This window comes from Tetrao urogallus (assembly GCF_951394365.1).
Source record: "Tetrao urogallus genome assembly, chromosome: Z".
Lineage (NCBI taxonomy): Eukaryota > Metazoa > Chordata > Aves > Galliformes > Phasianidae > Tetrao > Tetrao urogallus.
Window position 1 is genome coordinate 52,719,970 of NC_136816.1, and position 144,179 is coordinate 52,864,148.

General features: G+C 38.4%; 3 protein-coding genes across 3 annotated transcripts in view; 2 read left to right on the forward strand and 1 right to left on the reverse strand.

Annotated features, from left to right (window-relative positions):
- Window positions 1-3,234: 3,234 nt before the first annotated feature.
- Window positions 3,235-49,952, reverse strand: DMGDH (dimethylglycine dehydrogenase; the record flags this gene model as incomplete). The annotated part of the gene is made up of 16 exons (XM_079548076.1): window positions 3,235-3,450; window positions 4,147-4,281; window positions 18,442-18,501; window positions 19,582-19,739; window positions 20,624-20,841; window positions 23,622-23,752; window positions 26,231-26,396; window positions 26,823-26,976; window positions 27,109-27,278; window positions 31,211-31,409; window positions 32,590-32,838; window positions 38,674-38,878; window positions 39,286-39,450; window positions 40,631-40,729; window positions 46,675-46,840; window positions 49,837-49,952. The coding sequence occupies 16 exons, from the start codon at window positions 49,950-49,952 to the stop codon at window positions 3,235-3,237; spliced, it is 2,607 nt and encodes an 868-aa protein (XP_079404202.1).
- A 427-nt stretch (window positions 49,953-50,379) lies between these two features.
- On the forward strand, window positions 50,380-65,138 carry LOC306957490 (betaine--homocysteine S-methyltransferase 1; the record flags this gene model as incomplete). Its single annotated transcript, XM_079548949.1, has 8 exons — window positions 50,380-50,418; window positions 53,152-53,284; window positions 56,571-56,689; window positions 59,214-59,405; window positions 59,586-59,733; window positions 60,569-60,751; window positions 64,287-64,515; window positions 64,964-65,138. The coding sequence occupies 8 exons, from the start codon at window positions 50,380-50,382 to the stop codon at window positions 65,136-65,138; spliced, it is 1,218 nt and encodes a 405-aa protein (XP_079405075.1).
- Window positions 65,139-95,171: 30,033 nt separating this feature from the next.
- Window positions 95,172-144,179, forward strand: part of JMY (junction mediating and regulatory protein, p53 cofactor) — a gene marked incomplete at both ends in the record, with an annotated part of 57,614 nt that continues 8,606 nt past the window's right edge. The window contains 6 exons of the mRNA XM_079548696.1: window positions 95,172-95,948; window positions 113,218-113,391; window positions 124,531-124,681; window positions 126,830-126,999; window positions 137,020-137,185; window positions 140,044-140,231. Coding sequence (XP_079404822.1) covers window positions 95,172-95,948; window positions 113,218-113,391; window positions 124,531-124,681; window positions 126,830-126,999; window positions 137,020-137,185; window positions 140,044-140,231 — 1,626 coding nt within the window. The remainder of the gene's footprint in view (window positions 95,949-113,217; window positions 113,392-124,530; window positions 124,682-126,829; window positions 127,000-137,019; window positions 137,186-140,043; window positions 140,232-144,179) is intronic.

Here is a 144,179-nt window from a genome sequence, read left to right on the forward strand (position 1 = left end):
GAGACCCCACCTTCATTACTGCATCCAGGCCTGGGCCCTCACCGTAAGAATCAGAGTCACAGAACTGTAGGGGTTGAAAGGGACCTCTAGAAATCATTGAGTGTAACACCAAAGAAACATGTGGCACTGTTGGAGGGGATCCAGATGAAGGCCACAAAGGTGATTGAAGGGCTGGAGCACCTCTCCTATGAAGGAAGGCAGCAGGAGCTGGGCTTGTTCAACCCAGAGAGGGTTTTGGGGAGACTTCACTACAGCTCTCCAGTAATTAAAGGAAGCTTATAAGCAGGAGAGAAACAGGTCTTTTACATCGAGATTTAGATTAGATATTAGGAGGAAATTCTCTGCTCACAGGTTAGTGAGACACGGGCACAAGCTGCCCAGAGAAGCTGTGGGTGGATCCATAGAGACGTTTAAAGCCAAGGTTGGATGTGGCCCTGGGCCGTGATCTAATGGCAATCCCTCCCATGGCAGGGGATTGGAAATGAATCTTCCAACACAAGCCACTCTATGATTGTTACTATTTTAGTAATTTGGATTCCCAAACAGACAATATAATATATGTCAGAGAGTATTCTCTTGAATCAAAGAAAAAATCCTGGAAATGACCTGTGTTCCGTCCCCTTAGTTTTAATCAATTCATTTTTCCCTGCAAGCCTTGATCTTTGGAGATGGGTGAGCATTCTTTTCTTGTTTGTCCCTTTGGCCACTTCACTCTTATATCACCTTTCTACATGCTAATCTTTCCGAATGTAACAGAGCAGTAATAAAGCAGCTAGGCAAACTAGAAAGCCCCACCAGACAGCACTTATAACACTTAGACATGTTTGCTTAAAACTACTTGAGATACCTCTACTGTGGATTACACTGTAAAACAGAAAGCACGGTCATTCTTTAGACAGAAAGGAGTGCAGCAGTCTCTCAGACACACTTTTTGTCTTATTTGCAGCTAGTGATGATCATGGTTTTACAAGATGATTTTAGTCTTACAAGTCAGCAGCAGTAAAGAGACTTAATTTTGTTCTGCTTTGTCTATATGCAGCATTCTGCAATTTTTGTCTGCTTCCCTATATCTTGAAACTAAATTAAATTTAACTGGACAAGGCTCAAGCTTGGTGAGATCCAAGAACAATAGCTGTTCCTGAGCAGCCCACATCAGAATTTGGGTTTCCTCTCTGGTCAAGATTTGAAACTGAAAATTAGTGTAAGTAATTTACATGACAGTTAATCTAAATTAAAGCACCTTCTTGAATGCCTTACTGAATAAAGATAAAATTTTTCAGCAGTCCAGTGTTATGACTATCTATAAAATGAGACAATATAATCTGTATGAAGAGAAGTTAGTTGCTGGGAGGTTACAGCTGGAAATGTGCTAAAAGTCCATGAGAAGTACAGTTTCTGAGCTCAGTTTGGAATTGAAGGAACTGTATCTGTGATTGATCATCTTTTGCTCAGGTTACAGAAAGTCTGCACCTTCTGCCATCAGACTGATGTGGTTGACCTGTTAACGAATAGCACATTTTTTCTTCCAAACTGGAAAGAGTTACAAGCCTGATTTTTAACTTCCAGTTAGAAATGTGGATGGAATAAGTGAAACAGCATTCTGTATAACAGAGCTACTTAGGAGAATACATGTGACAGCCTGCCTCAGAATTACTGTTATTGTACAATCCCAGGCATCAAGTCTGGTGAATTTGCATATTCACTGTTTGCATATTAAAATTCAAAACTATCTTCCTAAGAATTGCTCTCTCTTCCTTCACATTTTAAATAGAACACTATGACACTGTGCTGTATTTTAGCTTTCTTAAATTTTCATGGAAACACTGTGGCTAAATGCCTTTTTAAAAACAATGTCGCCTTTACAAAAAGTAACACCTTTGATAGGTTCAACAAAGCAGAATCACTTACAAAAACAAAATAGAAGATTATTTCAGAATGGATTTTTCACCCAAGGCAGTACTACATGCAAACTTCCAAATCTTTTCTCTTGATCTTCTTTGATAAAAAAAATTTGGAACAGCACAACGTAATGTCAGTGTGGAATAAATCTTTTAATAAGTGTAAATGTTCACTGCTCATACCGTGTTTCTCCTTGTATATTCTATTTATATATTTCCTTCTTTGAGAAAGATTTAGATAAAGTAATTGGGGAAAAAAAATCATTTTGAGTATTATTTATAGTCATATGAACTTCAAAAATGTTTGTGTGTAGCCTAAAAATGAGTGCTAGAGATCATGTGACGTTTTAATTCAAAAGAACTGATGAGCATATTATGGAATTCAGAAATGTGTTTTAATAATTCAGTGTATTCCCACTATTTACATTATCCCAATCCTACTTATTTGGCTTATCAAATATAAGAACCTCATCTCCTGTGGATTACAATTTTTTCACTGTCAGTACTTCTGTCTAACAACATATGGTTCTAATTACTGCTTAATCTACAATTAACAGGAAAAGGAGGAACAGAAGATCTTCAGTAGCATGCTTGACTACACATTCAGACCAGTGAGTGCTTGAGACAGTATTTTAATTTCCTTTCAGAGACTGAGCAATAACATGTACATGTTATCTACCAGCTAATCTGTATGAAATAATGATGAACATTTCCTGTAACTGTTGCATTAAGAAGATTTTGATCATTTCTGCCAGAGTGATACATTGAGGGGGGGAGAAAAAAAAAAGCAATTCAGTTTGCCTTTAATACTGTCTTTATTATTACTTTGTAATGATTTATGGGATAGATTTCCATTCTTCAGAGAGCATTTCTGTGCAGAACAGTGATATTATTTTATTGATAAGTTTGTTAACTCATAACTAGTTATAAGGATAAGCTACTTTACCCCAAGGACAGGCAAAGGAGGAACTATGAGTTTCCAGTTGAAGTAAGAATTTGCTATTAGTCAATACTAAGAGCAACTTCTTCCTCTACCTGAATTCAGATCTGCCAGCCAGCATCTGAGCAAGCTGAATCAAACCCAGCCACTTTCTGCTCTCAGCTGTTACTGAGAATAGTGAAAACATACTGGTCCATCAGCTGTGCTCGGATCTCTGAAATGAACAGTGCATACAAGGAAGCAAGGGGGCAATGCCATCAAATTTCTCAGTGAAGAATGGCAATGAGATTCTTACGTTCAGTAATTAAGAAACCTGCGTAGTTTAATTCTCTTAATTGCATGATATAAAAAGAACTGCACAATATACTGCACCATTTCCTGTGTTCTCATCTGTGTTTATATTTTGGGACTTTGACCCTTTCTCTGAAGGCGTGTTCTTGTTGGCTCAGTCAGCACCAGTGGCTCTTGTATAATAGTTGCTGAATAATTTTTTCCTAGAAGTTCAACTTCCAACTTCTGTCCAACTTTGCTGAGCTCTATGGGAACATATGCAAAAGCCAGACTCTGCTTAGCACTATAGCTGAAACTTCCAGATGTGGTGTTGCCAATAACCTCGGGGAAAAAAAAAATCCTTAATGCATATATTCAACATCCATGGAGTTTGTTTGTTGGTTGGATTTTTGTTTGTTTGTTTTTTAAGATATACACCTCAGATACTAATTTTCAATTGTATATTTCATATGTGAAGTAAATTTCAAGTGCATCGTGCTGTTCACAACATTATCTGTGAATGGCATCACCTTAAGCTGGTAACTTTTTGCTCCCTGAAAAAGAGTTTATTCCTGTTGCTTTCAGTTCAGTTTTTACAAGGAACAAACACTGCACACACATGTAGATACACAATTTTTATATGTATATATATAATTGATACACAATGATTTAATTGCTACTAAGTATTTCAATACATAGTCTGAGCTGAAGTGTGAATGCCTAAGCTTCACTGTTGTTTATTTTTCTTTTAAGCAAGTAACAGAAATTATCTTAGAACAATGATGAACTTGCAAAATGACTTAGTGGTTAATTCAATAAATGAATGACAATACTTCAATCTTTTCTATTCCTGTTTCTGTGACAGTACTCCATACATAAACAGTGCTGCTTCCTACCTGAAGGTTAGAAAATGGAGTTGTGGCTTACAATTCTTCTGTGCCAGCAGAACAAAGATATTATATTCACACTTGAAACATGAAGTTAGGTACTGTTTGTGAATTAACTTTAGCTTCTTGTAACATGATCTATAGTCATTACCTTGCCATTATGCCACACACTTTCATTTCCCTCAGGATCAACATCATCTGTTTCCAAGGTGAGATATACTAGTCGTCGTTTGAGTCCCTTTTCTTTAATTTGCTTCAATGTTTTCTTTCCTGTAAAGTCTGCTGGCTGAGAAAATAGAAGATAATATGATATTCAGGTTACTCAGGTTCTACAGGAAGCGATAAAAACATTTATATTTTTTTATTGGTTTTCCTAGCACTTAAGTATTCTGTATGAAATACAGATTAAATCAGTTTCTTGACAGACATTATACCTTGTATCTCGATGTTTTTATATTTGTACATTTCATCTTGGTAATTTTATTCAGCATATTAATTTTACTAGATCCCAGTCTTTCAGTGTCTGTAATTCCAACATATGTGTAGGAATGCATATAGCAAGCTGGATGTTACAGGACCATCTGCCCGGTTAAAATTGTGAGTCAGATAGTTAAGTTTCATTCCAGTTTCAATTTAAAAAAATGGTAATACGAATCCCTAAAGTTCTGGCCTCCCTCTGTAGACACACATCCTTTTTGATGGCATCAGCAACTACTACTGTTACCTGTTACAATTCCATTTTGATGCCTCCCTGCCAGGGTGCAAATCTGGCAGATTACTCCATATTCTTGTTTTAACTTACATATGAGTGAAAAACTCTTATCTACCATTTTAAGAGATAATAAAGCATGTTAGCTACAGAATAATGCTGCCACTTGGAGTTTCCTTTTTCAGCTTGCCTCGTAAAATACATGCAGATCTTCACCTTTTTAGAAGCAGGCTGCATAAATGCATGGCAAGTACTGAGGGAGCCATCTGTAAATCTCTGAATAATAAATGATATGTAAGATAGTATATATTGTATGCAGCTATGTTGAGCTGGCTGAGATAGCTTGATTCCATGGCCAGGATCGCTGATAACAGCTTATTCTGCCTACAATTAGCTATAACCCTGACTTTTCTCATACAACTCTTTAAGTCTTAGATGTAAAATCAGACAGCTTCCTTGCTTGATTAGCTGGGAATTAATTGGAAAGACAAGCCATAGAAAGAGCTGTTAGAGACTTCGTGCTGCTGGACAGAATGTCTCAAGTGTCAAGAGGGCACTTTTCAACACTGCTGATAGCCTGGCTGAAATGTGTCTACATCAATGTACATAGCGTGGGAAACAAGCAAGAGTTGGAAGCCACAGCCTAATTAGAAAACCATGACCTAATTGCAGTCACAGAAAGATGGTGGGATGATTCACATCCCACAGTGCACAGAGGGCTGGAAACTTTTCAGAAGAGAGGGGCAGGGAAGGAGGGACAGGGAAATTGCTCTCTATGTAATGAGGAGGGTAGAGTGCAGTGAGCTGTGTCTGAGAAACAGCCATGATCAGTTTGAGAGATTGTGGGTGAAAATTAGGGACTGGACTAATAAAGGATATCTGATGTCAGGATCTGGTACAGGCCACTTGACCAGGGGGAGCATATTGACGAGGCCTTCTTGCTTCAACTACAAGAAGTATTGCACTCATAGGTTCTCGTCTTGATGGGGGATTTTAAACTACTGGGATGTCTTTGAAGGCAACATGACAAACTCTGTTGAGGATAACATCCTGCTCAGGTGCTGGACAGATCAGCCAGGGGGTGAAGCATTACTGGACCAGGTGCTCACCAACACAGAGGAGCTTATTGAAGAGATTAATATTGGAGGTACTCTGGGCTGCATGCCCTGGTAGAGTTTGTGATCTTGAGGGAGACAACCCTAGCAGAAAGTCAGGATCCTGAGCTCCAGGAGAACAAACCTCAGGCTGTTTAAGGAATTACTAGATGAGGTCCCCTGGGAAGCTATCCTTAGGGACAAAGGACTGGAGCAGAGCTAGCCGCTCTTGAAGGATGCCTTTCAGAGAGCACAAGAGTCTCTGTCCCTGAGTACAGTAAAACAAGCAGAGGAGGCAGGAAGCCATCAGGGCTGAGCAAGGACCTGCTGTTCAAACTGAGAGATAAGAAGGACATATGCAAGCAGCAGAAGCAGGGATGGGTGGCCTGGGAAGGATACAAGGTTGCTGTCTGGACGTGCAGAAATGGTATCAGAAAAGTCAAGGCATAGATGTAATTGCACTTGATAAGGGATGTGAAAAATAATAAGGGATTCTACAGGTACACTAAACAAGCAAAGGAGAGTGTACTGCCTCTGATAAATGAGAAGGGAAAACTAGCTTCAACAAAAAAGGATGAAAGGTGAAGTACACAAGTTTTTTGTCTCAGTCTTTACTGGCAGTCAGGCTTCCTGTGCCTCTCACATCTCTGAACCTCTAACCCCTTAACCTCTAGATGAATGCTGTGGGAACACACTTCAATTTTAAGAAAAGAGCAAGTCCTAGACTGCCTCACAAAATGGAATGTAGGTCTATGCGCCTGATGATTTGCATCCCAGGGTCCTGAATAAATTGGCTGATGTAGTTGCCAAATCACTCTCCATCATGTTTGAAAAGTCATGGCTGTCAGGTTAAGTCTCCAGTGACTGGAGAAAGGAAACATCACTCCTGGTTTTAAGAAAGGGAGAAAGACCCAGGGAACTACAGGCTAGTAAGCCTTACCTCTGTATCTTGAAAGATCATGGAATGAGTCCTCCTGGAAACTTTGTTAAGGCACATATGAGACAAGATGTGATCCAAGAGAGCCAGCAAGGCTTCACCAAGGGCCAATCATACCTGTCCAGTCTAGTAACCTTGTACAATGAAGTGATGGCACCAATGGACAAAGGAAGGGGAGCTGATGTCATCTACCAGGATTTGTGCAAGACTTTTGATGTGGTCCCACATCCTTATATTTAAATTGGAGAGATAAGTGATCAAAGGATGGACTACTTTGTAGATAAATAACTTGTTGAAAAGCTACAGCCAGAGGGTCACAGTCAATTATTCTATGTCCAGGTGGAGGCCAGTCATGAGTGATGTCCCCCACGGGCTTGTCTTAGAATGGATGTTCTTTAGCATCTTTATCAATGACATAGATGATGGGTTTGGATGCCTCCTCAGCAAGTTTGTGGATGACACCAAACTGACTGATGCATTTGATATGACAGAAGGAAGGAATACCATCTGAAGGATACTGGACAAGCTTGAGAAGTTGGCCCCCATGAACCAGATGAGGTTCAACAGAGCCAAAAGCAATGTTTTGCACTTGCATAAGGACTATCCCAGACTAGAAGAAACTGAAAGCAAGACTTGAGAGTTCTGACAGGTGAAAAGCTTGGCATGAACCAGCAGTGGTGCCTGCAGTCCAGAAGGCCAACAGTATCCTGGGCTGCATCAAAGGAAGGGTGGCCAGCACGGAAAACTGTTGCTTCCAGTATTTAGAGGAAGCTTATAAACAGGAGTGAAATCAAATTTTTAAACAAGTAGACAGTGACAAAACAAGGGAGAATGGCTTGAAACTAAAAAAGGGGAGAGTTAGATTAGACATCAGGGAAAATTTTCACTCAGAGCGTGGTGAGGCAGTGAAAGCCGTTTTAAGACATACAGTCCTAGGTCACTGTGACAATTCTTGTGCATCTGAAGCAGAATTTCTAGTCATTTGATGAGTGCTAAAGAGAAAAGGAATGAAATAATGTTGAAAATGTCAATATACTATTTCTGGTACTGTTCTTTAATTTCTGTAAAGAATTATAGCACATAGACCCTAGCAGTTATTTGAAATACTCTTGTATATGTAATTGAGTGCTCTGCATATAGACCAACATTCGAAATGCCAAGTTCTGAAGTTCTGCTCCTTGTGAGTCAGCACTGAATCATTATTTTGTAGTAATACTAGCCAGGATTACAAGCAAAATGTATTGTACTCAGAATACATTACTGCACAACGTGTTCTTATTTCTGAACATCTTATTCAGGTTCACATACGTCTATCTGTAGGCTTAGAAGAAACTACTAAAGCACTGATGACCTTTGAAAGATTGGATTGTGCAAGCAATGGAGAAAAGCAGTGGATGTCAAGAACTGGCTAAGGATCAGCTAGTCTGAAAATCAGTTGTGGACCAACTGAGGATAAAGGCAGGTGTTATACGTAAGCATCATGAACATTCCACTTTGAAGTGCAGCATGAAATACTGTCCAGATCAGACAAAGGACTGGAAGAACTGATTTTAGAACTCTCAGGATGCTGCTAGAAAAGCATAAAGCAATGACCTCAACCCAGACAATAGCTAGCAAATGAGTGGTTCTTCGTCACTCTTCATAGAATTGCTTTTGTGTTACATAGGAATATTTGTAAAAGGAATCATCTACAACTAGAAACACAAATAAGATAGTATACTTGAGCACATTACACAGAGTAAAACACTTTGCATGAGACACATATCTGGGAAGCAGACATTCTACAGGTGAGCTTAATACTGAATCAACTTCTCCCCCACCCCCAACATGCCAATGTAGCATACAGTATTTAGTCTCAGGGAATGTAATTGCTGGAACTAAACACAAGAACTCAAACAAAATGGCATGTGCCCTAGGCTTCCAATTGCCGACCAAGAAGTTAGGTCTCCCCTCAGTCTTATCTCAATTTACCAACACAGTATGGATGTTTCTGATTAAGACACCTTAACTTGACACTACGGATGTCTTTAAATTCCTATATGTAGGTCTCTTAGCAAATTCTGAGTGGTAACAGGCAGTACTCTCTCCAAACTAGTTTCCAGCAGTATTCTTTTACTGTGCCCACTCCCTTCACTGAGTCACCCTCAATTTTCCAGAAAAAAACAATTGTAGCCTATGACTTTGGGAAAGCATTATCACACTGCACTGACACAGCTAGTGCTGTACAGCAGAGGTTTTTTCTGTTGTTTTGTTTTTTTAAATGGAGTATTCAGATACATGTGAGTGCATAAATAGAGAACTGAAAGCCCTTAAAACATGTATCATTTTCATTGGTGTGTGTGTTTGTTTGTGTATTATTGTTTTTTTAAATTCAAAATTTTCAGTGAATTATTACCCCTGTAAGTTTCTTTTTTTACAAATGGGTGAACAGTTCCATAAAAGTGAATGCATCAATCATAATGAGAACCTTGAGTAAGACCTGGGAGCACATAATACCTCTTTAATGGGTCACTTCAAGATTAGCTGTATAGATGGTTGTTAATTCCTGTTAATCTACTAATTACTGTAACCTTAAGGTTGACGGCAAAAAAACCCTTGACTTCCATGGAAACCATTACGGAAATATCCAAGCAGTTTGCAGGTTCTTTAATCTACAGTTCCGGATTGTTCTTTGCCTGTTCTTTATGAATAGAAAATTAAATTCTTGCCAAATTAATTTCACCGGCACCAGACCTTCAGCCACCTGGAATATATCGCTATATTTTGTACGCTAACTGGAGATGGATTTGGCAGCTTTTCTACAATGGATTAGTTGTTTGCTGATTTATATTCCTTAATGGTTAATTTTTTTATTTTTAATTATTAGAATTCTGGCCTGGAAAAAAAACCTAAAGGTAACCTAGAATTCAAACTCTGCAAAATACACACAAATATACACATATATGCACACATACATGCAGCATTCAAGAATGAATATATGCATCACAGAATCACAGAATTGCAGGGGTTGGAAGAGCCCTCCTGAGATCATCAAGTCTGCGAAAGGGGGTCTGCACAGGAAAGCATTCAGGTGAAGAATTTGAAGTATTTCCAAAGAAAGATACTTCCACAATTTGGGCAACTGGTTCCAGTGCTCTGTCACACTCACAGGTAAAGAAATTTGTCCTCATGTTCATTTGGAACTTCCTGTGTTCCATTTGGTGCCCACTGTCCCTTGTCCTGTCACTGGGCACTGTTGAAAATAGCCTGGCTCCGTCCATTCCCACACTTAAGAAATTTATAAGCATTAATACAGTGGAAAGTGATTAATTCAAATTAATACTATCTATTCTTGGTAACTCCTTCCTGTTTCCTGAAGAAAATCAGTAAGTTGAATTTCTATTTCTTTTAGGTCATTGCATTAATCAATTATCAAATCAATCATTATCTAATATAATGCAAGGTGAAATCCATTCAACAAGCACAACTTATTAACAGGACATTCTGCAAAAGAAAAAAAAAAGGAAAAAAAAGAAACAAAGGGAAATATTAAATAATTCCAATCTCAAACAAATGTCAAATTTGTATTTGTTCTTATTGTCTCTTCATTTAAAAAAAAAACCAAAGACGACATGAAATGGAGTAACAGTACAATGCTTCATTAATTAATGATTCTCATTAAACAAAGCCTAAAATACAGAGGAGTTTCCATTATCTTAATATGTGCTCCCAAAACATGAAGCTGGAGCATAACTAATATTTTTCACAGTAAGTAAAAAGACAGAATCAGGATAAGGACAACAGTATTTAGCTTCACATTCTTTAGTTTGAGTGCATTGCAAAAAAAGAAGAGTTTAGCTCTTTATATACTGTTTGTGAAGAAAAGTTATATCACAACAACAAATCAGTTACAACTTTCAAATAGCATACAGCTTAAGGGAGGCCATATCTAATCTATTAACATATCATGCATTTTCCCTTGCCATTCTCTCCATCAGGCTTTCAACTTGTGTCAGTTACTGCATGTTTGTTAGTACAAAATAAGAGCACTTAAAAAAAAAAAGTTTTAAAAAAACATTAACCAGTGAGGCGATTTTAGGCACTGTGACGTACCCTGAAAAGTTTTACTCACTGTATTTCAAACGTGCTTGGTTTTCATTCTAAGGCTTATGGATCTTAATTCTGATTCTTCAGTAAGTTGCTTAAGAAAAGCAAATACAAACTGTGTACAAAACTAAATTTTCTTTTCTAAGTTCTGTGGCTTAGTGGCACAAAGTCTGGGTTTCCTGGAAGAAAACTGTCATATCCCTTCAAGAATAACAGGCAGCAAAGATATGCAAATCTCTTTTAATAATCAAATGTAATTTATTTGAAATTGTACTTATGCATGTGGGCGTACAGCTGAATTATGTACACAAAGGCATCCAACTGAGTCAGGCAGCAGCAACAGATGCTGCAATCTGCTATAACCATGGTACTACAACACAGTTGGAGACAGCATCAATGCAATATTTTGCAAACAATTATTTTTACTTGAATGCTCTTGAATAATTTCAGGGCTCTGCTCCAAATGGTACCAGAGAGCGATAGCTGAAGATCATTTTCCTCCACAGGTAGAAAATATTTGATTAATTTATTTTCCAGCAGCAAACCAAAACTGCAGTTTATACTGCATGAAATAATTTTCTAAAGCATATATGGCCTGTCAGTACATGTGATACCTGCATCACTTCACCTTTCATTCAGTCTGCCTAACTGCTTCTTGCATGCACACAACCAGCTCTAAAAAATTGATACAAAATAAACTGCTGATGAATTTTTTTTGCTCAAAATTCCTAGCTTGGTGGGTGTTTAAAGTTTTATATGACTCAGTGAACATAGTGGGAGCAACCCAAGCATGCATTTTATACAGAGAACAAAATCTCTGCAGATTGTTTTCATACCCTATGTAAACCAATGGGATAAACCTTTTGTTTTTATGACCCCTCTGGACTTCAAATGAAACAACTACAGAGTACGATTCCACTCCTAAGTTTCCACGCCTGTCTCCTTTTCTTCCTTAAAGAGGAGGTGGCACGAAAGAGAACCTTATACTGGATCATGGAGTGGGGTGAGTAAATACTACTATGTTCATTCCTCTCTGAAAAGGTGGGATGCAAGTCAGTGAAAGCAAATGCTGGACAGACCTTGACGCGGGAAATTACAGAAACTCTTGCAGGTTCACCAACATCAGAATTGGAGCTGTGCTTCCAGAACACCTGGCAAGCAATCACCATTCCATCGAAGAAGCCTGCCCTATATAGTTTATACTGCATTTTAGGAGCAAGAAAATAATAATTTATAACTTTCTATGGTCCTGCAAACATGGGACCATTTTAAAGTCAGTGACTGAGTAAAACAAAAATTCAATTAAGAAAACATACGCAAAAGGCTAAAAGTCGTTCTTTTACTGGTGACCAGTTTTCAGTCCTTGTTCCCCTGAAACCTTTGTCTCCTGCAGGTGAAAGATTTTTATTTCATATCATTTAACAGTGCTATAGCCCACATAATTTAAGCATGGAGTCAACAAGCATTACCAGACCAGAAAAAGAGCATTTTATACACATCATGATACAAATGACAACATACACTGCAATGCTGCGGAGAATGAGAGGCAGCATGTATATCCTCCTTTCTGCTACTTCACCATTCTTGTCACCTAGCATCACTGCTCTTTGTAGCCATAGCCTCAGAGGGCCATGGCAGAACTAATAACATGGCTATTGCTTCCTTTTGGAGAGATGGTCTCTGTGGTTGGACCCTTTTTGGTGTTCCCTACCAAAACCGCATATGTAAAATGATTTAAAAAAAAAAAACAACCCTAAAATAATTTTTTGTTCTGTGCTTTAATAAATCAGGACATAGCAGTTTGAACCATGATTTAGAGTGTTGAGGCCCTGCCACAAGCTGCCCACAGAAGCTGTGGATGCCCCATCCCTGCGGAGGGATACTCAAGGCCAGGTTGGATGGGGCCCTGGGAGTCTGAGCTGGTGGGTGGCAGCCCTGCATATGGCAGAGGGTTAGAAATAAGTGATCTTTAAGGTCCCTTTCACCCCAAGATATTCTATGTTGCTATGATACGGTAACACGAAGAGTTGGCCTGACACAACTGAGGGATAGTTCTAGAAGAGTGGAAAGGAAGGAGACACACAACTGGGGAGATCATGGATGTGTAATACTGAACTTGCTACAAAAGGAATAAAATATGCCCAATAGGTGAAATGGCAACAGCCACCATAGAGTTCCAGTGCAAAGTAAGAAGTGGTAGGACTTGCATTTTAAGAAGTATTGTTTGACATTTAAATGCAATGTTGGTGGAGATAAGACAGAAACAGTGAGAAGCCAATAGGGAAGGAAAAAGGAAATAAACCAGGTTAAAAAAACCTGCAGGTATCAGAGGCCTAAGAAAAAGCAAAGGGGTAGAGACTGTGGGCAATGTATAATCTGGAAAGAAAGAAAAAAAGCACAAAACGTTGAATAGAGAAATTGCCTCAGTAAATAAACAGGACTGCAACAAAGAAACATTGTCTCTGATAAAGGTATTTCCTACTAGAGGAAAAAATGCTAAATATTGGCTAATCTGGATCCAAGCCCCGATGAGTGTATTGGAACAGAATCTCCACGTGTTTCCATCATCCCCAACAAAACTGCTGCATAAACTGCCCAGCAGATGGCAGTCTTGCATATAAATTAGCATGTTAAATGCCAACGGTTAAATAAGGGATTTTGTAGCATAACAGAAACGACAGTTTGGATACGAAGCAAAAACAGATGCAACATTTTCTTCCTTAAAGACATCCTGTGAATTTCCTGACACAAACTTGATTAGGACCCTACTAAATAATCTGTAATAGAGCGTTATAGAGATCAACTTAATTATGAGTATAGTGTCTAACAAAGAATGTTCAGTAAAAACAGTTGGGTACAGAGGTTATAGATATGTTTAAAATCTCACTCCTGAAACAGGAAGATTTTCTTGTGAATTTATAAAAATGATGTGCACACTACATTATAAATTCCGTTATCATCTCTCCACTTTGATTTAATCACAGCCCATCCTGCTCATCTCCACAATGAACGAACACCATCAGCAAAACAACAATGGAGTTGTTATCGAATCACCCAGGTTGGAAAAGATATTAAAGATCATCGTGTCCAACCACAACCTAACCATACTACCCTAACTGACAACCCTCCACTAAATCATGTCCCAAGCACCACATCCAAACAGATTTTAAACACATCCAGGGATGGTGACTCAACCATCTCCTTGGGGAGCCTATTCCACTGCTTAACAACCCTTTCTGTAAAGAAGTGTTTCCTGATATCCAACCTAAACTTACCCCAGTACAACTTGAGGCCATTTCCCTCCATCCTGTCACCTGTCACCAGTGAGAAGAGACCAACCCCGCTCTCGCTGCAATCACCTTTCAGATATTAGAAGAGAGAAATAAGGTCTGCCCTCAGCCTCCTCTTCCCCAGACTGAACAGCCCCAGTTCCTTCAGTCTCTCCTCATAGGACATATTCTCCAAGCCCTTCACCAGCCTTGTAGCCCTTCCTTGGACCTGCTCCAGCACCTCAATGTCCTTTCTGTACTGAGGTGCCCAAAACTGAACACAGTACTTGAGGTGAGGCCTCACCAGTGCCGAGTACAGGGGCAGGATTACTTCCTAGTCCTGCTCACCACACCATTCCTGATACAAGCCAGGATGCCATTGGCCTTCCTGGGCACACTGCTGGCTCATATTCAGTCGACTGTCCAACAGTACACCAAGTCCCTTTTCATCAGGCAGCTTTTCAGCTACTCCTCTCCAAGCCGGTAGGGTTGTTTGGGGTTGTTGTGACCAAAATGCAGGACCCGACACTTGGCCCTATCGAAGCTCATGCAGTTTGCCTTGGCGTATTGATCCAGTCTATCCAGGTCCCTCTGTAATGCCTTTCTCCCCTCTGGCAGATCAACACTCCCTCCCAATTTGGTGTTGTCTGCAAATTTTCAGAGGGTACACTCATTCCTCTTATCATGATCATTAATAAATACGTTAAATAGAAGCGGCCCCAGCACCAAACCCTGGGGGACACTGGGTCATGACCAGCTGCCAACTGGATTTGACTCCACTGACCACAAATCTTTGGGCGCAGCCATCTGGCCAGAGTTTCACACAGCAGAGCGTATGCCCATACAAACCGTGGGCAGCCAGCTTCCCCATGAAAATGCTGTGGGGGACAGTGTCAAAGGCTTTACTGAAGTCCAGGTAGACCACATCGACAGCCTTACCTTCATCCACTAAGCAGGTCACCTTGTCACAGAATGAAATCAGGTTTGTCAGACAGGATCTAGCATTCGTAAATCCCTGCTGATTGGGCCTGATGCCCTGGTTGACCTTTAATTGGTCCATGATGGCTCCCAAGATTATCTGTTCCATAACCTTCCAGGCACCGAGGGGAGACTGATAGGTCTGTAGCTACCAGGATCATCTTTCCATCCCTTTCTGAAGATAGGTGTCACATTTGCCAGTCTTCAATCCACTAGGACATCCCTGGCTAGCCAGGACTACCAAAGAATGATGGAAAGTGGCTTGGCAACCACATCCACCAACTCCCTCAGCACTCCAGCTATCTATCCAGCCCCATGGACTTGTGAGCATCCAGCTTTCGGAGCAGCTCCAAAACTATCTCATCATGGATCATGCAGGGCTTATTCTGTTCCCCATCCCTTTCTTTCGAGCCCAGTGTAGGGGGCTGTGTTCCCAGGGAGTCACAAGTCTGACTATTAAAGACTGAGGCAAAGAAGGCATTAAGCACCTCAGCATTATCCCGATCCTTGGTCACCAAGTTGCCCTTGGCATCCAACAAGGGATGGAGATTCTCCCTAGCCCTCCTCTTTCTGCTGATGTATTTATTGTTTTCCTTTTCCTTAGTAGCCAATTTCAATTCTAGCTGGGCTTTGGCTTTTCTAATTTTCTCCTTGCAGAGCTTCACTACATACCTGTAATCATCACGAGTAGTTCAAGAATTAAGAGGAAATCTGACAAAAACATCTAGAACAACACTACCTCCTCGGCTTTTGATAAAATGAATTTTTCCATTGAAATCATGAGGAAACAGGTTTACTGTCGTGCTACAATAGATCGTGTTTGTGTTACTTTCATGTTACTTATCACAAATAAAAGAATGGTCTTTACGTACCTGAAGATGATGCATACACTAAGCTTTGTAAACACAAAGAAATATCAAGATTTTATTGGGAATCTGCATCTCTTTATATTTATTCCATAGATTTTTGAATGTGCTCTTGTGGAAAATAAAATAATTTTGGTTGTATTACCTTCACTGGTATTTGGTTCTTCATTCACTCTTATCTGCTTATAAACTGTTAATATTTCCATGACTACAATTCACTTATAATGAAGTGAGCTATGTTAGCTATTTGTTGTGCAGTAAGAAGAGCTATCCAGTAATCAGCTGAATGACTTATTTTTATTTTAATCTACACAGAAATAAGCACTTTCTGCTACTGGGGGTGTACAGTTCAGGTTACAATTCCCACCAGAAATTTCCTGCGGACCAAGATGTCAAACAAGAATCTGTTAATCTGTTACTTATGGCCTTCTTTTTTTTTTTTCCACAGAAGAAAAAAAAGTTTCTTTGGCAATAGGAACAGCTAATAGCCATGATAAAAGAATATTTTTCTTGTATTCAGTCTTAGTGTTCCTGAAGTCTACACCATGCCAAATGGACATCAAAGCCAGAGACAGGAAATTGTAACTAAAAATGGGATTCACCATCCTAAGCTGCCAAAATCAAGAGTAAATAATCTCACATGGCGCTTCATGCTTCACTGTTTAGACTGCTTCCAATATCTGAGTTAATTCAGGTACCTCTGCAGTGTCAACATACAGTCACAACTGCCCTCTTCTCTAAGTCAATAAATAAACATTGATTATTTCCTTCTTCACATTTGTTCGACAAAACTAGCAAATGTTTTCAGGCTGACATCCTGCATCTGTGACAGAGGTTCTCTTCACACCTTCTTATCTACAGTATGAGTAACCATGAAGAAAAGTGTGCAGAACAGTAAAAAGCTAAGTGTTTCCTGCATATTAGTGCCTTTGCACTGCATGGGCATCCTGTCAAGCAATAGCTCCCCTAGCTTATGGCAGCTTTCTTCCCAAACTCAAAAAAAAACCAAAGCAAGCAATCAACCAAACCACCAGAAGCAGATGTATGGATTGGAAACAGAAAGAAAAACTAGAAAAAACAATGATGTTTTCACTTGTATTCTTCTCCAACTCAGCTAATGTTCTTCTCAAGATTGGAAAAACATTGATAGCTAAGTAAAACATTATCCTAATGCACCAGATTTCCTTTGCGCATCATTTTCTCTAAGCAGGGAAAAAATACACAACCTAATAGAGACAGCTGTAGCTTTGCTACATGCAGGGATTCAACTGACATCTCTGGGAGCACCCTGCTTTCCAGTGGTTAAGCTCTACAGCTGGCCAGAAATAACTCTGGAATTTGTATTTTGTGATACAGCAGACACTGATGTTAGACTGGGACAAGAAGGGATGCTTTATTGCTCCTGAATTAAAGCAATCTTTCTTTAACACCTGAGGACAAGTATTTTCTTGGATTCATTCCTCTTACTGCTAGTACACTTGTCTCATGTAGGTAAAAAGCACAATTTTATGTTTAACCTGAATCCATAACTCCTGCATATCCAAAAGTAAAGATCAGTAGCTTATCTTGAGCTGCAACTTAAAAGTTGGAGCTGGTTTTTCTTGGGTTAGAAACTTCACATCCACTGTGTATGTGATTCCTGTTTGAGTTGATAAGTTAACTGGTAGCAACAGGTGGCATCAGAACTGCACAGGAAGAGATTTCACAGGGTTTCATGGAGAGTTTGAACACTTGTTTATTTATTTGGAATAGAAAATTACAAGCAATTTCTCTATCTGTTAGATAATACTATATTTTGATTTTCTAAAATATTAATATGATAAGAAAATGAGGATAGTAATAAACGGAGATAGGATAATGTTTTCACTTTTATCACACATCTAAGTTCAACTAATCCCATTCTCTACACTGCAATTCAGATGAGAACAAATTATGAGCAGGGATCTCTTCAGAAATTCTATCAAAAGCTTTTTTTTTTTTTCCTTAACAAATATACTAATACACTAATATTGTACTTGTATCCTTACTATCAATCAGCAGTTCTTCTAAAAAATCTATTAATTTTTTTTCAGTGATTCCTGTACCAAAGCAGTTGGCAAAGATAGTTATACTACAAATAATTCCTTTAACAAGAGTAAGCAGGTAAAACATTTTCACGATATGAACAGATCTGTTCAGCTTCTGCATATATAACATATGCTTTCAAAAGCACATAATATATTTCTCCAGAAGAAATACATCAAATTCAGATAGACATTTTTTATACAGACAACATCAAATGTAGCATTTGCAAGTTCCCAATCTAGTATATACTTTTGTTATCGAGAACCATGGAAAAATATATGTATATTTAAATCTGCACTTAATCCTGTATACTGTAAAGAATGTTGCTCAGCTCATTTTCTAATACCTGTTTTATTTTACAGATAATGACATTTTTTTCTTTTCAAATATTGGAAAGGATAACTTTGCATATAGTGGAACATTTGGAAAATAATAGGACGTACCTTGTTTAGCTTTACAAAATATTCTAGTCCAGCTTCCAAGGGATTAGTGTCACAGTTCATCTGTTAAAAAGAAAAAAACAAAAGCTATCTCTACATGGTGGTCTACAGCAGGTTTTGCCTTATAAATAAATACATAAATAAATAAATAAAATAATTACTATATGCATCTTTCTATTTATTCCTGGGTCAACATCATTCACATTGCTTATGTGCAACATCCATCTGAATATACTGTAAGCTTCCTAATACATGATTTCAAGCAGAATAGCATATTATCCTTAATATAAAATGCAGATACCTAAATCATGCATTTAAGTTTCAATGTGCAAAGTAAATACACATTTCAATCAGAAATGAGACTTTTCTTCAAAGGAGAATGGAACCTGTAGAAGCTTCAATAACTGGGTTATAAAAATAAACTAACACACCAGAATGCCTCAGCTAGAGGCAAAATAAAATACAATGCCAGGTTTTCTTACTGCCTTCCCACTGAGTGAAGAGGGGATAATGGTTTGTTGGGCAGCATTACAAGCAAGAATGAAAATAATTATCAGTGAACAAAGTATTCCCAAATGCCCAGAATTTTATCTTCCTCGTTTCTTTCCTTTCCAAAAGAATTAGGAAACAAAATCAGGTAAGCAGAATTTGACTGTTTTTTTCCTAATTCTCTAGTTCTACTCTCCTGAGTATTTCTTCACTGTAGGTTAGTAAATTCACTAGAAAGAACTAATGGGAAATGAGTAAGTTCCAAATATATGATAAAGCAAGAATAACTGGCCTCTCATGACATAATTATTACAGAAATGAAACATTTTCAGAACCCATCTGCCAAATCTTTGATTTCAAAAGACTAAGCTCAGCAAAACTATTATAATTTTGTTATACACAGGAAGCAAAAGTATCAGTGAATCAACACAAGTGTCTCTCTGCCAGCAGTGCAATAGAGTACAGTAGTTATTTTTTCATTTAGAAAAACACTGTTCAGAATTACAGTACTTTCAGCTCAAAATATACTTTCATGCTAAACTTAGAAACTGGAACAAAAAACAATTACTGTCTTTGTTAATTCAGTCTAAAAGCTGTATAGTCATAGTGGAATAAAGAAACAGAAAGAAAAATAAAAAAGTTTTACTTCCTGACCTCTGCCCCCCAGGCTCGGAAACCCTTTTCTAGCCTTAAAGCATTCAGAGCGTATGTTCCAAAGTTGTCAATTTCCTCTTTTTGGCCAGCATCCATGATTGCATTGTAAAGAGCTACGGAATCTTCTTTTCTGTGATACAGTTCCCATCCCAATTCACCTGTTTGACAAACAAGATTAGCACTTCCATCAACTCAACACTGAAACAATGAAGGTAAATGCACTCTGTTCGTTGATAAAAAGTGAGGAGCAAAAAAAACCATAAATTCATGTTATAGGGTCAATTCTGCTATCATACAGAAAGTCAAATTTCCTGCAAGAACCACAAGAGGATTCATGCCCTAGATCTTAAGTAGTGATAATATTATTCTAATTTAAACTGTTAACTGATATCTAAGTGGGGGAAAAAAGGACCAAAAAAAAATTGGCAAGAAAAGATCAGGTAACGAAGTCACACTTAGGGATGAAGCTTAAGACATTACAAGCAGATGATGAATCAGCAAGTGAATAGCGCATGTAACAGTGTAAATGGGCAAAAAGTGAACATGTTATTTCATACTTTGCACACTAGAAACAGAATATGAATTTCAGTGATTTCAGCTGCTTCAGAATGCTCTGAATTCATTCTATTGCAATGGAGTTTAATATAAAAAAGAAATATAAGTAACTCAGAAAAGCAAATATTCCAAATTTCAGTGCCGTATTTTAAAAGCACTTGGCAAAAAATATACGGTAATCCAAAACCAATTCCTGACGTTGGTTTTGCAGCAAATACCACAGAGGTTATCAGAACTGCCCTTTTGTTCTGTAAAATAAATATTTACACCACAGGGTATTCTAGAGAAGAGGATCTTGGAAAATTTGGAACCGACCGTGACCAGATCACATCTGAAAAATCAATGCACTGGATTTCCTCACACATTAAAAAAGGGATGGTGAGCCTACTTAAGAACACATAGTGAGATTTATTATTCAATATACTTTTGATTATACTAATTTTATTATTTTCTGCCTCTTAAAGAGTCTTTCTTCTCTATCACTCACCTGTGTATGATATCCTTATGGCAGTAACAGCAATATTGGAGAGTTTCAAATGTCTAGACTGGAGAAATTTAAATGAGTCATCACTCAGATCCTCGGCTGTCAATTTCTGGAGGACCTGTCGTGCATATGGGCCTGCCACACCAAGCACTCCCATCTCATCTGTCATGTTTTCTATTTCAACTTTGTATCCACCTCTCACTACCTCCTCTTCTATCCATCTGCATGAAAAGCACAAGAATGATGTTTACTTTATGTATCAAAATATAATTGATCCATATCAAGATTAAAAATGAACAGTTTTTTTCTTACTGCTCAATTTCTGATGAGGTAACTGGTAAAAGAACACAAGTGTCTGAGGTACAGTGAAGAAAGTGAGAGACTTTGGATAGATTGAAAGCTATTCCACAGAATATTTCACATAATCCCAGAATGGCTGAGGTTGGTAAAGAACTCTAGGTCTATCTGCTTCCATCCCTGCCCAAGCAGAGTCACCCAGAGCAGGGTGCCCAGAACCATGACCAGGTGGCTCCTGAAGATCTCCAAGGAGAAGATTCTACAGGCAACCTGTCCTATACAGGCAACCTCAACCTGAGGGGAGGGGAATCAACTCTTTGAAAGGGTTGATATGTGTAGGACAAGGGGAAAGGTTTTAAGTTGAGGGAAGGGAGATTTAGGTCGGACATCAAGAGGAAATTCTGTACCCAGAGAGTGGTGAGGTGCTGCAACAGGCTGCCCAGAAGGGTTGTGGATGGAGGTATTCAAGGCCAGGTTGGATGGGGCCCTGGGCAGCCTGGTTTAGCATTAAACATGGAGGTTAGTGGCCCTGCATGTGGTAGGGGGTTGGAGATTCATGATCCTTGAGGTCCCTTCCAACCCTGGCCATTCTGTGATTCTGTGATTCTATTGTTCTGTCACCGACACAGTAAAGTAACTGTTGTTCCCTGATGTTCACACAGAATTTCCCGTGTTACAGTATGCATCTACTGTCCCTTGTCCTGACACAGCACCACTAAAAACACCCTGGCTCTGTCCTCTTTGCATCTTCTCTTAAGATATTTATATACACGTTGCTAAGTTTCCCTTTAAGCCTTCTCATATTCAGGCTGAACAGTCCCATCTCACTCAGCATTCCCACCTAAGAGAGAAGCTTCAAGTCCCTTCATCAACTTAATGGCCCTTTATTGAATTCTGTCCAATATAACTATGTCTCTCTTCTACTGGAGAGCCCAGAACTAGTCATACTATTCCATATATGGCCCTACCAGTGCTGAAGGGAAGGACTACCTCCTTCAACCAGCCAGTGATACTACTGCCCAGGATATGCTAGCTTTCTTAGCTGCAAGGCTCATGTTCAACCTGATGTCCACCTAGATCCTGAGATCCTTTTCTGCCAAGCTGCTTTCTTCCTAGGTGGCCTCCAGCATCTTGCTGAAATTCATGAGATTCCTGTCAGCCCATTTGCTTAACCTGTTGAGGTCTCTCTGGTTGGCACCACAGTCTCCTGGAAAATCGGTTATTCCTACCTGCAAACCTGCTGAGGGTGCACTCTGCCCTATTATTCAGATCACTAATGAAGAAGATGTTTCATAAGGGTCTGGACCCGGCACTAACCCTGGGACACACTGCTAGTTACGTGCCTCCAGAGAGACTGCACCACTGAACAGTGGGCTCTGGTCTCAGCCATTCAGCCAGCCTTCAGTCTACCTCGCTGTCTGTCCATGTAGCTCATCTATCAACAGCTTGTCTACAAGGATCTTGTGGGTGACAGTGTCAAAGTTCATACTGAAGATCAGGTGGACAAGACCTACTGCTCTACTCTACCTGCCAAGCTAATCATTTCATCATAGGCCATGCTGACAGGTAAGAAAAGAAGTGATATTCTAAGACTGAACACTGACCTGCCTTCGGATTCAGAAAGTGTTAATAAAATCTCAGCATGCAAAAGGAATAAGCATCAAATGAAATGAACATCAGGAACCTCAGCATAAATTTCTGTGCTAACATAAATGTACAAATGTTATTGTTGCTTCCTGAATGCAGTGTTTAAAGTACTGGCAGCAAGTTTAGCTTGTAGTCTTGCTCTAATTAAAAACTAAAGCTGCGTAAATCTTTCAGGAAGTTCACAAAGTAAATGAAAGGGGTATATTTAAAATCTTAGTAATTATATTTTGTTAAACAGTGTTTAAAGATCTCAGGCCCAAGGGAGTACCAAAAAGCATTGCACAAATTTTTTAAAAGTAAATACATTAGGCCTGTCCTTTTTTACAAGCATGGGGTTGTTATGAAACTGCATTATGCATCATGTGTAAGGGTAGTAAATTTCACCTTTCATCTCATTGATTCATTCTGAAGAACTGATTTGTCAGAAATTACAGGTAAGAAAAAATCTTTTTTTTCATATTATGAGTGTACAGCCACTGATAACACCATAAACATGTATCTTATTGAAAAAAAGTCCAATGCATCTTACTGAAAAAAAGGGAGTCAACCTGCAACTGCTTCTACCTCCTTTCTTTCACTTCCCTTTGTGGCTCCAGAGCCCAAAGCAGAAGACATTATCATAGTTTCAGAAAGAATACAACTCATCTGTATTAGCCAGGTCAGTGCCTCTGGGGTCGTGCATGTTAAAAGTCAGTTCTCTTTTTTACGTAAGAGAAAACACTGGAAAGGAACAATCATGCTGTTCCATCGTACAGTGCCAAATACAGATATGTTCAACAACAAAACAAGAACTACTTAGATTAAAGTATATTACATAACTGTCAGTAAATTATCCACCTTTTACACCAACACTAAACCCAAAATTCAACTGCTTACATTTCAGGATTCAGTTAAACCAAGTTTCTAAGAAACCAAGATCAATGAATAAGTAGAATTATCTTGAAACTAGTGAAATGGTTGTTGAATAACCATTAAGAATTTGGGACTTATTAAAAAGATTTCTACATTAATGTGATTGTATGGCATTATGTACTTACAATATCAAAAATAAGTTTACCTCAGATCATGAAGTTCTGATCCTGAGCCTGTTACAAGCATAAATTCACCCTGATACAGTTGAGACACTGTTAGCTCAGCATAAACTTTTCCTCCGGGTGTCAACATGTGACTTATATTTGTGGAACCAACCTACAGAGTACAATTTCTAGTTAGTCGGGATGCAAAGTAAAACCTCTGCATTCTTAATCATTATTAAAGATTAGTATGGTCATTATGTGGAAATACGTATTTACTTAATAACTTTCTATGTTTGTTCTGCTATGATTTAACAGGAGAGAATCAGCCATGCTTAATATTTACAGGCGAAATTCCATATTTTTTTCATAGAAATCAGATAAATAAAGATGTTTGTAAATATTTTCTGGCTGCGTATGATGTCATCAAGAATGCATTTAAATGCAAACAGATCCAATGAATTTCAGTTTGTTTGCTGATCATCAGAATTAAAAAAAAACCCTTGTACAGAATATTGATGTAAATTTTCTTTTTCAATCATGTGAATAACATTTGTGAAACCCAAAAGGATGACATATCCTTTGTCTCTTAATTTGAAGAAAAAAAACCATTGAATTTGCTTATGTTTTTCTGCCTTGATGTATTCACCTTTTTCATAATCTATTCAGTTCCCTACCATGAATCACTGTTCATCTGGATCATTGTGTATATAAATGTTTTCCCTAAAAGCAAAATTTCAACAGGTATTTAGCCATGACCATAACACGTATTGTGTTCATACAGATACCATCTATGCAAAGAAAAATTTAAACGTGCCAGAGCCGCTGCTCTTGTCTGATTCCAGAGAAGGAATTTTCTCTCTCTGATTTCATTCTGCTTTCATAAGAACCTTATCAATTACCCAGACAGTACCTATATTCCAGTCTTCTGAACTAAAAAAGTAAAAATATTGCAGATACTGGCATTCTTTTTCAACATCATACTACATGAGGATAGTCAACAGCACATTACAGGTACGCAGCTGCATTTCCACAGTCTGATGCTAGTCTCATTCAATCTAGTTTTGGCACAAGTGAATCTCTGGTAACTTCACTGCATTACTTCATGACACAGACAAGCATGAATGATACCAGAAAGCTTAAATAATCAACTCTTGTGAAAACTAGATTTTTAAGTGCACTCATACGCTGTTTTCTTTGTTTTGCTCTCTTTTTCCCCTTAGCACTCTTCTAAACCCTACAGAAACTATTCACTTTTGTCTTCCTAATTTCCCATTTAATGTTGCTTTAACTTCAAAACATAAATACATTCAGTAAGTGTTAGCAATACTAGCTGATGATAGTCACATCACCTCTACACAAAGCTGGAGAGAAAACATTTAATCTGTTTAATACAGTAAAATATATGATTTTATGGCAGTTTAGGATCTTCTTCTCTCTCAAATTTATGGGACATCTTTCTTGTGTACAGGCTCAGCTAGCTCTGAGCTCTGAGAAGGCTTCTACCTTTTCTACCTCTGTGACTATAGTTTCTGTGTACTTAGTGTACTTAGTACTCTCCCCATGTCTCCTTCTGCTGTCCAAAGTAGATAAAAATAATAATCTATAGCAAAAAAAAAAAAAAAAAAGTGAAATTGCATCCTGGAATAACAGAACCATACAGCCGTAGCACTTCAGAAAAGAACAGGATGTACCTTTTGACCCAAATCATTGAGTCATAGAGTTGACATAAAAAGCGATCTCATATACCACTAACTGGTGTTGTATCTCTGCAGTTAGACATTAGATGAGAATGGCTGACAAAGCAGGAAGACAAAAGGGACTGAAGGAGTACTACCACAAACTGAAGACCAATAATAAGAAACCTGAGTTAGTTTGCCAGTATGCCATTTTTTGTATTCTGAGAATCTGTGAGCAGATTCAGAATTGTGGAGGAAGTTTGAAAGCTGAACATCTCGAATATTTGCAACCCTGCCTGCTCTAGGCAGCCAGATATAAAACACAGTCACATTATGAGATGTGTGGAAAACAAGCATGAGATACATTTAAAAGCAAAACAAAATGTTCACTTGGAGATTCAGTAAAAATACAAAATCCAGCAGTGGTCTGGATGTGGCAAGAACACATCCCATTGCTATCCTCTGCTACCTGAAGCTGCATCTTAGGCAAGCAGCTTCCAAGTTATTCAACTATTATTGTAAACGAAGTCCAGGTCTTCTTGAAATCAGGATTTGAAACACAGAACTGAGAAAATACTTTTTTAATGTGAGGGTGACAAAGCACTGGAATGGACTGCCCAGAAAGGTTTTGGAGTCTCCGTCTTCAGAGATATTCAAAACCCATGTGGACACAGTCCTGGGCAATCAGCTCTAGATGACCTCCTTTGGTAGAAGTTTGGACAAGATGACAACAATGGGATCTCTTGTAACATCAACAACTCTGCCACTCAATAACTTCTGTCAAAAGATACATCTTAAAGCTACTATAGTACAAACTCCACTGTTCCTGCTCCTAACAATGGAATTTCTTCAAAGGACTTGAGTGCTTGTTATCTGAAAGATATTATGACAATATTATGCCACATTTTCCATTTCTGAAATACATCTTGTTTGTCTACATCTCAGATTAAAACGGTTATCACCATTCCATTTACCTTTGGAACAACATTTGCAAACAGATGATCCAGCAGCTTAACAGAATCAGTGCCTTTCACTTTAAACTTGCCAAATGGTGACAGGTCAATCACACCAACTTTTTCCATAACCTGTTTATACTCACGTCCCACTGGGTCAAACCAATTTGTGCGCCGAAAACTGGGTCTAAAACAGAGCATTTATACACTTAACACAGAATCTAGCCATATTGTATTCTTTGCAACAAAATGTAGTTAGTCTTCAGTTTCTTCAGTTTAATAAGAGATAGACATTCCTAATTGTAGGTAGCTTACCCAATATTTTGCTTGGTCTAACATAGCTTAATTATTAAATCCTTTAACAACAGAGAAAGATATGGGTTGATATTTTATCAACCACTTTGCAGAACAAACTGTGAACTGCTGAAGCGTTGGAAGAACGTATGAGTCTGTCATGTGTAAATTTACAGAAAAAAAAATAGAAAATCAACCTAGTAGACATCTTTTAGCTGAAACAAGTGATAGATGTACACTCGCCTTTAAATCTAAGTCATCTGGCCCTTGCTGACAATTTATCAGACAAAAACAAAAACGAACAAAATCTTTAATTTACTTGTATCCAGTCTCATCTCCAGGTTTGTAGAACCAATGAGGTTGTTCCCATCCTGCATGAAAGCCCATTGAACATTTTGTTTTCAGCAAATCATACAGCCCACTAGTCCTCTCTGTTGGTCTCCCAGCAAATCTTTCTTCTTTAGGGTAAATAACTAGGGAAGAAAGAAGAAACTCTACATCACAGGACAGAATATATAGAAATGTGTATGTAAACAGAAATCTAGAGGCAGGCTTTGTTGGAATTAATTTTCAGAATATAAGTACCATTAAAAATATTTTCTTACTAATGTTATTAAAACCGTAAGATTCTCTTGCTTTGGCTGCTGTGTATTCTGTAGTGGTCCACTTTCCATAGCGATTAGGATCTAATTCTATCAGGTCAAATGGGGGCTCCCCTTCAAGGATCCAGTCACTCAGGTACTTTCCTATGCCACCAGCATGTATAATTCCATACCTTTAAAAAAACACAAAGAGCCCTGCAGTGCCAAATTATTATTTTTTTCCAGTCAATACTAGCACATATTATCCTACAATACCAGCACATAATGAGAATATCCTCTCATTCTTCCTTTTGGTTGTTTGTTCCATTTTGTCTTGTTTTCTCGTTTTTACATTCTTTATGGACAGATACTTCTACTGCACCATCAGTAGCAAAACTCCAGTGATATATGGCAATTGTGGTGCTTAGACTATAGAAAACTGTTTCTTTATCTGAAGTTCAGAATTTAATAGTCTCTTCCAGGAATGTTAACATTTAACACTAAATAAAGTTCTCAATTAAATGATACCCATTAAATACACTTTCTAGCCATAAAGTACATCTTTTACAATCAAATTTGATTAAACCAGACTCAGAATTGAAAACCAGACTAGCACATTCTAACAGCTACGGTGAATATTTACATTACAGAGACAAGAACAGCAGCAGAAGTTAAGAGATAATATCATCAAGGCAGTCTTAAATAAATATAAATAATAGCAATACCTATTACATTGCTCCACAGAAAATCAGAGAATTTTGGGAAATGGAGGATAAAGGTAGGAGACTTCTTTGAGTGGTGCCAGAACTGAGAGCTGTCTTTTCTTACTTGATTTGCCCCTTCCATACTCCAATACTACAAAGACAAACGGTTCCAGAAAATTTCTGCTAAACAAATACACATGTAGGAATTTTTTTCTACCAGTGTGTAGCAAAAGCTTTTCCTGCTTCTATCTAGTAAGTGTGTGAAACATCAGGACATAGAGTTATTTTGTTAGAAATTTTCCCATGTCTCAGAAAGTACTCTACTATCCTTCTGTATAGACAGCCAATGAAAACAAATTCTTGAGTTATTTATGGAATGCTCCAATGAGTAGAACAGAAAAAAATCTTGAAGAAATAACAAACCTGTGCAGAACCAAGATAAAATTAGCATGCAACAATTCATAGAATCACACTGAATAGTGAAGCTAAAATAAACCTGAACTGCCATTCATAAATTTTGCATTCTGAATTCTATGTCCTGCATTAAAAAGATAAAGATATTCTGAAAAATAAATAACATTGATACTATTGCATATGCATAAGAAGACTTAGTTCTATCCTTAGTCCTGGCACTTTCTAGCTGTAGAATGCCTGAGCCTCCTTGAGATTACTTTGACAGAGTGCTGTTGTTGTTATAGGGATGTGTTTTGTTTGTGTGTTTTAATAAAACAAATATCAATTGAGTACATGAACATACTCCTTTAGCATGTTCATCAGAAATCTTCAGATTCATGGCAGAAGTTCATATCACACAGCTGATATGGTAAGGATGACAGCTTGTAAACAGCCACTCTCTAAGTACTGCTGAATAGCTAGTCAAGTCTTCTGTTGATTTAGTTAGCCAGCTGCTATGTATTCATGGGTTTCAGTTTTGTAAACATAGCTCCAGAAGCAGTTACAGCCATCTCAAGTTTCCCTGCACCATTCAGTGCAGCCAGAAGCAGGGGATATGCAGCACAAAGCACACTATGGATGGCAACAACTCAAATACAGTGAAACTTTTTTTATCTTCAGCTAATGACTGCTGAGATAATGGCACAGTACTTCCATGTGCAAGACAGTCCACGTAGCAGCCATGCAGTGTGGAGTTTCTATGACAGGTACAAATCTGCACCTGGGCTGACTGGTTTCTGCATTCTGCAGAGCTTTCCACCATTGAGCACATATAGCTCACTATCTACGGTGCTCGCAGCAGAGTTTACACCATCAGTGATGTTAAATTTCATAGGATGTCCAAACCCCTCATCAACTCAGATAAGGAGTGCCATTCTGTTTTGTTTTCTTTCAGTTCCTGCCAATGATACTCTGCTCCATGCAATCTTCTCCACCATCTATGTCCTATTCCACCAGCAAGTGTCATACTTGATCCCTTGCTTAGTCCCAACCATGATCCCATGCTTGATCCCTTCTCTCTGATTTTTGAAGTTTTTAATTCCAGTCATTTTCCTAGGAAATCCAAGTCCCTGAACACAGTGGTCCCTCTTCTAGTTACTTCATCCCAGGTTTAGCCATTTTTTTACCCTGAATATTTCTTTTTCTGCAGGAAAACTCAGTCTCTGGCTGTACAATAGATCTGGATAGAATTTGAGAAAATCAAGTGAGTCTCTGTTAAGTGTTCATTAGCCATTACTTTTATAAAGACTAGTGAATGGTCCTCATCTATAGACTTTTTGAAGAATGGCACAAAGATACATCTTCTACGAGAAAGGTCACTGCTGCCAAAATGAATGTGAAGTTCATTCTCAGCAAAAAGGAACATTGGAGCTCTTTGAAAGAAAGACTTCCACCAAAAAAGCTTAACATGGCAAAACAACATCCCTTACAATATACTCATTATTTTGAGTAGTTATACTGCCCTGATGCCAACTTCCCTGAATAGAATGCTAGCCTCTTGTTAAAAATTTCAAAGCTATAAATAACTGAAAACAGTTGGGAAGCATTGAGCAACCTTAATAATAAACAGTGCTATATGCCCCGCTAACTATACTTATTAACCTCTTTGCACATTAAAATGCCTAGCATGCTGCTAATTTTAGATAATAAAAATCCTCTAAACTAACAGCACTAAGTCCTCTGTCACAATGTCCATTCCAGCTGACTGTGAGATAAGGATTTGCTAATGCACACAAAAGATTACAACACTGGCAGAAACACCGCTGTGACCCAGAAGTGCAGAACAAGTCAAAAGTCCCTGAAAAGCAGACAAAGTAATCCGCTCACAGCATTATAATTGCAACCTGCGTCTATACGTTTAGAGATTAATCAAATTCCTGAAATAAGGTTTTTTAAGAAACTTAAGCATACAAACTGGTTTCCAGTTATTCCTGTATGGAACGTTGATTCTGCTCCCACTTGATGCCAGTGAAGGAAAACAGGCTCCAAAGTCTGGCAGCATAGTAACGAACTTAAATAGTCTTCCCACTGAACTCGGACTAGGCAAACCACTTTTGTAACTGTAAGTTCTGCAAATGTTACTGAAAGATAACAGTTTTGTTGGTTCTTTTTTTTAATCCAAGCAGCAAAGGTGAACACCTTTCACAATGAATCATTGCAAAATTACCAAACCCTTTTATTTTGAGGGCCTCAGAAAGCAAGTCAGTGATACTGCCTTATCTTACGATCTAAGGGTTTGTTTGGTTTGGACAGAAAGAACACTAGAAAAAGCTTAGCTGGATTTTGAACAGCAAATTAGGCAATTAGAAAAGCAATGTAAACAGAACGTGTTCAACAACATGCACCTGGAATTGCATTCAGTTCTTTCTATCAATCTTAAGACAACAGGCAAGCTAAGAAAATTAAAGATAAGTCAGTAAGAGTTTTATCACTGACTTCAGTGCAGCCCGACTGTATTAAATGCGTATCACACTCAAAGAAAATATCACAGTGGACAGAAGAGAAGAAACACCAGTAGAACACTCATTTTTGTTGTCACATTAATCTCAGCACAATAACCTCAACTTTAGTGATATCATTTTCAGCATATAACAAACAATTTACGAACGCAACATAATACAAAGCAATGCATAAAACGAACTGGAGAATTCAGCACTTTCATGGCTTTAACTTGCTGAGCAGACAGTACCAACTAGTACTCACTTCCTGCTGCTTCATGAAATATCACAGGTATTGGATAGATTCCGAATAAAAGGAGGAAACAAACTGAAAAAAAATGTTAGTTGTAAGATGAAGGAGAGAAGGTTAAGTTCCTAATATGTGGATAGAGGTTATTAAGACTGTTTCCAAACATATTTTGCATGGGTACAAAAAAACAAAAAAAAAAAAAAAAGAGATTTTGCAAAGCTCAAGCTAGCTATTATTTTAACAATATGATGGGCAAAATTTGTCACAACAAATTTACTCACCCAAACCCAATAGCTACCCAGTAATTTCTGACGCCTTGATGTGGTCCCACCATAGGAAGAATGTCTGGAGAATAAGTGATAGGACCTGCAACTGTGTTTATGATGTTTGCTTGTTTCAGAACTGGAACCATTTCCATAGCAGCCTCAATATATTCCATTATTCTGTCTAAATCAGACTCAAAAAGTTCTTTTCCAAAACCTGCAGGAATATGATTATGTACTTGTTAATTACACTGAAAAACTTTAATTAGAATTATGCAATCTAGATATATAAAATTTATTTTTTTATCAGTATGTTCAAACTTTTACCACACTACATGAGAAAAACAGTGTGTATAAACCCCTAGTTAATTGCAGGATCAAGTTTACTGTCACTGCAGCTACACTGTCTTTTATGCATATTTGTTTAACCCTAAGGTCATGAAAATTCAACAAAGAAGTAGAAAAGAAATGGAGGAAGACAGAAAACTTCCTTCTCTGTTAAGAAGATCAATTTATTTTTCTCATTATGGCAACAAGTTGAAGAGAGAAAAAAACATACTGGTGGGGTCAGCTTATGACTTCCATGGCATTTACTAAATTCCTCAATATAATTCAGTTTTTAGTCTGTGCTCTAAGATACTAAACATCACTCTGTAGAAGGACTTGTCGCTAGTGGAGGCAATAAGCTTGGGAAGCTGAGACAATGTCATTCAAAGCCCAGCAATTTTAACTTCCCTTCCTTAGGAAACACCTTCTGTGTTGTTGTTTTTTTTTAAACATCAATACACTGACTTAAGATAAATTTCTGTGAAGAAGTTAATAGAAACATGGAGCTTAAATGTAACACGGTTATTTTTTTTTATAATAACCAGCAGTATGGCAAGTTTGTGATACTTTCATACAAAAAATTCAAATCTATAGCTCTCTTCCACTTACATCTGAAAGCAATATTTTGATTAAAACATTTCTTTGCTTCATCTCTGCTCCTATTTGAAAACCACATTACTTCTGAGAGAGCAGTCAAAACTTAAAAGCCCCTGTCAGTATGCTGGACAGGACTGAAGCTTAAAAAAAAAACAACTCTATTCGGATGCAAAAGAGTGTATAAAATAGATTTAGTAAATTGATTTGATCACAACAAACAGACACCTATCCAGAGACTAGGCAAGAATATGTTGCAGTTGTGTAATTTTATGTCAAATTTTTATTTCTATTTTCTTTTTACATTAGAGGTCATGGCTGTTCTTTGAAAAAAAAGTGTATGTGCTTCAATTAATCATGTATTGCAAGTATTTTCTGTTTTTCAACACATTCGGCATTTTGACATGGTGGGAGTAATACAGACCAAAACATATGCTTCTGAGTATCAAATCTAAAGATTTAATATTTTCAGTTACCTGGTGGGACTCCATTTGTGACCCAAGAGTCCTGCAGCTTCATCTTCTCCTGACTTTCATATGGACCAAATAAAAGACCATCTCTTTCTTGCCTTAGATAAAATGATCCTTCTAAGTCACGAATCACAGGCAATTCTGTTTTTAGGGCTTTCACTTCAGGGACAGTTGATGTCACAACATACTGATGATGGACAGGTATGACAGGGTGCTGCAGGCCAATCATTTTGCCTATTTCACGGGCCCAAAATCCTACAGAAAACAACAAAGAAAATACTAACATTCAAACACTTTCCATACAATTAATGGAAAATAACAATAAAACATTGGCTAAAAGCATTATGCTTAGTGGAATGTGAAGAATCTTTTTCCACGCTTTCACTTTTAAAATTATTTCTTGTATTATCCAGCATTATTTTCAGTCCATGATTTGACATTCTTGTTACTAATTTTACCACCAAACATTACTTGAGTATATAAGTATTTAAAAACATCACTGAAAAAATAAGTTTACAAAACTTCAGAAGGCAATTCAGTTATCCAGTTCCACAACTCTCATGGTTTGTTTCAGAGTAGGTCTGCAATGCACAGAAAGCAAAAACACAAGCAGATAAATTAACTCATACAATAGCTGTTGTCCTAGCCTCTTACTCTCAAACAAAACAGCTAGAATGCTTTTCCAAGAGAGTAGAGAAGTCCAAATACAGCAAGGCAGCTCCTTCACCTGGCTAATTTTTCCCTCTTCTTTTATATGTACCATGCAAATTCTATTAATTAGGCCTTCCAGGTAATAGTCAATTGGTTATGATTTTCTTATTGGCAACTATTGAGCATGCTCTCTTGCAGCTGTCTAATTAAACGTTCAGATACAAATCACGATCAGAAAAAGTGAGTAACAATTTCACAGCCCTTGAGCCTGCTCAAAGTCCTTAATGTAAACTTCTACAGATAAAGGCCTAATTCTCCTCTGCTTGGGTCCTTCCTGACCAGTTCTTTCTACCTTGCAAGACACATTCACTTAATATGTACCGGCGATGTACCATTGTCTTCTTAGCTCTAGCTTTGAAGCATGGCTCATGTCTGCTGTGAGGTTGTAATGTACAGATGAGAGAACAGAGCAGACACAAAAGACTGAGACGGCATGTGCTCTTACAAGCTTGGACTGTCTTTCAACATCACTCTCCTGACTCTTTGCATGAAAGAATGGAGATCTCAGAAATGGAATGAAAGTAGAGAATAAAGAAGTAAAGAAGGAATTTCAGAGGAGTCTGTGGCGACAATGTTAAGGCTGGCAGAAGGCAAATGGGCAAAGAGGCTGAGGCAACAGGGCCTTTCAAATTAAAGGCAGTGTGCTGCACGTACCCCTAAAAGAAGGCCATGCAGATTGGTTCCTGTATAATTGGTCAGCTCCAATTCTAAGAAAAGTTGTCAGCAAGATTTGCTGCTTAATAGAACTTCCCTTTGTCCTAGGAATACACGCATGATGATCAGCTTAACACGCAGCTTTTCTCTCTTTTTGCAGCTTACTTTTCTTCTGAATCAGACTTTCCAATTCTACATTTTCCAAGAATTGGTCAAATTTTAGCTCATAGCGCCCTGTGAGCACTAGCATGCCTCAGTGATCTCACCTGTGACGTTAACCTACATCCCTGCCCAGGAGTCCTGTAGCCCCGCTTCTGCTCCGCTCAGTACCAGTCTGAGCTGGTTTGATTGGAGGTGTGCCTGTTTACAGCTCTGTCACAACCATGCCTGTGCCTGGACATGGACCTCATTGATCCAGACCCTGATCTGTGGACTACTTTCCAGCTTGGCCTCAACCTAGTCTCATCACCATGGACCTGCTTGTTGATAACTGAGCAGTCTCTGACCCTGTTTACTATTGACTTCCTGTCTTGTCTGTGGCCTGGGATTGTCTCTATGGATATGCCTGTGCATCTTCCACACAAATTTGTCTGGAAATCTGGATGATGGGCAGATGACAAGTGCCAATCTGTGGCCTACCCACTCTCTCCCTTGCACTGTTTGGGATGAGGCCCTTGCTGGGAAAATCCCTGCCCTACTGGCCTTATTTCCATGCTTCCACAGAAAGCAACCATACCATGCTGCTGGCTAACACTTTTATCTTACATGTAAGACATTTGCTTCTGAACTGCATCCTCGCTACTTGGGGAGACTCATCGACAGAATAGTTCCTAAGTTGGTCAAAATAGCTCAGGTAAGGTTGTGCCATAGTTATGCACACATTCAGAACATCTTTTTAAGGTTTCTGAATGGCTTTCTTTATGCAAAGAACAACCAAAAAAACTAATGAAGCTTAATTTCCAGCACATCTTCAAGGGCTTCCTCTGTTATTACATGACAAATACAAATGTGACATTAAGCACAGGCTAAGGGGACCTAAAGCTGCCTAATAAAATCATTACAAAATAAAAAAAGGAAATGCGTTCACTCATTTACTAGGCAATCTGCATGCTGCCCCTTTCTATCAAGTCCAGGCCATTGACTAGTCAACCACAAACACTGTTCACACAGGCATTACAGTAATTTAACAGTGCTTTAGACTTCACAGAATCCTTAAAGTTAATTTATTTAAATCATATAAAAGAGAACTCTTCCCCCTAAATCAGCCAAAGATCTGGTCTTTAATAATTCTGCTGCTGTTTCCAGAAATCTAGTAAAGATCATACAACCAATACCCAATAATTAGCAGAGGTAGTAATTGCATTCACAATTGATTTCACAAAGTATTTTATGAGTTTTTCTATATTATATCTTTGTGCAGGAAAAGCATGTACCAATAATTTAAGAATTTCTCAGATTTGAAAGCAAGGCTCTCATTTTCACAGTTCTGATATAGGAACACTGTAGATGTGTTAACATGACTGTGTATATATACATATATATATATGATATAATTAAAAGACTCATCAAGATCTGTAGGGACTTACTTTGATTTGGGCATTTCCAGGCCACCTCCAAAGAAAACAATTTTAAAGTAAGATCAGCTAATGATCCATTTAAGAGTAAAGAAAGTGAAATAGCATCTAGCATCACATGCTCTTTTCTTGCCAAAATTGTTTAGACTTAAAAGAGATATTTGCAAAATAAATACTACTTCCAGACATGATATTCAAAGAAATTCAATATGCTGCTTACTTGTTAAAACAGAATTAGTGTGAAAAATATAGAGAGCAAACATATTCGAAATCCTCAGAGAAAGTAAAAATCGCAGACTTAATTTTAGATCTTTGAAAATTAACTTTGTTGCTTTCAAAATCATTAAGGATTTTTTTTTTTAACTACAAAAACATTAAGTTTCCAGAAATATATGGCAAACAATTGATTTTAAACTGCCAATGAATTAAAAGCAAGTACTTTAGGCGAGCTCAAAATAAAATCTTACATATTGTACTTCTAAAAAAAAATTCATACTGAAGCTAAATGCTTATTTAATTGTTCAAAACTACAACAGCTGGCACTTACTATATGAAATATATTATACTTTCTTTGTTTAAACTTTTTGAACCCTGTGCAAAAGCCATTATAAACACAAAAAAGACAACAGAGAGAGTATGTTCTCTAAAACAAAATTATAATTGGAAGCAGATGTCAAGTCCTACCACAGATAGAAGAGATAAATGAAAGCATAAATTACATCTCAAGGACATTTATAAAGATTAAATTCTAGAGATTGCAAACATCTGATGCAGAACTATTTACCGGTAATATTACTGAGCCTATCTGTTCAACTATGTAATCTATTTCTTGTATTTAAAAGAAGAAAAAATCTTGCATCACTACATATGTCTAAATGGTAGTATACAGATTGTGAACAGGCCTGAACATTTGTGTTTATGTACGCATATGTACATTGCACAAACTATATCAGCTATTTTTTTAGATTTTAATCAACTTTCTGTTATAAATAGGCTGAAATCACTCTAACAAGCTCAATACCAGTTACTTTATGTCAGAGATGACTTATTAGACATCTACTCTGTTCCAAAATGGAAATCTCACATAAGGAACAGCTAAAGATTGGTTTAGACTAGTTTGTTCCAATTCCATGGTGGTTGCTGGCTGGGGATAAGGAAGGAAGAGAGAATGTGGAGAGCCATTCTGGTGGAATGAGATAAGGCTGAGCAAAAGAATAAATGTTAGCTGAAGGAACATTTATAAAAGATACGGGTTATACAGTATTGTTCACATCCTTAGCCGGAATGTTAAGCAATACGTGCTTCCAATGTTCATTCTGGCTGAACAGCTTGCAGTATATTTTTAGTTTAGTAAGTTATTAAGTCAGAAGAAGACTATGAAAAATTTGTAAGGGCTCATTTTGATTTTAACAGACTTTGAGAAGCAGTTACTAGAGAATTCTGCCTACTGTCAACTTCATGTATAAGCCAAAGACAAGTACACTACAAAAATTTAAAGGAAATTACTATGTCTGTGAAACTCATACTTCATCCATCTGATGCAGAGCCAATATTTTGGGATTACAAATATCTACAAGTTTGGGGCATAAATAATAAGTCTGACTGTCAAAAGAGCTCTTCATTCCAAAATCTCAGAATATTTTTAGACAAATGTATCCATCCTGTCTAAGAAATGACACAAGAATCCTAGTAAGAGAAGTTATGATTTTTTGTAACTGAATGCTGTCACGAAACAGTTCAAGACCCAAATAAACTAAGAATCCAAAGGCAATCTACATATTGATACCTTTCATCTTCTACGTGCTTGGCTTAGCAGTCTACAAAAAATTAATTTGATTTTCCTGTCTCTGTGGTTACCTGCTTTCTGACAAGTATACTGAACTCCTTTAGACCTCTTCAAAATGTCATTACGGCACACTACATTGACATCATGACAGTCCATGCACAGAAACTCAAGGTAAGCTATTTCAGCAAGGCTGAAAGCAACCACAGATGAGCAACAATGTATGTAAAGCATATATGATGAGAAAGCACACTTTTCAATAGATTTCTCAGTCTTTACTGGAATGAGGTTAGGTTAGATATTAGCAGGAATTTTTTCACCCAGAGGGTGATGAGGCACTGGAACAGGTTGCCCAAGGAGGTTGTGGATGCCCCATCCCTGGAGGCATTCAAGGCCAGGCTGCATATGGCTCTGGGCAGCCTGGTCTGGTGGTTAGTGACCCTGCACACAGCAGGGGGGTTGAAACCAGGTGATCATTGTGGTCCTTTTCAACCCAGGCCATTCTGTGATTCTATGATCTAACACAGGGCTCTCTGAATTCCTTACATGAAAAAGTAACCTAGTACATACCTTTTTTCACTCTCTCAAATTACTCCTTTCCTATCCAACCGGCTCATGTTTTTAAGTACTAACCATAGTAATTGTACCCACCAACAAGAAGAGTACCTGTCTTATTCAATTTATTTAGAAAAACAAAAACAAAACCTGTTTCTTTTAAGCAGAAATGTCAGTTTGGCCTCTTTAACAAAATGAAGAATAAAAATAGCATATGTAAATATAAGATCCTTGCAGTTGAGAAATTTTTATTACATGTAAAAATGTATTGTTAAGCAAAATGTACATTTAAAATATTAAGCAAAGGACAACAAAAATCTTCCCTTTCAATGATATGTGGATAGAGCTAAATCTTAGAGAAAGATAACATTGAAGTGGGCAGTTATCTTATTTGGTACAAACTTTCAGTTCTCTTTGAAAAAGAACTGTGAAGATATTCCTACTTCATTCAGATATCCCATCTCCCTAAGTAGCTGTCATAAGATAAGACAACATTCACAGACTGCCTCTTCTTCTTACTGCACAGTAGAAGAGGTCTCTTCTGCTTCTGAAATCTAAGAAGACAGCCTAACTATTAATTTCTGGAGACAACCCAGAAAGAAATATTATTAATTCCTAGTTAAGGGCAACTAACTGAAGAGCTAAATTTTCATAGTAATGTAAATACACACAGAGTATATTTTACTACAAACCAAATGAATACTCAAAACCATATCTTACTCATTTCTGTAAGTCACACAATTCAGTACAGATCCTCAGTGTCACCTGGTTTGTAAATCCAAAGAGAATAAAAATGATTATGTTAAATCCTACCTGCAGTGTTGACAATTCTCTTCGCTTGAATTACCCCAAGTGGAGTTTCAACCTCCCATGTGCCATCTGATCGAGAGTTTAGGTTAGTCACTTGGACTGGGTAATTTAACTGGGCACCGTATTTTCTGGCTCCTGCGGCCAAAGCCATCGTCAGAGAATAGGGATCTATGTGACCATCTCCAGGGTTATACAGGCCTGCTAAAACCTAAGTGGAGGAAAAATCACACAAAACGAAAGGATATAAAAATCAAAATCAACTAGTTTTGTTTCAAAAATGCTTTATTTTCTACATGTGATCTACTTCTTTGATTTCTTGAGTAAAACTTACGAAGACAACTCAAAATGAATTTAAAAAACATAGAATATTAAAAGGCTGACTTAGCAGTGGGCCTGATGAAGTAAAATTCCCCAGTTCTCCCATGTAATTAAAGGTTCCAATGCTTTAGAATTATAGCATAGAGTATTCACTAAAGCCTGAGTAATTTCCGTCATCCATTTTTTCACTGAAAAACAAGTTTCTCATAACATTTCTATGAATAGGCTATAAAATTAAATATCTGGCTGTTATTTAAATGCAATAGAAGTTATTTTTCTTAAAATTAGGTTCTTTACCTTATCCATGTTCAGTAAGGGGAACAGCTCTTGCACTTTCTCAGGTGGAATCAGGTACTGCTCTGTTGGATGCCAACCAGCTCTAGTCATTTGGTATTTGAATTCATCCACCCTGGTAGGGGTTGACGCAATTCTGATGCTTCCAGGCTGATGAAACCCCACAGCCTAAATGAAAAAGTAGAAGTGAAGTCGATAAATGCATGTTCCTGTGCTATGGAAAGTCCACATAAATTTTGTCATTAACATGACAAAAAAGACTCGTGTAAGTCAAGCAGTCTTGAAGGAACAGGATTTATAAGTAAACTCTTTTGATATTTTTTTTTAAATGTTATCAAATTAGCTTCCCAAATAAATACATAATACCATCAAAAGTTCTAAAAAGCTTTTGTTAAGATTTGATTAATAATTTATAGATTCACTTTCAAAACAATCAGATACATCTGAAAATAGTATGTAATAGTTTACATTAAAAGTTATCACCTACATAATTTTCTACTGAGATACAGCAGAATAAACCTAGCTGATCAAGCACTTTTATTAACACAATGAATAATCTCTCTCCCCTTTATCTTTCTAATGAAGTATACATCCTTACACATTTAGACACCGAATGCTCACATTTTGGTATTTATTATGTACTTTGTCTTTTCTCTGTTACTTCACAGGGTATTAATATGACTTTTAGTAGAACTTCTAATGAATATTTGCTGACTAGGTAGCTTTAAAAAATGGCAATAGAAAGAAGAAAAAAGCTTTTTATGACAATTAAGAAGTTAACAACTCATGCTACTATGAGTATCATGCAGTTTCTGCTGAAGCAAGCATGAGTGTAGTAAATGAATGGCTGAATGATGCCAGATAAGGAATACAACTCCCTCTCTGCATACTCCTTCCTTAAGTCACTAAATAAAAACATGCCTCTTAAAGGGATAGGAAGAATTGCAGCAATCTTCTCAAATACGATCTATCATATCATATGAAATTAAAAGTGGACATGTTTAAAGCAGGAATGCATCATAATCAATCCATTCATTCCAGATCCTTGATGCTATTTTTGTTCCTACATGAAGCTAAAGTTGCAGACACTCTATCTGCTGAACTTCTGAGATGTTTGATGAAAACCATCTTCTTAAACTTTAGGAAGATCTTGGAAACAATCTAAAATATTTACTGATTAAGCACCAGACTTTAGCACTGACATGCAGGCAGAAGAACATATTTAAATAAAAGGTAAGACTTATGATAGTCTTGAACAATTATATGCAATCTGTCCATTCCAAACTCTTTTGTAAGACTATTAATAAGATTTATATTTATTTGAATTAATACTTAAAAAGTCAGTTACCTGTCCAGTCTCTTCTTCCAGCTTTTCATAGAGTTTGATGCTGTAAGCATGGATTTTCTTCAGGTTTATTCCAGGGTGAAAGTAAGTAGTTAAGCCAGCCTCAGAAAAGAAATAGGAACAACAACATAGTGATACAATTAGAAATGCAATGTTTTCTTTCCCTCCTTTCAACTGTCATTCAAACAGGAACTGTCAAGATACTGTAAAGAAAAGCAACACATGGATAGAGACAAGTGCCATGAAAATAAGACCAAAATTCTTTCCCTACTTAAGGCATTCTTCTCTGCACACTTGTTTTTCCACCTGCCCTTTCTCATCAAATTTGGCAGCTCCTGATACTCCTGCAGTTGTCCTCTCCTATGGTTTCCTTTCTTCCTTAAATTATAGAGTTGTTTGGAAGTGACACACAACCCTCATCAACTTCAGTCTCTGCAGTTGCTGTGTTTCAAGAAGTAATATAAGATATTGGTATTTGTATTTTGCACACTGTTTCTCTAGGTTTGACTTTAGAAAGCTGAGGAGTCCTATTGGGCGTGTGCAAACATGAAAGCAAGAAGTTACTACAGCCTTTTCTGCATTTAAGGAAACTATTTACTTGCCTCCTCTAGAGCCAGCTGTATCACTCTAATGACATTCATAACTGCATGTATTGAGCAACTAAGAAAAGCAGAGTTTAGGTCTTAGAGTAGTTAGGCACATGTCTTTGTAGCTCCAGAATTCAGCATCTCACTGAAATCCTTCTCCCAAGTGAAAAATCACATTACATTTTCAAGCTAAATAACTACATTGTTTTAAATATTTTCATAGCATATCCCCTTTGCTGACTAAAATAGACCTTATTCATAGATAATGACTGCTTTACTTATTAATTCAAATTATATATAAAGGATTCATTTACTTACATGGATGTACTAAAATACAGCACAGGGTTTTTTAAACCAGTTAAAGGAGACAGACACCAAAGTACACCTTTGAGTTCATAGCCATTTTGAGGTAAAAATGGCAGGGAATCCAAAGGTAAAAATTAACACAGCAGAGTTTTAGGCTAACCACTGTAAAAAGTTTCTCCTACTTCCCTTCATGTGGATTTTATCTTTCTGATATGTTAAAGTTTATATGCAGCACCATTTTTTACCAAATAAGTGAAATTACATATTTTTCAGTTGTGAGTGCATTTTACTCATAAATTTGGCTGCAGTTCCCTGAGCATGTATGATATTGTTTGTTACCCAAACAATCTGAATTTAAAAACAATCATGCAAATCTGTAGGAGCAAGAAATATCCTCCAAGGGCCACATTAAGTGCAAAACAAGGAGATCCTTAAGATAGGTAAATACTCTACAAAAATATTGCTTATCTTTTCTTGTTAGGATATTGCACCATTTATATCACAATGGACACAGAATATTTGAGTGCTTTTGATCTCATTTGATTCACATGGTTTTACGAGGTTGTGAACACATTATATAATTTCCTCAGTTAACTAAAAGCCAGGGCTGCTTCCTCAGAAAATCTGTAATTAAAACTTTCTTGCTTCCTAAAAAATAAGCCCTAATAACCTTTTTTCTGTGTATAGAGAATAAAGCAATAAATTAGCCACTGAAGTGTTTACATTTCTTCAGCTGTTCACAATAATCAATGGGTAATTCATTCACTTGTACCTGGAAGTTGTTCCATCTCATATTATTTTTACCGTCTTCTATTATTTATAAAAATGTTTTCTGTTTGATCTTTTCTTCTTTTTCTGAATTTAGCAATACCTCTTCCAAAGTTAAGGAAATTTCATGTTAGTGGCCACTATTAGTGAAGTCATTTTAACAGTGAATCACAAATTACTTACAAATTAGCTATAACCATGCAAAGTGCATTCCATTTCAAGAATCCACGACATCTTTAAGTGAAGAAAAGAATTCTAAACACACTCTGTGTCTTTGGCTTCTCATGAAAAATGTTTCTGATTTCAGAAATGTAATGAGGAGGCAAATATAACTTGACTGGACTACAATAAAATTAAGATAATATAATTACAGAATAATTTATGCTGAGTAAGACGCCAGGAATTCTGTAACCTTATGCTTTATGCAGGGTCAGCTATGAGATCCAATCAGTTTCCCCAGTTTTCTTGTCTGGAAAATCTCTAAGGATAGAAACTGTTGTTTGTCCATGAACAATTATTTTAATACTTTGCATTTTTACTTGATAAATTTCATGAAGTTTTTGTCGTTCCATCCCTCCAGTCTACCCAGGTTCCTCAACAAGGTCCCTGAAAAGGGCCTGCCTTTTATTGTATTGATTGGTTCCCACAGTTTGGTGTTAACTGTAAACTTGGTAAGTATGCACTTTTGTTATTTGCTCCAGATCACTGATAAACAAGATGGGTCCAAGGACAGACCCATGTGGCAACTCAGCTGTTACCAACTTTTGGGTATAGTATGATCCATTAACTACACTCTGAGTTGAAGCATCCAGTCTTTTACCCACCTAGTTGTCCTTGCCATACAGTCCATCAATCTTTAACTGCATACATAAGTATTATGAGAGTCATGATAGTCTTGCTGAAGTTCAGGAGAATGACTCAGCTACTCTTGTCCCCAATTTCAGTCATTCTGACATGGAAAGTACTGGATTTGCTTTACGCTCAACAAATCCATGCTGACTGTTCCCAATTATCTTCTTCTTTATGGGCCCAGACACATATCTGAAACTTGCTTCATGATTTCCTAAGAACCAAAGTAAGGCTAGTTGCTGGCCTTTAGCTCCCCAGTAATCTCTCTGGCTTCTTATAAAATTGGACACTTTTGCCCTTTTCCAGGCGTTGGGTACTTTCTTTAACATCACAGTCTTTCAAAAATTATGTAACAGCAATCTTGCAATGCCATCAACACATCCTTAGATTCAGACCATGTGAGCCAATGTATCTGCATCAATCAAGTTCTAGTGATGCCTGACTTGATACTTACTGCTGGTAGTTCCTCTACTCCCCAAACTGTTCGTAATCAGAGAGGCACAAGAAACTTTGCCAGTGGAGACTGGTAGTGGAGGCACTGAGTACTTCAGACTTACCAGTGTTCAGTGTGGCTGAATCACCCATCTCACACAGCAGGAGTCCCATATTTCCTTTCTTCAGCATTTTATTACTAACGTAACACTGGAAGATGTTGTTGGCCTTAATGTTCCTTTCCAGTCTTAACTGTAGTAACATATCTTTTGCATGCCTATACAATTTTTTAAAATCACTTCTTCATAGCCTTTTTCTGCTTCCACTTCCCACGAATTGCACTGAAATTGTCATGATTTCCCTGTTTAGCTTAGCTGGCCTCCCAGAACGCCACCCTGAATTAGACAATGAACCATTCACGTATCTGAAGATTTGCTTTAGGATTTGCTCCATTTTTGTGAGATAGATTTTGTTCTTGTAGGTGAACATGAGCAATGAAAGTAATTTTCCTTAGAACGGACATTATGCTTTAAAAACAGAGATTTCAAACCATGTTTATAGATTAGATGTTTACATTTTAATTTATTCTTTTCATTTTATTCAAGTCTGTTCAGCATTCTGAAGTGAAATGGAATTAACACTGTTAACCACCTGCTACATCACTCTTGCAAGTCTGACCAAATCTTAACAAGTTTTTGTCTTGTGCTGTGATTTATTAACTATCAGCAGCAAAATCAGTTGAATGTTGCAAGAATCAGTATTACATAACAAAATGATACATTCCACATTTTCTTAGAAAACTACTTGTTGAGTGAGTAATATATGCATAGTTCAGTTCTTACAGCTTCAGTAGTAAGATTGCCAACAGTCTGATCTGCACTACATATAAATTCAAAAACTCTTCGAGTTCATGAAGCCTTTACATTCATATAATAATCATTACTTTGTTGTGGTTAGGTAGAAGAGCAGCACATGCCCCATTATTTTTACCTACTCATTACTTCTCATCATTCTCTCCATCTTGTTTTCATTTCAATGTAATGAAAGTCAGACAAATTTATCTCAGACCTGAGACATGGAATGAAGTTTTGGCAGTAACACTGACAGGAGTATGATCTGTATGAAACAATCCTGAGCTCTGGCAGGACTTATTGGTCTGTGAAAGTGAGAAAATCTGGTACATTTTAGCAATATCCGAACCAGGCTTTCTCAGGTTTTGGGGCTGCAGACAATATGCTATGTGCCATTCAACATGCTACTTACATATATAATTTTCATTTAAACCTAGTATTGAAACACTTTGAGGAGGTCACTGGTAAATATACAGTACCTACTGCAATGAAGAACTGACAATCACAATTTTGATCTCTTTGATCTGGTGAAACAACTTTTTCATCTTCAGATACAGCACTGTAACACTGAATTCAATGAAGAGCAATACTAGACTATGTATTTTACTTCATAGCTATCCATTTATGACCTGTCTCCTACTAGGTGTCTTACGGTGTTAATCACTGCATTCTGTTGCATCAGGGCCTAGAAAGCAGCCCTCTTCTTGGCTGCAGTACCCTCCCCATCTTTACAGCATAGCTCCTCACCCAGTGCTCCATCATTCACCAAGATGTGAGAGCAAAAATACTGAAGGATTGTTTTACATAGTTACAAACAACAATCTAGGGAGCGAGTATAACAAAAAAACACTTAGAAACAAATTCCCCCTTCACCACTTTGGTTTCTTATTCAAGAGAGCATTTTTATTATTTTTTTTACACACACATCATTCTGTATGTGCACTGGGTAAACAGAATCCAGTCTGCAACTCTCACATGCTTAAAAAATATTTATTCAGACATTTCACAATCATCATTCCATTTTGAGATGCATGATCTGACACTATAGATCACGTTGCTCTGTTCTCTTTACTGCCATCAGCAATGCTATGATTGTCTAAAAGAAAGGTAATTACTGGATTTTGTTTTCCTAACTCCACAAAGTGTGTTTTCTTCTGTTTGTAGAAAACCAAGTAAAAGAAAACATAAATATACTTAAACATCTCAGGCAGTGTTTTTTCTAAATATCATTTTTTGCTATTATTGTCTTGTAAGGTTCCAAATACACAAAGCATCTGCACTGTAATGAAGTATTTCAGACTTCAGACCTGCTCCTCTGGGAAAAGCATGAGAATATAAATCAAACATGATCTGTTTGAGTCATCCTCCACTCAGGTATTAGTTATAAATATTGCATAAATGCTCTATTGTATATTAACAGAGTAAATCCAGAGACAGCAAACTGTTGCTTTTATATCCACTTTTATTACTACACATGGGAATAGATTTCTGCTAACCTCATCTGAGTGTAGACTGAAATGAATGTAAAAAGCATCTATTATTGTGGCAATTATTTTATTTCAGCACACTACCTACACCAGACACTGACATACAAAATACGTAGTTACATGCATGCACGTTGTACAGCACTATAAGAGGAGGTGTCCACACCTGTCAATATTACACATATGTTTTTTAGTTCTTTTCCTAAGAGTAGAGGCCTTAGGAAATCATAGTGTACAGTTGTTACTTTTGCTCCTCCACAATTCTGTGTAACATCAGAGGTGGCAGGAAAGAAAGCTGTTGTCTCTAAGAAGAATCAATTTCTGGGACAGTGATTTTCCCAAAAACTAGACACTGCTGCTGTTTCTCTATCACTTTTCTTTCAGGATAGCACATATATTAAAAGTGATTAAGCATAAAACAATGCCAAATTTCACACTTCTGGTTTATGCATCATCACTTCCAGTAATAAACTGTGCAGTATAAGCTAAATTACTTATGAAGTAAAAACTTAAGTTTTAAAAATCCAACTTAAACTAAAATTTAAAGTCTAAATCCAGTTAATTGCCAAAAATGTGTAGCAGTACTAACAGTTACCTTTCAGCAATTCCAAAATACATTCAGTATTTGCTCAAATTTTCACAAATGAGGAAAGTATACTGCAGATAACTAAATCAACTTTCAAAACTCACACAGGAAGTCTATACAGAACCCGGAGCTAAAACTGTAACAAACTCTTGTTAATCTCAGAGATTAACAAAATATTCCTTACTGCATGCCAAGTAGATCCCGCAGTGAGCTCAGATTTTTCCAGTAGAACGACATCCTGTAAGCCAGCCTTAGCCAAGTGATAGGCTAGACTAACACCAACACAGCCACCTCCAATGATCACTGTGTCTGCTCTATCTTTCCCCAAGGAAGGAGATCGGTGTTCTTTTCTAGGGTAAACAAAACAGTACAGTTACAGAAAGGTAGTTGAACATTTGTCCATTTTCACTTGGTTGTCCAAGTGTCTTAGAACTTAACCTATTTACATTTATCTTCTTTTAAAGTAAACACTCTTAAGAAGTCTTAACACACATATATTACTAATAAACCCACAAAGCAAATGTAACTCCAATCTTTGTTATTTGTCCCATTTACTCTTATCTCTGGTTCTCATTTCTTAATGACAACCTCAAGCAACAAAAATCTGGCTTCCCAAAGATGCTATGGTGTATGCAACACAGTCTTCTGAAAATTGTGATCAGCATGGTTGTGGTCAGTGAGGCAGAGTTTAGTTTGAGGCCTGTAGCTAGTGGTGTTCCCCAGGGGTTTGTACTGGGTCACTTTTACTTGACATCTTCATCAGTGGCCTGGATGAACAGACAGTATGCACCCACAGCAAGTTTGCTGATGATAGAAAGCTGGACAGAGTGGCTGACACATCAGGAGGCCACGCTGCCATTCAGTCAGACACGTTGGAGAGTTGGGTAGAGGAATTTTATGAGGTTCATTGTGGTAAGTGTGTATTTCTAAAACTGGGGAGGAATAACACATCAGTACAGGTAAGGGGCTGACCTGCTGGAAAGAAGCTCTGCAGAGAACGGCCTGGGTGTCCTGGTAGGCAACAGGTTGGCCATGAGCCAGCAGTGTACCCTAATGACAACGGCACCCTGAGTTGCATTAAAAAGAACATGGGCAGGAGGCTGAGGGAGGTGATCCTCCCCCTTTACCCTGCCCTGGTGAAGCTGCATTTACAATACTGTGTACAGCTCTGCGCTCCCCAGTTCAAGAAAGACCGGTAACTACTGGTCATACAGCCAAGCAGAGTGCAACAATGATGATAAGGGACTTGGCGCATCCCCCTTCTGAGAGACCTGGGACTGTTCAGCCTGGAGTAGAGAAGACTGAGAGGGAATCTGATTAATATTTATAAATATCTGAAGGGTGGGTGTCAAGAGGATGGGACCAGGCTTCTCTTGGTGTTGCTGGGTGGCAGAATGAGGGGCAATGGGCACAAAACTGGAGCACAGGAAGTACCATACAAACACGAGGAAAAACTTACACACTTCAGTGGTGCCAGAGAACTAGAACAGGCTGTGCATAGAGGTTGTGGAGTCTCCTTCTCTGGAGGTATTCAAAACCCACGAGGACGCTTTCCTGTGAAACCTACTGCATGGAACAAGTCTTTTGAGGAGTAGCTGAGGGAAGGGGGATTATTTACTCTGGAGGAGGCTCAGGGGAGACTTTATCACTCTGTACAAGTACCTGATAGGAGGCTGTGATGAGGTGGAAGTTGGCCTCTTCTCCCATGTAACTAGCAGTAGGACTAAAGGGAATGGCCTCAAGTTGCACCATGGGAGATTCAAGCTGGATATTAGGAAACACTACTTCTCTGAAAGAGTGGTCAGGTGTTGGAACAAGCAACCCAGGGCAGTGGTGGAGTCACCAACTCTAGAACAGTGTTCAAGAACTGTTTATATGTTGTACTGAGGGACATGATTTAATGGGAACTACTGCTGATAGGTGAACAGCTGAACTGGATGATCTTGGAGGTCTTTTCCAATCTTGGTGATTCTATGATTCTATGAACCTGCATTAGCAGGAGGTTGGACTATATGATCTTCAGAAGTCCCTTCCACCCCGCCACGTGGGGGGTTTCATGATTCTGTGAAAGTGCCTACTTAGGAAAGCTCTTTAATGTGTCAGCAGGCTACATCAGTGTTCAAGAACCATGAAACTCAGTTTTTATTTCCATGCTCTGTCTATTTTGACATGTTTTACTCTACTGAAGTTAGAGCATTACAAAAATAGTGCTTTTTCTCAATTGTTTGCATACAGCCACTAAGCTGCACCACAGTTTCAGTCACTTTAAGCCAGCAAAAACTAGAACTGATACCAAAGGTAGCCCATCCTTCTCAACCTTGTGCGATCCTCCCCTCTGCTCTCTCTTCCACAGACTTTGAAGCAGCAAGCAGATCAGGAACTTTATCCAAATTAAAACCAGCCATTTTTTGTATGAGTGAGACAAGGTCACACCTCTTTGTGTAGGAGATGTTCCAGATAGCTGTGAAACCACAGCATCTGTTGCTCAAGGACAGCTAATCAATACTCATTTAATTTTATCTCCACACCTTTACACAGCTTTTTGCTTGTTACTTTTGCCAACTTCTCTGACACAAGGCTATCTAATGCATTAACTGAACTTTCACCCACCTGCACTCAGAAATCCAAGCTGCTAGTTATGTGCTTTATGAACAGTCTTACAAAATCATATCGTAGATATAAATGTGGGGATAAAAAGGCATGCGAAACAAATCGTGGCAGCGAAACAAAGCAGAAGGGAAGCAGCGGACACCATGAGTTCACTGTGTTTGAGCTACACACACACACGATCTTTTTTGAGGTTACAGATTAATCTTCTTCCAAGTTATCACTAAACTGTTTAATGGCCTGATGTAAAGAGCAACAGCTCCTATACTGAATACTGTAGTGAGGTACACATTAATCAGCGTTGAACTTCTTTTGCAGTTTGAATTTAAGGCTTCATACCTTGGCCCTCCACATTTTTCAAGCAGGGTCAGAATCCACTAAGTCCGTCCCCTGTAAACTCCACCTGATGCGACAAAATGTCACTGTGTGTGTGCCCACCTAACCCAGAACACACCGGGGGCTTGGCACACCGACAACCCCACGGGCAGGTCTGCTCTCCGACAGGCGAGGTTCCCCAGGCGCACACCCCGCCCCACAGAGGGGCCCCCACGGCCCCGCGCAGCGCCGCCACATGGGTTTGCCTTTCTGGTGCGGCTCCCGTACCTTCGCAGGTAAAGTCACCCCGGTGGGACGGCCGTAATCGGGGCCAACGCCTCCCACACCTCCCGCGCATCACCACAGCCAGCCAGCCCCTCTCCCGCAATCCCTCGCAGCCCCCCGGTACATGGCCCGCACTCACCCGCCCCGGGCGCCCGCGGCGCTGCCGAGGGCCCGCGAGGCAGCGGAGGGGCCCGGACAGCCGCCACGGCGCGGGAGCCGCAGCCGCCGCAAGGCAGCCCGCAGCATCGCGCTCATCCCGCACGGCTCAGGGATACGGAACGCTAGCGCTGCGCCTTTCCCGGCGGCGGACGGACTCCTGCCCCGCCGCGAACTCTCCTCCCGCGGAGGCCGCCGGCCCGCCCCTTGGCTGGAACGGCCGCACGGGTTCGCACGGGTTAGCCCGGGCGCGCTGCCGGCCGCCCACCCCCGGGCCTCGGCCGGGACGGGCGGGGCCGAGGGGCGCGGAGCCGCCTCGGGCCGGGCGGAGCGCGGGGGCTGCCGGCAGGGTCAGGAGGTCAGGGGCTGGGGGGCGAGCCCGGCCAGGGGTGTCACCCGCCGCGCTGCCCCGCGGACCGCCTCCCGCCAGAGCTATAAAAGCGCTGTCTGAACGCCGAGACTGCCTCCCGCTTCGTGCCTAGCCGTCGGGTCGCAGCTGAACAGCCGGCGTCCCCGGGCGAGGAAGATGCTGCCGATCGCGAAGACCCTGAAACAGGGCAAAAGGGTAACTCTCCCCCGCCCCTTCCTGGCCCCGCTCCCGGCACCGCATCTGGAGAGCGGCGCAGGCTGAGCGCTGGGGGCCGCGCCGCGGCTGCACGGCGGGGCTTTGCAAGGGGCCGTGCTGCCGTGCTGCCGTGCTGCCGTGCTGCCGTGCTCCTGCGGGTGGGGCGCGGAGTGGGGCTGCGGTTAAAGGCAGGTGGTAACGATGCCTGCTGGGCGCAGAGCTTCTTAAAGAGATCGGGTGCTGTTGTGGGATAGTCGGGCGTATTAAATTGAAGTTGGTGCTGCCCCAGCCCCTAGAATTTTAGTTTTCTCGGAACGCACACGTTGCAGCCGCCAAATCCATTTAGCTTTACAGTATTTGATTAAAAAAATTAAACAAGATTTGCAACACACTGAAATTCTGGATACTGTCAGCACGAACCTTCATTAGGTGGGATTTCTGCTTCCAGTCAGCTCTATTTAAAAGTCCCAAACTGTTCTTCCCTTGATAGGACTGAATACCAGCAGTGTAACATGAGTACCACCCCCAGTGTATGCATGCCCTTTGCACTCTCATTCAGCTGAAGAAATTAGTCAGTATGAAGATATTCTGGCATCAGCTGTTCTGCCTGTTAAGACAGAACTTCTAGCAATGTGTGAATCAAACTCTGGCATATAGAAGTGCTGCTGCCTGTCACTGTTTGGCAGGGGCATGAAGCAACACATTCTTCCTTCTTGCCGTGACTGTGCTTTTAACAGTAGGACAGCTCTTACAGGAGTTACCATTCATTTTTGTGTCTATGGCTCTTTCACATAAACCAGTTGTGAATGAGGGAGTCAGGGTAAGATCTGAGTTTTCAGACGCTTTCTTTCTCTTCACCAATGGAAAGGTAGGGTATAGGTAAAACAAGCAGACTGCTGACGTGGTTCAGTTATGCTCCTAAGCAAGCTGGAAATATCTTCATACAATCATTTGTTCTCTTTTGGTGAGTAGACAGACCACTTTGGTGAATGCATTAAGTGACGCAATGTCATTCATGGTGGCGAAAAGTGAAAAGATGTCTCGAAAGCCTGAGATTTTACATCTCTTTTTCCCTGTTACTTTATGCCAGATCTCTGTACTAGTGGATCACCACATGGTTTAGTTTTGATCTAGATTAGGCACGAACACACAGCTGCACAGGACAAAATGAGGACAAAATGCTGGTTGAACTAAAGGTATTTCATTCAGTGAGGACAATTGGGATAATTGGGATAATATCCATCTGTACTAACCTGCAAAAAAGTGGTTTCCATTTTTTAACTAACCTGAGCTGATAATACAGCTGATAATACTGTTTTAACTTACATTGCTTCAGTGTGACAAAAGTGAAGATTATTTTAAAGTGATGTTTTAAAAAGCCATAACTGAAGGGAAACTTCTATCAGGTCCAAGAAATGACTTTTTAAAAGAAAAAAGCCAGTGTTGTAGTGCATTTAAATATAACATGTACATATGATGTCAACATGTATCTATTCCCTCATCTTCAATCAATCAGCAGCACCTGAAATTGCTTTTACCTCCAGGGTTTTTCCCTCTGTGGTCCTATTCCCTGCACATTAAAGTTCTGAAGCAGGCTTTGTTCAATCTTCCTTGGCAAGCAGGAGAGGGAAGGACTCAGTCATTAGTTCCTTAGCTGCTTTTCTTTAGCCCCATTTGAGTTATTCAGTCTAACTGCAGTTTTCACGAAGCCTCCCAACACTTGGACGTACAACAGAGCTTCCATCTGTTGAGGTATGAGTGGTGGGCTTGCTGAAAGTTGCTCAGTTTTGTAGACACAGTATCGTAGACTGAATTTTGCCCAGGTCCTGCCAAATAAGGAGCTTGTGTAGTCTCTTAAATGCTAGAGTTAACCAGATTGCTGTTTTGGCAAGTCCACAGTGTGCAGTAGAATGTGATGCAAGATCTGCAAGCCAGTACTTGGCCAGGCTCATATCTGCACAGCAGCCCCATAACCTTCCTGCCATGTCAGCCCCTGAACCAAAAATGCTGACTGTGTCAGCAGAGCTTTGAACCGTGGTGTGGTTGCACTCTGAAGATACTGGTACTGGACCTGTCTGAGATAAATGGTACTCCTTGTTGAGAGGATATATTCTCATCCCACCTAAAGGGCAGCGATGAGAAGTTGTAGATGTTTGTCTTTCTGATATGTGTGATAGCATAAATGAATTAGTGGAGAAATTATCAAGATACACTCTGAGTACACAAATAACTCTCAACTCTGTCCATCAGGCTTTTCCTTTTCTTGCTCCCTCAGATTTCATTTGCTAAACCACTAAATGTGCCATCAGGAAAATACAGCCATAATTTTTTCTGTACCTTCTATGTTTGTTAATGTATTGTCTGCATTAGGGTAGTAATCTATTTGCAGCATGTAGTACTGTTCAGTGTAATAGCACAGAACATTTTGGAGAATTTTAACAGGACAATGAAGCAATGAATCAAATACATAAACTAATATATCTAATAAGGTACAATCAACATATACTGTTTTCATGTGTTTTCCATAGAAAAAGAAGGCTTTTAAAACAGACTATCTACTACTATTCTTTCAAGAGAATTTCAAGAAGGAAATAGATTATGTTTTATTATTATGGTAAAGGTGTTTCTGTAGCCCACAGATATTTCTGTCTTGTCAAATACAGGATATGACAAGAAGTCACATATGCCCACGAAACTGAAGATCTGTGATTATTAACCTTTCCTTTTCTTCAGGGTATTCTAGAGCGCTTGGATGCTGGAGAGATTGTGATTGGAGATGGGGGATTTGTCTTTGCCCTTGAAAAGAGGGGATATGTGAAAGCTGGACCTTGGACTCCCGAAGCAACAGTAGAACACCCAGAAGCAGGTCAGTTTTACCTGTAACGAAAGTAAAAGTTGTTGGAAAAATAATTAGTTTATAGAACTTGCAGCAAGTTTTTAAATAGAAATGTTGCTGTAGAATTAGACACTGTGAAGGACAGCATAAGATCTGTAGACCTAAAGCTCAACTTACCCCATATTCTTTCTGTAACAGCGGCTAAAAGCAGCTGGTTGGAGAAGAATGAGTACCTCATTATACATGATATAGTCATACCTCTCCAGAATGCTTCTTGTCTTCAATAATTTTTGAACCAGATATGGTATCTTTGTGTTCAGTAATATTCTCTCATGCACTTGTCCTGTCTGTCCTCGAGCCAGTATCAAATTTATCACTGACAGCATCTTGTGACAAAGAGTTCTACAGGTGACTCTCTGTTTTGTTGGGTTTGACCATTCTAGGATTTTTATATTGCTGTAAATCAATACTGTCTGTGTATTTTCTTTTTCATGAAAGTAGTGGCTTTAAATAAACAACCAAATGAGAATGGAGTATTTAATGTATGTGCCTCCACTGTGAAAAGGGGAATGAGAACCCAACTGTTACAGTGAAATAAGATCATTTTCTCTGCCTGTCCTGTCTAATGGAGTAACTGCCAGCAGTGGAGGGGGACTAAATGAGCAATTACAGTGCCTTACAGCATAAAGATTGTAATGCATAAAGACTAGTTAGCATAAATAGTGCTAAAACAGATTCTGTTAGTCAATGTGCATTTTGTCTACCTTTTTGTACAACATTTTTAATTCTAATTGTCACACCTGAGAAATAGCGTATATATTACTGAGTGATTCAATCTGGGAAGGGTCTTTTGGTTATGAGCTAACATCAGCTGGCTTAACCCAGACAGTGCTAATTGCCTTGCTGAGATTCTGCTTCATGCTGAATTCTTGTTCTATGACTGTGCTTTAAAGGATTGGATGTGCCTTCAGTGGAATTTTGCTGTTTACTTTCTTTGACATGTTCTATGTAGAAAAATATTCTCATAGGTGAGTTAGCTGGGCTAAATGAGCACACAGGCCTGCTTTAAGTAACTGCCTAGTGGTCATTGGTTAGAGCTCAGCCATCTAAGCATTACTGCTGATTTGCTGGTAGCTATCTATAGAACATACTGCTTATGTCTGTAATAGTTACAACAGTTTAATAAACTTTTTTATAGGCGATTTATGAACGTATACTCAACTGGGAATATGTTCATTTCTTGTAGTGTGGTGTGTTGCCTCCTCTCCATTACTGATTTTTGCTCCTGCGTGTTTAAGAGTCATGTTACTTGGAAAGCAGGTGTAAAGAGCACAAGGAGCAACTGGCTGGGCCAGCTGGTACAAAATCCATACAGCTAACAGCCCCCCTCCTCTTTGTAAGGGAAGAGGGAAAAGGGGGGTGGAGGAGGTTCTTAGAATGCAGCAAGGCATGTGCAAAAAAATCCAAAAACAAACAAACATAAAAGACAAGTTGAAAGCCATTCACTCTGTTACAAGAAAGAAGTTCTATGAGATTGACAACTGTCCTGAGCCAGACCAGGTATTTGAACTACTGCTCTGCATGGGGCAGTGTACATATGTACTTTCTCCATCTCCTGTTAGCTTAAGTCTGTCTATTGTTAAATATCCAACTTGTGGTGAACTGAAATCATTATTTAGCCCTACTCGTAGCTCTTAACCTCATTTGTCAAATGGTGGAGGAATCCATAGTTTGAGTAATATATTAGCGGTCACATAATGATTTACATGGTGGTTTGGGGTTATCTGTTAGTGTCGTGCAGGCTGTTGCAGGCTTTAAAATAGTAACAGAATATTGTGGGTATAATAACACCTGCCTGGGATTGAATGAGATTCAGACTGATACTTTACTTATAAGGCCATTTTTTCTCTCCAAATGTGGACAGAGACTCCTGAGTGGGTCTGTGTAACTAACAGTTTGAAATAAGTTTCTTACTGTTTCATTTGTTTATCTATATCACTGTCCTTATTCACCCAAAGCCCAAGACTTTTTCCAGGAATGCAGTAATTTTAAATAAAACCAAACTAACACTGTGGGTAAATAAAGCTTGTTTGTTATGGAAGTCAGTGCATTTGTAGAAAATATTTGTAGAATTTTTTCAGTTTTTCCCATTTCCTGGCTAGTTTTCACCAGTGTTTTCTACTCTTCCTCATGGAAAAATAAAAAACAAAACAAAAAACCACTTTGGACCACTAGAAACATATAGAAACATCTATTTTTTCTGTGATTAACGCTCTACTTTAATGCTATAGAAAGCAGAATTCTCTCAGAAATGTTAAAGTTTTGAATTAATGTAGAAGTTGTAAAAACTGAAATCTGATCCTGATAGCTTAGGCAGATTCCAGGGAGTTTTTGATCTGTAGCCCTGCTACAATCTGTGTTTCTGAATAGGTCTTTTTGATTGCAGGGTAAACAGGCACCGTATTAAGTCACACCACAGTTGGCCAAAACTGTTACTGAAAATGAAATACTGCACCAGCAGAGAAAAGCAAGCAACATGACACTATTCCTTCACTGAAAGCAGATGTGTTCGTGTGATTGATACAAGCAACTTCTGTTTGAGCTTCCCTGTTGTAGAATGCTGTATCTGCTGTAGCTGAAGGCAGTAGCTTCATTATGACACAGTCACACACTTTGCTAATGAGACAGATTGTCTGTGAGCAAGGAGGTATGAGAAACCAGGACATCAGGAAAACTTCCCCAAACATTTGCCATAGAAATGTCAGTGTTCTCTTGTTTGTTTACAATATCTAGAGGTTAATTGATTTCTTGTATGTGCTGTAAGCTGTTGAACCTCTTAATGCAGTCATTATCTGGAAGCTGAGAAACTGGCTCTTTCTTTCATGTGATGTTCTTTTTGCTTGTTATTCCTCGTCATTCTTTCACAGGCTTTTGCTGTGGTTTTTTTTTTTTTCACTTTCCGTTCCCGAACTATGATGCATTTCTATTATGTGAAACTGGGAGATGTGAAGGAGTGCAGAAAGCAGGAGATAGGTAGGAGATAGGTGAAGTGCAAGACAAAACTGGATCTGCTAATAGAAAACTGAATAGAAATCCTCCTTTATTTATAGCAGGGAATAACTAAGTTTTCTACCTAATGTTTAAGACTGAGGGGGGGGAAAGAAGAAATTCTGCATATACTACTATTGCTACTTTCTCACAGGCTTTACTAGTAAATACTATATCACTTATGTCAAAGTAACATTACTTCAGTAATCATTTAATTTTAGGATACCAACAGTAATAACTGTACCAAGCATCTCTTGTCTTTTTTTAGTTCGTCAGCTTCACAGGGAATTCCTCAGAGCTGGATCCAATGTTCTTCAAACATTCACCTTTTATGCCAGTGAGGACAAACTGGAGAACAGAGGCAACTATGTAGCTGAGAAAATAACTGTGAGTAGAATAGAACTTTGATGGAGATATGAAGTAAGTGGATTCAATTTAAATGTTCCTTAGAGTGATTTTTTTGGTTATATTTGAGGACCGAAAATGAGATGATGCAGAGTTTGGAACAATAAGAAGGACATGGTTAAAGGAGAACAAAATTACAAAATGGGACTAGAGGATACCCACATCTTACTTTTCTTGTCGAAGAGACTAGCTTACTGGAATTTTGATACGAAGAGTATGGGGAAAAATCATTTGCACAGAGAGCAAAATCATTTGGGGATGCAGAGGGGAAGAAATACTTTAACACTCACTGAAACAAATCAACTACTGAAATGGTGAAGAATTCTAGAAATTAGCAACCGGTTTAAAAGTATTGAATGTTTTTTCTAAGGTCATTTCTTTAATAAAGTAATAACTAAAAATTCAAGGTTCGCTCTGTGGCCAGTATTCCCATCTTCATGTATGAGGGTAATCTGGAACAGCAACAGAAGTACAGTGGTGGTGTTTTCTCAGTCTGTGCACTAAGGACACATGGGATGCTGAGTGGCTTTACTAACTGTAGGCCTCAGCTCGCCTGGGACTTTGGTCATAAACATTTCTAGATAGTTCCTTTGAGACTGGAAGATTTGCCAGTGTCTTTTCCCTGATCCCTTCTTCTTTGGTCACGTTGTCTGCTTTAGCCTCTGGAAAATAGAAAAGATACTCTTGGGGGAAGAAGATATTGCAGGGCCAGAAACTGGACATTAGTGGAACATTGTAGTTTAAAACTGGGAGGTCACTAAAACTGTTGTACGGGTCAGGCTGAGCTATTACAGCATTTTTCAATACAGTTTTCAAATCACAGTGTTTGACATCAGCTCTCATCTATGTGGGCAACCTGTTAAATAAAAGAAACATCTGAGAGCCTAGTTTTTGTACTGCTTTCCAGTTAATAAGAGAATTGGAGCCACTTTCTATGTAAGTGATTCTGAGTAGAATTAATCAGAATTTTTCATATTCTAAGGAGGGGAAGGGAGAAACACTGATCATAAGTACTGAGGTACTGTACACAGTTTAGAAGATACTGGTGTGGGAGTGATTCAGAAGATGCTGGTTCTTTTTAATTAAGTGGAGTCAGAACAAACATTTTAATGAGTACTTTCTCATTTTTCTTATATCCATTTAGAATATGGCCACATTTACCCTACATTTTTATTAAATCATTTAGACCAGCCAACTGAGTGCATGCATATTATGGATGTTTCTATGTATACATTCATATGCTATCAATAATGCTTTATTGCTGCTTGTGGCATTGCAGTTCGGAAATGTTCCTGTCACTAAAGCTGAAATCCCAACTCAAGGGCGTAAAAAAAAAAAAAAAAAAAAAAAAAAAACCCACATTCTCTCTATTCCCCAGAAGCTGTTCAGTGTGTGAAACATCAGTCATAATGTTGTATGACCAAATTTACTTTGAATGTAAAGGTACTGCATTCCACAGATGCAACGTTTAAAATCTATTCTAGAAGCACAGTGCCTGTGGAACAAGCCATGCTGCAGCACCTGCTGCCACACAAAATGATAGGAGGGAAGAGCACCAGTGCAGCAAATGCTTTGCAGCAAAGTTTTTAAGACTCACTGCTTATTCTAGAATCAGGTTCTCTGGGCTTGGCTTAGTGTATGGCTCCAGATCCTGGAATTACTAAATGTGAGTGCCAGTGCAAATGGAAGTCACTTTGTCAGGAACAATGTTAAAAAACAGCTTGATCTTCTGGGGCATCCATGAAACACTCCAGCTGTGAGAAGACTGAAGTTTCTGAATAAACCATGAGCCAGAAACAGACCTGCTCTAACCAGTGCTTGCTATCTATCCTGAATGCTTCCTTTCCAAAAATCTTCTTCCTCAACTTAGTGTCTTTTTCACAAGCTGTTCTAGACACCTCTGAGTACAATCAGAATGTCTTCAGTCTAGGTAATTAATTATATACAGTGCTAAGTTTCGCCTTAATGTTCTTAAATTGGCCATGCTAATATGTGATAATGAATTATATCTTTTTCTTTAAAGATAAAGTCATAAATAGATCTATATAAACATATTATATTTTGATGAATTTCAAAATACTAAGATAAATTAAAAATAGAATGAAAAATCAGCTGAGATAACTATGTATTTTTCTTCCACCCACAAAAATGTACACTTAAATTCTTACCATTTTCTGAAAGAATGAAGATAATTGTACTAAATATCAAATATTTATTTGCTTTTTATAGCTTTAATTGTTTAAACTGTGTTAAAAATAGTATGCTTTTTATTAGTATTTGATAGTATGATGTAATAACTTAGAGGTGACAAGAAATTTGTTTCCTAACATTTGTTACTTTTTTGAAAGTTTGTTGATCTTTCTAATCAATGTCATTTAAAAATACATTTAAATTATAAATGAATATGAAGAAATTACTATGGATTTTGACTTTTATCTGTTTTGTGCTCTAAAGCTTCATGCTTATCTCTGATGGGGTAAAACTAACGTAATCTGTATTCATGCAGTGCCAGAAAGTGAATGAAGCTGCTTGTGACATTGCCAGAGAAGTGGCCAGTGAAGGCGATGCTGTAGTAGCTGGAGGAGTTAGTCAGACACCATCATACTTAAGCTGCAAGGACAAAACAGAAGTTAAAGCAGTCTTTCGAAAGCAGCTTGATATTTTCATGCAGAAGAATGTGGACTTCCTCATTGCAGAGGTACATTTGTAGTTAAAAATAAATGCATCCAACTGATATTATTTTTTAATGGTATGGTCAGTGAACTCAACAGAGCTTTGTTAGAGTATGTTATTGTGTTGCTTATGAATTTGGCATCTGAATTAATGTTTATGCTTCATCTCCAAGAAATGAAACTAGTTCTGTTTTAATAACTTGCAGTATTTTGAACATGTTGAAGAAGCTGTCTGGGCAGTTGAAGTCCTAAAAGAGTCTGGCAAGCCAGTTGCAGCTACAATGTGCATTGGTCCAGAAGGAGACATGCATGGTGTGCCTCCTGGACAGTGTGCCGTCCAACTGGTGAAGGCTGGTAAGAAGCTGTTTTAAACTGCTTTTAAAAGTATGGGACAAAACACATTTCTTAGGCATTCGGATACATGAAGGGGTATGTGAAGGAGATGATAACTTCCTGATTGTGTCTTTAAAAAGAACTTTTGTTTAGTTTTCTGTAGGAAGTCTTGTAGCAAGAAAACGCAGAATACTGCAGCTAAGAAATCATATTAACCAAGATTGGGAATGGTAGTCACAGGTAGCTAATGCTGAGTAGAGGAAAATTCTAAACAAATTCCTTTTTGGTTACAGAGACAAATCCCAGGCTCAAAATTATGAAACATAAGCAACATTTGATTCTGTATTTTAAAAACTTTCTGGAGTATGGTTCAAATCCAGGATGAGAAACAGTGGGGAAAAAAAAAAAAAAAAATTGTCTTTTTGTCTAACAAAAGCTGTATTTTCTGCAGGACAAGTAGAATCATAGAATGGTTTGGCTTGGAAGGACAGAAGGAATAGTGGCATAACGGATGATACAAGGGCTTCGTTACATCTGTCCTGAACTGCTCTTTTCCTTTGGAGTTAGAGTTAAAATTCCAAGGCAGAACCAGCATTAGAAAGCTGTTAGATAATTGCCTATGTGACGGTGGATGCTTTTCATCTTGGTACTTCATCTGGAAGGTTAAGAGGAGAGCAGCTGAAATGCAGATAGTATGATCTGCCACATGAGAGCTGAGACTGACTCCAGCTCAGTTGCCTTTTCATAGGGCTGATGTGCAGATGGACTGATTTGCTTCTGGAGTGCTGTGTCTAAAAACATTCACTGCCTATTTCTTGGGAATATGTGACTTAAACAGTTATTGTCCTTCTCATAGGTGCTTCTATTGTTGGAGTTAACTGCCATTTTGACCCAGATACTGTACTGGAAACTGTGAAACTGATGAAAGAGGGCTTGCAAGCTGCTAAGCTGAAAGCCCACCTGATGTCTCAACCACTTGCTTTCCATACACCTGACTGTGGGAAGCAGGGGTTTATTGATCTTCCTGAATTTCCCTTTGGTAAGACATGCTTTTTGTTACATACTTCCTTCTTTCCTGTTTTTTATCAAAACCAAAGCTGTAAGATGTCCTTTTATACAATAGGATGAGTCCCCACTATCCTGTCTGGCATTCTGCATAGAGGGTTTGCAGTGTAATATCAGATTAAAGTTCATCCGCATAGCAGGAGTATTTCAGTAGTATACAGCCTGTTACTGAAAATGAAATTTTGATGGAAATTGTTAAAACGCTATGACCTGAACTCAATTAAATGTATAGTTCTTCCTCATGCTGAAGAACCTTGTTCAAGACCACTGTAGAACAGTAAAGAAATAAGTAAGTACAAATAGACTTAAAAAAAACACGGAGTTTAAAATACCTTTGGACTGGAACTCACCAATATTCATGGTTTTGAACGCAGTAATCAAGGTGCAGCCTCACTAGTGCTGAGTACAGAGGAATGATCATTTGCCTGCTCCCTGCTGTATTATTTCTTGTAGAAGGCAGGATGCTGTTGGCCTTCTTGGCCACCTGGGCACATTGCTGGCTCATGTTCAGCCAAGTGTTGACCACTACCCCCAGGTCTGTTTCCTTTACACAGTAATCCAGCCATTCTGCCATTCTGTCCCAAGCCTGTAGCTATGAGTGGGGTTGCTGTGACCATAGTGCAGCACTTGGTCTTGCTGAAGCTCATTCCATCGGCCTCAGCCCATTTATCTAACCTATCCAGATCCTTCTATAGGGCTTTCATACCCCCAGGCAGATCGACCCTTCCTGCCTACTTGGTGTTATCTGCAAACTCATCCAGGTCATCATTAAATATACTGGATAAACATACAGGACAGGCTCTGATACCAACCCCTGGGGAACACCATTCATGACTGGTTGCCAGCTGGATTTAACTCCATTCACCACCAGTGTTCAGTCTCTTAAGTGTCACAGTCTTATGTAAGATTAGAGGGAAACCAGAAGTATTATGTTCTTTGATGTTGCTGACAAATGGATAAGCAATTTGGAGACGTTTCATCACTTGTGCTCAGGAGAAATTAATTTCATGAAATCTGAAAAGCTCAGCCACTTTGTATGTACAAGGTTTTTGTATTTTGTGGCTTATTTACACCTGGGGTGTAAAAGATCACATTCTCCTAAGATGAGAGGACTAAATCAACCAAAATACTGTTAAATTGATTTGAGAAATGTCTCTATTTTCAGTTATCATACACTCTTCTTTTCAAGTTCAGTCTATAACATAAGGTAATAAAACAACTGAATTTGTAGGAAGAAAAAATGAAGTAGGTGCAATTTTCAGGAATATCTCTTTTTTTTTTTTTTTTTTTTTTTTTTTTTTTTTTTTAAATTCCTTTCTTTAAATAAAGGAAAACTGGAAGCATGAGCACAAGGCATTCATTAGGCAATAAAAGTATGGTGGTGTTCTGAAAATATTCGGGAATACTGAAGTGCCAGGAACTCATTTTTGCTATTCATTCCTTCGTACGGCTTCTCTGATTGCAAGCAAAAAGATAAAACAGATCCAGAAAATAGTCACGTTATTTGAAGGATTCACTGCTCAGTTTCTTGTGGTTCTTGGCTTGAACACTGCATGGAGTCTACGTGAGACCTTAGTTTTCAGAAATATCATGACTGAATTGCAGAAGCTTCGTGCCATGAGTATCTTTCAGTCCAGAAGGAGAAACTGATCACTTGATGGCAGATAAGCAGTTTGGTTACTAAAATGACTTAGTACTTTTTAACTTTTTAATGTGAAAGATAGTGTGCAGAAGAGGCACTTAGATATTTGAAATGTAAAAGGCCAACAAAACCTCATACTGGCAAACTCCAGCAACAGCTGTCAGAAATGTTTATCAACCATTAGAACTTTTTCCAGTTTTGTGTCTGCCCTTCTGTGTAATCACCAGTAAGGCAAGGACAGTGTTTTAGAAAGAAGCATGCTGGTTAGTCAAAGCATTCTCAATTGTTTCAAGAGTGAATGCATGGAAGGGCTAAATCTAGGAGCCAATTACAATCTTATCAATGAAAGCATCAACCTTTTTATACTGTAAATGACCAAACAGTTAAGCTATAGGTAATTAATCTGAGTAAAGATAAGAAAATAAGTGCTGTAAAAAGTCATGCATTGAAAATAGAATATTAGATAACTTTGGAGAGGGGAAATAAGAAAAGACAACAACAACAACAAAAAGAAATCAAAGGAAACGCATGATTTAAGTGGCAACTTTTCATTGAATGCTTCTTTTTTTAATCATCGTGTTTCCCCATGTGTGGCCAGTTGACATAGTGAGATCAATCCTTGTTTCTTTAGAGGGGTATGGCTGGTGCATAAGGACTGGTTGTGACGAGTAGATGATCAAGAAATCAAGACAACACCCTCTACCATTCCCCAGAAGTTCAGTTGTTTATACAGGCATCAGTTGAGTGAAAGATACTGCATTCTTACAATTCATCACTTCGTATTGATTTTTGCATTTGCTTTTGAATAATGTATGAGAGACGAGGAAATTGTGAAGTGGTTCTTCTGATGCTTTCTCTTACATCTACAGGATTGTACATCAACTTACTATATTTGAACAGCATTTTAAGATGGCGTTGTTTTTCCCTCTGATATGAGCCACTTTATTTTCTTTTGACCAGTTTCATTGTGACCAATAATTTTCTTTTGAGGAACATTTCCGCTTTTTGTTTAATCCTGTCTCTTCAGCAACTCATTGGACTTTAAGTTCTCCTCATGCTTGTTAATCTTCTACAGATGTGCATAAAGGAGCAGGAGGACGTTCTGTATTACAATTTCTCCAAATTTCTTTTGCAGTCCTTCGTTCTTTCTTTCCAGTTTTGCCACTTCTTGTGCCTCCTTCCTACCTTGTGCTTTTTCTTGTTCTTCACATTTTCTATTGCTTTTCTTCCACATGTGTTTCCTCAACTTTGTTGTCCATCCAGTCAGCTCATTATGATCTACGGTGGGAAGAATGACTCAGCACAACCAAGGGAACATCCTTCTTTTGAGCATTCTGCACTCAGAACTTTCCAGAAGGAAGGAAGGGACATGAAGCAGTGGATGGGAATATATCTAAGTAAGGGATGGGCTAGCAAACAGCTGGCTGCCAATAGCTAGTCATGGAAAAAAGTTCAGTAAGTGCTCTTGATTAATAAAGAGCAGGCTTATTGCAGTTGCAGGAAAGCCAGCATCATCTCCTTTCCCAGCTATTTGCTGCACATTGTGAGTGTAACATGGAAAACAGTCCAGTATTCCAGCAAAGAACTCTAGCAGAATGGCAGGTGTGTGCCTGAGGGCTTGATCCCTCTCACTGGATATTGGTTGCTGTTTTGCTAGGTGAAGACAAGCATAGTTCAGAAGCACATAATAGAATCTAAAAGCTAGCTTTAGGAAACTTTGTCTCATTAATTCTAGCTTAGACAGTTGAAACGTCTGTATTTACCATCAGTTTTCCAAACAGCGTGCAAGTTTCAATAAGCTTTTTTCTCACTAAAAATCTGCTGAAGTGGAGTGCTGTGGAAGCCCAAGGTATGAATGTCTTTGCAGGTTTGGAACCAAGAATCATCACTAGATGGGATGTTCAAAAATATGCAAGAAAGGCTTATGACTTAGGAATCCGCTATATTGGAGGCTGCTGTGGATTTGAGCCATATCACATCCGAGCAATAGCTGAAGAGCTGGCTCCTGAAAGAGGATTTTTGCCAGAAGCTTCTGAGAAACATGGTAGCTGGGGCAATAGCCTGAGCATGCATACTAAACCCTGGGTCAGAGCAAGGTATGTATATCTGAACTGGAAGGCACAACAAAGCAATCCTTGCAAAGGCTTATATTGGTCCATAAAGCAGACAGAATTCAGAGATCTAAGTATCATCTTAAGTTTTCTTCATGTTAATAATTTTGAGGAATTAAATCTGATCTGGGAGCAGTGAAAGAGATGGAGAGGCAGTAGGAGAGCTGCAAAAGTTGATAAAAATTAATGTGAAAGTAATTCATGAAAGTTAAAATGGAAACCTGACAGACTGCTGACAGCTAACTGTGATCTTTTTGAGGATGTAAAGATTCTTTTGAAAAGTGCAGCAGTTCTTTGTATAGTTCTGGTCATCTTTCTGTATCTAAACATAAAGTCTGATTTTGCAAGTCAGAGGTTCCTTTGTAATGGCCGCAATATCTTCAGTATTGTGAAGTGCTGAAACAAACGCTGTATTTGCTTTTCTTTGTTTTAGAGCAAGAAAAGAATACTGGGAGAACCTGAAGCCTGCTTCAGGCAGGCCATATTGTCCTTCAATGTCAAAGCCAGATGGCTGGGGAGTGACCAAAGGAGCCAGGGAGCTGATGCAGCAGAAAGAAGCAACAACTGAACAGCAGCTGAAGGAGCTTTTCCAGAAACAGAAATTCTAATCGGCTGCAATTGTGTGAATGTTAGGATGTTAGAACATCTCATCCTTTGAGAGAAAACTTGTGAAGATTAATGCCCTATTAATTTGTTCAATTAACGTGTAATGAAAGAGGCAAAGAAAATGTGATTACAAATGAAATATGAGAAGCATTGATAATAAAATCTTTCCCAAATAGTTTGGGAAGAGGTTTGGATTCTTATAATTGATCTTCTGTTAGTTAGCTAGATGCCATTTACTGGGTAGATACTGATCACATGGAAGTAGTATAAGTAACACTAGGCTCAAATGACCTGTGCATAGACCAAAAAACATCTATAAACACTACGTTAGTACTCTCGAGTCTGTTAATACTCTTGAGTCTGTTTTAGTTTAGAAATCTGTGAGAGCAGCTCAGACTTCAGGATTTGTTGAGGGCCACCTTCAGGCATGAACAATCTGCCAGTGCTTCAGGCTCAGTTAATTATAGTAAATTCACGTACTTCAAGAGCATAGAAGTAAACTGGAAATTCCAATGTGACACCAGTCACATACACCCGATTTGCTGCTTAGAAGATTGAGAAGCTTAAGAGATTATTGTGATAGATAGAAAATACTGAATAAATTAAAAATATCACGGAATTGTATTGTATTATCTTGACACTTTAAATCATATGAGCTCTGAGTAGCATACCTCAAGTAAACTACTGTAATTTTCCAAATGATCCAACTGATTTCTATATATTCCACTTGAAAAAAATGTGCTTATCTCAGACAAGATCTTAAAAACTGAAGCTTCCTAAATATAACTCATATATATATGAATAGTAAAATATTCCATGATTAATCCACCCAGTTAAAAAAAAAAAAAAAAAATCAAGGAAATTTGAACACTGGAGGGTTTCCTTAGGAAAGGTATTGCTGTACTTGGAAAACATTACACATGATGGACAGGCTTCCACAGCTTATTTTTGTGAAATACTATGCCATTTAGATTTCTATCTTGAATCTCATTCCCACCCATTCTGCATTAAAGTCAATACCTCTGCAAAGATATGCTTGAAGTTGCAGTTTTGAAAGCCTTAGTTGGGCTGTTTATTATGTATCAGCTTTTTTCATTATTTCTACGTCCATGCTGTTATTCTCAGTTCAGGAAATATTTGAGCACTTAAATGGGATACTTGAGGTATAACTTGAAGGCATTCAAGGCCAGGCTGGATGTGGTTCTGGGCAGCCTTGTCTAGTGGTTGGAGACCCTGCTCACAGTAAGGGAATTGAAACTAGATGATCATGACAGTGCTTTTCAACCCAGGCCATTCTATGATTCTGTGGTATACTCTTCAGTCTGTTACTGGCATAGAGATTTTTGAGAAAGCCACCTTCCTTCACCATGTCTTCAACAGACTAAAATAATTTCTAGTTAGAAATTATGCCTGAGTGCCAAAAGCACACAAATAATAAAAAAAAAAGAGTATCTTTAAATGTAGATTATTTGAAAAGCATCTGTTTAGATATAAACACATTACATTAAACTTCCTTTCTTCCTAAATTCTTCTCGCAGTTCCTCCTGCAGAAAGTGGAATAACACAAAATCTGTGAAATAATCCACTCTGGTTATTACCAAAATGTTTTCAGTGTTAAAGGTGTATTCATATGAAGTGGATTAAAATACAGTTGCTAAAAAAGTGCTTTGAGCAATCATTACCAGTTTAGGGACTCCTGGACTGATTTTTTAAAAATTGTCCCAACGTGCAAAAATTCCTACTGAAGTTAAGAAAGTTAAGAAAGCCAGCTTAAAAAGAACAAAATTTAACAGTGAAGAGAAGCACTGAGGAGATTTAAAACCACCCAAAATGAAATTGTGCCCAAGGGGGAAGATGCACAATCCTTGTTTGTTGCTCAGCCAGTGAGATGAAAATTAATTGAGAGGGTGATTTACTGATCACTTCAGAGTCCCAAACTCTTCGGAAAACAAACAAAAAAAATCAGCCAACAAGATAGCATAAATAAAATCAGCCGACAAAGTCTTAATTCCCACCTCTTTCTCATGATCTATTAAGTGACTTGTTACGGCAACAAGGCACAGACTGACAGCACAAATCAAGGAAATTTGTTTCCTCAGAAAGTCTATTTGAAAATTTAGATAACTGAAAGTGAAGGGGTCATTAGAAGGTCTTGGCCTCTAGTTAGTACCCTGAGGCAGGATCAGTTCTTCATGGGAGACATTTTTTTACACTGATTGTAAACACACCTAATGATGGAGATTCTATGCCATACCCACCAATCCTCTTACTTCCTTTATCTTAACAAACTGTTCCTAATTTGAATACTCCTTGATGTAATTTGAATGTATTTTGGTGGAATTTGAATTTCCAGCTCATTACATACAGAAATAATTTATTCCATTTGTCTTTGCTGATGCCTTTTATACATTTGAACATTAACATGCATTCCCTGTTTCTTTTCCCTGACTGAACGGACTCTTTGTTCACTCCTTCTTTGTGGCCTCAGTGAATTATTCATCATAAATCTAGAGATCACCTCCATCCAGTCTTTTCCCACAGCACAGAATCAGAGAATCTGAGAATCTAGAATGGCTTGAGTTGGAAGGGACCATAAAAATCACCCAGTTCCAACTCAACTGCTCTGGGCAGCCTGTGCCAGAGCCTCATCACCCTTAGAGTAAAGCATTTCTTCATAACATCTAACCTAAGTCTTCCCCCTTTTAGTTTAGAAAACGTCCCTCTCCCTGCTGGTCGTTCTTCTTCTGCTGGAACCCCCCCTTTTGATACAGCCCAGGATACTGTTGGCTCATGTTTTTTGTCTACCACAACCCCAAAATCCTTCTCAGCAGGACTGCTCTCAATGAGTTCTCCCAGTCTGTTCACATACCTGGAATTGCCCTGACCCAAATGCAACACCTTGCACTTGGCCTTGTTGTACCTGATCAGACTCATGTGGGCCATCCTTTCAGTTTTGCCCAGGGATGCCCCTAGATGTCATCCCTTCCTTCTTTTATATCAGTTGCACCACTCAGCTTGATGTCATCAGAAAAGTTGCTGAGGTTGCACTCAATCCCATCTAAGTCATTTATACCAGTGTTAAAAAGCATTGGTCCCAAGATGGACCCCTGGAGTTGGGTCTTGACTGGTCTCCACTTGAACATAGGGTCGTTGACCACAATGCTCTGGCTGTGGCCTTCCAACCAATTATTTATCCACCAAATAGTCCACCCTTTGAACTTCTGTCTCTCAAATGCAGAGATAAGGATGTGGTGCAGGACCACGTCAGAGCCCTTGCACAAGTCCTGGTAGGTAACATCAGTTGCCATTCCTTTGACCATTGATTTTGTCACGCCACTGTAGAAGGCCACTAGACTAGTCAGGCCCTTAGTGAAGCTATTCTGGCTATCTTGGATCACATCCTCATCTCACAGTGCCTTAGCTTGTGTTCTGGGAGGATCTGTACCGCAGTCTTCCCAGGCACAGAGGTGAGTCCTTGTTCTAAGTTAATTTTACCTTGAAGCAGAAGTGAAGTGATCTGAACCTTAGTAGTTTGAGTCCCGAAAAGAAAATCAAAAGTCTTCACTATCTAAAGAATAAGCCTCTATTCATTAGACTGAACATAGGCCCAAGAGGGATCTGAACAAACAATAATGTTTGGATGGGGAAAAAAAAAAAAAAAGCAAGTCTGAGTAACAAAACTTGAGCCAACCAGAGTAGAGAGCAGTAGCTAAGAAATGAATTTCAAAGCAGATCTGAAAAATGTACGAGGGCTGCTCTGAAAATAGTGCCTCTTGTTTTATGATGTTGGCCCACAACATCAGCGGTGGGTGTTGGTGGTATGGCAGTAGAGGCTGAACCTTCCCACCTGTATCTCATTTTGTTGCTGTATGGCAGATGGCAGCAGAGAGGCAGTCTGACAAAATAGCACCTGTCATGGAAATTAGTATGAAACAAACGTGCATCACTGAGTTCCTGTATGCGAAAAAAAATGGCACCCACTGACTTTCATTAATGCTTGCTGAACTTCTATGTGGATGTGAGCACAGTGAGGCGGTGAAAAAACAATCCAGGCAGCCGTGCACAGGTGTCATACAACTACACAACAAAATAAAGAGCATCTGGATCAGCTCATCTGTGCAAACTGGCTAGTGGTGTGACTCTAATGACAAATAGTGTTTTGTATGTGAGAATTTGCTGTATCAAACTGTCATTGTGCTTTATGTTTCTGTTGTTTCTATGGAAATAAATAGAAGGCATTTCTTTTGGAACAACTTATGTATATTTGGAGTAGGAGGGAGAAGCATGATTCCATCTCATGACTAACAGCAAATACACTGCACAGAAGATGCTTTACAAGCATTATCAGTTATCAATGAGTGGTTCAGGAATGTTTTGCAGCTTTAATTTGCAAATGTTTTTATGCAATCATTTCAATGCAATGGAAGAAAGAGACGAATTGGCAACTGAAACAAAAGAGGAGAATGGTGAGACATGAATAAACACTGCTTTGCAGTTTATCTGCTTGCAGGTCAAGACACCAGACTTACTCAGCCCAGTAGGCTAGTCATTGCCTTTCAGCAGCTCATGCATCAAGCTTTATAGCTATTATTAAGCAAAATGTTCCCATTTTTTATTTTCAGTCAAACAAAGAAAGGCAGAGCAGTTCCACACAAGAAAAATCAAGAATAAAAACTGTACTATTCTCTGGGTCAAGCAACAGTGCTTTTCTTTCACACTGGGAATGAAGTCTTTACCTACAAAAGAGGCGCCATGAAGGGCATATGGAAGAACATTCCTACTCCCTGACTTGCCAGTTTATCTCAACCTTCTAAATCCCATGTATCTAGTCCATGGTTCTCTATCTTGTCTTGGGAGTCAGTCCATAGGCTGATTCCTCGCAGCTCTACCAGCTCACAGCTGTACCAGTTCTGCTTCCAAGACTTCATGGTCCCATTTAGCTGTATGAACCCTAATGTGTTGGAACATCAGGCTGTGAGAACTGGCTAGTTTGCTGCTATTTATTTTGAATGTCTTGCAGTTTGGGGACATTTTTAAAGATCTGACCTATGTTGTCGCTGTAAAAATGTTAACTGCAAGCAGTAAAAGGCTACATGCAGCCTAATCTGAAGTTATATCCCTGATAAACAAAAGCTAAACCCATATGCATTTGCTGATGCATATCATGAAAGTTGCTGAATCTCCAGAGTTGCTGCAAAAGACTAAAAGTATAGACTGTGATACAGTATTTTAATTTCATGAAACTGGATATAATTATTGTCATCCAGATTATTAAATTTACCAGTGTATTTCCTTGCTCAGTGATTGTTACATTAGTAAAATGTAATAATTTTTACAAAAAAAGTTTAATGTTTCCATATTCTGCGTATTGTATAGTTGCACAGTGTAAGAAAAAGTTTGGGGTTGGCCTGCTGAAAGATACTACATTTTCCTTCAAACCTTTCTGTAAAAAAGCATTTCTTAGTAGTGTCACAGTACTACAACATTATGTAAAATTGAATACATGTCCTATAAAGACAAAGGATTTCTGGAAACCTTGTTTCTTATCCTGTTTTTTGTTGTTGTTGTTGTTTTTTGTTTGTTTTTGTTTTATTTTGTTTTGTTTTTGCTTAGACTGTTTTTCTGTGTGATTTGTCATCAAACTGCAATTATATACACAGCCTTGTAGAAAAATGTGTAAATGCTGCCTCCTGGTGAGCTATTGTAAGGCAACAAAACAGGAAGGTGGGATCTCAGAGGGCTTCTCAGGTTTATACACAGGCAAAAGGCAGAAGAGTGATTTATTTTTTATCTAACTTCAAAACAGACTTAATTATACCTGTATTTGTTTCTTAATGAGGAATTTTTCTCAAGAACTGTCAAAGATAATTAAGCATCCAATTGTGCAACATTTCATTCTTATTTTGCTGCCAAGATAAAAGAGCTGGATTGAAGTTTTTTCTTCGGACACAGTCAGGTCATCTCTTATTCTGAAAAGACAGACTGTAATATGGCATACAGCATAGCATTTAAAATTGTATGAAACAGGACAGTGGAGAAAAGATGAAGATAGAAGGTAGTTAAGAAGCGTTAAAGTTAAAAAATAGCTAAATACCAGCTTTCCATTTAGCACTACTTCCAAGGCCCAACCTTACTGTAACGCAGAATTTCCATAGCTTGATTCTCAGTAGTTAAGAAATGTAACCATGTCCTTAAATCTACCTACGTGGGTGCTCATTCTATCCAGTGAGTAATACGCAGACAAAGAGGCACTGTGTGCAATATTAAACGCAGTACAATGCTGTATCCAGCACACAATGGGGCAGAATTTAGCTGACTTGACAGGCACGCAGTGCTGCATCCACTGTAGTCACAACTCTCTACAAGGCCAGAACTTGCCTGGTTTCTGTTTGCTGCCTTGGTTTCTGCTGCACTGCAAATGAGTTGCTAGTTGAGACCTTATTATTTAAACCTTATAGGCTTTTTCAATGCTTTTATTCATTTAAGAATTATTTTCACAGACAAATCTTTGCTATTCCATCCTACTATCCTACTTTTGCACCTACATTTAGTTTGACTGGTTCTGCTGGTTCTGCTAAGCAGACAAGTCTTAAAGATAATTAGTATTTGCACCATTGACCTGAAAGATGATTTGCATTTGTTTTTTCAGATTTGAAAGTCCTGAAGTTCCATTCTGTTCACACTGATATGACAACAGAAATAAGTAGAGGTTGGATTAGCTATGTTTGCCTTGAAATGAAACAATCCTTGGATAGCATAAAGATGACACTGAGGCTCTTACCACTGTTTACTTCCTACTTATGAGAAATGGAACATTCTGAAGGTGTGTCAGTGTGGCCACACTACCGCTCACACTACATCTACCTTTGACTAAAAAATTAAAATAGTTAATCAGATTTGCCACATAAGTTTATGGAAAAAGGCTTCATAGGAATATAAGCAAAGAACTATGATCGATTCATGTTTAATGTTCATGTTGGATAGCGTTCCTACCAGCTGCCCTAGGTTTAACAGCGGAGCAATTTAGACCTTTGATTTTCACTTTAATTTCCACTAAACTATTTACCTTGTTTGTACCCTGAGATGAATGAATAATGAGAAGCTGTGCCAGAATGTTGTCTTCACCTGAGAACAGAAAGGAGATAGGAGGATGTCCAAATGGCAATTGCCAGCACTTTTCAGACTACATGCAGGATTGTCTGGATGAGGAGCTGTGAGATATGGGTTAGTGCTTGTGGTAACAGTGGTAATGAGAAGATGGTTGGACTTGATGGTCTTATAGGTCGTTTCCAACCTTGTGATTCTATGATTCTATGATGATTCTATGATTCTATGCAGAACATTGTCTGGCCAAAAAGAATTTGTCCCTTGGTTCAAACATTCATAAAAGAGCCACAGAGAAATCTGATTAGCTATTCTGTACTCATGACCAAAAGCAGAAAACCACAGATCTAAATCACTATTCCCTTGGGTTATTAATAGCTGCATCTATCATACAAGTGAGCGTTAAATGCTGGCAGATCAAAATGATCCACTGCAGATCCAGACCTCTATGCTGATTGTTTCTCTGTGGCATAACTGAGTAGCTGGGATTGAGGCAATACGCAGAGCACATTGTAGTTCACTGCTGCAGAAGAACTAGAAGCAGTGTTCATTGTTAGGTACATCTTTACTGTTCATGGCTGGGTTTAATAGTCTGTCTGGAACAGTATCTGTTCTAATAGTGTGTCTGGCTAACAAGCACTTATTTATCCAAAGCACAAAGAGATTTCTAAGTAACACTGGCTATTCCATTACTCACCTGCCTAGTTGCAGCTAATAAATCAAAGCTCTTCTTGTTCTTTTATCCTAATATCCTGGCCTCATTTCTAAAAGTAATGCCTCAACGTTTGTTGCACATGTGATAGATTCACTTACACATTCAATCTTACAGGCACCCTACAGTTTGCAGACATATCTATTAGGGCATTCTTCTTCTTTTTTTTTTTTTTTCCATTATAGAGAACATGTAAATCAAGCTTCTTTAAAACAGATTTAAAAAATCATATTCTTCTATGGGAACATATAGCGACACATTTGTTATAATTTTCAATGAGCCGATGCATGGAGTTCATTAAAATAATAAAATCTATGATACTCATAGGTCAGTATTTCCTTAAAAGTGAAAGACAGTCATATTTTCCATGTGAGAACCTGCTGGCCCTCAGTGGTTTCTAAAAGAAGCAATGGAACAATGTCATCAATCATTCATATGAGAATCTACTCTACTGGGTTAATAATGAATTTAAATCTTTCTTGACATCAAAAGCATGGAGTCAAGGAATACCTTCTAAACAAAGACTTAATGACAATGCCACATTGGTCTACTTACTCACTGAGCCTGGCCCATGAACCTCCTCCTCTCTGAATAATGTTAGTTGTCATTTCCAAAACAGTGACAATTAAATTTGAGGTACATTATAGATTGAAGTCTTTGCTGATCCTGGAAATGGCAAAGATGGAAATTCAGGAGTAAAGAAATTCTGGAATTCTTAATGAAGCTGGCCTCAGTGTTTAGAAACACTTAGTGCAGCTACAGAAAGAGCCAATGTGATCTACAAGACATTTGTATGATCAAAACAAAATTCTTCTACAAGTTAAAAAAAAAATAAGACTGGGATTCCTCATCTGAAATAACATCTAGTCTCTGCAACCACTAATAACATAAATAAACAAGGATGTAGCAGTGGGTTATGGTAATGAAGGTGCAGTTCATCTGAAGAAACTAATGCAACTGATTTGCATTTATATAACCTCCCTTTCTGCAATATTTCAGTGCTCCATACTCTTACAAAGTACTTAATTTTACAAGAATCCAGTGGCGCGAGTAACTACCAACCACCTGTTTCACAGGTGGAAAATCAAAGCAAAAGAAAAACGAGAGCTACATTCCAATTGATTCGTGTAAGTTAACTTTGCTACTGTAAGTAACTCCTCCACAGTGCTATGAGGTTCCTGCCTTGTAGAAACAGCTCTGAATTGCTAAGTTCACTCATAAGCTCAGATGCCACAGCAGATACAAAACCTAAGGTTTGTACTAAGACAAGCTGTCCTGAATATGGCCGAAAGAGCCTTTCTATGATCCCATTTTGCTTGAAGTAAAAAAGAAAGCTGTAGGTAGGTGTTTCCAAACTCCTGCATGTCAGATAGAAAAACTGTGGAGAAACAGAATTTCTGTAAGTAATCCTCTAACTTAATGACAATTTCAGGTGTGCCAGACAAAGTGCAGTCCCCTTACTCAGCTTTCTAAGGTCCTGCAGGAGTTTCTGGCAGATGTTCACACACATGCTTTACTCTGTGATTCTCTTCCAAACAGCCAGTTAGCTCCTCTCTTCCCTGAGACCTTTTTTTTCCATTTAAGAAACCAAAAGCCTCATTTCCAATTCAACTGAAGATGATTATAATTGATGTGAATTATGCAAAGCCTCTTGTCACATTTTCCATTCTGGCTGACTCAAAGCCCTGGATCTCAAACCCCAATCTGCAGTGCTGTTCCAGGTCTGAAACTGTATATCAGTTCCCTTTTTCATTTCATAGATCTTTTTCTGGTTGATTATATTGTCTAGTTGATATAGTAATTATGTTTTGTATGAATTTAAGTCACTACATTTAAGTTTGAGTTAGTGCATGAATACCATCAGATGAAAATGTCCTTTAGTAAGTCCTTTGCAATACATAAATAGCTCTGCTGAGAGCAAAACAAAGGCCCTTTGTGTTATTGCACAGCAGAGCCAAAAATGTTCTCGAAGCAAAGTTTGTTTTCAATATAATTACATACAGCTCATACATAAAACAGCTTGCCATTCTGTAGCCAAAACATGTAGTCCTTTAGATTCCACGAACATCTCCATCTATATTAACAATAGAAACAAATATATAGTAAAATTGCTTATATTTCACTGGTTTTTTTTTGTTGTTGTTGTTTTTTTTTTTTTTTTTTTTTAATTTATTTGATATATTACTTGTTGCCTAAGGAGACAGTCCTGTAAGAATCATACTGCTGGCACAAATGTCTGCCTGCACAAACGGCCTTTCAGCGACGAGCGTTTTGTGAGTGAATTCGGGACTGTTTTGGTATGTTTGGGGATAGTGCCTGTTACTGAGCATGAGCAGAGACTTTAAAATCTACAGAGACAGAACTGAGCAGAAAAAGAATCAAATACAAAATACTGCAGGATGAAAATAAAGATCTAGAGCATTTCTTTGCATTAGGTGTGGTAAGGACAAGAATAGATTCAAACTTCCCAGTGAGAGCCATCTCTATCAGCTGAGACATCCTCTCAGGATGATCCATTTGGATCTCAGCTATTAAATAAAATAAAACTTCTGCACTTGAAATGACAGAAACAAGCTTGAATCCCTCAGTGTTGGTGGTGGAACCAGACAATGGTCTCTCCAGCAGATCACTTTTGTTCAGGTGGAAAATTTTATTGCATAGACATTTTTCATCAAATACCTGCATCCTTCCATTCCACAGTACAGTGACTGTGGAGCCAGATGCCAGTCATACCCAATTCTTTATTGTGTTCTCACTAGTATTTCAGTGAGATTTCATTTTAATATCTTTACTTCTGAATAACTTCAACATCCACCAGGGCAGAACAACTTGTGCAGCTGGCATGGGAATCCAGTGTCAGAGCTCGGTTTAAGAAAATGCTCTCCTAGTGTGGGCAGCTGTCAGAGGTAACAACTGCATACGGCCTTGATTTAATCCTGCCCTTCCAAATTTACAGACGAATAACTGCCTAGCTGGAATACAGGTAGAGAAAATGAATGGAGAAGAGTAAATTAAAGAGCAGCATTCATTATGTTCATGGTACTGCCAGTGAGAGGCTGCATGTTCTATGGTGCTGTTGCTTTATTTTTTTTTAATTTTTCCAGATTGATATTTTCTTTCCAAGCCAACTGAGAAAATGGTTTAGTAGAAAATGGTTTTCTTGAGCTTTGAGATGCCTGATATTTCAGAAACTGTTTTTATATGTGGAAGGGAAAGGGAGATTTCAGCTTAAAAGTTTAAAACCAAGCAAAGATAGGTAGATGTTAAGTGATAAATAACCAAGTGACTAGCTCTCTAGAGCAAATACATAGAATTGCCTGTTATCATCTGTAATCAGCTCTTTCTATGATTCTATGATTCTATGAATACACTAACAGGAAAACAAATGATGATAATCCACAGTGAGTCTCATTACTTAATAGTGTATGTTTTGTTGCTACTACATATCTGTGTTGTTCTGTGAAGAATCATGTTTACAGAAATAGTTTTCTTTGTATAGAAATCCATAGTCAGTAAAAGGCTGCTTTAGCTGGACAGAAGGAATGCAATGCTGATGCTACACCAAGGTGTGGAACAGACTGAAGGACAGCTGGTAGCTGAAATACTTCAGGACCACATAAAATCTGCCTTTCTCTGCTCAGGACAGTCAAATCCTTGCAAGTCTGATATCAGAGTAGCCAAGATTTGTGCTAGGCACAATTTACTTGGCTACAAGAGCATGAATCATGCTGCTACCAAAGGGCCCAGGTGTCTGGAAAAATTCTCCCTACTATTTGAAAAGCTCATTTCCACCTCAGCTGACAGAACCTACAAAAGCAGAACAGCACACAGTTACCATTACCACCAGTAGCTAGGAACTACGTAATCAGAGATCCACAGTCTTTCGATACTTATCATCTGTTATTACCACTGCATCTGTCCTGCTCCATACACTGTACTGGTAGCGACAACTGGGAACAAGGAAGGCACCCTAAACCCTTTTGCATTCACTACACAAGTAAACAGGCTAGATCATAGTCTTATCCTAAATCACCATCTTTGTAAACACAGTCTGGAAATACCAGTGACACACAAAGTTGGGCAGGAGTTGATCTGCATGTTAGAAGATTTGCAGAGAGATCTGGATAGGCTGCATCAATGGCTGCATGCAGTTGTGCAGCATTCAGCAAGGCTAAACATTAGGCGCTGCACTTGGGTCATAACAACTCCATGCAGTGGTGCGCAGCTGGGAAAGAGTGACTGGAAAACTGCCTGGTAAAAAGGAACCTGGTAGTTCTGGTTCACAGCCTGCTGAATATGAGCTAGCAGTGTGCCAGGTGGCCGAGACGGCCAATGGCATCCTGGTTTGCGTTAGAAATCATACGGCCAGCTAGCATAGGGAACTGATTGCCCCTTTGTACTCAGAGCTGGTGACACAGACCCGCCTACACTCAGCTTTGGGCCCCTTACTACATGAAAGGTATTGAGCTGCTTTTTATCAAAAGGAAGTAAGATTTGCTCCAAGAATCAATATGCATTTTATCACTATTGTTAAACCCTTGGAAATAAAATTATTAGAACAATTTCTTGTCTAACCAGTTTCAAGCTAAATGGTAACTTGCACAGACAAAAGTACTTCTTTGAGAGCCAGATGAGAGGTAAACACAGCCACAAGGAGTATTTTCTCTCAGGAAAAGAAAACTTTCAACATACTTTTCAACTATGTGTCACAAATAAAAGCTGGCAGTTAAGGGATTCAGTGGAGAAGAACATACAAGAGCACAGAATGATGAATCATTTAAGTTTGAAAATACTTTCAAGATCATTAAGTCCATCCCCTTGCCTAGCCTACAGGGTTCCATCAATAAACTACATCCCTTAGTGCCACATCTAGACATCTCTTGAATACCTCCCAGGCTGGGGACTCCACCACTTCCCTGGGCAGCCCATTCCAGAGCTAACCAGCCTCTCTATAAAGAAATTCTTCTAAATGAGACCTTCCTGGCACAACTTGTGATAATTTCCTCCAGTCCAAGATGTCACTTCTAAATTTAAAATTGAAGCACAAAACAGAAAAATTCACAGAGTAACTTTGGACTCCTTGGACATTCTGACTGTATTCCAATAAAAATATCCGACTTACATAAGAAAAATACTGATCAGGTTTGCTAGATACCCAATAGAAAAAATAGATAAGCTGAAAATTTTTTACTAAAAATGACATTAAAATATGTGAAGTGTAGACAATCTAGTGCTCACTGAAGAAGACAAATCCAGAAAATGCATACGCAGAAGTAGAAATAATCCCTTCTGTTCACTTGGTCTCCTGTGCACCTCCCTTCAGTAATGTTTCAGCATTCTGCATTCACAAGCACTATAGGTTCCTGCAGACAGAACAGTTCAAAGTACACCAATTAACAGTGACTGTGAAGGTATGCAAATAAAAGACAATAGATATTCTTCAGTAACAAGGCACACCTTGTTTTTCAGGACAGATATTGCTCAGTCCCACACAGCACTGTCTCCAGAATGACAGAGCCATAATGTCACTCTCTATCAGCTACATTTCAAGTGAGTTGTCTTTGGTCTGCAGGCAATTGCACCACTTTTAGCTGAAGTTTCTGGGCATGATAATTGTCTTCCACTCAGATTAATTCAGGGAACAAGTTATAGAGGGACCCCTTTGTTCAAGGATGGCCAAAAGAGAAGCAAGTCAGTCACATGGGGACTCGGCACACTGAGGGCACAACAGCCACTCGGCTCTGGGGTCCAAAGGGCTCTCCCATCGTGTAGGAAAGCAGCGCGGGCGGATGGGATTGATTTGAGTGCAGAACAGTGTGTGTGCATGCAGGCGTGTTTGAGAATGCATGCAAAAATATGTATGTGTAACAGAGCTGTGAAACTTTACAGATACAAACAAGACACAAAAAAATGGAACTCAACCAGAGAAACAGCAGCTGGAACATGACCATGAACAAATGTTAAGCAAGCAAGAGCTTTTGGGCTGTCTGTACTGAAGGAGGCTTGGAACTGAGAACAGAGAAATCTGCCCCTGTGACTTGAATGCAGATATATTCAGAGAAATAATCTGTAGCTTATCTGTAGAAATAATGTGTAGGCACAGGATTGCATTTAAAAACACCTACCTACATTTTCAGTTTCTTTTTTTACAAGAAATGTCCTAAGATTCTCTCCTGACTGATTAATTATTCGTATCCAATGAGGATACAACATTACAGTAGAAAATTAGGGATGCTTTAAAGGTACTTGAACTAAAATCTTAACTCAAAGTTATCCGGATTTTATCTGCAACAAGTTTAATTTCTGGGTGTATATTATTGAAATTGAAATAAGCAATGCCTTCAGCTACTTGGTTTATAAGAGTTGCACAATGCTACTATGCTACTTCTGTGTTTCTTAGCTTATGTGTAAAATTGTTGTCCAAAAAAAAAAAAAAAAAAAAAAAAAAGGCTGCAATTCAGTTCTGATGAGAGCAATCCTCCATAGTGCTCTCTTTGGCAAAGAATGCAGGCTGCCATCCTTCTCTACCCTGCTTCTTCCCCATCTCAACTAATAGAAAGGGAACACAATTCTACAGAATAACAGCGTTAGTGAAAACAGTAAATGTTGTTATGAAACAATGTCTTTATTATGAAACTTAGAAGATACAAGACAGATGAGTGGACAGTGAGGACCTGGGCTCTGGATTGAGAACTGGTTGACTAGCCGAGCTCTGAGGGCTGTATCAGTAGTGCAGAGTGGTTGTAGGCCAGCAACAGAGCGGTGTTCTCCAGGGGCCGGTGCTGGATCCAGTCTTGTTCAACATCTTCATCAGTGACCTGGATGAAGGAATAGAGCCCACCCTCAGCAAGTTTGCTGATGATACAAAGCTGGGAGGAGTGGCTAGAACACCTGAAAGCTGTGTCAACAGCTTCAACAGGATCTGGACAGACTGGAGAGTCTGGCAGCAAGGAACCTGATGAGGTTTAACAAGAGCAAGTGTGGAGTCTTGCACCTGGAGAGGAATAACTACACTATGTTGGGAGATGAACTACTGGAGAGGAGCTCTGCAGAGAAGGACCTGAGGGTCCTGGACAACAGATTGGCCATAAGCCAGCAGTGATAAGAAGGCCAATGGTATCCAGGAGTGCATTAAAAATTTATCCTCTCCCTCACCTCTGTCCTGGTGATACCATATTCAGATTACTGCACCCAGTTCTGGGCTCCCCAGTTCAAAAAAGACAGGGATCTCCCAGAAGGAGTCCACCAGAGGGCCACAAAGATGATTAACAACATTTCCCTTATCAAGAAAGTCTGAGTAACTTGTGTCTGTTCAGCCTGGGGAAGACTGAGAGGGGATCTGTTAAGTCTGCCAATACTGATAAGTGTATCAATATCCAAAAGGAGGTGGAAGGCAAATGGATGAGACAAACCTCTTCTCAGTGGTCTGTAGCAATAGGACAAGGAGTAATGGCCTAAAACTTGAATATAGAAAGCTCCATACTAATATGAGGAAGACCTTCTTTATGGTAAGAGTGATGGTGCACTGGAATAGGCTGCCCAGAGAGGTTGTGGAGTCTCTTTCTGTAGAGATATTCAAGATTCGGCTGGATGCCGACCTGTGCGACCTACTGAAGGTTTCCTGCTTTAGCAGAGAGGTTGAACTCTATGATTTCTTGAGCTCCTTCCCAACACCTGTGATTGTGTGATGTTCTTCTTGAATTAAATTACTACACTGGAAAAGAAATATGACACATATGTATCAGATTAATTGTACAATTTTCATAACTTCCTATACCATACAAAAGTTTTTTTAAAAAAAAGGCAATGCAGTGATTCAACTGGACTCACATATACTACACTGTATTTCAGTGTCTGTGCTGCTGCAGATGCTATTCTGTTGAGGTACAAACCCATGTACTTGGTGAATATTGGAACCTACTCAGACTGTCACTGTCATCCTATTGTTGGAAGAGCTTACAAGAGGTTGTAAATGATGGTTCTTTCATTGAGATGAGTCCATAAGGTAATCAAGAAGCTACAAAAGGTATCATGGCAACTGGGAATTGTAACTAGAAATCAGAAATAACCTTGCAATTGGAAGTGGCAATTGCAAAATCACAGAAAATGGAAGTAAAAAGAATACAGAGCAGAGCTGGCTGAAGATAAAGGCATACAGACTATTGCTTTGATTTAAATTTTAATACTTTTTGAGGGAAGAAGATAAGAAGATAATATTTCTTTGTCTCTATTAACTATATAGTCATGAAAAAGGAAGAAAAAAAATTTAAACTTGAGAAACATAGTCAAAACTTCAACAAAATTTTGTCAGATTATATTTTTTAAGGAAAAAGTAGTAGTAGAAAAAAATCCCACTTTTAATCCAGAAGGGCAGCTAGAAAGTAATTGGGACAGCTAAAGGCCAGGCAACAAGAACGCAAATGATGGAGTTAGAGGAAAGTGGAAATCAATAAGCAAATTAGGAATAAAAAAAAACAGGGAAGTATTATATAATGAATCACAAAATGTTTTGGGTTAGAAAGGATCTCAAGGATCATCAAGTTGCAACCCACCGCACAGACAGGGATACCACCCACTAAATCAGGCACACAATCAGGCTGCCCAGAGCTCCATAAAATCTGGCCTTGAACAACTTTGGGTCAAGGCATCCATATCATCTTTGTGCAACCTGTTTCAGCACCTCACCATCCTCTAAGTGAGAAACTTCCCCTTGCTATCTGATCTAAATCTTCCTTTCTTTAATTTAAACTATTTTCCCTTGTCCTATTACTATCTACCTGTGCAAAAAGTTAATTTCCCTCACGTTTATAAAGTCTCTTTAAATATTGGAAGACTGGAAGTTCTCCCAGCACCTTGTCCAAGCTGAACAAGCCCAGTTTCTTCAGCCTGTCTTCATAGAAGAGGTGCTCCAGCCCTCTGATCATCTTAGTGGCCCTCCTCAGGACCCTCTCCAACAGCTCTGCATCTTTCCCACGCTGGGGGCCCCAGACTTGAATGCAGTACTTCAGATGGGGCCCCAAAAGAGCAGAGTAGAAGGGGATAATTACCTCCCCTTTCCCGCTGGCCACCCCTCTTCTGATGCACTCCAAGATATAATTAGTCTTCTGGACTGCAAGACCCCTAAGTTCTTCCTAGCAGGGCTACTCACAAGGAGCTCTTCTTCCAGTCTATACATATATCTGGGATTGCTACAGCTCAAGTGCAAAATCTTGCACTTGGCCTTGTTGAACATCATTAGGTTCACATGGGCCCATCTTCCAAGTTTATCAAGATTCCATGTAGAACATAAGTGTGAAACAAAAAGAGCTGCTTACCTCTTGTTGTGGCCCTCTGAAATGTTTTCTGTTTGGCTTATATTTTACACCTACAGTTTCCTGCCCAAGGGTCTCCATGTCTTATAACTGTAGAGGTGCATCACCATGAGAATGCATTTGCCTCACAATATAACCCACATTTTTTTAACTTTTTTTCTTGACATACATCACACCTACTTCACTGACAGCACTCAATCAAAGCTATTTGGAGTGCACAGCTGAGCAATCAGTCTGTCTGCCACAAACTCATCTCTGCAGATTCCCACCCAGAAGTTTCCGTCCCTCTATAGCTGCACCTTCCACTTCCTTCCAGGCTGTGTCTCCTAACACTGACAGAGCTCATCATGGGAAAATGGATTCAGGTGGCTAAATGGGAGAAAATACTTCTTTTGAGGCACTTGAAGATTTACTTATCAAACTATCTTATCCAGTTAGTTTCCTGAGTCCCAAAATACAAAAAAAAAAGTGTTTGGATTCCTTCACATCTTTGCAATTTCTTTAAATCTCTTTCCCTGCAAACCAAACAGCGTGAAGAGCTTTGGCTTCTCCCCAAGGCCCTGGTCTCAACGAAGTCTTAAATCTCAAATCGTCCCAAGTACAAAAGTCCAATGCAATTGGTATGAAGAAGATACAAGGATAATCTGAAATGGCACAAGAAAGATGGGAACTACTAAGAAGGCTGTATGATGGGACACATCGCTATGTGCTCCTTAAGATAACATGCATTGCTGGCTAAGCAGAAGCACAGAGGTTTGGGCCATTTTATGGAAGTGCAGCCAGACCAACTGTTTTAAACACTTGTATCTTCTAGTCCTAAAATGAAGAAAAAAAAAAAAGTCCTTACAAAATTAGATTTTCCTCCCAAGATAAGAAAATATAGTTAATGAGGGCTAGCTCATTAACTATTCATATACATTATTCCCTTGTATCCACTCCAACTCAATTAAAAGTGTAATGGCTCTTTAAGAAAACACAGCCACGAGCATGGTAAATAATGGTATTTGAAGAGCTATGCATGTCTGTCAAACTATAATAGGAACAGCAGCTCAGATTGCCTGACGTTCGAAGGGACATGCCCTGAAAGAAGCTCTGTCAGGGAAAAGTCAGCCAGGAAATGTCAGTGTTGCACAGAGGCAGCAGGCTGTAAAACTATAGTATTTGTACATGTCAGGAAAGGTTAAGGTTAGAAAGGCCTCTAGGTACCCACCAGGGACCACGAAGGCTGTGGCAAACAAACAGATCCACCATGACCACACCGTATCCTCTTTCTTCAGCCCTAAGAAACATCTTGACAAGGGGAATGCCAAGGGCAGTGCATGCATGATGCTGCCTCTTCTGCCAGCTTCAGCAAATGCTGGGCTGGAAGACAAAAGGGTTTCTTGCTGCCATATCCCTTCACTTGTATCCCATTGCTTCGCCAGTGCAGATCTTCTTGTTTCTGCTCCTTTTCCTATGCCTCCAGCTCACACTTTAGCTGGCTGGAAGACCCTTTTTGGCAGCACTGACTTAAGTTTAAAACAGGAAAGCAACGTTCACTGCTTGTACAGGTTAGCCAAATCACTGGCTACTGTGCTTAATCTCCTCTAGCAACAACACTGTAAAAAAGTCAGGAGCAGAAATAGAGGGTATACTTCCTAATTTGGCATTTTTCCCCTTTATCCTTTTGTGTGTTCTTGTCTTAATTTATCATTGAAGAGGCAGAATCAGGCTTCTCACTGTAGCAGTAATAACAGTGGCTCTGGCTCATTATCTTGACTTATTTTTCATCCAAAATAGAACTTATTACCATCTTTAATACTACCTAACAGGCTGCCAAATACAACATCTTCCCTTATTACAAGAAACAAAACAAAACCAGCAAAGACTATTACAGCTATTGGAAAAGGAAATAAGAGATGTAGATAAAATCTCATTCAACCATTTTCCATGTTCTTTTTTACTTTTATTTGTAGCTAACAAAAGTTTTTACTTCTGGGTTTTTATTTTAGATGTTTTTTGTTGCAAGACATTTGGTTATCTCTGAATGTCCATATTTAACTACTCAGTATTGTACAGTGGGTCAAATAAATAAATACCTTTGACCCTCCTGACTCATTTGTTACAGTAAAACAGGCTTAAAGCTTCTAATTAATACAGGATGTCACTATTGCCTCTCCTTCCCCCACAGATGACTCCATAAACACTGTGCCATTGTTTCCTCATTATTTTCTTCTTTCCAGTGCTTCTCTCACTGCTCAGCTGCCATTCCTTGGGTTCCTTCCCTCTCCCCACTGACTTAAGAGCCCCCACCATCACTGCTCTCCCTGGAAAAAGCTGCTGCTACTCTGAGATCTCTTACCAAGCTGAAAGGCAGTCCTTTATGCTAAATAACACACTCTTTACTTACTCCTGGTGGTGATTTCAGATCATTTATATTTCAGATCATTCATATTCTTGCCTTCAAGAACTTAAAGGCCTACAACAGTGGCATGATTTGTCATCCCATTTCTGTTTAGTAACCAAGATAGCCGACTTGCTGTCACATCAAACCCGTGGTCAAATCACACTGAAGCTAGGCTCTTGGTAACTGTTTAACAAAAGAAATACATTGCCACCGCTTATGGCCCTATTGAAGACGCATTCTTAGCATCTGCCTCTCCCCATATCCCTTCATCAGCTTCTTAATGCCTGTTCTGACTGCAAACAAGTCTGGACAAATAGCTTACGAGAAATCTTGGCCAGGCATCTTGGAATGGAAGATGTTCCATTCAAGTCAGTGACACAATTCAAAGAAGTGAAGCACATCCATACTTCTAAAATACTAGTAATACAACAGTGCAGATTTAAGGGACTATGAGGACACAAATTAAGACAGCTGTAATAAGGAATTACAAATCACAATGAAGGTATACTTTAGATAACTGAAATGGCATTTGGTGCTTTTGCAGTTCAACTAAGTAAAAGCAGGGTTCTGCAGTAAAACAAACAATTTCATTGCCATATAAAATATACTCTGTAGTACTGAGTGAGACTTAAATGAAGGGATGCTGAACAAATTCACCTGATGAGGAGACCCTGAACTCCTCCATTTACACCTATTAACACCTCCATTCTCAGAAGGAAATGATGAGTATCTCACTGAAATGTTGAACTCCACTGACATACCCAATATAATCAGAGTATATTACAGCTGATTTGACTTACAACAAATGAGGATCATTAATATATTTGTTTCTGTCAGCAGACATATTCAAAACCTCGGCTGAAAATGATCAAAAGACAGAACACAGGTTAAAGTCTGTCAATTTATTCTAAGCCACAAAAGAATGCAGATGTTAATTAAAGCAGAATCAGTGATTCACTAAATATGCAGAAATACATCAATGCACAAATGAGTTTGCTGTGTTGGTAGGCAAACAATGAATCAACAAACAAAATAAAAAGGGCCAACGTTCAGTGTTCAACAAATAGTAAATAACACAATCACTAAGAAAACAAGCATTCTTCTGTGACCAAAATGGATCTTGAAGACAGTGTAAAGAAAAAAAAGAGTTACCAACAACCTACTGATAGAATTCAATTAACAAAACTTGAAGAGGGGCACTTAGCTGTATTTCTCTAGTAAAAGATCTATCTTTCCTTTATTTTCAATAGTTAATGTTGTTTCTTTTTTATAACCACAGTTACGACAACCAAGTTATCTCCAAAAGGAATAAAGATACAAAATGCAGTTTTGATACAATTAAACAGAAAGGATTTGCCACAGGATGATGACAGTAACTTAAAACAGGAACTTGAATAACAATTCAGACCTGTTCAGTTCTTGCATCAACAGCAAAGAATGTCAAGATGTATTTGTTGCATGATGCAATTCTAGGAATAAAGACTGACTGACTGGAAAAGGTGTCAGCTGGTGATTAATGACAAGCACAGGAGAAATCATTAATAAAAACCATTCCTATGGATGTCCTGTTCTTCTGTAAAAGAAAACAAGACCACAGTCTTAAAACAAATATACATTACTGTAATGAGAATTGACTTGGTTTACATCACGCTAAAATCTAATAGGTCTTCATAGTCTTATTACATTTCCTTTCAGCAATGTCAGGAGAATATTTATTGAACGGATGCTGAAAGTAAACCTTGGTAATATGAGAAGCAGAGCATGACTTAGCAACACAGAAGTGCCAGTCACAGAGCCCATTGCTTAGAATGCTACGGTAGCCTGATTCTGTGAGAAAGCAAAGCTTCCACAGTCACCACCAGTTTGAGCCTCCATTACTCCATGTCTTAGAATATTTGAACATGTTGCCCAGTTCTAATCAAATTTGAAATCAGTATTAAATGCAAAATATTCAGGTTGGATGAATCCAACTGCCTAAATGTCTAGCTGTAACTTAATTTTAACAATGTTGAATGACAGAATGATTCAGGTTGGATGACATTTAAAGAGTTCATCTGATTAAATTGGTAAAGAGTCAAAGGGTAAACACATTTTTTACAAGTTTTAAAAAAAATCAATCATTATACATATGTGTACACGACTTATACTTCAGCTGACTGACCAACTAAGACATACACCCCTCTATTAGTATAGCTTTGGGCAAGTCATTGCTCATACTGATGCTTACTCAGATGTGGAGGCATGCTGTAAGAGCATAGGGTGGGTTACAAAGTTGAACTGAGGAAGCAGAACATAAATCTGAAAGGAAATAGTTTTGAATATTCTATTGCTCATAATATAAATTGTTTGCCCAAGGCACAAATGTTAACATGAAAACAGTAAGACTCATCAAATAGGCTAGAGAATAGCAGTGTTAATCTTCTTCATAAAATCTGACACAAGCGACCTTCTGATTTCAATTAAAAAGACTATGTGCTCTTTTTGCCTGAAAACATCTCTGTGCATTAGTGATTTGAATGCTGCATCCCATTCTCAAGGACTCACAATCAGAAGGTGAATTTTTGTGCAAAGAATTTGAGATACTGCTTAAGAGGAGAAATATTTATTTCTAAAAAGAAAAGCTGTCTTGTCTGACAAGCTTCTTTTGCTTTCAGACCTTTTGCTTTTTCTGACAAGCTTCTTTTGCTTTCAGCTATTTAACAACCCTAACAGTAATAAAATAATCAGATACGCAAGCACTTTCTATAAATGCTAAAATTGATTTGGATACAGAATGGCATATCATATTATTTCTAACACTACACTCTATCTCATCCCACATCCATGAGCTTTGTTGTTTCAATGCAGAATGAAAATGCAGGAGCTTGACAAACAATATTGTCCAGTGACATTACAACAAGAAACAAAACTCACCTTTCCTTTATCATTTTCATTTAAACTACAAATTACAGCTCTGTATGAAATCTGTATGAAATGCCTTTAGGGCTTTGCTACTCTTTGAAATCTGATCACGTAGACTGAACGAGGGATTTAACTTCTCAAAGGATAGTATGCAGGCCCAGCAGCAGAAGATTTAGACTTCTTTTTACAGGGACTGCTTCCCTTCCTCAGTGCCGCCAGTGGGATCACAGGGCAGTTCAGCTGAAGATGGAACCAGATGAAGATACCATCTATTTCTCCATTTCTCCCATGCTGAGTAACAGGATCAGACTCAAGTATATAGCAGCTTCAAATGTAGTTATGTCCATAGACAGCAGCTCATATAACCAGCATTACTCCAGAAGAGCTTAATCAGGATGACAGTTTCACAATTGAGGCTAAATCTCGGGTTTTCCACTGACGCATACAAGAGAGCACCTAAGCTCCCTTAGATGTGGGACTCTCATCCTAACATTCTTTGATGAGGGCACTTGGTATTCAGGCTTCCTATAGCATCAGCAGCATTGTTACGACCTTTCACTCCATAAGCTGAGTTTATTCTATTGTGTGGTGTTATTTCCAGACTGCTCTGGGGAATTTGGTTACAAGACTTTCTCACTAGTATCTGTTTCTTTACTCAGCAGGCTGTTTTCTTTCTTGAACTGTTTCCAACCTCATTATATCCCCAAACTGCTGGAACACATATATGGCAAGCAGTAATTGCCATCAGTTTTGTTCAAAAACTGGTAAGAGTTTACACTTCTCTCTATCCTGCTGACTTGCATTTTAATAGGCGACAACTTTCAAAATGCTTTCAAAATACATAGTAAACATCATATGAGTCAGATACGTCTTATGTTCCAAAGTCTGTTGATACAGACATTATTCTGCCTTGTGTTTTACCTTCTGCCCCAACTCTGCCTTTCACATCGGTGTGCTCTGTTGCCAATTGAAGACAAATGTACACATTTTCTGAGATGTTCCTCTTCAAAGAGTATTAGGTACATCTACACCACAGAGCTTTGATTAAAACTTGCACAAATGTTTACATGGTGACTTTAACAGAAGCAAGTTGGGTAGTTAACAACGGTACAGATGAAGCTTCAGGGAGATTACATATAGCCTGGACATTAGGTAGTTTCTGTGTTGAAGTTGGTAAATGATTCAAAACCCATTGGCAATCCTGAAGACAGTAAGCAAATAAACAAACTAAACATAAGTATCCATGGTCTTCTCTGACCCATATGAAAGAGGAGCAAAATGTTTTGCTGAAAAAGAAATTAACAGTGTCCAGGTGATTTTTATAAGTCAAGACACTTAATTCAGTAATTGACTTATAATTTTTACTATTGTGATATTATCATTTATTTTATGATTATTTTCCAATAGTTTTTATCCATAGATTGCACAGGCATAGAACTACCATCAAACAGAAAAATTAAAATTTACATTTATCAGATGTACTATTCACTTACATCATTCACATTTACTAAAACTTAAGCAACACAGAGAAAGCAATGAGATTAATTGGACAGCTAAAGACAAATTTCCTATCACTTCCTTAAGGTGTTGTCATGCCTGAAATCTTAGGAGGCAGAACTCCCTGTCTGGTGAGATAACTCTGGAAGTTACAAACAGGCCAAAGAAATTCCATCGTTTTCTTGGTTCAGTGGAGATTTTTGACAGTTTTGATATTCCCATTACTCAATCTATTCCTAGCTGGTTAAAGAAAGCATTTAGAAATTTTACCATCCAATTGTGACCGAAATACAGTATTGGCTCTGCATACAATAGTCTGTTATGCTCATCTCAGCCAGTGTATAATGCAATGACACAAGTCCTGCAGAATCTTGGAGGGGGCAGATGGCCTGGAAATGTATTGGCAGTGACTCATGGAGGATTCAAAGTTTTTAGACCAAAGGAAGAGTGGCGTACATGTTTATGGGAAGTCCTAGGATCACACACTAAATCAAAAGCTAAGTGGTCTTCAAAACACTCTCTTCATCCAAAAGTCAGGCCAGAAATTCTCAGATAAATATTTTTTCATACAGTAGAAGTATTGTAACGTAGGCCTCATGTGATCCTGCAGATAGATCAGGCTCTCAGTCTATCGATTTATCTGTAAATTAGACACAGAGAACATGGAAACTCTGAAGCTACTTAAAAATATCTAAGTGGCTTTCTTGTCATATGCTACACGATTAATCAGAAGGCAGACTATATTCACTACTACAAGAACTATAATTTACCTTTTTTTTAGCTTCACGTAGGTATTTTGTCTGTTATAACTCAATGCTTGTTCTGTGGTTTGAGGCTTTCCCTGCCTACTTACAAATGTTCTTGATTGACTCAGTAAAATTGTGGATGTGGCTACATGTATTGCTTCCTCTTTCCTTGAATAACAGCTTCCAATGCTCTACTACAGTCTTTATATTGCAGCACTTGCTGACACTGTTTGGAGCCAAGAAATCATTTTCTTTACTTCTCAAAATATTTCAGACTGGAATTTTTCACGTGTATCCTCAAAGAAAATGCAACTCCTTCTTTTAATTATAAGAAATTAAACATGAAAAAAAAAAGTTAGAAATGTTCCTTAAATTTCTGCACTTAAAACAACTTGAAAAAAAAAATTGTTTTCTCAGAACTACTAATTGTCCTTTCTGTCATCAGGATCATTTTTTTTATTCCCATGTGCTTGGGTGGAGCACATGAGAATATAGTTTCTGTAAACAAACAAGTTGCAGAATTGCTCTGTAAACCACTAAAGAGAGCTGCAAACACCATCATTCCCAACTCACCCAGCCTGAAAGACAGGACTGCTCTAACTGTGTCTTTCATAGCAAATGTTTTTGTATTTGCCAAGGAGACTACTGACTACTTTTAGATAGTTCAGTAAAACTCCTGTTAAAATTAGAATTTTCCAATTATGATAGCACTTCTAAGTTGAAAATGGGTTTTATACCATCAGCTTCCTGGGAAGGATACTTGAGCATTACCAACATATTTTTCTCCATTGTCACTCAGACAAATTAAGTGCATAAGTCTTCTCATTTCGCTAGAGAGAAAATACTTGTTTTTATAAATGATTCCATTCAAGAAAAGATTGATTTGCATTTAAACTATTGGGTTTTCTCAGCTGCTCAAGTTAATCACATATCTGTAAAGTTTACCATGCAGTAATAACTCCACATTCTACAACTGCAATAATATTTGGTTGCAGAAAATTTTTCAGTTTGGAGCCAGCATAAATATAAAAAATATTCAGTCTTCCTCTATAGAACGGATGGACTATTACATACACTGCAGCTATACTTTCTCCTCTGCACAATGCAATTCATTATTCTTGGAAACTGCCCCAAAATTATTCTTATATCAAAGTTGCTAAGCATAGTCATTTTCAGAATTTCAAGAGCAGATAAAACTATTAACAGAAAGCGTGTTTTTTATTGTATGAGCGCTACTAAGCCATCACATATTCAATACTGCTTTCATGTAATTAGCTTCAGTCTTGCTTCACACAGACAGTCTAGAAAAACATTTCTAAACTTTTGCCAGAAAAAGACTTCCACTAACAAAAGACATTTCTATTCGGCTAAAGTTTGAATCATGCTATCAATAGAAACCTAATAAAAATGCTTACCTCCAATAGTTGTGTTAACATAATACTAAACACCAATTTCAGGACACCTAAAGATACTCACACTGCTACAGTACTTCAAAGCACATTAAGGAATCTCTTCCACTTTCATTCTCAGTTACTGTAAAGAATGGTACAATTGAGATCACATCAATCTTGCATAGAAACATAAATCAAAATCAGGACAGTGTTTCAACCTGACCAATCTACAGGAATCACACATCAGATGGAATGTTTGTATAAATACTGATGGGAGTATCTCTGTTCTTGTTCATCTTGTTCACCAGCATGCGGATGACAATTTGGACAGTGCTGGATACCACAATGCTGGAGACCACAGGTTATTCAATTCACAGAGGACTCAGCCTTTTATGACAGGAAATTGCAAACCCACCTGACACATGCACAAGTACATACATGCAATTCCATAGGGTTTCATCCTGTTATTACCAGCCCTTTTATTGCATACGGATCTTCCTGGGCAGTCTGCAGTTAATAGAGCTGAGAAGCATTCAGTCTATCTCCTTCACTGCTGAATTTTTATTCTGTAGTTTCCTTGTTTTCCCAACACCAATCTGAACTGAGATCATGTCTGAAAATTGGCCGGTCTGAGAACTGGCTCAGGTAAATGAAACTGCAAGGCAGAAAGAAGTATAGAGAAACTCATGGAAGTTTATTTATCACTGGATCACTAGTCCAAAATTATATTAAAAATCAGTGCCTGTACTCCCTGTATAAAAGTTCTGGCACTTGACCCAATTCTTTAAAAAAAATAGCATGACATCAATTAAATTCCCAAGCTTACATTTCAGCTCACTGGCAATAGTACGCTTGTGGCTCTCAGAAACCTTTGTCTCTTTGAAACATAATAATCTAGCTTATTGACTGAGAAACAGCTACTTCCAATATTCCCACTCATAAGGTTAATGAGGTTTCTCATACATGGTTACCAGTTTAGTGATAACATCCACACACTCTGAAGTGTAGCAGCTCATTTCTCTTTAGGTAGTCAGATTCTCTTAGGAGACAGAGACACTCTCCAGTACCCGTTTCAGTTACCGCAAACTTTTCACTTTTCTAAACTGTGGAAATCAACCACAAGTCAGGCTGATTGGCCAGGCTTATTGGGTGCTACCTAACTAACTTCTTCTTATTGATGAACAGTACAGTCACAGAATGTTTGAAGCTAGAATGGACGTCCAGAGGTCATCTGGTACACCCTCCCTGCTCAAGCGGGACCATATCCATGTGGCTTTTGAACATCTCCAAAGATGGAGATGCTACAGTCTCTTGGGACAACCTATGTCAGTGTTCAGCTATCCACACAGTACAGAAGTGCATCTTGATGTTCAGCAGAAACTTCCTGAGTTCCAGTTTGTGTCCATTGCCTCCTGTCCTGGCACTGGGCACAACAACTGAAAAGAGCCTGGCTACATCCTCTTTGCACTTTCCCTTCAAGTATTTATAGACATTGATGAGACCCTGCTAAGCCTCCTCTTCTCCAGGCTGTAGGGTGCACAGCTCTCTCAGTCTCTTCTCACTGAAGAGGAGCACCAGGCCCTTCATCATTTTCACTCCAGCATACTCAGGACTCTCTCACACTAGGAGACCAGCATTGCACACAGCAGTCCAGCTATGGCCTCATCTTCCTCAACCTGCTGGCAACGCTCTTCTTAAGGCAGCCCAGGGCTACCAGCAGACTCCACCACAATCCTTGTTCAGAAGAGCTGTTCCTAGTCTTTAAGAAAGCTGTTTTAATTTTTTGCTGTCTTATTCAGTAGAGTTCATTGACTTATCTTCTTTAGTCAATGAATCAACAAAAACAAATCAACAAAATCAGGAAAGCCTGCCCTTTGTAATTTTAAGTGACTAGTTATGGATGCACAACAATAAAGAAATTGCTATAAAGATTACTGAGGCTCCTTAATAATGTGATATTGAAAAGTTGCCACTTCCTTGCAATTATTTTTTTTCATTAAGAGTACAACTTTGGCAACATGGAATAGCTTCTGAGACCTGACCGCACAGCTTTTGTGCTGCATTAGAACAGGACTACCAGAAACTTATTAAGTTTTAGACTAATTTTCATCCAGCTCCCAAATACTGCACTTACCTAATATCTGCTTTAAATTCTACCGGCTTGTCCTTCTGTTATCTGAGAAAAGCCAGGCTAACACTACTTCAAAGACCTTGGCCTCCGCAATAACATACTTGAAATACTAGGACTCTGATCCTTCGCCTGATGAGAAATCTTGAATCCATGTTTAATTTTCTTCGGCTTGTGTTTATGTGCATATATATACACAGAGACAGATCCACGTCTTTATTTTTTCTTTCAAGCATTTCTAATTACAAAATTGGACTGCTATTTACTATCATCCAATGCAAATTTGTTTCTGAACACCTAACAATCACAGAACACAGTTCCTCCACCAATGTATTGCCATTTGCCTGCTTGGTCATTTACATGCTACCTACAATCAAATCTTTCAGATAATTTCACAGACGTTTTGATCTGTGCTGAAATTCACAGTGCTAGGAAAGAATAGCATTCTCCGAGATGTACAGTGCACACCATCACCATTAGCAGAACCCAATTCTGTCCTTTCCTCTGGCTGCTGAACTGTCATTTCCTTCTTTTTTTTTTTCCTTTTTTTTTTTTTTTTCTAACAGCTGTTACTTTTGGTATTCAATATGCGACTCTCCAGAACACGAGGTTGCTCAGTTAATGACCAGAGAACGGCTGGATTGTCAGTGGCTCCTCAGGCATTCCAGTCCCCAAGGACAGGACGCGAGTCAGCATGCTAACTTTAGGAAAAGGGAGATCATGACTCACTCTGCTTCTCGACAAACTCAACTGAAAACACTTTATCCCCCAGCTTCCCCTAAATTGCAGAGGAACAACAGCATCACAGGTGGGTCAATACATATTGCCTAGCCTATTTCCAATGCAAGTATTTCGGACTTGCTTTTTTTCATTTATGCACAAAGTGAAACAGAATATCCCAAAGGGCAGCAAGATCCTAGCGAATGCTCCCCCTCGGATCACGTCTTGACACCCACGCCTTTCAAGCACGCTTCCACGAGGCTGCTCAAAGCTCCGTGCAACGAACCTACGTGGCCCTACGATACGCTCGGGGGCCTCCACCGGCATGGGCCAACACAGGGACAGAGCGCAGCGCTCAGAACAGCCACTCAATTTCGGCTCTGAAGGCACGGAACTGACCAAGACAGCCGTGCCCATCTCCTCGCACTCCGCACCCCTTCGCAGCCGGGCTACGCCAAGCAACACCACGCGCAGCGGACGGGCACGGCACAACGAGGCACGCTAAGGACGCACTGTAAAGCCTCCGCTTCCCCCCAGCATTCTGTCACCCCCTTCCCCCCCCGCGCGCGCCCGCCCGCCCACCAACGGCGGCACGTGCCCTCCCATCACGCCCCGCGCGCGCCCGAACGGCCCGCGTCGTACGTCCGAGGGAAGGGGCGGGCATCGACCTCTCCCCGCCCGGCCTGCGAAGCGCGAGGACGGGACGCGGCCGGCGGAGGAGGGTGGGCGGCGCTAGGACGGCGGCAGCCAATGGGGACGGTGCCTGGCGGGGCGGCGGGCGGAGCTCGGCGGGCGCGGCGCTGAGTTGCCGCAGCGCCAGCGCTGCTTGTAAACAGATCCCGCCCCGAGTGACGTGCGGCGGTACCTGCGCGGGGGCATCGGGCATTGTCCGCCGCGGCGGCGGTGGTGGGTGGCGTGAGCTCGCTCGAGCGCCTGCCGCCGTTCCCTCTTCGTTCTCCTCCCGCGCCGGGACGCGGCGCATCGCCCCCAACGCGCAGCGCCAGCCGCCCCTTTCCCCCCCCGGAGCTAAGATGGCTGGCGGTGGGCGGTGAGCGGCGAGGGCTGCGGGCTGCCGGCCGGCCGGCGAGCGGGGGCGGCCGACGGGACAGCGGAGCGGGGGGAAGCGGCCGCGCAGCGCCATGTCCGCCTTCGCGCTAGAGGAGACGCTGGAGGCCGACTGGGTGGCCGTGAGGCCTCACGCCTTCCAAGAGCGGGAGAAGCACAAGTTTGTCTTCATCGTGGCCTGGAATGAGATCGAGGGCAAGTTCGCCATCACCTGCCACAACCGCACGGCGCAGCGCCAGCGCAGCGGCTCCCGCGAGGCCCGCGGTGCCCCCAAGGCCTCCAGCCCCGCGGCGCGCAGGGGCGCCGAGCCCGCCATGCCGCCTCGCGCCGAACGGGCCGAGGCGCTGCCGGGCAGCCCGCTGCGCGCCTCGAGGGGCGGCCCGGCGCGCAGGGCGGCGCGGGGCGCGGAGGCGGCCGCCGAGGAGATGGAAGTGCTGGAGCTGGGCAGGGAGGAGGCGGCCGAGGCGGGCGCTCCCGACGCGGAGCCCGCGGGGGAGGAGTGCAGCTGGGCCGGGCTGTTCTCCTTCCAGGACTTGCGCGCCGTGCACCAGCAGCTGTGTTCGGTGAACTCGGAGCTGGAGCCCTACCTGCCCGCCTTCCCCGAGGAGCCCTCGGGCATGTGGACCGTGCTGTTCGGGGCGCCGGAGCTCTCGGAGCAGGAAATGGACGCGCTGTGCTACCGGCTGCAGGTCTACCTGGTGCACAGCCTGGACACCTGCGGCTGGAAGATCCTCTCACAGGTGCTTTTCACCGAGACCGACGACCCCGAGGAGTACTATGAGAGCCTGAGCGAGCTGCGGCAGAAGGGCTACGAGGAGGTGCTGCAGCGAGCCCGCCGGCGGATCCAGGAGGTGAGGCTCCAACACGGTCTGCACCTCGGTGTTATCTTTCCCTTCCTCTGTGATACCTTCACTAGTAGTTCGTTGCGCTTGGGCCGGTCTGCCTTGGCAGAATTGACCGAGCCAGGGATGAGTAGGAGCAGGGAGCTTCACCTTTCCAGAGTCTCCACGGCCAGGATTTAAAAGGTGCAGATTTCAGTCTCAACTCGGTGTGGTTCGTTGCTTTACTCTCTGCAATCAAATGCAGGTGTTTGTGAGCAAAGATGGGGGGGTTTGGCAAGGCCTTGCTGCCAGACTTCTGCTGTAGCGTTGCTTTGTGCTAAGATGGGTTTGGAGCCTGTTTAAAAGGAGCAGCAACATGTGGTGTTTATTTTGATAATACAGTTTGGTCACTGGAGGCCAAAAAATTTGGGCTCTGGATGCTGAATCTGGTATTTCAAGTGAGATGATGTCTTGTAGAACTGGCATAGCTACAGCGTTTGCGCAGCCTTGGTAGGTTCTCAGAGTTGGGCTTTCAGCAAGAGCAGTCTGTTCCTATCAAGAGCTCTGCACATTGCCAGTGTCTAATGGCCTCAGGTGCTGCTAGATGTGCTGTCCTCGTACCTTGCTCTGCTCAGATAAAAGCAGTTAAGGAGGTTGCTTCTGATAGTTTCCAGATTCAGCATGTTTTTTTTTTTAACATCTTGCTATACTGGAGAGTCTGTGAGACCTTAGATTTGCCTTGTTGAAAAGAAGATTCTTGTTTTTTGTACTTCTGTCACCTGATGTAGAATGCACCAGGTCTAGGTGTGTCTATGTGCGTGTATCAGGCTGTGGCATTTTGGTAAATGCCACACCATCAAAGTTCTGCTGTATGGCTGTAATTCAAATTTAGTTGTTTCTGCAGCTCACCTATATCCTATGGTGTTGTGCTTTCAGAAATGTGTGGTGGTGAATCTTATTTTTTTTTTTTTTAATCCTTAATGACGTGTGAACGTACATATGTGCTATCTGTGTAGATGGCATAGTGTTGAGTCTGGGTAGGATTCTATCATTTCTGTAGTGATTGAAGTTACGGAGTATTAGAAAAATGTCTTTTCAGTGATGAAATCATGGCAAGGGCATTTCAGTGTAGCACTGTCAGATGCATGTTTATTTCCAAACTGTTAAGTTAGAAAATATCTTTTTGAATGTTTTTTTTTTAATTATTTTTTCCCACTGCTTTTTAAAGGGCTGAATTAATCATTGTTAATTGTTGCATATTACTAGTCATCAGTCTAACGATGTTCTGCAGAAGTATTAATGCAGAGCATGTGAAATTGTATAATCTACCACTTCTGGCTGCATAAATGATTGGTAACATGTGCCTAGATTCACTTGGCCTTCTGCTGAGCAGTTTTTGGGAGTAGCTGATCAGTATGAGAAAAGTTCCTGTTAAATGAAGAGTTTAGGTACTAGCTATCTAACTTAAAGTTCATGGTGTTTTTTTAAGAAACACCCTTTCAAATTTACTGTGCAAAAACTATTTGCTTCTTAAAGGGTCTCAACTTTGATCTTGTTAGCACCAGTGCTGTAGTCAACAAACAAATCAGTTATCAGTAGTCACTACAAGCTTTCTCCGTAAACGTACAGTTCTCTGCTTAATGTTCTTAATCTGGTGCAGACAAAATGGCAGATCATGTTTGTCTACTTGACCACAGTAGTCTTCCTTTCTCGTGGTAACCAGTCTACTAGTGTGCCTTGTGTCAGTAAGCGGTATTTCTGTCACTGTCCGTGGTGTAAGTCAATCCTTCTTTAATTAAAGGTAGTTCATGTTAAAGAAAAGAAACCAATAGAATGACCTGCATTTTCCCTTTTGGCTCTCAAGTTTCTCTTTTCCTTGCTTGTTAGTGGTTTACTTGGTGCACAGTGTTTTTCTTTGAAGCAAATGCTGATATTGCCTGCCATCGAATTCTAAGCAAATGAAGCAATGGGAGATGGGTGTTGGTATTTCTGATGTAAAGGTTTCTCTTAATTTTAGATAGAACCTGCTGATTCAGTGTTTCAGCTCATAGTTTGATTTACTTTTCTAGCATTGCCTGAAATCTGCCTGTTGAGAATGTTGGATTAGTTGATGCAACAATTTTAAGCATTTTACTTTCAGATTTTACTTCTTGAAATAATTTTTAAGAAGGTGGGAAAGGGAGTGGAGGCCATCAGGCAACTAAATACTGAGGAGTATATACAGGACTTTCATTTACGTAATGTTGCAAGGAATACAAGTTCAGAACACCAAGAATTTGGTTTAACATGGTAAGATGTGCTTCTGAGGCTTATCATTAACTTCCTGTATCTCCTTTTCCAGGACAGTTTTCTATGTGCAGTTACAGTCTTCAGACTGTAACTTGCAGTTTTTTATGCTTATGTTTTTTTTTTTGTGTGAAGGGACAAAGTGAAAAGTAGAACCTCTTCTGTTCATTGCTTCTGCATACCCTACGTGGCCATCTGTTGCTCCACTTTATTCTTAAAGTAATTAATGGTTGTTTCTTTTTGTAATAGGCATTTTTATCTCTGTCACAATTATAAGCCTGTGGTACGCCAGAAGAATTTTACAAGTAGAAACAGTCCCAAGATGAGAGGAAAAATAGTTGCAGAGTAGTTGTTTGACATGCAATTATTTTCTTCTGCATAACTTAGTGTTTTGAAATAGTGCATCTTTTATTTTTCCTAACAAAACTATTAATTCTTAAGGGCGACTATGTCAAAGTAAATTCTCGTATCTAAGGGAGTAAAAGTTATTCTGCTTCTTTTTTTTTTTTTTTTTTGGACAACCATTAAACTCTTACTTGCAGCCTGGTTTATTAAGATTTATGCCTGTTTAAAAATTCCTTGGGTGCTGAGCTACAGAGCTAAACTCCCAAGTAGAAACATGATGTAAAACCAGTTAATGACCAGATAAAAAGATGTTACTATTTCAAAGCAGTGGATACCACCAAATCATTCTTTAGCATTACAGCTTCTTGGCCGGTATTTCTAAGACCTTAACATTTTGTATCTAGAAGGCAGAAAAGGTTATTTTCTCTACTTGTTACTGACAGTTTTCTGGCTGTTATAATGTGGGAGGACCTTTTCAGGCTAAGTGCACATGATTTTAAGTCTTTGTGAACACAGTAATATCAAAGATGGTTACTACATATTTGTCATAGCTATGTTGGCAAAAGGTTGAATTCGTCACAGTCTTACTGAATAAGAAGTGCTGTTAGTATAAACTATGATTAACAGGGCTTGGTGGCATAGTCGTGCCAACAAACATTCTCTTGTATGCTTATCCTTTTCTTACTCTTGCATAGCAAGTTGTAAGTAGAGAAGCCTCTCTTTACAATTCATGCCTACTTTGGCATGTTTGAGTTAATGGTACCTGTAAATCTCTCTTCCTTAGAGCACAAAAGCTGCAGCAGTCTGAAATTTGGCAGGTGACACTGAATGTCAGTTACAAAACCTGTTGCGGACTTGCTTTCATTTTGCTGTTTCTCTGCATAACTTGTGGATTCTTATTACTGTAGGCAGACTGAGAGACCATTCTGCACATCTGTTCTCTGGGTTCTTTTGAGTTGTTCCAATATGAAAGCTCAGAAGTGTGTCAGTAAATGGTTTAGTTCAGAAGAAGTACTGAGAGCATCTTGTTTTCAGTGTCTAACTTCTGACTGCCTTGGGGCTGGCAGCATCCCTCTTGTTCAGTGGAATGTTAAGCACCAAACTAACTGTGTGAACTTCAGTTTTGTGTTGGTTGACTTTATTTTCTTGCAACTAGAAAGGTTTGCAAAAAATAAGATCGGAATGTTTTATGTATTTTGTCTTGGTAACAACTTTTTTCAGAAGAAAATTTTTTTTTGTTTGCTGTTGGTGTGGTGGTTATTATTTCTTCATTTGTTTGTCTCCTTTACAGAAAGCTTTTCTGATACTTTCTTCTTAGTTGGTAGGTGTGCTTGTAGGGAGGCGCTCTCACAAAAATTAGTTTTCCATAGGTAAAGCGACCTGTTTGTATTCGATGATCTGCTAAGCACAGTGTGATTTACAAAGATTTCAACATCAAGGTATTAAATTATCCAAATTTAAGTAATCTGTAGCGGTATGGAGAAGTACTTAGTGCGCTTGCACAAAAAATAAGCACTGGCAGTGGTGTTTCTATCAAAACCACTGTAACATCTCTATGAAAGAGGTACAAAAAACTGAATCTTGGATGTTAGCTGCAATAGCTACATTCTGGAGATGCATACAGTGCCTTATGGGACAAAAGAACATAGCCTAAATTAAATTGGCATGCATGGAGGATTAAAATGAGATATGCTCTAGTTTTTGGGGGGTTTTTAAATCTCTATTGAGATATATAGAGCGGGGTCAGACTATTGCTGAGCATTCTGGAATTGCAGCCTGTTTTTGTTTGAGTTCTGTTCTTATATACTCAGTTACAGAGGTAACACTTTTTTTCCAGTAAAACTGTTTTGATTCATTTTGAATACTTCGTAAATAAGGCATTTAAGTAGTATACTGTAAGTTACTACTAGACAAAATGTAGTGTGTCAGCAGTTGTAGAGCGTGCTCTGTACAACAGGTAAATCAGCCCCACATTCTTAAGAGCAGTTCCTTGAGAATTGTACTCTGGCTCTCAGCAACTTCTATTGCTGTCCAACCAAACATTTTTTTTCCCTCAGTATGTTCTTGAAGGCCACTGTCCACCTATTTACCTCGTCAGCAGTTGGAGTGATTGGCAGTCACATTTGGTCGTTACAGAGTAGTCTTGAGGTAATAAACATTTCAGATGTTCTGCATTTTAGTGGCCGAAAGTTCATGACTGACTCATTCTGTAAGTATACCCACTAGTCACGGTAGTGAGTATATATTTTCACAAAAGCAGAATTAAATGTGCAGTGGTTCCCCTCTGCATTTTCTGCAAATGATGAAGGTGTAAACCAGGTAGGTATTTCGCTTTTCGAAGTTTCTAAACTTTCGGATTTCAGTGAGTTTCTGAAATGTAACATTTATTTACATGCACGGAACACAGGTTAAATGCTTTTTGTAAGGAATTGATATTACTGAAAGACATGGAAGTAAAGTTGAGAGGGCTGTATTCTTTGAGAGATGCTTGGTTCCCTGTAGCAGGGATGAATAAATATCTCAGCAGTTTAACCATATGGTGGACGCTGTTGCAGAAAATCATAGCTGTTATTATATATTATTTTAAAACAGGTGCTTTAAAATGTCTTCTAGGAAATCAACATTTAGAGTACATTTGGACCATTTTACTACAGTGTTGTTTTCACTTCAGCCTGTGATTTAAAACCTTCCGAGTCCGAAGTAAAATAACTTCATCTTTTATCTGGAAATCTTTTATCTTTCCTTCTTTTTCCATTTGATATCTTCCCAATTAAGTGATTGTTTTTCTTCTGTTCTTCTCCTTTATTTCTCTTTCATAGTTAGCAGTAAATTGCTTGTGATTGCTTATGACTTGTGGTTGCAGGTTAATTAGGGTTTTGGATACGGCCTTTGTTTTTACCAGTCTTTTTGTACTGTCTTTTCCAGCCTCAGTCAGATCCTTGTGTTGTATCTGAATTTATAGCTCTTCTTCAATTTTGTTTTCCTTCCTATTATTCTAAATGGCATACATGTGTAGATGAACTTAATGCGCTGGATTTTTTTTGATATCTTGTTAGTTTGACAAGAGTTAGCTGAAAGTGTATACTATTACTGTATCTGAAAACACTGAAATCTTTAAAATAATTTCTTTTTAAAATAGTTATGTTTCATCAAGATTTTTACATGCTATGTGCACAAAGAAAAGTACATCTGCTTGTAAAATTAAGTTTTCCTTGGTGGAATTTAAGTACTACATGAAAAGAAGAATAATAATTTCTGTAGAACGTACCAGTACTATTCAGGATGATGCTTAGTAAACTTAGACCTAATGTTTAGAAACTGCACACAGCAGCTTGCCAGTCTGTCTCGTGTTTTTCTTCCTTACTCAAATACCTGGGGGAAAGGGAAAATGAAATAAAATGCAATGCATGCTCTGTTTAGCAATGAGAATGGGGGTTGAGGAATCACATTAATATTGTAGTTGGGGAAGTATTCTGGTGAGAAGTTTATTTAATATTACATTCAAAACTTGAATTGTTTGTTTCTCTAGATGTGGAGAGAGGCTTCTTCTGTTTTAATTTTTTTGAAGTTGTTCTGGCTGTTAGGCAGTTAGAGCATTTTCATATGTGAAAATACTTTGAAGAGGTTTGTACAATGTGTGCAATAAAAACACTTTTAGATATGGAATTGTGTGGGGTTTTTTCTTTTATATTTACATTACTTTGTCTTGCATATTTTTCTTCATTTTGCCAGCATTGCTTTCCTCTCTTTCAGTTTAATGTCTTACAGGACAATGCCTTTTAAAGCTGCTTTCAATATCCAGTAAGTTTTTTCTCTCTTTGGTTTCTATGATACTATTGTATAGAGAGGCATAGAATTAGAAAGCAGATTCTTTCTAATAATTGTGTCTTCTTAAATATCTTTCTGTAAGATACTGCCAGTAGGTGATCAGAGGTGCTTACTGAAGAAAAAAAAAAAAAAGCACAAGTTTTTAATTTACAGTACAGTAGGTAGCTTGTAAGTAAGATGCTTTAAAAATTGATGTGTTAAGAAGATGTCTTAAAAAATGAGCGCTGTGCTCTACTGCTGTCCAGCATGACAGTACTCCAGGGAAGGGGCATATATAGCTTATGGCTTGTGTAGATTTAACCATATTGTATATGCTGATCTTGATGTTTTTGAGGAAAGGAGCCTAAGCTGGTATACTTTAGAATAATTTGAGTTATGCCTTTTGCATAGTACTAATGCCTCTGCAGCCATTTGGAATAAGGATCCTGGATAGTTCACCAACAATCCAAATCCCTGCTTTAAGAACAATACTATTTAATAGTAAATATGTAAGAACGTTTTAGGAACAACAAGGAAAAAAAAAATTGTTGTGCCATTACAAGAAGTAGTAGTTCAGACTCATCAGAAATTTGTTAATGGTATCTGCAAGTGTATGAGTAATGTCTAAGAACAATTGTTGAAGCCCATGCATAACTTGAAATGGGATTATACAAATATAGGAAATAGTCTAAATTTGTTGGGTTGGAGATTGGATGATCTCCTGGTATCTTCCAGTCATGAACTGTATAAATTAATAAGGGAAATGTGTTTCTGCTTTAATTAGTTTGTTGTTTAAACTTGCCTAATTTCTATTTTCTAAAAAACTTGGGCCTGAAATATGAACCAGGCCATTGTTAGCTTGTCTGAAGACTCTATGAAGAATTTTAACATGGGCTATATTTCAACTTGCAGCGTATCCATAAATGTCTCCTTGTTTTCTGACCTCTACTTTTCATCCATGTTCTTGATTCCTGATAATTCCTGATTGAAGGCTCTTTTCTGCAGTTTGGATTTTACTGTTTAACTCTTATACCTGTAGCCAGAAAGGTGCTTCTGTGTGAAGTCAGCTCCCTGGAGCGCTGATTTTTAGGAACTGTCATGTGGCACTACTGAGATTAGATGTAAAGAAACTCCTGCTGATTATCTGCTTATAAGTCATTTGACTCATCACAGAAGTTATAACAGAGATCGTTTTAAGTTAAGAAACCTTTCACCCATAAACCCCTATCTCTGCAGTTCCTTTCAGTTTATTCTTTTCTGCTTGTAGTATTCGGATAATAAAAATTATCAAATGGATATGAATTTTTTCCTTTGTGTAGGACAGACACAATTGCACGCTCAGAAAAATTTGAGTGCTCACTGAATGTTTTTCTATTTTTTTTGCTCAAGTAGTTGCTCAAGGAGAGATGTTGCAGAACAAGCCTGTTCTACTCTTCTTTTTTTTCTCTCAATCCTGAAAATGCTTATCTGCTTTGTACTGTTGTTATAGTACTTACCCAAAATGCATTTGTAAACAGCTATTTACATGGCCTTCTTTTGGAAAAAAAGGGCAGTGATATTGGCGTAGTGAACCTGGATTATTTTTCCTTTGAAAAGTGTTCAAGTAATTAGTTCAGATTTGTTTGCCATGACTTGCGGGCAGTGTATGCAGGTCATCTAAAATGAGTAGCGCTCTACTTTTTGTACGGCAGCTTTGCATAGTGGCTTTTCTTTCAGACACTGTAGGGAGAGGATTGTGTAAAATGCTTTTCAATAATGTAGAATCCTAGATTATGATGTTAGAAGGTGCCTCTGCAGATTTCCTAGTCAAACCCCATTGCTAAGGAGATACTAATTTAGATTAGTGAGTCTTGTTTGTTTTTAACACCTTGATGAGAATTGCATATGCTATATTAATTTTAAGGAAATTCCAAAAAGGAAAAAAAATAAATGCAACAGTTCTGACGTGAAGCTTTTGAGGGAGAAAATCTGTAGTTGTAGAAGTTTTTAAAAGGTTGTAATGTATCTTCAAATAGGTTTGTGACTTTAGAGCCCAAGTTGGTGCAGTTCACTGCTCTAAGAGTTATTCAGACTAGGAAGTAGTGTGATGTTAGCTTGCAGTCATCAGTTCTCAGAGTGTCTGATTGAGCTCTTGTTACTCTAGAGTAGTATAATTCAGGAAAATAAACAGATTCTGGCAGAATTAAATAAATAAAAATTCCAAACTACTTCAGATATTGGAGTGGTCCTGGAATTGTTTGATAGGTAAATTGTATGTAACATTTCAACTTTGCTTTATCATACTGTTGTATCACGTATATTTTATTTATGCATCGTATTATTTTCCTCTCACTTGCCATGAAAGAAGGAAGAAAACTAACCCAGATGGATAGAAGTCTGTGTTCATGTGATAATAGTAAAAATTTCTTCTGAAATATTTCTTCTGAAATGTTTTCATGTTGTGAAGGTAATTAATAGCTTGCTATTTATGTGGTATTTGCTATTAGAGTGGGAGGTAAAGGGGCACTGCATGATAAGGGATTTCAGGAGTTTCTTCATATATCGGCCTTCCAATAGTAATAGTGGGCGTTTTATTGGTCATTTTTGATGTTGTATTCAACTTCTAAAAAAATATTATTTTAGCTTATAAACTTTAGAAATTTGTGCTTCCTGCTTAGACATCGCTTTTTGTGCGATGTCTAAGCATTGATTGAGGGGAAAAAAAGGAGTGGGGATGGAACTGGAAGAAGGAAAGGAAGAGTAATGGGAAGTGGGATATGCTTTCAGTAAGAGCAAGCCATGAACTCAGCTCAGCTTTAAAAAGTTAATTCAGCTTTACCAGTGCTTTCAATCTGGTGTTGGCGTAATGCTTTATGACTTTTGGATTAGATTTTAAAAAGCCGAACATTACCTTAATATCGAGCATTTGAGCATATCTGCTACCAGGCCAGTGCATTGCACTGATGAGTATTAATTCTGCACTGGAAGTCTGAATCTCAGGAGTTAACTTCAGTGTGATGTTGATAACATTGTTTTTATTTCTTTGTTGCCATCAAATTCTCACATTTGTTTACATGGAAGACTGCTGTTCAGCAGAGTGGTTTTGACTCAGTGTGTCTATCCTGACATTGCAAGCTGTACGCAATGAAAGAGGCTTTAGAGTAGTGTAGTAATAACTCGCATTTAAGGGGTACATTAGATGATTAAATGCTAGTTTTAGGTGTTGTCAGTATTGACACCGTTTAATATCTTTTTCTGCCAGCTAGCATTGCACAGAAGAATAGGGTTCATGGACCAAAAATTGATCTATATAATGGCACAGTATGAACCCTTTGCATCATGTATGTTCTTTTTTTTTTTTTTTTTTTTTTGGCAGGGGGGAGGGAGGGGGATGGGATTGGGCCACTGCAGAAAAAGTTCCTTAGAATTCATTAGTACATGACAGCTCTTTGCCAAGCCTTCAGGGTGAGGTGTTGTGTAGAAGTTTTTGTTCAAAGTTGCAGTGTTCCAAGTGATTGGTGATTCATTAGTGACTTTTTGTTTTAGTTATTTTAACCCTTACCAAAGTGAAAGAGTTCCAGACTACTGTATTAACTTTGAAGTAAGGTATTTACCTTGCATCTATTTTACTCAAGTTACATTGCAGTGTAAGTACTTACTTCTTTGTTCCTAACAGCAGAAAAATGCCTAGCAGTCCTATATAATTAACTTTTGTTTGCATGATTTATGGAGTTTATTTGTAGCTGTATTGTTTCAAAGTAATATACTGAATTCAAATACCTGGCTTTTATGGCTACTCACTATGCAACAGCGTAATTTGGGAGTGGCACAGCCACACCATGGAATATGGCAAGGTGATTAGACAAGTACCACCTTCAATGTCTTAAAATTAAAGCAACTTTAGTATGCTGTTGTGCCTATGTTTGTCTTGTTCACAGAGAAGGAGATACATGGTTTTTACTTACTTGTTGACATGCACCTCTTCAGCTTTTAGGAAGAGATTTTGTGTGCCATACATTGTTGTCAGAGTTGGCAGCTGTAAACGAGCCTTGTGATGTTCCAAGTTCCATGTGGAATGTACTGCTAAGATTTCTATTTAGAGTGTTGAGTGGAAGGAGAGAAAGTGCATTGTTCAGTAACACTGCATGCATGAAAATAATGTTTGGCTCAGTTGACTGCATTAAAATACTGCTTCAGTTTTCCTTCAATAATTCAGTTCCGTTCTGCTGACTTGAATTACAGGTAGAGCATTGCAGTGAGGTGCATTTTGGTAAGTGGTGTAAATGAACTTAGTGATTGTTGCTGTCCCAGGAGCTGCTAACCTGAGCACAAATTAAAAAGAGACTGTAATGGTCAGTCTGCAGCCTGCTGTCTTAGGCTTACAGTGTACTCTCAGGTGCTGTGCTAAAAGACAGTTTTAAATGGAGTTTAAAATGAAGTGCCTTAGTTGGTGTGAGCAGCTCTCCATACTCCTGGAAGGTAGTATGGGACATCTTACGGAAGTTCTGCATTTTATATACTAGATTTTAAACAAAACATGTTTTAGTTCCCAATACCTTTTTTTCTGCTGCTGTCTTCTGCTTTGTGTGTATTCAGTGTTTGTTTGATAAATTAGCTGCAAATTTTGATAAACTTGTTTGTTGTGTGTTTTATGTGTGTTAGTTTTGATTATTACTTCAGATCAGTCCTTCTGCAGACAGCCACTCAGAATCCTCCTTCCTTAAAAATCCAGACAATAACCTTTGCTATGCATTGGTGTGGACTTGAATCCTTTAATTTCTAAAGCTTGATTGGGGGGAAAAAAAAAAACACCTGGATTTTTTTTGTCAACTCAGCGGATGGAGGATTGCTTTATGCAGCAGTTATAACCTGTGGTTCCCAAATCAGTATAATACATAACTCGCTCATTTGTATCTTAAGAGCTAAGTCTTAAGAGCTTAGGCAGATGAGGTGAAATGCTGATTCTTACACCTCTAGTTCTGAGCAGTACTGTGTGATTTATCTATGCTATTCCAACTCTGTGTCCAACTTTTGTATTCACTTATGTGATTTATATCTCAACAATAGAATATATTTTGGATCTGATTGGAGAATCAAGCTTTGTTGGTTACTGATGTGCTTGTCAGCTGGAGTTGTGCAACTTGACATTCTGTATTACAAAGCCGAGGATGTTGATGGCAGTGTGCTCATGCAAACATCTGAATGTCATGGAACCATGGAATAATCATAGAATCATAGAATCACCAAGGTTGGAAAAGACCTAAAAGATCATCCAGTCCAACTGTTCACCTATTCCCAATAGCTCCCACTAAACCATGTCCCTCAGCATAATAGACCATAATAGAACAGCTTGGTTTAGAAGGGACAACAAGAATCATCAAGTTCCTACCTCTCTGCTATAGGCAGGGCCACCAACCTCCAGGATCTCCTAGAAGTGACTGATCTTTTAACCTGACTGCTAAAGGAGCACACCTGTAAGAGAGAAGAGTTGTTTACGTGTAGAACAAATTTTGTGTCACCAAGATGCATGTGTGGGTTATGAGCATTAACAAGAATGGTTTTTGTTTAAAGACAGCTTGAAAATAAAGAACAGAAACAATTTAAAACATGTTCTAATGTAAGAGGTTGAAGTTCAAAATTAGTTGCTAAAACTTTGTATCCAAATTCTATGTGCTCTGGGAGATTTTTTTTATTTTTATTTTTATTGTTTGAAGTCTACTGCAAGTTTATAGCAGGAGTATTCAGTATTTTTTACATAGCACCAATGTTTAGTGGAAAGGAAGGAGCATCTAAAAGTACTTTTTCTTTCTTTTGCAGTATTGTAATTCATATGCCTGTAAAAAAAAAAAAAAAAAAAAAAAAAAAAAGCTGTGCATGTTTATCTGTTATTTCAAATATTCAAATTATACACTAAACATGTGTACAGTTATTCCTGGAATTGGCAAGATTGGCAAGTAATATGTACAGGCTTTGAGAACTGAAATTAATAGAAGAATAACTATAAATTGCTTGAAGGAAGGCTTGAAGGAAGGCTGTAATGATCTGGGTGTCAGCCTCTTGTCTCTTGTAACTGGTGATAGGACCAGAGGCTTCAAGCTGCACCAGGGGAGATTCAGTCTGGATATTAAGAAATACTGCTTCTCTGGAAGAGTGGTCAGGCACTGGAATGGGCTGCCCAGGAGGTGGTGGGTCACTGACCCTGCAGGTGTTCAAGGAACGCTTAGATTTTGTGTTGGGGGACATCGTTTAGTGAGAACTATTGGTGACTGGTAGACATTTGCAGTGGATGATCTTGTAAGACTTTTCCAGCCTTGGAGATTGCATGATTCTATGATAGTCTATTCTGTAATTACTATTATTTCAAAATTGTGTGTGCACTTAGGTAGGGATTGAGATATTTACTTTTCATTTTCGCTACAGCTGGTTTTGTGGTATGTTCATAGAGTTTTTATAGATTATCCAAAATATAAATAGTGAAAGTTTTGAAAATAATAGCAAAGGTAATGTAAGAAAAAGCCTTTCACTGATGGCTTTGAAGTAGCCTAGCTGAAGGTGACTTTCACACAATTGCACTGCCGTCTGTATAGATTTTAAAGTTTTATGGACAAAATCTTTTTTAATACTGTAGACAGAAATAGTGTTTGGTATGTAGTGGAAGTGTATGTGCAGTTAAATCAGGGCAAAAAAAAGTTTCCTGCTGACTAGAGTTTATCAGCATAGTAGTTGCCTAAAATACGTGAATTCATTTAGTTGTGAACAATATAACATCTGTGAAACATCATTCTTAAAATAAATACAGTATTGAATGGTTACTGCACTAGTCAGGCCTGTACAGGATATTACTCTGCCCTCCTCCACCCACTTCATTAAATAATATCTTTTTAAAAAAAAAAAAAAGTGGAAGTAAAAATATTCGTGTTGAAGTGGTTAAAGTAAATGAATGGTAACACTGAATGTCAGTGTTAAGAATTAACCATTGGTGGGACATAAAATATGCCACAGAAATTGTTCTTTTATTTTATACTAACAGTTTGGAAAATGTACAATTTTAAGGTGCTGGAGTTGGTTTAGGCATTTGGCCAGCTTAACCAGTGTCTCTGCCTTACCAAAATGTAATAGCTGAGTTTTTGTATTTCTGTAATAGAAATTAGATCCTTTAGATACTTCCTGCGTGAAAATTGGAACATGCACAGTTAAATTAACTGTGAGGCTGTGGGGGGCCAGGCTTTTCTTATGACATTATTAATTCAGTGGATTCAGTGGATTAACGTTATCTGATAGTCTAAATACTGTCTGGATGGCAGCCAGCTGAAAAAAAAACAAAAAAAAACAACCCAACTTATCTGACTTGGTTCCTGGACAGGAAAAGCTCCTTCAGACTGCACTGTAGAGCAGAATGGGAGGGCACAGCTAACGACATCTGTCTGCTCTCCCCTTTAGGACTGATAACAACAAACCAGCCTCTGCGCCTCATTGTCTTACTGGCCATGTCTACTAAGAGAATCAAAGCTATCATGCCTCACTGCATTGGTGAAGAGTGTGGTAATCGCATCAGTTTCAAAAAAGGGGAGAGGGTAGTTTGGTTCTCTTTATACCCTTAGATTGTGCGTATCATAACTATCACTTCAAATGTAGGTCATAATTTCTGCGTTGTTTGTTTTTCTTTTCCAAAACTGGATCATTTATATTTCTTCAGTCTCATCTTTCCCTCATGTAGCTTTTAATTCAAGTGAAATTTGAGCCAACAGTTTTATGGTATTGATCTGATGAAAGAAAATGTATACGTGCTTTTGAGCTGATTCGCAGCCTTTGTAAGAGATTTAGATGTTTTTTCCTCTCAAATGCAGACTGAGTGAGCCTTTATACAAATGTGCTAATAGGCAGGTGTGTGTAGTCTGTATTAAGAGGCAGGTAATTTTCCTACCTATTTTGAAGAATATCCGTGTTTGATGGCCCTTTGGTGTAAATCAAAGAAGGTGATACTTGGTTGTTTCTGAATCAGCTTTCCAGTGTTGTCTTTTTATTGAAACTCTAATTGTGTGGAAATTGCATCACCATTTTAATTAAAAAAAAAAAAAAAAAAAAAAAGTCTTTCTTAGGCACGGGACATGCAGCATGTGTGGTTTGTTGCTAGGAATGAAGGAAGGCCTTGTGTTAATAATTTAAGACAACAATATGTGTTTGTGAATAACGTAACGTGCCCTTGCTTGTATTTGTTTTTAAGAGTTTACTCCTTGAGGATTGGGTATTTTGAATAAGTTGGGAAGCATTTGTAGGCATAGAATTAGGGGAATCCCAGCAACAGACCAAATGAAATTGAATGTGGACAAGGCCCTGAAATTATGCCTGTTTACTTGCTTTATCCACGAGTGTCGGGATACCTCATTACGATATCAGTCCCGTTTCTGTTTATGGAATTTTCTCTGAATAACTAGCACTGTAAGTAGAGGCATGCTGCCAGTGTCCTGAAATACCTTGCACTGTATGGATGGACATACGTTTGAAATAAATCTTCAGTTTCTGGCACCTCTTTAGTCTTAATTCTGCAAAGCTGTGACTGCCTTCCACAATACCAAAATTATCACAAAGGCCTTAAGAGTCATCTGCAAATAATTAGAAAAACAAAACAAAAAAAAGAAAAACAAAAAAACCCAACTGTATTGTATTGTTCTTATCCTTAAATTTGATTATTTAAAATACTCCTTTAAAGGGTGATATTGATATGTTTTTTCTAATTTTTGTTACTTCTCTTTATTGCCCTGTATAGTTCGTATATCTACAAAATAGTAGGATTACATCCTAAAATGAAATTGTGTACTCAGTAAGCAGTTAATACAGCCTAAGCCACTACCAGAAAACTAACATTATAGTGTATTATAGATATATTGTAACAGTTGGCTTGAGAGAAAATAAGGTTCGTTTTTTTCAGTATGTTGATAGAGAAATAACTACAGCTCTGGGATTACAGGAAAGTTTTTGATATGCCTGGTACAAACAGGAGATGTCTTGAGTATGGCAGCTGTATTTTAAGACACTGGCAGCAGCAAGAAGAGCTAGGGAAGTGGTGGCTTAATAGTCTGAAAGGCTAAAACTGCTGGAATAATGTGTAGTCTGCAGAAACTTAGGAGTCAAATCCAGAATGCCTGGACTGACTGCTGTCCATTCAGTTGGAGGTTCATTTGTGTGTGTTTAGCACAGAACATGCATGAAACATTAGGTTTGTGGACTGCAAACCACAGAACACTGCCAGTACCTTCACCGAGAACTTGAACACCACAGGTTATTACATGTGCTGGCAGTCAGCAGAAGGGCATAGTGAATGAGCCTGGAGTAGGAACAGTTTCTGAGGTGGAACTGTTTAGGTGAAAGAACAAATTGTCATGCTGCTGATGAGAAACATCATCGCTGTTCTACGGTCTCATCCAGACCTCTCATCTCCAACAAGCCTTGCTGAGGGAAATATTTTATGGCTTGTCATCTGTCAATCATCTCAATGATCAGTGAGCAAATTAAGCTACTACAAGCCTCTCTGATTCCTGTTTCTTAATCTTGTCCAATATTTAGAGATTCAGAGAAATTGGCGCAGTGTGGTGGGGATCATCAGATGCAAAATTTGTATTAGAATTTTTTTTCTTTTGAATAACAAACACAGCAGAATAGTATGAACATAATGGAACAGAGTAGACTACTGTGGTAAAAATGTCTTTTGACAGTTCTGGGATACAGATAAATCAGATGCCAGAGAATTATTGATCAAAGATTCACTTTCTCATCTACAGTTCCCTCTATTTTGTTTTCCAGTATTCATGCTTGATGCGGTCATGTATAAAGCAAATATTTCTTATAAATTGAGAATCCAGTTTACGTGACTGCAGAGAAGATACAAAATGGTTATTCTGCAGTTTCCAAATCTGTGCTTAATTATACATTTGACTGTGAGTGTATGCTTTTGAGGTGGTGAAGGAAAAGAAAAGACAAGAGACTCACTTTCAGGGTCTGAGAGTAAGAGAAGATTTTATTTCAGATAATCTTGACTTGGTGAACACATCAATTACTCCACATATCTGTATGAGATCAGTGTAGCTGAACAGTTGAATATATTTTTGGAAATGGTAAAAGATTTTCAGCAACATGTGAGGTTTGTTCAGACAGATGCCCAAAATAGATGCAAAGCAAACATGAATTAAAAACATACATTGTAGCAGATTTGTAGCAATGAATAAATTTTCCACTTCAGAAGATCTGAAGGGAGGAACTGACAGGATGTCTCCTTAAATGAAAACACATGTTTTGAAAAAAAAATTAATTAAATTTTAAAATACATTTATGATTTCCTTGTTAAAAACATCTAATAGACACTCTGGATTTGATCTTCATGCCTAAATTATCCGGGTAAAATGCAGATCACTGTTTTGTTTCACATAGATTTCTGTCTGTCTGGAGCAGCATTAATATAATGAAGCTATGTAGGTACGAAGTAATAGGTGAGCTAGGAATCTTAAAATCTGAGTTGTCTTCTGACTTACTTTTCCCCATCATTCCTCCTACTACATCTGAAAGTGGGAAACGTCTGAAGTAGCGTATCTGATGAATATGTTACTTTTTGTGCTCTTTGTACTCTTTTATTATTTATTGTGATTTTTGTAGGGAGGAAATCAATAGGAATGCCATACTTTCTGGGTTAAGGTTGTCAGAGAAGTGATCATATCTGATTAGCTAAATTCAAGATGTGAAAGGAAAATTGAGACTTTCTTATTTGGTCTGTCCAAGTGAGGATTTTTGGAGGAGAGAAGAGATGGGCTAAAAGTACTTTTTAAACTGTTATTGCTTTCAGCAGGAATTTTGAAAACATTCATTAAAATTGGTGTTTTTCTTTTTATAGCTACTGGAAAAACACAAAAACACAGAAAGCATGGTAGAGCTGCTTGAACTGTATCAGATGGAGGATGAGGCCTACAGCAGTCTTGCAGAAGCTACCACAGAGCTCTACCAGTACTTACTACAACCATTCCGAGATATGAGAGAACTTGCAATGCTTAGAAGACAACAGATAAAGGTATGGCAAAAGCCAATGAACTTCTCATTCATGGAAAAACCATGCTTTTTATTTACTGTTTATTAACAAGTACTTTTATTATGCAGTATGCATAGTGATGTTTTTTTCCATTAACTGTTCTCATTCCTTTATTCAGAGGAGTGCTTTTGCAGAGTCAGGACATCTCTGACACGTGGCTTAACCATTACCTGTTTAATTTCTACATTTCTATGTTAAACGCTTTAATTGTTGAATTTAGCCGGTGCAATTAAACATATGTATTACGGAGGGGTACTAATATAAAATATAAATACAAAATAAAATAAAAATATAAATAAATATATATATATATATATATATATATATATATATATATATATATATATATATAAAATATATATATATATAATATATATATTATATATAATATATATATATAAAATATAAATAAAAATATAAATAAAATAAAAATATAAAAATATAAACTGTTGCACAGTACAACAGTGTTGCAGTGTTGCACAGTATCTTTTTAATTGCTAATTATTTTACAAGGTTCTGCGGGAAATTACATTTCATTTTAGTTTTCTGAGGTAATCTGATAAACCATTAGAAGCTAGTAGATTCTAAACTTATGTTGTGAAACACTTGAAAGTAGAAGCATGCTACAGGTATTTAGTTTGTTGCAAAACTTTAACAGTATATTTTCCTAGGAGGTATAATATTATGACGAGCTGAAGAATATGATTTTGATAGATCTGTTTTTTGTAACGTTTCGCCTAAAAATAAAAATTGTAGTATCTTTAGACTTATTTCTTTCAAGTGTTTAACCAGAACAAACAAATGGTGTCTTTACTGCATCACAGAAGTACTTTTACTAATCATAGTTTCTATGCAGTTGAATAGACTGTAGCCCTCTGTCTTTTAAAAGAAATATCGTGACATAGGAGCTAAAATGGGCCTATTTGTTCAGTCTTTCGTGTAAATGTCAATTTGTGTAAGCTTATTCAGCTAGCCAATGTTGATTTTACTACTTTGAACTAAAAACAAGTATGTTTTTGTCTATAGTTGAGTATAGAATGAGGGAAGGAGGCAAGAGGACTTAAGATTCTCCAACTACTTTTATTTTGAGCCATTGTTATGTCTAAAAGTCAATTTTTCATAATGATACTTGAACTGGAAGCCTGTTTTTCCACAATTATAAATGTTGATGCACAAAGAAATCAAACTTTTTTTTTTGATTTATTGTGCTGTTCAAGATTATGAACAACACAGCCTTTTTCAAAGCATGATTAAATAGTTTTTTTTAATTTGTACAACAGGAATTTTTAAAATATTTCATTTTTTGCTCTTGAAAAGAAGAGATAAATACTGTATTTCAGACGCAACATGAACTGAGTCTTTTCTAGTTTCAAATTCATTGTTTTCTTAGATGTTAGGTTTAAAAAAAGTCTTTTTTCCCTTTTTGTGAAATAATAACCTTGGTAAGCTAAAGAGGCATATACTCTGGTGTATTGCGTTATTCATATGTAGTTGCATTTAATGGACATTAAATTCTCTTCCTAATTTGGCAATTTTTGAGTTATAGAACTTGGTCATTTGTATTACATGGTTGAGAAAGATGCCATCTCTTGTTTTTATTTCATTGTTTGAGAGAAAGTAGTACTTGTATCTATGATGAAAAATAAATAAAAAAAAAAAAATATATATATATATAGTACACTGGGTAGCTAGGGTGGACGAATTCATTTATAAATAGAACTTGTGCTTGAGATGGTTTCTATTAACTTGCAACATACATGTTTCTGGAAGGCTAGATAATGGAATGCTTCTATAGACCTTTATGGTGGGGATTAGCTCTATTTTCATGCATAATGCTAGTATTTTTGATGCATCCTGCCTCAGTTAATGAGATTGAACACACAGTTTAAATACCACCAATGAGAAAAAAGTTGATAGGTAGGGCAGGGTAAGAAAGGCAGAGCCTTTCTTATGGGGATGGTTGTTTTCTCACAGGGGTAAGTATGTGTCTATACAAATACTGGTCAAAATTATCTGTGCCTTCTGTAGTGAAGACATCATTTTTGAGTTTGTTTCTTTTATGGATTTTGTTTTTTTACTGAGTAGTTTAATCAGTTTCGTTTTTTGTCTGTTTCCAGAATAAGATCAGGAAGAAATGAGTTGTTTTACCTATAGTCCTTGAAAAAAGTGTTCAGTGTCCTCTGCTTTTAATGCAGAACATACAGGTGTTTGTTTTTTTTTTTTTTAAGATATGTGTGTATCTGGGTGTTGAATTTCTGCTGTTAATCTGGAAAGTTAAGTGAGAGGCAGGCCGGCAGGCTTCCAGGAGAGAAGGGAGAAACACCATATTCTGTGCACACAGTGGAAGCTTGTTAGAGCTGGGCAGCTGGTAATCTAAGTGATGAGGAAACCGAACATTTTGCATGAGATTGCTACAAAACTGTAACATATATTCAATCACTTAAATCTATGTGCAAGTTGAATAGAATACAGACTGCTTGTATGTTCAACTGTGAAATCAACTGATATATAGAAAATGACAAACACCTTTTTTGGGGAATTTCTTTTATAATTGCTTGATAAAGTGACAGGTAAAGTTGTCAGTAGATTTTTTTTTTACAATGCATGTACAAACTGGTGATGATAACATATTAGAATCTGCATGTACGTTTGTATGCACTTAGCTATTACTTTTGCAAAAAAAGTATGAGAATTACCTCAGTTCTTTGACAGTAACTTGCCATTCAGCATTCTTAAAGATGAAAGGAGAACTTTGAACTAGTAGATGGGGGAAAAAAATAGAAAAGTGCATAATACTTTTTATTTGTCTGTGAGTACTCACATTCTGAACATTGAAGTTTTAGTTTGTCTCCAAAAGACAAACTGTAGAATAAGAATAGTTGCAAAATAGCAATAAGGATGGTAAAAGTATTTTCATATCAACAATCTCAGATTAATCAGATGGCTTTATTTTTGTCATTCAAAGCATGCAGTTAGTGTAAGATATGTTTCTGTAACTCACTGAAGTTATAGGAAAGGAAATACTGAATGATTTCACTATTTCACGTGCACACACGAAATCAGGGGCCCTGTCAATGAACTTTTGGCATTACTAAAACAGCCTGCAAATAAAGGGGGGGAAAAAAAAAAAGAATCCTAAACTCCTACTAAACATACCTCACATACCCTTTGGCAATAATTTCCAGTTTAATTATGGACGCTGAGATATATACATGTTTCAGAAGGAGGTGGGTCCCTCATTGGCTATTAACAGTGATTCAGATTAGCCATCAGCTCAAGAAGCTTCTAAGCTGTTCAGTGACAGAAGCTGAGGAGGTATTGCTCTGTCTGCACTTTGTGGGTTAATTTTTTTTTTTGTTCACCAACTGTTAATGATAATTACAGGCCAGGACAGCCTCGTATCTGACCAAAGAACTAAGTATTAGGGAAAAGAGTGAGAAAAGACACAAATATAACATGCATTTATAGAAAGGCATTTTGATGAAAACACAAAAGGTTGTGAACGTGCAAAATATCAGATTGTATTGCTGCAGCAGTAATAGTAATGGAGGATATGAACTGGAAATGCATGATATTTTTTAAAGTTTTTTCTTCTACTAAGCTGAAGATGGGGAAGGAGAAACAAATAAGGCAGAGACATTGCAACAGTGTTAAGGTGGCTGTGAAAGGTGAGGAAAAGGGCTTAAGAAGGTCTTCAAAGATAGATCTTTGAAAAAGCCCTTCAAACTGTCTTGTTGTGTAAATTTTACAAGTCCCAAGTTTATATGATTCTGTAAATAGACTTAGGTCTAGTCCTTTTTCAGTAGTACTCTGAAACAAGTTTTCACAGCTTTCATGATCTTTACTGGCTTTATTTGCCATATTACTACAGTTACTTTCATTAATCCTGTTCTTGGGTATTCATATATATTCTTTCAGATTTCTTCTTCCCTAAGAGTTTTACTTTTTTTTAATTTTACTTTTATTCATTGTATCTATATATATAAAAATTGTCCACCTCATCTTGATGAATTCTTGATGTACATGTGCTTCATATTTTGTTGCTTTTTTTTTTTTTACTGAAGATTGAAATACATCCAATTATTTTCATCTGTAAATGTAACATGCAACTTTCTGACGTGCTAGAACCTCTAGCTTAAACATTTTGAAATAACTAGGTAGTTTTTTTTTTTTTCAGAACTTTTTTTTCTAACTGGAACTCAGTCAGTGAAGTTGTCTGAGAATGAAGAAATGCATTTAAAATTAAGACACATGGAGAATAAATCGAGGGAAGGCACAACTCAAAGTACACATTCTTAGTCCCATTAATTGCCAGTATAAAATATTTTAATTTAATTTAGCAATTTTAACATTTCCAGGCACATGACAATATATAGAAGAAGAAACCTCAACAATCTGAATAGCCCTAGTATTTACTCGTGCCAGAACTTTAATCTTTTATTACTTCCTTTTCTGAATACTTCTTTATTTTTCAGCATTTTTTGTAGCTCTGGAAAAAACGTTCACTACTGCAACTTGCAGTTCAGTGACAATTTTGTTTAGTTGTCTTTGTGTGTGTGTGAATATCTTATTTGCTTTTAGGTATGTTACTGCGTTTACTGCCAATGTTTTTATTGACATCTGCCATTCTCCTCTATATTGATACAGAAAGTCTAAACCTCCACAGTTTGTATTGGTTGTCCTAGGCTTCAGATATGTTGAGGATCAAGCCCTCAATTGAAGCTGATTTAGATATACTAACATTAAAGTCCGTTCTAGTATTAATGAGGATAAAACTAGTGAAGCTGTAATGTGAATTTTAAAGCTTTACACAGAAAATTAGAACACATTTTGGGAAATCATGCTGAGTGTTTTAATTTAACTGGCTGAGAGCATAGTTTAAGTTAAAACCTGTGAGACTAACTTTGTCCCTGAGTGGATGAGGAAAATGAAATGCACACTTTCTTGTTAATATATCCAGCATGCTGTAGTTTGTATTAGTTGTCCTGCCTGTTGGAATCTGAAAGGTAGCTAAAGAATGAAGGTGAAATAATCTTGTGTATGAAGCTGTTTTCCTCTTTTTCTGTGACTCCTGCTATATGTAGCACCCCCTCAACTTATCTTTTTTTTTTTACAATGGCCTGCTGTTGTTTCATCTTTGTTTTTTCTCCTTTTCTGCCTATTGCAATTCTGTCTAGGGATGTAACAAATGGAGCGTGAGAGGTGTACAACAGATCCTTGCCCAGGCTATAAATATGATCTGGACTAAGTCTATTTTTTGCCAGTCTCCTCCATTATTTTCCCAGCTATCTTCAGTCAGAGATGGAAAATACTTGAGAGCATTAAGAAATATTTTTCTATTTAGGTGATGTATATTGCAGAAAACTTAACAAAATCTTATAGTTGCAAGTGTGTTTCTAGTATCACAGTAATCTTATTTTATGCCCTTTAAAGGGAAGAAAAAGGTGTAACGTTAAAGCAAGGTCTGTGAACTTTTCCAGGGGAAAAAACATATTCCAGTGAAGAGGGGACTTTTCTGTCCCCTTCCTTCTCACTTGCTCACAGTCTGGACTTGGGACTTCATTTTAGTTTGTTTCCTTGAAGAATGAATTGCTTTTCTTTATGGTGCTTATCTGTTCAGTTTAGTAATATGTTTTTATGCTCTTTTACCCAGAAAAATAGCACATGGAAGTCAGAGGTGACATGATGTGTTGATGGTGACGGCTTCTGCATTTTCTTCCTTTTCTAGTGTGCTTTCTGATTGTCAGCAGTTTACGGGCTGGTTCAACCCAAATGTGTGACTGGCAGGGCGGAGGGATCCACAGAGCCACGCCTCTGGAAAAAGGGAAACAGGGAGCTCTGAATAATTAAAAACAGCAGCAATGATCTGAGGAGAAACAAACTAATTTACTAAATATGGTATCAGAATGCAAGATAACATGCTATAATACGGTATAATTAAATTGAAGTTAATAAATCAAATATGATGAGAGAGAGAGCGTCTGAAAGAAGGAAAGGCCTCACCATAATGGTGAGGTGAGGCGCACAGTCGGTCGAGCAGCAGGGATGAGGAAGAGCCGAAAAAAGGGAAGGTCTTGTGACCTTGCCAGAGGTTATATCTCCTCTCACAACGCAAAGTCCTCGAGGATATGTAGTTCTTCTCTTCCAGACAGGTGCCCAGAACTGGAGCATTAACTCTTTAACTCCCAGTGTACTACATGATGTTATGATGTGGAATACTGATAACCAAAAATCATAAAACCATAACACTGATAATCACTTGAGAAAGCCAGAACTAATATATATATATATATTTTATTTTCAAAGCATGATCTAAAGTAAAACTTGAAAAATATGAAAGTCTTAAAAAGAAAATTCATCTTCAAGAAAAAAAAAATTATCTTAGCTGATTTTACCTTGAGACTTTTACCATGGTTCTTTTCAAAATGAATGCAGTTATTGCAGAAGACTGAAATGTGCTTTTTGAAAAAATCGTTATTAGAAGGAATTTAAGGTGTGATGAGATGGTTCAGGTTGCATCTGGAGAGGTTTAGGCTGGATATCAAGAAGATTTTTTCATAGAGAATATGCTTAGGCTTTGAAGCAGTCTGCATGGGGTGGGAGTGGTGTAGCCACCATCCCTGGCAGCAATTAAGAAACATACAGATGTGGCACACTGGGACACTGTTTTAGTGACAGACTTGGTAGTTACTTCTGTGATCAGACATGTTGATTTTAAGGGTCTTCTCCAACTCCATTACTTTAGCACTACAAAACAATAAAATAATTCATTATGAAGGGACATAAAAGATCATTTTGTCCAACTGCTTTTCCAGTTCAGGGCTAACCAAAAGTTAAGTGTATGAATAAGGGCTTTGTCCAACGCGTTTTGAATACTGTCAGGCATTAGTCATCAACCGCCTCTCTAGGAAACCTGTTTCAGTGCCTGACCACCCTGACAGCGCAGAACTGTTTCCTGATGCCCAGCCTGGCCCTCCTCTGGCAGTTCCCATGCTGCCATTCCCACTCTGCCATCAGTTTCCTGGAGTAGAACACATCTGTCTCCCTTCCTCAGGGAGTTGCAGGGAGCACTGAGGTTGCCTCTTGGCCTCCACTTTTCTGGGCTGGGCAATCCCAGTGCCCTCAGCACCTCCTCATATCAAGTGCCTTCCTGCCTTGTTATCAGCTCTGTTGTCCTTCTCTGGATGCCTTCAAGGCCTTTAACATCCTTTCTCTTTTGTGGAGCCCAGAACCGCACAGTATTCAGAGTGAGGCCACATCAGTGCTAAGTACAGTAGTAAAAGTACTACTTTTGACTGTGTGGCTGTGCTGTGTTAAAGCATCCCTGTTTGCCCTCATGGTGTGTCCCTGGGGCACACTGCTGTTTCACACTGAGCTGCTGGCACCAGCTCTCCCAGGTCCTCTCTTGCTGCACTGTGTTCTCTATTTCTGTTAATCGGTAAAATGACCTATGCTCTTTTATGGTGATGTGCAGAAATCAAACTCTATAGCCAGATTAAGGATATAGAGCAAGTGTGTTTATACCAGCAGTGTGCAAACGCTAGGTGCAAGGGGGATAGATTCACTTAACTTGCACACCATGAAGAAAAAGCATTCTACGGATATAGGCCAAACACTAATACATAATCAGTTGTTTCCAGGAATTCGGATACATATTCATTAGATTTCCGAGAACCCCTGAGCATGCAGACCCTTCCCCTCGGGTGTGCTAGTGAGTCCTGGGGGTCTCCTCCTGGTGGTCGTGGGATGAAGAAACAAGTCTTCCTGGCTGTAAACTTATGACCCTGCAGGAGGGGCAGCCCCTGATCCTATTCTAGCCTGCCCTGAGGACATCTTATCACCTCCCTGCTGGACGTCCTCGGGCTGTTCTCAAACTCCTATCTTTATGTTCTCTACCCCCCTTGTTGATGTCAGTGTCTGCAATCCCCATTCTTCTAACAGCCTCTACATAATTGCTTCTGTAAACTACCTCTAGCTATCTATATCCCCAGTTCCTGTGAAGGCCTTTTCAACATCTTTTACTGTGGGGCCCTTCTCTCGTCCTTCAATGGAAAATGAAAACAAAAAGGTGCTGGCATAGTAGAGATGTGCAGTGAGAAAAATGAATCTTAAATATATTGCAGATGCATTGTGGACAGAATTGGAATGCAGTGGGACAGAAGATCTTCCTTTAATTTCAGAGTGATAATTATTTCCTTCACATCTATTTTTTTTTACAAATAGATAAAAAGAGATTCATAAATATGTAAATTTATAAAAAGAAACATTTATAAAAAGATTAGTTTTTAATGAGATGATAGAAAATAACATCTTCAAAACACATGGACCTGTTCATGTTGCTGCGTGTTTTTCCCTTATCCACTCAAAATACTCCTATTTTGTGAGGGTGTTGTGGATAGTTGCAATGTCTCTTTCTTCCCCTCCTTTTCTGTTTATTGCAGCTTCCATCTCTCTTTAATTAAGCTACTAGTTATTTTGTCTTTTTTTCCCATGGACTTTTAGTTCCCATGACTGTAATTTAGAAAGCTTGCTAACAGTAGTTTCTTTTACATTGGTATCTTATTTTCAGTATTGCATTTTTCTTTGTTGCATTCCTTGATGGAGAGATTGAATCAGATGGAACGTGCTGTCTGGATGAGAAGAGATTGCTTTTCCTCTGGGGAGCTTTGGAGCATGTTCAGGCCAATGTAGAAGCTCCCAGAGGCCACAGGGTGCATGTCAGGCAAGCCCAGGAAAGGAAACCTCTGTGTTGGGCACATCAGCCCTGCTGGGTGGAGGAGAGTGGCAGAGAGCTTGACACCAGAAACCAAAACAGATTCTTAAAGTGTGAGTATTCAGAAAGTGAAGGGTCTAATAGGAAGGGGAAAAAAAAAAAAAAAGCAGAGAAGCAATCGCCTATCTTTTAGGGTACAGAGCAGAATGTATTTTGTGAATATATTTCTATCCCTCTGGCTGAGCGTGCTTTCCATGGAATGATGTCCTCTGAGGAAGTAATGTGAATTGCTTGTTTTCCTTCCAATGGCATGAGATTATCTTTGGCTGCTCAGTGCCAAGCTCTGGGTGTTACAGAAGGACAGTCAACTTCCCTGAATCTTCTTTGATCCATTTGACCTCTACTGCACCTTGAGTGGTCTAAGAGGTGTTCTGCTGGCAGCTAGTGTCCATAGTGCATGGTCTTCAAACAGATGTTAGCATAGATGAGGATTCTTGCTCCAGGAGTCAGACCAGGAACCTCAGTCTTCAGTAGCTCATTTGAAATTCTTGATACCCAAGACTCTTGTCTCTTATTCTTGCACTTTCTTATCCAAATTTGTTGCTGTGACCCTCAAATACCTCTGGTTGTCACAGGGGACAAATGATGATTGGGACAAGCGGTGTACTCTGGTCTCCATCTCTGTGGTCGTCAGTACTTTCACAAATGCTGCTAAGGCAAAAGCTGCTTAGATTTTTTTGTGCTTTGTCAAATGAATAACCACAGTTTGAATGATAGTATAGATGATGTAATTGATGATAGTATAGATGATGTAATTGGGATTGCAGTTAATGAAAAGATGCTTCCTGTTTTTCTTACTTGTAAATATTTGATCTCTGGAACAAGGATACAATAGTATTAAAAGATGCTAAATCTCTAGCCTGTGCTGTGTGTAAATAATGTTTTGGCAGGCAAAATTGGATGAAGAAATATTAAGAGATGCTATATTGTGGCTTCTTATTCTTCTAGAAGTGATGTCTAGTAATAATGTTACTCACACTACTTGTTGATCCCATTTCAATTTCAACATCAAATTATGTAATTTCTACCCAAGAGTATTAAAGGAAGGCTTCTAACTGTATTACTTTTATCATGATTATCTAATTTATACCTGTGGTTTGACTGCTATTTTTAAATTCTTGCATGTCCACTCATAATCATTATGTATGGAAATCATGATAAATATGTGCTTCATTGGATTACGTGTTACAAGAAAAAATTAATATTCACTTACACTTTGTTTACATTTTTATTTTGCCTGTTGCCTTTTTAGGGTTTTCAGAAATATGAAATGTATGTATGAGGTAGATTAAAATACCGTATAAAACTACTACAAACATTTTTTGAGGATAGAAATTATCTATATATATTTGCTTATAACGATCATCCCTGTAAGAAATAAGTGGATACGCAGAGGTAGATTCTGAATAATCACTAAAAAGCCTACTATTTGTAGTGAAACTACAAAGTGGAATGGCTTTTTGACCAAAGCTCTGTGAAACTGGGAGGAGACATTTTGACATTGAGACATTAGAACTTCAGGTTAAATATCTGGTTGCACAGAAGACTGAGTTTTCAGTTTGGGGATTATTGTCTGAAGTATTGAGGTGTCTTTTTGGCCAACATAAATGAAAAATATTCAGAATTAAGGCTTTGGAATTGCAGGTTCCAGCATAAGTGTCTACTGAAAATCTAGGTGGTGTTTTTTTGTGTGGTTTTTTTTTTTTTTTTTCAGTTACAGTGCTTAACCAACCTCAACCTTTTTTAAGAAGTGTGTACAAAAAATAGTTAGGGGGAGACAGCTACTTTTTTACTTTAAAAGAACTCCCCGTTCTCTTGCTGTCTCCAAATAGTTATTATAGAATTGAAATTACTTCCATTTTAGGAATGGAAAAAGTATTTAAATTCCCAGTCACTGGGGAAATATTTTTAAAGCCATTGTTAAAACAAAGAATAATTCCTAAAACTGATGATTATTTCCCAGCATCCCACGACATCCCCTTTTTCCATCTTCATTATTATCTAAGAGCATTCACTTGCTTCAGATCGGAATATTCCAGGCTGGGAGAAAGCCTGGATAAAGCATGCTTGTTGTTTGAGGATATGGTATTTAATGAGAAGTTACTGGTAAATCAGATTTATATTTGAGTTTGTTGTGCTTCTAGTAAGAGTAATAATGAAGCCATGAATGTACTTCTTCAACAGAAAGGAACACCTTTTTTTTTTTCCTCCTGTTGAATAAAAGCCATGATGATTTGTTGTAGTTTTCTCTTTTTGTAATTTGGTTTTCTTTCTTTTGTTCTTAGCCTGAATCTGATCACTGTTCAGAAGCAAGCAGTATTATTAACTACAGTCTGATTTATTTTCAGATCTCAATAGAGAATGACTACCTAGGCCCCAGAAGAATCGAGAGTCTGCAGAAAGAAGATGCTGATTGGCAGAGGAAAGCCCACATGGCTGTACTTTCTATTCAAGATCTTACAGTTAAATACTTTGAAATAACAGCTAAAGCACAGAAAGGTAATCATTTTCTTTTATCCTGTACTTGAAATAAACATTAACCTTTAAAGATCTTTTATCATGTTCTGTATAGTACCATGTGATTTCCTTTTTTATCAAACCTCTGTGAGGAAAAGGCAGTTGTCGTTCTTAATTTGTTTTTATTTCTGTGTATGTTGAAATCTTTCTCAAATAAGTTTTTACAGAATGCCATCAGAAGCAGTATATATTTATATATATAGCAGAAGCATATAAATTTTTAAATTTCACAACCAGCTTTGCGGTGGGATTTTATTAGTGGCAATTACATTTGCAAAAGATTTAGGAAACATGGAATCCTTGATGGATTCTGTCTTGTGCAGAGGATATGGCAAACCACAATAGTAAGTGTCCATTGCTTTTCCCTTTCCTTTCCTCGCTGCCTTCCAGTAAAATTTTTTATAGCTCTGAACACTAAGCAACAGCTCAGCTTTAACTGCTCTGAAAGCAGCTCTGTTTGAAAGTCTTCATAGATAAATGTTTCACATAGTTTTACTAAATGAGTCAGTGTAGTTAAGCAAGGACATATGGCTTGTGCAGACATCTGTGCTCTTATTCTTGTATGGTTTTAACCAAAATAATCAGTTAATTAGTGTAAACAAACCTCAGGATGCAGTTTCACTTTCTCTATTTTTGTTTGACTGTGCACTACTGCTGACAGAAGTTTGTCCCACTCTTTCCCCTGCGTGAATGCAAGTTCCTGTCTGTTTCTTTGCCTTGGTGGTAGTGATTGTGCAAATACATGAATGAGCTGTACCTCTGGAAGAAAGTCTTTTTTGATGGGTAGGTTTCCTGTCATCTCCATGAATAGATCTGTTTCAAAAGAAGCAATCACTGTAAAACAATTCAATTTAGGGTTAATATGAAACTTTATCTTACCTGAAAAAGGGACTAAACTAGTTCAAACATATTAAGTAGAGCAAATTCTAAAGGTATTTAGGTTCTGCTTTAATATGTCAAATGTGGCAAGTAAAACACCTCATTAGTTAATAAAAAGTGTATTTAGAGTTCCTTTCATTTTATTTATTTATTTTCTTCATGTAATGTTTTCATGTACAGCTGTCAGGATTGTAGGGAAGGACACTGCAAAAATGAAATGCCTGGAGTTTTTTGATAAATGTACAACATAGGTGTGCAGGTTGGTTTTTTTGTTTGCTTTATTTGGCCTCCTGCTGATCATAAGGAGATCATACATAAGAACAGATGACAGAGGGAAAAAAAACCATGAGAGCAAATAGATATTTATTCTCTAACAATAGTGATTGGTATTTTCTGACACCTAGGGACTGAATGCTGCTATTTTTGGTTGTGCAACTTCCCTGTCTTTTGCTCTCTAAAGTTAAGTGTGATCAATATTATGTGATTGTTCCGTATGTTAAAAATGGTGAAAATCTGAAATATGTTAGCCTAGATTTTTTCTGGGGCTCAGGAAGAGAAATCCTGAGTCACATATGGGACTGTTGCTACTCTGAGGGCTTCTTCAAAAGATTCTAGTTCAACTTGGTACATTAAGGGGTGATTGTACCTTGTTATATAATTATCCCATAAAGCAATCTTTATTTTGAGTTTAAAAAGAAAGCATTGTTTAACAAAAAATAGGTTTATTAAATTCATTATTCTTTCTGAATTGCATTTGAAGTCAACCTCAAATTCTGTTTTAAATTGGAATTCTTATTTCACTCTGCATTAAATTTATGACTGCACTGTAGAATTTGTGAAGGGAAACTGGAGATTTCAGTAGCTTACGGTAGAGGCTTTCAGAAGCAGGGGGAACCTGGGATGCACTTCAAGACCACGTGGTAACAATAACCTGTATTTTTGTTGTCAAAAGTTCTAAACTTGTGGTTCTGACATTCAGGTAATATGTGTTCAGAATAGTTTCTCTGAATAACAAAAATTGGATTTATAATAACAAAATGGTAAACAAATATGGAATTACTTACTAATGTGAATCCTAAGAATTCTTAAACCTCAAATATGAAGGTTACTACTCTGTAGAATGACTTCTCTTAAGAGAACTTTGTATGTTTTTGGATACAAACATGTGCACAGTCCCTACAGTAGAATCATTATAGAGATCTGAAGAGAAGACTGATAAAATGTTTACCTTTTTTTTTTCCCCTTCTGTAGCTGTGTATGACCGAATGCGAGCAGACCAGAAGAAATTTGGTAAGGCAGCATGGGCAGCAGCAGTGGAACGTATGGAAAAGCTTCAGTATGCAGTTTCTAAGGAGACTCTGCAGTTGATGCGTGCTAAAGAAATCTGTTTAGAGCAGAAGAAACATGCACTGAAAGAGGAGGTAATTTTTCATACCAATCGGTAGAAGAATTAAACACGTAGTAAAAAAATTGAACCTTTAAGGAGCATGGATACACTTGAAAGAAATGAACCAACAGACAGGAAACTCATTATTTTTCATATTTTCAATAACGTAAGTTTGTGTTTTAATCCCCACGTTCAATCATATTTAGCAAATGAAATTTTATTGTAGGTGTCACAGAGTCCTGAGGGAATTCACTTTTGTATCACCATGGCACTCTTGATGGTGTTTGAAAAATTATGTCAGTCAGGTGTAGTTCCAGGTGGCTGGAAAAAAGGGCAGTAGAGTACTCAAATTAAGAAGGGTCAATCTGACCCTTCAAACTACCGACATATTAGTCTCACCCCGGTGCTGGGGAAGACCTTGGAGCAGATCATCCATGGAAAGGGAGTTGATATGGGATGTTCACCTTCAGTAGTGTCTTTGACATGGTCACCCATAGCACTCTTCTCCCCAGATTGGAAAGATGTGGATTTTATGAGTGGAATGTTTGATGGATGAGGAACTAGTTGTGAGATAGTATCCAGAGAATGGTGGTCAGTGGCTTGCTGTCTTGTTAGAGATCAATGGCAAGTACTAGGGATCAGTACCATGACGAGTGATCTTTAACATCTTCATCAATGATATTGTCACTGGGGTTGAGTGCACACGGCAAGTTTGTGGATGATGCCATGCTGTGTGGCGCAACTGAAATGCCTGAGGGACCAGAAGCCATCCAGAGAGACCTAGACAGACTCAGGCAATGGGCCCAGGTGAATCTCATGAAGTTCAATAAATCCGAGTTCAGGGACTTGCACGTAGTTTGCAGCAACCTATGCTATCAGTATAAGCTGGGGGGGTGTAAGGATGGAGTGCAGCTATGTTGAATAGAACTTGGGAATACTGATGGATGGCAAGCTGAGCATGATCCAGCTGAACGTGATCTTACTGCCAAGAAAGCCACTGGATCCTGTGCTGCATCAGAAGAAGCATAGGAAGGCAATCCTGCCCCTCTGTTCTGCCCTGGTGAGACCTGTTCCCAAACAGCACATCTCGTTATGGAGTTCTTAGTACAAGAGGTGCTTGGACCCGCTGTGCCACAAAAATGATCCAGGGAACAGAACACTGCCTCTGCGAGGGCAGGCTGAGGGAGCTGGGTCTGTTCAGCCTGGAGATGAAAAGGCTTCAGTGAGAACTGATAGCTGCTTTTCAGTATTTAAAGAGGGGCTATAAGAAGGAAGGGGACAGACTCTTTAGCAGGTCTGCTGGGGTAGGAGGAGGGGAGATAGTTTCAAACTAAATGACAAAGGATTTAGATTGGTTATAAGGAAGACATTTTTTTATAAGGGTGGGGGTGAGGGGCACTAATGGGTTGCTCAGACAGGAGGTGTACCTGGAGATATCCACAGTCAGGCTGAATGGGGCTCAGAGCAACTTGATCTAGCTATATATGTCTCCTATTTGTTGTGGGAGAGTTGGACTGTATGATTGTTAAAGGTCCTTTCCACCTCAGAAGGTTCTAGTGAGGCCGCACCTTGAGTACTGTGTCCAGTTTTGGGCCCCTCACTCCAGGAAGGACATTGAGGCCCTGGAACGTGTGCAAAGGAGGGCAACAAAGCTGTGAGGGGTCTGGAACACAGGCCATATGAGGAGAGGCTGAAGGAGCTGGGAATGTTCAGCCTGGAGAAGAGGAGACTCAGGGGAGACCTCATTGCTCTCTATAACTTCCTGAAGGGAGGTTGTAGTGAGCTGGGGGTCGGCCTCTTCTCTCGTGTCATTAGTGATAGGACCAGAGGGAATGGTTTCAAGCTACGGCAGGGAATATTCAGGCTGGACATGAGGAAGTATTACTTTTCAGAAAGGGTGGTCAGGCACTGGAATGGACTGCCCAGGGAGGTGGTGGAGTCACCGGCCCTGGGGGTGTTCAAGGAAAGGCTGGATGTTGTGTTGAGGGACATGGTTTAGTGGGAGCTATTGGGAATAGGTGAACGGTTGGACTGGATGATCTCTTAGGTCTTTTCCAACCTTGCTGATTCTATGATTCTATGATTTTGTACCACTTGTTTTCTTTTTACCTTTCCCTGGTTAGTTAACCAGGATTACAGTTTTTTGCTTCTAACCACTAAAATGCATTAAAAAAGGAAATGAAACTGAAATCTGCAGCTCTGTAATTTCCATCCTACCTCTTGGGACACAAGCACTTTTTTTTTTTTTTTTGAGCAATTTTTGACAGTCCGTTTGGAAGGAATCTTCACATTAGTAATTACACAGATGACTAGCCTGTTATATAGGCAGTACTTTGATTTTGCTTACCCTGCTTATTAAGGCAGTCTTCCAGAGGGATTGGTACTAACAGTAGTACTCCTGAGGAAAGAGTGCGTGCATTAAACTGTGTTTAAATACCTTAGCAGAAAAAAAACATGCGCGTTAGATTTTATGATACTTCCTCAAAACAAATATGCTAAAAATCTTTCAGAGTCTGTTGTCTTACAGATATTGTAAGAACTTCACAGGCATACTGATATTAATTTACATTTTAGAATTACTGGCTTAAGAGTACTCTTCAAATGCTTGTTGGCCAGCAAAATTTCACTGAATTCTGTTAGAAAAAAAGTTATTCAGAAAGCTCACGACTTTAACACAGTACAGTCTGATAAATTTGCAGACAGATTATGTCCCTTTTTATGATCTTCTGTGGAAGACAGCTTCATGTATAAGGGAGTGAATGCAACCATGAAATTAAAGTGTGCCTGATTAGAATTATAGTTTTTTATAATAGAGATTCATTTTGATTAGTGAGTAATTATTGAGATGTGGAGAAGCATTTGGGATTAAACAGAGAAACAAGCTTTATGCAGTATAGTAGGTTGATGGAGGTCTCTGAAGTGGGGGGGCATTTTGAAAAAGAGGAACAAGAAGCATCTGACGGGTGTGCATCATTTTGGTGCTTTGGGATTTTGTGTAATAAGGTTGAAGATTAAAATAAGGTGATTGGGATGATATCAAGACCATCTTCTGTTCTGAAATGCCTTTTTTATTGCTTTGAGAATAGGATAGCTCTAAGTGTGCAGAGGTTGGGTATTAGGAAAAAATTCTTCTCAGAAACAGTGGCAATGAATTGGAACAGGCTGCCCAGGGGGAGGTTCTGGAGTCACTGTCTCAGGAGATTTTCAAACAAAGAGTAGATGTGGCACTGAGGGACATGGGGTTAGTAGGCATGGTGATGATGGGTCAATGATTAGACTAGATGATCTTAAAGATTCTTTCTGGCCTTAGTGATTTTGTGCAAAATTGGATGTGACAAATGTGCCTTCGAATCCTGTGTGGTAGAAGGGTTGCAGTCTTATCATAGTTTTCATTTAGTATGCAAATGAAACACTTTTTTTTTTTTTAATACACTTAGATATACAGAAAGCTACTACATTTTCCAAACTAACATGATATGCCAATAATTTTTCTTTCTTACCTTTGCATTTAATAAAACTATTTTCTCTGTGCATAGTACTTCAGAATAATACCGTACTTCAGATTAGATAATTATCTATGCAGGAAGAGGGTCTTCTGATTTTAGTGTTAAGACATGGTTTTCCAAATAGCCTGGTGAAAAACTGTTAGTACAAGAAGATGGAGTTGAGCAGACAAAAAAGCCCACAGATCTTGGTAAGGCCTGTGTAAGCTGCAGACAGCAACAACTGTGTTGAAAGGGATATGTGTAGGATTAGCACGCAGTACATTTGTTGCTGTAGCACAGTGAGGATCTTTGTGGTTTTTTTGTATGTCAAAATAAAGGTGGAATTCATAAATGGTATGGTGGGACATTTTTGTTACAAAAATGATTGAAATGGCACTGTAGAAGAGCTGGGGTAATCCTAGCTAGACGTAACAGAAGCAGAATGAAATTGCAAAGTACAAGTAAATTCCAAATTAGCAAGCTCATTTAATAGAATGTAGCCATGGAATTGCCAAAAAGATGCATGGTTTCTGGGAGTATTTGGCATGGTCATGCACCACATCCTTACATCTAAATTGGAGAGAGATGGGTTTGAAGATTAGCCTGTTTGGTGAAAGAAGAACTATTTGGATGGTTATAGCTAGGAAGTTGTGGTCAGAGACTATGGGTTCAGATGGAGGTTGGTGATGAGTGGTGTTCCCTAGGGGTTTGTCTTGGGACTGGTGCTGTTCAGCATTTTTATCAACAGTGTAGACAGCAAGATTGAGTACACCCTCAGCAAATTTGCTGGTGACAACAAGCTAAGCGGTGCAGTTGATGCGATAGAAGTAAGGGATGCTATCCAAACTGACCTGGACAAGCTTAAAAAATGGGCCTATGAGAACCTAATGAGGTTCAGCAAGGGCAAGTGCAGGGTGTTGCACTTGGGTCAGGGTAATCCTGGATAAGTGTACAAACTGGGAGAAGGACATGGTGGTCCTGGTGAACGAAAGGCGGACATGAGGCAGCACTGCACTTGCAGCACAGAAGGCCCACAGTATCTGGGGCTGCATCAAAAGCAGAGTGGTCAGCCAGGAGTGGGAGAAGACTGTCCCTCTCTACACTGCCCTCGTGAGACCCCACCTGCAGTGCTGCATCCAGGCTTAGAGCCCCCAGCATAAAGCAGATGTGAAGCTCTTGGAGCAGGTCCAGAGGAGGCCACTAAGATGATCAGAGGGGTGGAGCACGTCTCCTACAAGAAAGGCTGAGGGCGCTGACCTTTTTCAGCTTGGACAAGAGGTCTCCCAAGGGACTTCATCGAGGTCATCCACTTACTTGAGGGGAATTAAGAAACAAAAGGAGATAGACTTTATACACAGTCTCCTTTTTACAAGGGGATGGTTTTAAACTGAAAGAGGAGAGATGTAGGTTAGATGTTAGGTAGAAATTCTTTACTCGAGTTGGTGAGGCACGTTTTTTCAGCCTTCCAAGCCTGGTGGCTACAGCTGTTAGGTGATCTGCCTACCAGCAGTGCCAGGTACGTACAATTTAGGAGACTCAATCATTTGTTTGGACAAAACATGTATTTTTGAAGTATAACAAAGCTAGCAAAAATCATGTGAAACTTCTCATTAAAAGATAATATTAATTATAAAGTAGTTTAGTTGGAATTGTCATTTTAGGGAAGAATATCTGGTGTCCTGCTATTTGATCCTTTTGAATTTTCATGTATGTCATTTTGTGGATAAAATAATGTAAAACAGCTGTTGTGAGCAGTTGAAATTCAGGAACAAAGTTGTCTTTTTAATACTTCATTTTAATTTCTTCCTCTCTGTGACAAAGCCTTAAAAAATAGTAGATCAGAAATAGTTTTTGGTTTTTTTTGTGCACAGACTGTTTCATTACTAATCTAATTACACATCAAAAACTCTTTGAAGAAGTCCATGTCAGTGATGATATCTTTGAATTAGGTAGTGTCTTCTAAGTTTTAATAAAGTTCTGACTTCAATATTTTAATTTAGCTTCTCATAAGTTAGTGAAGCTGTACATACAGAAGATGGGTAACTGAAAGGATAGAGTGATGAGATACAGTGGAAGGAGCTACATATGGGCTTTAACTTTGCACATGTAGATACTTGGGATTTGAACAGTGTTTTAGAAGTCTGAATTGAGTTTAAATTAGGCCAGTTGTTACTGGTTTACTTAACAGCTGAAACTGTTTGCATTATTGCTATCAGTACTTTTATCAAAAGTAGAACTCTAGCAAATAACAGATCTTTTAATTTTCCTGTTCAGTACCTCTGTAAATTCCATCTGTTATTCTTAATTTTGTTTGAGAAGAATGATGAAAACTTTCCTTTGAGGCAGACCAGAGTCTGTTTTTGTGGACTGGTTCCCAAGACGTGTCCTCGTGACAGTAAACAGAAACGTTAAATCACAGGGAGAATCCTTTGTAATTCTGTAAGTATGTGAAATAGTTTGGGCAAATGGAGATGTGTGGCTAAACACTTAAAAACCAACAAATCTCTTCCTGCACATGTAGGAATCAGTAACTGGTTTTGTATTATTTTATTTCCTTTTTTCTTTCCTTAGAAGTGTTACAGTACAGTTGTAAACACTCACTTTAAACACCATGGTAAGTGGTTAGTTATGTTTTCATAAAAATATATTCCAATAAATTACAGGTTGAGTTCTGTAATTTTTTTGTAGTTTGTAATTGTAGAAGTTCTTTTTTTTTCTTGTGCAGCGAGCCTAAATTAAAGATACATTTACTTCCGATGACTTCGAATATGTAAGCATGTATTGAATTTCATGACTGTTATTTTGCTTTTGTCTGTGTTGAATGCATCAGGCATTCAAAAATAAAAATATCATTTAAGGATTTTATTCAAGAAAACCCGAAAAAGTCTTTCTAGAAAGCAATATATGTGTTAGCAATGGATAGCAATTTGCTAAAGACACCACAATTACTTTTAATTTGTCTGCAAGCATTCTGTTATGGTAGAAAGGTAGATTTAATTATCATTACTTCTCTGTTTCTTCTTTGACTATTTTTTAAATTGTTATGTTTTTAGATTTTGTTATCTTAGAAAGTGTGTTAAGAGTTCTTATCGGAGTCTTTGTGTTTTAATCTATTATGTCCTCATTACACTATCTGTGTTTGAGTCTACATTCTGCCATAGAAATGTTAGGAAAACTAAGTTCCTGATTAAGATCTTCATTTAGTATGAATGAGACAACAAAGAAACTCTGTTACTTCAATTAGGGCCACACAGATTGAGTTATTTGTTATAATGAATGCAAGCAGTTGAGGCATATCAGGAAATTGAACTAAAATCTCCTTAATTCTAGTTCTTTGTCCAGCTGCAAAATATTTATTTCCTGTAAGCAGATTCTCACTTTGAAGTTCCTGGTATTTCTCCACGGTATTGACATTGGTTAGACACTCACAAATGACTGTAATGAAAGGTTCAATTTTTTTTTTATTATGCACTTTTACATAGCTTAGATATCTGAGAACCATACAACGATATTCATTTTACATTTCTGTTTCATGTGAAAACTGAATATAGTGATGTCAAAGGCCTTAAATAGATCAAGTAGGTGGCAGTGTCTCTAATGCATGCTTGCAAGGCTGAGATTTTGTTGTCACTTGGGCCTTTGTGTTGCAGATACTTGTACAGCTGAAAGAAACTTTGAGCTGCTTTAACTTCATTAGCTGATACTTAGTGTCTGTGCAGTCTTTGCAATGTTTGCGGGCTTAAAATTTGTGGACTTTTTTTTTTTTTTTTTTGAAGAAAAGTTTGGGTGAATTTCACAGTTCACTGACAAAGCACGACTTCTTAGAAGTAGTAGAAGTTTGTGTTCTGTGGTAGAAGTTGAATGACATTGCGTTAATTTGCTGAAAAATAAAAACATATTACAGAGAATCCTTTTAACATGCCAAAACCTAGGAGTGTCTCTTGTAAGCTAGCTCCTATTAAGAGCTGGGACATTCAGAAGAAATGGTCGTTTTACCCTGAAAGCTTGCAATCTTTATTACCAGAAGGGTAAACAAAATAATTGGATTTAGAGAGATGGATGTAGAATAGTAGACCACCTTAGCATGACACAGTGGTGTCACTGGACTAAAACATAGGAACTATGCATTATTGATGGTAAGATTTGTGATAATCGCTTAAAGACTTATTCATCCTTTCTGACTGATAACTGGGGAAAAAAATGCATTTAGTAAATAATTTAGTAAAAGAAATTTTAAGAACAGAAATTCTAAGAGTTGGTTCACAGTTCTTCCATCTGTTAATCTCAGGCAAAATAAAGTATAATTTAGGGAGTTGTTTCCTCGCTGTTTAATTAAGCTGTGAAATCTCTGTCAGTGGATAATGATTCAAGTGCTAAGAGCTTACACGCTATTAAAGAGGGGGATAGAACAAAGTCACGTAGTAAAATCAGGGGAGTGTATTCAACATAAAAGGCAGCTTAAGAAGTCTGGAGCTGTAAGCTCTGAGAGACTGCTGAACTGTTTTAGGGAAGTGTTGCTGCACTGTCTGCTATATTTCATCTTCCTGGATATTTGCTTTTACAACCTTTGTCTGAAACAATAAGATACTTTTTTGGTTTGATTTAGTACAGAGGTGTTTCTGATCTACTGTAATTATGTCTAAATATATACGATAAATTAAACCTAGAAAACTCTTCTGTGTTATTGTCTGTTATTGACAGCCTTGATCCCTCAAGAGACCACCAAAGTGTAAAAACCTGGTAGCAATTATCTTCTCTAAAATGTATGGTTGGTTGGATGGATCCTTTATTTTTTCTAGGTAGATGTCTCTTTAGTGTTGAAGTTGCTGTCCTATGGTAACTGGATCCCCTTCCATTAGAACAGTAAGAAAGATAGATCACAAGTCTTCAGTAAGGGTTACATTTACTTTCATCCTCTCCTGTATGGGAGAAACAGCAAGGGATTAATTTTTGAGAAGGTAGAAAGTTTGTTTCTGACCTAAGCATTTCTGCTGGCTAACTATTTAAATAACCAACAATATTTAAATATTGTTCTGCTGAATGCATGCTTGCCTGAAGTCAAGAGAATGATCTAAGTTCATTTTTGATGTTTCTGGTGTCACTTTTTCAGACTGAAGCCACAATTAATTACTGAAAAAAATACAAAAACTTTAACTACTCCTTTTTTGTCCTTTGAAAGGCTCCAGAAACAAGGCTGCTACAAGATTCCGTATGTTCTGAGGGGATATACCTTTGTATTTTCTTAAATTTTTTGGATGCTTTTCCCTTCTCCTTGGTGGCCAAGAGGGCCAGTGGCATCCTGGCCTGCATTAGAAATGGTGTGGCCAGCAGGAGCAGGGAGGTGATCATCCCCCTGTGCTCAGCTCTGGTGAGGCCGCACCTCGAGTACTGTGTTCAGTTTTGGGCCCCTCACTACAAGAAAGACATTGAGGCCCTGGAGCGTGTCCAGAGAAACTGGAAACAAAACTGGTGAGGGGTCTGGAGCACAAACCTTATGAGGAGCGGCTGAGGGAGCTGGGATTGTTCAGTCTGGAGAAGAGGAGGCTCAGGGGAGACCTCATTGCACTCTACAACTTCCTGAAGGGAGGCTGTGGTGAAGAGGGATTTGGCCTCTTCTCCCAGGCAATGAGCAGAACAAGGGGAAATGGCCGCAAGTTGTACCAGAGGAGGTTTAGATTAGACACAAGGAAGAACTTTTTCTCTCCGAGAGTGGTCAGGCACTGGAATGGCTGCCCAGGGAGGTGGTGGAGTCGCCACCCCTGGCAGCGTTCAAGAGGCGTCTGGACGACGTGCTGTGTGATACGGTTTAATGCTTGTGGTGGCAATGGTGATGAAGAGACAGTTGGACTAGATGATCTTATAGGTTGTTTCCAGCCTTGTGATTCCATGATTTTATGATTCTATGATTCTTCCAAGCTGCAGTACTAATAAAAATTTGAAGTTTTTTTTAATAAATATTTTGAAAAAAATAATGCAGAAGGCTTTGGCTCTGCAGATATTCTACTTTGTTAAGCTTGTATTCAAGAATGTTGATGTTGTAATGTTGGGATAGGAAATATAATTAAAAAAAACCACCTCTTCAGCCTTTTTTTTTTTTTTTTTTTTTTTTAGTTTTGAAATGACCTTCTCAGTAAAGTTGTCTTTATCAGAAATCCATACATTTAATTTTCCCTGATTCTGCCACCTCTCACTTTTTTCCCTACTTCAACTACAGTAATTTTGAGGTAGTTCTCTAGATGCTGTTACATTTTTTGGATTAAAGATAAGGACATCGTATCTCTTGTGAGAATCAGGTGGAAGAGTGATAGGGTTATTTCACGCTGCTTACTGTATGATTTTGCACTTTAGCCATCAGGAGTAATGTACCATACTGAAAAAAATGTCAAGTATTGTAGGTGCCTGATAGTGTGTGGCTTATCAAAACCAGCCTCTTGATGCATTCAATTTTAACATGCTGTATTTAGCATACCAGGCTGTATCTAGATGTAATGATAAAATCTGTAGTTTTAAGTTTCTTTGTCCTGGAAGTGTATGTTTATTCTTTTTTTCTGTTCCCTCTTTCCATTTAGATGCAAAGTCTGAAGGGTGGTACAGAAGCCATAGCCCACTTGGATCAGTTAGAAGCTGATTATTACGATCTGCAGCTTCAGTTATATGAAGTGCAGTTTGAGATCTTGAAATATGAAGAGCTGCTGCTGACAGCACAACTTGAAAGTATCAGAAGACTGATATCAGGTACTTCATGCGTTTTAACTTAATACATGATCTGAAAAAGAGATAATTCTATTCTTAATGGTCTAGTAAAGTCTGCGGGAATGAAATGAGAACAGTTTCTCTACCATGTGACAAGCTGGATATTCTAACTTAAATTTACACTTGTTCATAGGCAGTACAGATGCAGGAGTTTTCGTATGATTTTCATTGTCTGTGTTTGAAAATGAGCAAATAAGGTTCTGTGTAAAGTTTAGAAAAACTAAATTCAGGCAGGAAGAAATGTTTGCATTGCTGGTCTTATGGGATAAAAACCTGCAAAGTGACTCCTGTAAAACAGAATTCTTCAGAAAATCTTGAAGCAGCTTTTATCACAGTCTCACTGGTGTAGAGCAGTGGTGTAAGCCTCTTATTTCCAAACGGTATTGTGTACTTAGAAACTAAAGAAATGGTACAAGAAAACTGTACAGCATTTTTGGATCTAGTTGTGTCTTTGGACCTTTTTATGCTTAATATTTTTCTTCACATAAGCTCTGTTTTATTGTTCAGAGTATAGGGCTTTTTTTTAGATAAGAAAAGTCATTTGAAAGAGCAGAGATTTAAATATTTTGAGTTGCCTCTGGAGAAAGCAAAAACATGGAGTACTACAGATTCCTCTCACTGTTGTGAATGTCGTACCTTCAGGTTTGTGATAGCAACAAAGTTAACTGCATGTGTAGGAGCTAGGGATTGAAAATTCTTTAAGTGACTTAAATGGCTGTGACTTAAGTGACTTCATGGAAAGCTTCTTGTTGCTGTACACGTGTTGTGGTTTGTACTTGAGTAATGAGTACTGATAAATTTTATTGAAAGAAAACACTTGAACAGGAGATTGAGAAGAAATTTGTATCAGAAGTTTGCATCAAAATCCTTTCATTTAGTGATAGTAGAACCAAAGGGCCTTCAGAGATTAAGTCTCCTCTAAAACATAATTGGTCATTACAAGTTTTAACAAATGTTATGTCTAGAAATCTCAAAAAAACCCCAAAACTTAGCCTCTCGACTTGATCCATAGTAAAAACAAAGCCACAAACCAACTAAAAATACATACTGTCCCTTACTCTGCTAACAACTGAATAGTTGACTGTTCTGGCTTCCTTTGTTCTTTTAAATTTATGGAATACTCCATATTAATAAATAAACATTTTCTTTTGCAAATCCAACACTGGGTTTGGAAACTATTAAATAATAATATATCATCTTACTTTAAATGGCAGTAGTAGTCTTTTACCTTCATTAATCAAATACTAGCATTCAAAAAATGTGAATTTATTATGTTAGAATTTTAGAAAGATTCTTATCCTATCTGTACAAACTAGCTATATATCTTTATAAGATGGATTTGTGGTGGATGCATTGGCATCTCCAGAGAATGAGTTAGCTGGTTACTGTTTTGGATGAGAGGGTGTTAACAGTTGGAAATCACATGGATTGTATCTGAAGGTGAAAAATTCTTTTATTTTAAGTATCTGTGTCATTAAAATGTTTAAGTCCTGAACAGATGTTATAACATCTTTGGAAGTTCTAATGTTTTTTACAGAAATGTTTTGGGATTTTTGATGGGTGTTGCTTTTTTTTCTTCTTTCCAAACAGTAAAACAATATGTAACATGTTGACCTCAGTGGGAATTGACATCAAAAGAGTTTTAGGATGGATATTAGGAAAAAGGTTCTTTACCAGAGCCACTGGGATAGGTTCCCCAGCAGCCCCAAGCTGCCAGAGTTCAAGAGGCATTTGGACAGTTCTCTCAGGCACAGGGTTTAAATTTTGGGTTGTCTCTGTGTGAAGCTATATTTGGATTCTTGTGAGTCCTTTCCAATTCAGGATATTCTGTGATTCTGTGTTTTCTGTCTTGTACATTTGACAGTTTTGCAGCTCATCTGTTAGGGTTTCATTTGTAAATAGCTATCCTTAACTCTTAATGAAATCTCATTTTAAAGCAAGTGAATTCTTCCATTTTATGTGTGTATGGAAATACAATAGGTTTTAGCCATAGTTCTTATTTTTACTCACTATTTCAAAGTGGGTTCTAATGATTTAACAACTTTATGTCTGGATGAAATTCTGTATAAACTGTGCACTACACTAAAGACTTGAATAGGTCTGATATTTATTGTTTTTTTTTTTCTGATAGTATCTGTATCCTGCTGACTCAATATCAACATTATGTAATAAAAATTTTGGTTGCAGCAGAGACCTTATGCACAAATGATTGAACTAACAACCACTTTTGAAATTGATGGTGTTCTGAAGAAGACCCTGTCCTCTTTCCCATATTATCTAAGGGCAGAAGTAGGTGGAATCCGCGATCTTCCTCAGATGTAGCGTATGAAGGAGGAATCATAGAATCATAGAATTGCACAGGCTTCCCACTGCTGCCACTATGCACAGTGACTGGAAGGCTAGAAACATCCTGAGAGGAGTTTTGGCAATGTATTGTGTAACTTCCCTTCTGGGTTGTGGCAGAAGAATCTCATGCTTAAAGATTTCAGTAAGAATCTATACGTTCTGAACTTTGTAGTGTAGACCAGGGGATATTATTGTACAGTGTAGGTCACTTGTATTAATTAAGTGATCCAAAGGCATTCGTGGGCACTGTGATCAAGTTTGTTTACAGACAGAAGTGCCACATTTTCAGTAACATTTGTTCTTGAATGTTTGAGCTTACCTGAATGACAACCATCTAACCTTCTGCATTTTTTTTTCATCTTCTGAAATGACTGTAGTATTCTTATGCACTAAATCTTGCAACACAGGATGGCATTGTCTTGTAACAAAGCAAACTGTTGACCAAAAACACACTGTTGATTGTACTTTTTTTATTGCTGACGTTTTTAAAACAGAGAAGAGAGATGAAGTGGTATATTATGACACTTACGAAAGTATGGAAGCAATGCTTGAAAAAGAAGATCCGGCATCATCTGTACACTTACAAAAAGAGGAGCTGCAAAAGTTGCAGCAAAAAATCCGCCAGCTGGAAGCCAGGCGTGGACGTATTTCAGCCAAGAAAGCCTACCTCAGAAATAAAAAGGTACTAATAAATTGCAAATTTCTGTCATTATTAGCAAACTTAATAGAACTTCAAAATTATATTTCGAAAGATTGTATTATATTAAATTAAACTTCCACATCTCTGAAATTCTGTGGATTATATTTACTATATGTTAAAAGTTGTTTTAAAATATAATTAGACAAACAAGTATATATAATAAAATTGATATTTTAAGATAATTCAATTTGGCTTTAAAGAACCCTTTAATGACAGGGAAGAGAGCAAATAAAATAATTTCTGTTCACTTATCAAATCACTTGCATGTGGAGATTCCAGAATGATTTTACAGAGAGCAGATTTATGTCTTGATTTATATTTTGCAGAAGAAAATCTTCAAGGATGTTTTCTGATTCATGAGTTATTTTTCTCTTACTTCTGTCCTTTTAAGGGAAAGCAGCTACACATGTAATCCAGTATACATTCTTAATTTATAAAACTAGGTTTGCTATTATGAATTAATCGGCTCAGTTTCATTTTTTAATGTTTCATGGTTGAAATATTGTGTTGAAAGTGTTTTTCATGCAGCAAAGATTTTAATGTGCTATGTCAAATGTAGATAAATATATTCATTCCTTTTTCCAGTATGACTTGTTCATTGTTCCCTAACAGTTGACACTTAGATCAATATGCATTAATAATGAGATAATTTAATGAATAGATAAAAGTTTTTTTAGAACAACGTAATACTTGTTAAAAGTATTAAGTAATTGGGGTTTAACAAGTAATACTTCTTAGTGTTTCCACATCTTCTTGTATATTCTCAAAATATACAGAAGTCCTAGCTGAGATCCCATTTTAATTGTATTTTGTGTTTTATATGATTAACAATATATGGTGATGAGTGATTAAGGAAGCACAGAAAATCATTCTCTGACATCAGATTTTATTTTTCAGGGGAAGTTGTTCCGGTCTTGTCTGTTAATGAGATAATATAGCAACAGATAGTCAATTACTATGTATAGAATAACATGTAAATAAAAATTTCTTTGACTGTAGTCATTTTTTTTTTTTTTTTTCAGAAATTTTCTTTATTTATGCAGTTGATTTTTTTTTTTGACTGTCTAGTATTTTTAAGACATCTTTACTTAGGAACTTCTCCTAGAGATCTGTTAGAGACCTTATTCAGTTGTACTTCTGAATATTGAGCCAGAATTTTTAAAATTTTTGGTTTCCCTGAGCTCAGTGCAATTTCACTGTTCTGATATTTTATTAATGTGAAGATAAGCTCTGTACTCATTTCCTTACACAAAATCTATTTGCGTTTATTAAGCAATCATCTCCTGAAGTTCCTTTGTCTTGGTGACAGTTATACAAGAAAAAGCACTCAGTATTTTTCTTGTTTCTTTAAAGCGTGTTGTGAATCGTTCATGGAAGATCTCTGTCTATTGTTATCCCAGTCTACCCCCTGCTGGCTGCACAGTAGTATTAATTAAGTTACAGTATGAAACAAATGTCTGTTTTATTATAGAGCTAGATTTCTAACAGTGTTATGGTAATAAAGATAATCTAGAAGGTGTCTAGAAAAATTATTTGGAAAACAGAGAAATGAATAGAATTATTTGACATCCAGTAAAAGTGCTTCTTATCCTGAGCAGCTAAGAGAAGGAACCGATTGAAGTTATTTGGACCATTCTTATAGTGCACACTTTCACCTACCAATCTTCACATTCTGCTATGTCCATTTAGTAGGAGATTTTTACTGTTTCACAAGCAGTGAGGTTAAAGCACAGCCCATGCCTAAGCAGATGTATGCAGTAACGGTTAATGTAAGTTTATTGGTATGCTTTCATAATACTATAACTATTATGTTCGAATGGCATAACCACATAGAAATCTTAAAATATGCTTTCTGCACATACTGAGTTTTCTAAATGAGAAGATAATTTTTTAACTGCGACGTTCAGTATGAAAGTAAAATTCACTGGAACTAGCTAAGTACAACACTAATACAGATTTCTTTTCACTGTATTACAAATTACTAGTTTTGAATGTGTTAACTTATCCAGTGATAAAAGTTAAATGGTTAATCAGTTCTCTTTTTCTGTCTTTTGAACAGAACTGCAGAAATTGGTCAGATGATTAAAAAAAACAGTACTCTAGATACTTTCTGAAGTTTGCATGGTTGGTTAGCATCTTTCATGAAGCATGGCTCTCTAACTGATCATAATGCCCCCACTAAAGTTTTAAATAGTCCAGAGTATGAAGGATTATGTCACATATGTGCCAGGCTGTATTCCTAATTAAGAATCATACAATCTTTATAGCTGGAATAATCTTTTCCTTTATAAAAGGGTATGAGGTTATTGATTTATGTTCAACTTGTCATCCACCATAATCTTACAGCTCATTTTCTTTTATATTTCCACCTCACTTTTGTTTTTTCCATCATCCTTTGCTTGTGGAAGGTTAATCTTGTCCGTGTAGAACCTCACATTTATGAAATCGCAGCCTTTCTTTGTTAAGAACGTTTTGGTAATTATGATGATTCAGAGTTCTACTACTGTGCTGTGACATGTTTTCGGCCCCTCCTAGTTGTTGTGGGGTTTTTCTTGGTATTATTTCAAGTCATGCAGAACTAATTATATTAAAGTAGGTCATTTCTTTATTAATATGAAATCAGCACCAAGGATGTTTTTGTCCACCTTTTCCTCTTTCTTTACATGGTTAAAATATGTTTCACTATCGCTCTTATTCAGAAAGATCGAAATATTGATGCTAAACAAAAAATTTCAGGAAAGTGAGGCCTCAGTTATGAGAATATGTTCCTGTAATTTACATACTGAGGTACTGTTCTTTTTTCAATTTTCAATACTGTATCATTTTTCAATATTCTTGCCAACATGCAAAGAACCCCAAGAAATAGAATGTGATCATCTTCACAGAATTATAGAAAGCCATAGGTTAGAAGGGACCTCCAAAGATTATCTAGTTTGAACCACAGTGCCATTCACAGGGTTGCAAGCCACCAGATCTGGTGAGGTCTCATCTGGAGTACTGCGTCCAGTTCTGGGCTCCCCAGCACAAAAAAGACAAGGATCTCTTGCAAAGAGTCCAGCGGAGGGCCACGAAGATGGTGAAGGGCCTGGAGCATCTCTCCTATGAGGAAAGGCTGAGTGAACTGGGTCTGTTCAGCCTTGAGAAAAGGAGACTGAGAGGGGACCTGATCCAGGTCTATAAATATCTGAGGTGTGGGGGGCAGAGTGGTGAGGACGGACTGTTTTCAGTGGTGAATGGAGACAGGACAAGGGGAAATGGCCGGAAACTGCAGCACAGGAAGTTCCGCACAAACATGCGCAAGAACTTCTTTACAGTGAGGTGACGGAGCACTGGAACAGGCTGCCCAGGGAGGTGGTGGAGTCTCCTTCTCTGGAGATGTTCAAGACCTGCCTGGATGCCTACCTGTGCGACCTGCTGTAGGGAACCTGCTTTGGCAGGGGGGTTGGTCTCGATGATCTGTGGAGCTCCCTTCCAACCCCTACAATTCTGTGATTCTGTGAGATCACGCTGCCTGGGTTCATACTGCACCTGGGCTTGAACTGCTCCAGGGATGATTGGGCATTCATAGCTTCTCTGGGCAGCCTATGCCAGTACTTCACCAGCCCCTGAGTAAAGAATTTCCACCTCTTTCAGTTTAAAACCATTCCCCTTGTAAAAAGGAGACTGTGTGAAAAGTCTATCTCCTTTTTGTCTTAGTTCCCCCTCCAGTAAGTGGATGGCCTCACTGAAGTCTCTTGGGAGACCCCTTGTCCAAGCTGAAAAAGGTCAGCGCCCTCAGCCTTTCTTGTAGGAGAGGTGCTCCACCCCTCTGATCATCTTAGTGGCCTCCTCTGGACCTGCTCCAAGGGCTTCACATCTGCTTTATGCTGGGGGCTCTAAGCCTGGACGCAGCACTGCAGGTGGGGTCTCACGAGGGCAGTGTAGAGAGGG